We start from the raw sequence: 141,956 nt of genomic DNA on the forward strand, positions 1-141,956 counted from the left end.
ATCAAGACGGTGTGGTATAGGTACAAAAACAGACATAAGGATCAGTGGAACAGAATAGAGAGCCCAGAAATAAGCTAAGACCTCTATGGTCAGTTAATCTTCAACAAAGGAGGCAAGAATATGAAGTGAGAAAAAGACAGTCCCTTTAGCAAGTGATGCTGGGAAAACTGGACAGCTTCATGTAAATCAACAAAACTAGAACACACTCTCACGCCATGCACAAAAATGAACTCAAAGTGGCTTAAAGACTTAAACATAAAACGAGAAACCATAAAACTCCTAGCAGAGAACATAGGCAAAACATTCGCTGACATAAACTATACAAATATTTTCTTAGGTCAGTCTCCCAACAGAAATAAAAACAAACATAAACAAATGGGACCTAACCAAACTTACAAGCTTTTGCACAGCAGAGGAAACCATAAACAAAAGGAAAAGACAACCCACAGGATGGGAGAAAATAGTTGCAAACAATGCAGCTGACAAGGGCTTAACCTCCAAAATACACAAACAACTCATGCAACTCAACAACAGGAAAACAACCCGATCAGAAAAGGTGCAGAAGACCTAAATAGACATTTCTCCAAAGAAAACATGGATAGCCAGTAGGCACATGAAAAAAAATATTCAACATCACTAATTATCAGAGAAATGCAAATCAAAACTGCAATGAGGTATCGCTTCACACTGGACAGAAAGGCCATCATTAATAAGTCTACAGATAGCAAATGCTGGAGAGGGTACAGAGAAAAGGGAATCCTCTGACACTTTCAGTGGGAATGCGAATTTGTATAACCACTATGGAAAATAGTATGGAGGTTTCTCAGAAAACTAAATAAAAAATACTACCACATAATCCAGAAATTCCACTCCTGGGCATACATCCAGACAATACTCTCATTCAAAAAGATATATGCACCCCTATGTTCATAGCAGCACTATTCACAATTGCCAAGACACAGAAACAACATGTCCATCAACAGATGAATGGATAAAGAAGATGTGGTACATATATACAATGGAATACTACTCAGCCACAAAAAGAATGAACTAATGCCATTTGCAGCAACATGGATGCAACCATAGATTATCATACTAAGTGAAGTAAGTCAGAAAAAGAAAGACAAATACCATGTGATATCACTTATATGTGGAATCTAAAATATGGCACAAATGAACCTATCTACAAAATAGAAACAGACTCACAGACATAGAGAAGAGACTTGTGGTTGCCAAGAGGAAGGACGGATGGGTAGACTGGGAGTTTGTAAATGATTCCATTTAGAATGGATAAGCAATGAGGTCCTACCGTATAGCACAGGGAACTATATCCAGTCTCTTGGGACAGACCATGATGGAAGATAATATAAGAAAAGGAATGTGTATATATATATATATATGACCAGGTCACTTTTCTATACAGAAGAAATTGGCACAACATTGTAAATCAACTATACTTTAAAAAAATAATATAGGGATATTATCTTAGAATATATAGGTGGATCCAATATATTCACAAGGATCCTTAAAATGGAAAGAGGGGAACAAAAGAAAACCAGAAGAGAGGTGGCATCATGAGAAGAATCTAGCCCACTGTCACTGACTTTGAAGATGGAGGAAGGGGCTGTGAGCCAAGAAATACCTCAGCCTCCAACAGCTGGTAAAGACAAGGAAACAGATTCTGCTCAGAGATTTGTCCACAAGAACAACGCCCTGCTGACATCTTGACTTTTGCCCAGCGAGACTCATTTTGGACTCTGATTTCCATAACTGTAAGATAATCAATCTGCATTGTTCAAGCCCCCAAGTGTATACTAACTTGTTATGGAAACAATAGGAAACTAACACAGAACTCAGGAATAAATCTTTTCCTTAACATGCAAGACCATTACAGAGAAAGTTATAAATATTTATTCAGAGACATTAAAGTAGATCTAAATAAATGGTTGGAAGATTCTGTCTCATAAAGCTGTAAGTTCTCACTAAATTGATCTATAGATTCAATGCAACACCAATAAAAAATCTTAACTTTTTTGGGGGGGTGAAGCTTGGCAAGCTGATTCGGAAATTCACATATAAATGCAAAGGCCCCATAATAGCCAAAGTGTTCTCAAAGAAGAAGTCAAAATGCATTATAATGTTAAACAAGTAAACACTGTGGAATAGAAAAATGGGCCAATGGAAAGCCCAGAGACAGACCCATGCATATAGGGACGTATTATATACGAGGTACCATTCTCATGTGCCAGTAGGAAGAGGATAGATTTTCCTTAAATAGTTCCAAGAAAGTAAGTGAGTGGCCACAGGGAAAAAGAGGTATTGTCCCTACTACACACCATATATAAAAATCTATTCTGGTTGAGACCTAAATGTGAAAGGCAAAATATAAAATATTTGGAAGATATTCAAGACATCTTATGATCTTAGGGTAGAGATAGATATCCTAAATAAGACAAAAAGCACAAGCCATAAAAATGATAAATTTCACTATACTAAAATTAAGCACTTTTGTTCATCAAAAAATACCACAAAGAAGCTGGAAAGACAAGTCGCAAACTGGGAGAAATATGAAGAAAATCTCACACTGTAATGAGACTATTCAACCTGGAGATAATGTGTCACTTATGCTCACAATCCATAGAAAAGAGCAAGTTTCATGGCCTTCCCTTATTGCAAATGGGGCAAGTCTCTTCTAGGGAGGAGGGGGAATGAGCACCAGTAATTTCTACCACTCTCTGGGAGGGTGAACTGGTCATACTCTATGACCCTACAATTCTACTACCATGTACACAACGTAATGAATACACAGTGGCTTGTGCAACATGCATCGTGTGCCAGAGTGTTTGCAGCAGAATCGTTAATAGCAGGAAAAAGGTCACAATTCCACATTCCATAGTAAGAGTGGAATGTGGAAATCCCTTGAAGCACATTTGTATAGTGGAATGCTATACAATGCTGAATATGCAACAACTTGGGTACACCTCAAACATGTTAATGGAAGAAAGCAGGCAACAGAAAAGCACATGCAATACAATTCTAACTACGTGAGGTCCCCCAAACAAATCTGTGTATTTGTCAAGAATATATGCACAAATGGTTTTTTAAAAAGGACAGAGACAAACAAGGGAGTGACTGACATAAAACTTAGCATGGATTCCCTCTGGAGTAAGAAAAAGAATGGGGTTTGAGAGGGGAAACAGGGGGCTGGGACTCAGGTAATGTTCCATTTATTCACCAGGGCAGTGGAAACTTAGTTCTATGCCTTTCTCCAAAATTGAGATGTTCAATTCAGGCCCAAGTGACGAGAATTGTCAAAGACATGGCTTTTGGTTAAAAAAAGAAAGAAGGAAAGAAACCTCCTTTGGCATGGATTCAGCAAACCAATACAGAAATTCTTTCCTTCTTCCACCTTTAGAATTTAGTGTGCCATTTCAAACCTGCTGATTAGTCACAGTGTGTTCCTGGCAGACACCCAGGCCAGCTCCTCTGAAAGCGGGAGAAGGAGGAGCTCGCGTGTGGGAGCGTCTTCAGCACCATGGTCAGCGACCCACTGCTGGCCCTTCGGAGACCAGCTACACAGGGATTCCGAGAGTTGAAGTGCAGAGGTCTTCAAAGTTGTGGCCCGATCCACCAGCAGGCAGAGGGTGAAACAGAACCCAGGTCTCCCGATACCTAATCCAGTCTTTGTTCTGTTGATCCTGGTTTTGGCTGAACAAACTGGAACTCCTCTCGGAACCAGGAAGTCATCAGGAGACGTCCATGTATGGCTTCCACGTTTGCCATTGAAAGCTTGGGCTTTGCAGTCAGTCTCCGCAGGGTTGAGATTTGGAGTCTGCCTGCACCGCCTGAGTGCTCTCGGAAGCCACTGCACCTCTCCAAGACTCAGTGTCAATCATATCAACTCCCCACAGAGGTGCTGTGAGAATTCAATAGTTAGATCTTGTGCTCTGGTGCTCAGTGAAAACCAAGAAAACTCCCCTTGCCTCAGTGGACTGCAGATCAAAAAAAAAAAAAAAAAAAAAGGAACATTGAAAAGATGATGAAAAAAATTAGAGCCTGTTTTGGAAAAAAACCCCATAAAATTTTCATATAAATCTTGGTATTTGCTAACAGGTTTTTTGGTATTTTTAAATTTTATTGGCTTATAGGTGGCTTCCTATATTGTGTTAGTTTCAGGTGTACAGCAAAGGGAATCCGTTATACATATACACATATCCATTCCTTTTCAGATTCTTTTCCCATATAGGCTACCACAGGGCATTTAGTAGACTTCCCTGTGCTAAACAGTACGCCCCTGCTACCCACCTATTTATCCCCCACCCCACATTTCCCCTTTAGTAACCCCTTTAGTAAGGTTTTGAAATCTTTGAGTCTGTTTCTGTTTTGTAAACAAGTTCTTTTTATCATTCTTTATTAGAGTCCACATATTAGTGATCTCATATGATATTTGTCTTTCTCTGTCTGCCAACAGATAGTAAAACTTCCCTTGGATACCCTAGTCCTGTCCAGCCTGGGTCACTCGAGCCCCCTGATCATTGCCTAGTACGTCCTTACTTTGTCATGGAGAGACGCTTGGGGAAGAGGGGTGACAAACATCTCCAAGGTTCCTCAACCTCACACTGCTTTCCCACATTAACCTGGAAGGGTAGTGCATTATTCTCTTGATTAGTTGCTGGTATTTTATTTGGAAATTTGCACCTATCTTCATAAGTGCCATTGGCCTATAGTTCCTCTTATTTTGTATCATTTGTATTAAAGTTATTCTAGATGCACAGAATGAGTAAGGGAGTTTCCTTCCAGTCCTTTCTTATGGCCCCAAATAGTTTAAACAGTACTAAAATGATTAGTTCTTTAGAAATTAGATAAAACTCAGCTGTGAGCCTGTGATTCTGGTGTCTTTTCACTGATAGATCGCCAATCACCTTCTAATCTCCTCTATGGTAATTGGTCTATTAAAATTTTCCATTTTTTCTTAGGCTGATTTTAGTAATTTACTTTTACTAGGAAATCATCCATTTCCCTGAGGTTTTCAATTTGTTATCACAGAATTTCATATAATAGTCTCTCATAATTATTTTTATCTCCCCTGTATCTGTAGTTATATTGGTATGTCTGCCTTCTCACTCCTAATCTTGTCTAATTTTACTCTCTCTCTCACTGAGGCTTCATTCTGCATAATTGGACTCACGAGGGTTTTTTCTATTTTATTAGCCATTTCAAAGAACAAGCTTTTGCATTTACAATATTCTTTCCACTATTTAAATTTTTTTTCTATTTCATCAAGTTCCATTCTTATCTTTATGAATTCCCTTTTCTTGTTTCTTTTGTTGTTTTTCTTCCTAATTTCTTGAGACAAGTACTAAATATGATGTTTTGTTTAGTCTTTCCCCCTTCTAATGAAGGGATTTCAGGCTGTGTATTTCTAAACTGTTAACTTTACTCCATATGTTTTAACACGAAGCATTTTCTTTTTCTTTGTTTTCCAGATAGTACGTAATTTCTCCTTTGACTTTTCTCTTTGATCCAAGAGTTATAGAGGACTGTTTTAAATTTGCAAGTAAAGTATGTTTAGCTCCCCTTTTCTTATGTATTACTACTTGTTTGGGCTATGGCTGGAGCATGATGCCAGTGAAAATTTTGTTCCTTTGTTTTGAATTTGGTCATGTTGTCTTGATGGCCTATTATATACTGATTTTCATCAGTGGCCTCTGGGCACATGAAAATGTATTCATTATTTGAAAAAAAAATATATATGTATAGAACCATATATCATATATACATTCACACTGGTCACAGTATTCAATTCTGGTGGTTTTACCTCACTGTTTTTTAATTTCAAATATACATCAAAGCAGAGGGGTAATGTCTGCTATACATTCATCACCAAGATTCAATAACCATGTACATTTTGCCATGTTTCTTTTTTTTTTAACTGAGGTATGTAGAATTCAGCTATAGGCTTCATGGCATTTCATCCCTAGATACTTCAATTTGCCTCTTTACGAAAGGAGGATGCTTTCCTACATAACCATGATAGCATTATTTCACCTGAAAAAATAACAGTGATCTTCTGTTATCTTCTAAAACTACATCCATATTCAAATTTTCCACATTGTCCCTAAAATGACTTTAAAAGATCTGATTTGTTCAAACTATGATCCAGTCAATGGCCATGTAATAAATTCAATTGCTTCTTAATTTCTTTTTTCTTCCTTTTCTTTTTATGGCCACACTTGTGGCATATGGAAGTCCCCGGGCTAGGGGTCAAATTGGAGCTGTAGCTGCTGGCCTATACCACAGCCCCAGCTACACTGGATCCAAGCCACATCTGCAACCTACGCCACCGCTTATGGCAATATCAGATCCTTAGCCCACTGAGTGAGGCCAGGGATGAAACCCACATTCTCACAGACACTATGTTGTGTTCTTAACCCACTGAGCCACAACAGGAACTTCTGCTTCTTAATTTCTAACTGCTTAATTTCTAATACTCTTGTCCATTTCTCATAATAATCTGCTGTTGTCTCTCACAATAATTTTATAATTTATTTATTTATTTAGTCTTTTGTCTTTTCAGGGCCGCACCCGCAGCATATGGAGGTCCCTAGGCTAGGGTTCCAATCGGAGCTGTGGCCCCTGGCCTGTGACATAGCCACAGCAATGCCAGATCCAAGCCACGTCTGCAACATACATCACAGCTCGTGGCAATGCCAGATCCTTAACCCACTGAACGAGGCCAGGGATCAAACCCACCTCCTCATGGATGCTAGTTGGGTTCGTTAACCTCTGAGCCATGATGGGAACACCTTTAATTTTATTTTTATCAAGTTCTCTTTCCTAGTAAGTTTTGATTATATATTTAACTTTTTTTCAAAAAAAAATTGCAGGCCAATGATTGTCTAGCACTTCATAGTATAACATTCTAATTTATCACATAGAAGTAACCTTTTTGAGATTAATATCTGCCAGTCTTACTTTATTTTCATTCGCTTGATACGTGTAAATATTTTCTCAGCAATTTATTTTAAATATCTAGAATATTTTATTTCAAGTGCATTTCTAATAAACAGCTGATAATTGGCTTTCTTGCTTGCTTTTGCTTGTTGAACTCGACATGACAGTGTCTGTCCTTCAGTGGGAGAATTCAGTTCTTTCCATTTAAGGTGTGAACACATATGTTTAATGCGGTGCCTACAAGATTCTGGTCTTCATGATTTATTTTGCATCATTGCTTCTTCCTCATCTCTGATGGTTTGATCAAGTTACTGTTCCTTCCATTTTTCCCTTTGTTAATGCAGAAGTCCCTATGTATGCTCTTCTCTCGTGTACTGAATGTTTGTGTCTCCCCAAAATCATATGTTGAAGCTTTAACTCTCAGAGGAGCTGCTTGGAGACGGGGTCTCTACCGAAGTAATCAGGGTTACATGAGGTCGTAAGGCTGGGGCCCCCCTCCAGCAGGATTAGCGCCCTTATGCAAGACACCAGAGCTCTCGCCCTCTCTCCTGCTTGTCCTCCCAGGACTTGCCCAAAGAAGAAGCCGTGTGCACACACAGCAGGACAGCAGCCATGTGCAAGCCAAGAAATAAGACTTCAGAATGAAACCCAACTTGCAGACCCTTTGGTCTTGAACTTCCAGCCTCCAGAACTGTGAGAAAAAAATGTCTGCTGTGTAATCCCCTCGGACTGTGATATTTTGTTGTGATTGGCCAGCAGATAGACCCTAAGACCCCAAACACAGCACTGATGGCCACCTCCTCTACTCTCTTTGCCAAAACTCTCTACTCTGAAAATAGGATGCCAACATTCCACACAGTAAGATGTGCTATTTCCCCCCAGTTATTGCTCCTCAGTCCACTTCTAGACATCTCTTGCGTCTTCCTTTCCCATCCCTTTCGAAGATGAGATCCTTGCAAAGTTTATAATTCTCCAAAGTATAATTCTACCTCCAGCCGTAATTCTTGGTTAATGCTGAGCTATGGATTTAATAAATAGGCTATCATTAGAATTTTTCCTTTCAATATGGGCCTTCCATTTCAGGAACCCTTACTTAGCACTTAGAGGACACAGTCTGAGACAGGTCTATCCTTATTCATTTTGGTTTAATTTATTCACACATCAACATCTTCTGGCCTCCACTATGCCTTTCCCTTTTCATCTTTCTTCATTTGGGGGGCTCTGTTCCATCTCTTTTATTTTCAGGTGTGAATCTTCTCTCGAGTCTTTTCTTAACGTTAAGGGATGCAGGAGCTGAACACGATTTCAGGAAGTGCACTCCCAGGATCTCCCTATTGTGGGATCTCCCACAGGTGAGTGGGAACGTGGCTGGGGATAGGATGCTTGGGTGAAAGTCTTTGCTGGGTATGAGAGTGGACAGACACCCCAGGCTTGGTCATGTGGCCTGCTCTAGCCAACATGGTCAGTTCAGAAGTGATGGGGGATGTTTCTGGGCAGAAGCTTTCAGGACTGTGGTGAGATCTGTCAGAGATGCAACTCCATCACCTTTGCCCTCTCACCTGCTCCCATGCCCTTGACACTTAGGGGAGGTCTGACCTCAGCATCCGTGGACTTGAGGGATATTAATGTCAGTGTTTCCCAGGGCTAGACCCATTGCAGAAATGCTGCTAACTTCCCTGGGGAAAATCCTTAGGATTTTTTTCTTTCGTTTCTTTATATTTTCCTCTATATTTTAGATGTTATGCAAAATGTACTGTTTGTGATTAAGGATAAATAAAAAGGGTAATGATTAAAGGGTCAGTCATTCAGCCTGTCACCATGAAAGAGATCTTAGGCATCTGAGCAGAGGTGCTGGAGACCTGGGGGAACGGGGGACCCTTCTTGGTGCCATGGAAAGAATACCTTGTCCGCCAGGCCTGTCCTAGGTCACTGGAGGCCAGACAGCATCAGAAGCTGCAGTGGCTTCTCCCAACTCACCTTTGGAGCCCCGGCCCCCTGTGGACCTTGGAACTGAGCAGGAGATGCTCAGCGGTGGCCTCTGGGAGGCTGGGGACATAAGCTGCATGCAGCACAGCCCTTTCATGGTCATCAAAGTTGGAGTCATCATTGTTTTAATTGGCCACCCATTTCTTGGGGGCCTTTCTTCCTCCAGGTCAGAGAGCTCCCCAGGGGCCCTGCACCGTCCACGGTGGCAGATGGATGTGTCTTGGCTTCCTCCCCATGCAGTGCATGTGTGGACTTCTGTGGATGCACAAGTGAGACCTGTCTTCTTCCCACAGCCTGCCTGCAAGCACCTTCATGATCCAGCCCTGCTGCCCAGCCTCCTGGGGTCCTCAGAGTCCTGACCTCTGACCTCTGACCTCATCTTGTGCTACCTTCCCCTGGGCCTAAATCCCAGCCACATTTGCTTTCTGGCTCCTCCCTGAATAAGCCAAGATCTTCCTCTGACCCCAGGGCTTTTGCATCGCTGCTCCCTCTGCTTAGACACCCTTTCCCGAATGGCATTCAAGTCTCAGTTCAAGTGCCATCTCCACCAGGAAGCCATCCCTGACCACTCAGCCAAAATCCCCCTCTGCCCAGCACACGTTTCACTGTCCCGTGTTCCTCTTCCTGCAAAATCACCATCCCTGCTGGTTAACTGCTTTACTGTCTACTCTCTTGGCAGGACGCTGGGACAGCAGGGACCTTGCTACTGGCTCCCCAAAACCCCCTTGTGGGTGCCGGAGGCAAGGGCTGGATTGCTGAGCTGCGTAGACTCCCTGGAGACCCGCTGAGGGAACCAAGCCTGGGCTCAGGCAGCCTGGGAGGTGGATGGTGTCCCAGCTCTGCTGATGACAATGAATTCCCGTAAGTTCTGGACTCCCCTGGGCTGTGGTCTCCTTATTCTTCAAGTGAGGAAAAAGACCTAATTGCCGGCATCCTTTCTGGCCCCATGGGGAGAGAATGAGATGCTGGACAGGGCCCTACAAGGTGCAGATTCCCAGAGTGTACTGAACCTGCTCCAAGCTCACAGCACCCAGAGGGCGGGCCATGAGCCTTTTCCACGGCCTGGGGAGCAGCAGGCAAAGGACCCTCTGCCGGGAAGCTCTCCGGAGTCCCCCAGTCTAGGCTGGTCTGGGCTCCTGCAGTGCCCATGTGACCCATGGGTCTCTGTTCCCCAACCATCTTGGGCAACAACCCTCAGCATCTGCCTGGCACAAAAACCCCTGGTCTGGCAGGTGATGTTGGGGTAGAGGGCAGCTCAGAGGCCGAGAAAATCTCTCAGAAGCACCAGGCACTAGCAGAGTCCCCAGCGTTAATTCAACTCGGGATGTTTCCTGAGCCCTACTCTGCACTGGGGACACAGATAGATCAGGCAGGCCCTGTCCTTGGAAGCTAGACAGAGCTGGGGGTGGAGTAACAGTGCTGGGGACAAGGGTGTTTGCCAGGGGAGCCCACGGGCCAGGGAGGCTTCCTGGGGGAGGTGCCTGGGGATGAGGAGCAGAGGCCTCTGGGAGCCTCTGGAAACACCTGCCCTCTCTTCTGTCTGCCTGGGAGGTGACAGGCCCCTAATGAGACAAACGATACACCTGCGAGTCCCCGAAATAGCAGCAGTGTGTACAGGGACGCTGCGTCTTGCTGCGAAATCGCTGCCACCTCAGCTGCATTTGCAAAAATACCTTCTGCCACACAAAGGTGAAAATGGCAGAGGCGAGAACGAAGCTTCTGAAAAGGAAAAATATTTAAACACCTTCCGCAGGGATCTGTAAACTCTTGGCACAGGCACAGAGATGGCTCCATGTGACTGGGCTAAAGTTAGCTCCCACCCAGAGGGAGCTGGCCATGGAGTAGCGTCTCCACTGCGAGCAGGTGGCGGCTGGCACGGCTCCCCGGCCAGCGGGCAGCGAGGTGGAGCGGGGAGGGCAGTGTGTCCTCTGTGCGGGACGAGGACCCACACCACGTGCCCCCAGCATGGATGCCGGGCCTCCCTGAGCTTCGTCCATATGGATGGGGGTGGCTGGCTCTTCTGTCCTTCTCTGACCAACCGGGGGCGGGGGAGACACTGAGTGTCCCTCACTGGCCCACGGGCATCGCAGGTGGAAACAACAACCTTGGGATTTGGACCCTGGCCGCCTGATGTGGAAGCTGGGGCTGACTGAGCGCAATTTGGGGTCTGTCTGGGAGAACCCAGCCTGGGCGTGACGGAGAGCTGGGTCACATCCCATGTGCACGTTAGGGACAGGCTGCTTCGAGGGAGAGAGTCCCCGGCCCTGCCTTCACGTCCCAGCTTCGCCCCTTCCTTGCACTGGACAACCTCCGGGATTTCCTGTCCAATCACACCAACAACCGCAAGAGGTCTTCCCATCTCACGCCCAAGTTCAAGCTTCCCCGGCGTCCCACGGTTAGCACATTCTCAGGGAATTATTCTATTTTTAAGAGCAGATTTTTCTTTTTAACTTTTACTTATTTACATTATCATTATTATTAAGAAGGCAGAAGAGCTAGTTCAACAAATGTCCTCTCTCTATGGGTGTCTCTTTTGGGCATTGGCTGGTGAGGAGGTGACTGAGAGAAGGGCCACTGATGCCATTTCCCGGCCACCAGTATATCATTCGTGAATCCATTTCATTAATCTAGTCAGCAAATGCCCAGGAGCCTGTGCTCTGCCAATCCCTGGGTACCCAGACGCAGAGGCTGGGGACAGGATGCCCTCTGGCTGCTCAGGAGGCCCCACTGAGGCCGTGGACACGCTGCCCTCCCCTCTCCTCGCTTGGTTTTAAAAGAGCCTCCCATGGGTGTCGGCCCCGCCGTGCTGGCCTCCGTTAAAGAAACCACCCCCCCCCCCCACGGTGGACACAGGGTCCATGCACCTCCAACAGCCCCGCTTGGGAGCTGTCAGCCGTGAAACTGCTGCTGATGGCCCGACTGAATGGATCCGGGCAGCACTGGGCCTCCGTGGGGAACGCAACAGAGCTATTTATGGATCAGGTGTGGAGATGGCCAGTGGTTCGGGCTGCAGGAAGAAGCCTGAAATCCATTAATCACGTTTCCTCCGGTAGAGCAAGGGCATGCGTGTGCGCTTGGGGCGTCGGGGGCCGTCCTGGGCTTCAAGGAGGAGGCCTGGCCTGGCCTCTGCCTGCTCCCCTCATTCGCCAAGTGACCCCGAGTCCCAGAGGAGCTGGCTGGCTCTTCGTCTGCCAGATGAAGTTCCCACCCTAACTTGGGGACCGCCTGACTTGACTCAGCATGCTGACTATTCCTGCAGCGGTTTAGAGTGGGAGCCGGTCAGGGCTCTGGGCCCACGTGGCCACCGCTGGAGACCTCATCACACGTGGAGAACTTCGGGGCCCAGAAATCCCCCCAGTAAGACCCCTGAGGGCTTCACATCTCGGGGAGGAGCCCCACCCAGCTTGGGGCTGGTGACGGACACTCGGGGCAGCCAGAGGTCACAGGCTCTGACTGAGCCTCCACGAACTATGTCCCCCGCCCTGTACACGACGTTCTAGAGCCCCCTGGGCAGACTGAGCCAGGCCTGGCCGCAGGTTCCGTTTCCCATCATTGGCTCTGCCTCCTGTGTCTTGGAAGCCTTGGGCTGTTTTCCTGCCTCCCTCCCCTCTGGTCCTCCCCACATCAGCCCTGGGACTCGCCTTGGCATCTCTGGGTTTAATCATGGAGTCAGGGAAGCAACTTTCAGCCTCTCCTGTGTACCAGAGGCTGGGCTGACCCTCCCTCTTCCTTCTCAGCCTTCTTGCCATCACACTGGTCCAGCCCTGGTTGCCTGTGCCTGGAGAGAAGGACACAGCCCCGACTCCCCCCCCCCCAAAGACTCTGAAGTCACGGTCGCTGTCCTAAGCTTTGTGCCTCAGCTTCATCACCAGCCCAATGGGATGAAGACAGCCTCACAGTCATCACGGACGCTTGACGTCCAGCTCAGCAGGTGCTCAAGAAAGGCTCCCTTACTCAAGATCAGCACCCCAGGGTGCCATCCACCACCACTGTGATACCACTCTCTCCCTCAAGAACTTCTCATGGCTCCTTACGTCCTCTCATATTGGGTATAAACTCTTCTTTTCACCCCAGCTGGGGCCGGATTGGTGATGGCCTTGAAAGGAAACAGGTGAGCATTAAGCCCAGGATGAGACCTGTGTGTACCCCTGTGTTCAAGACTCTCAGGCTGCCGCAGATCCTGGCCAAAGACAGGGCTGGCATTGATTAGCAATGTCTGCCGTGGGTACAGGCCAAGAGAAGGCAGCCATACACCAACACTGGTGAGCTCACCCTTGGCCACACTCCCTTCCCATCTTTTTTTTTTTTTTTTTTTTGGCCCGTGCCCATGCATGTGGAAGTTTCCGGACCAAGGATTGAACCCACATCACAGCAGCAGCCCAAGCCACAGCACTGAAAAACGCCAGATCCTTAGCCTACTGTGCCACAAGGGAACTCCCACCTCTGATCTTTCTTCTCCTTCGCTGCATTGGACCCCCAGGAATATCAGAGGCTTAAACCTCAGGCCTTTGGGGGTCCTGGCGGGAAACTGCCTTTGCCATCTGCACAGCTTTTTTTTTTTTTTCTTTCCCTTTCCCTCCTGTATCCGCTTCTTCCTGCCTTCCTGTGAGAGATCTCACTTGGGGTGATGACCTTAGGCCCACTGGCCCGTGAACCCAGCTCTTCTCTTTAGTTCTCAGCAAGCATTTATTGTGCACCTATTTTGTGGCAGGTCCTTCATGACCAAGTTGAGGTGGGCATGGCCACTGCCCTCAAGGAGCTCACGGTCTGGCTGGGGAGATGTGACCAGCAGCAAAGGGGCCACAGGATGGAAGTATGTGCAGAGACACAGGAGCCTTGTCCAGCCTGGGCTCAGGAGAAGCTTCTGGAGGAGATGCTGCTGGAGCTGAATCTTGAAAGATGAGGCGACAAGGGCCTGAAGAGAACCAGGAAAGGTAGGTAGGCAGAGGGAACAGAGTGAACAAAGGCACAGTTGATGTGCTGAGGAAACGACGGGATTGGATGGCTGAGCGGGAGGCAGGAAGGAGGGAGGCAGGAGCCGAGGTGAGAGTAGGGGACCAGAGGTGGGATCTCAGGGCGGGAATACCAGAGGGTGGGCCTCGACTTGACCCAGGAGCTCCTGGAGGCTTTTCATTGTGGAAGTGCCAGGGTCAGCAAATTCAGAAGGCATCTCCGGCTGCAGGTGGGGAGAAGGGTGTTCCGCTGGAGGCAGGGGGACCTGTGAAGGGCTAGAGACCATTGCAACCTGAACTGGCAGAGGGCTTGTCTGTGTGGGGCCACAGGGGGACCCAGGCCTCCTGTGCCCAGCTCTCAGGGCTGGGTTAGGGGTTCCCAAAGAGCAGACCCAGGACCCAGTGCTGAGACCAATTCCATGCCCAAAGGCCGAGTCCACGATCACATGAATTTGGGGAACAGGAAGCCTGTTAGCAGATTAAGGCTCTGAGAAGCCCTAGGTCCTCCCCTGTTTAATCCAGTTTTCCCAAACTGTGTAACCACAGACTGCCCCTTCCCTGGTGACACACGTATTCACAGCCCAAAGAAGAGTCCGGGAAACTCTGGATGGGGCTGGATGCCTGGTGACAATGTGTTTCCTCTGTAACCTGCCACTGCTGGAGTCTAAAATGGAGACATGCCATCCGCTAGAAAAGTCACAGGCCATGAGGTCTCAGTGAGATCTGGGAAAGCTGGGACAGAAGGCAGGAGCCTGTGGTGCTGCCCCCGCAGCTCCGAGGAAGGGCCGACTCATCACGACTCCTCTCTGTGATTCTGAACCACTGGCCTTGGTGCCTCACTTTCTCCATCTGTAAAGTGAGGATGACGATTCTGCATCCTCTGCCTATTTCCAAAAATGCGGGCATTCATATCGCAAAGCATTAAATGCGCCCAGGAGTTGGGATGTTCTGGGAGCAGCAGACAATTCTGGCCCCTAGCTGGCAAACAGAATCTGCCTTGGACCAGAGAGGCCTATGGAGGCACCAGAACATCGGCCTGGGGAGCCTGGCCTGGAGCACTGTACCCACTGCCTTCCACCTCCCGCGGAATCCTTCACAGACACGGAGGGCTGATATGGAAGAAGCGCTGGGCTAGGACCGGGGTCCACTCTGACTCACTGCAGGGCCAGAATAAACGGTGGGCCTCCTTGGGTAAGAGAGGACAGTGCTTCTTGGCCCCAGCGGCTATGGACACGCCCACCGCGTGTAAAGAACCTGGCAAACAAGTAGGCAGAAGATGGAGTTACAAAATTGAGATGGTCTCAATTATCGAATAAGATACATCTCCTTTTACTAAAGAAGACACTGAGGTCCAGAGAGGCCCAGGGATGGATCACCGGAGGAGCACAAACAGGCTGCCAGCTCGTAGGCACCAGCAGCGCAACAGCGTGCATGCATTTGCTCCGTAGGGTGGCTCCTGGGTGCCCCGGGACGGCAGCCTCAGTACCTGCCTCCCTCCGTCCACTCTGGCTCCTCAAAGACGTCCTTTCCCAGGGCTCTCATTGGTTGAGAGGTAAGCCACGCCCAGCCAGTCACTGCGGGCGGGGCGGGTGGGGGGAAACCTGGCCCTGATTGGCCACCCCTGAGTTCTGAAACCCCTCTAGGCTGGACTGGAGTTGCTGCTCCCAGACCACAGGGGCAGAGAGAGAGGTGGTCTCTCCAGAGGCACTTTAAGCAGCCTAACCTCTTTCTGGACAGTTATGTGGCGGCAACGCCCACTGCTAGCTGAGCAACTGCCTTGGGGATGAATACAGGGGACACAGGGATGTCAAGACCCAGGCTCCGCTCCAAGGAGCTCACTTCCACTTGCAGGTCAAGTCCATGGAAGGAAATCATAGGCTGAGAAGAGTGTGGGTGTGGATGGACAGACCAGGAAGCCCTCCTCTTCCATCCCACCTCAGCCCCCCAGATCCCGCCAGAGACCCAGCTCCCTGGGCTCTTCTTGAGTCCAAAGGCGTCCTTGGGAGGGGAAGAAAAGGGAGAACCGGGCTGGGGAGTGGTCTGTAGCCATTCATGGCACCGTGAACTTGGGGTCCGAAGGCAGTTAGGTCCTTGAAGGAGCGCGAGACAGAAGCCAGGAGGAGGTTCACGTGCTAGTTCTCGGTTGGAACTGACTCGTGCCCCGTCCCCCCGGGCACGTGACTGTCTCCCGTTGGAAGTGTTCTCATCTGTAAAACAAGGGTTTGGACTACTTTATCTCCGAGGTCCCTTTCGGTTCGCACACAGAGCGGTTCGTTTTCCTGAAAGGTTGTATGTAAACGGAATAAAAGCGGCTCCCTGCAAAGCTTGGAGTCTGCGGGCGAGAGCACCCCATCCCCCGCTCCCGCACTGCCGGTAGGGACGGCGTGGACTTTCCGAGGAGGGCTTGGCTCTAAGCGTGGCGACCTGTGGGTCGGAGTCCAGTGCCCCCTGGTGGCGCCCAGGCTGGCAGGCGGCTTCCGGACGGCGGAGGCCCGACGGCTGTGACTCAGGGGTGGCGCCGCTGCAGGGCGGCGGGAGGCCCGAGTGGGGTTCCGTCGTGGGCTGAGCCACGGCGCAATTAATTACCAGCTGCTGGGAATCCTTGTCGCCTGCTCGCGGTGACTCACCGGGCGGCCAGGCTTATTCGCCGAGCGCGGGGGCCTTGGTATCCAAAATGAATTCTGGGAAGAGTGCCTACTCCGTGTGGGGCTCCCCGTCCTCGTGTTCAGGGGCGCCCTCTGACCCAGGGGATACCGGGCTACCCAGACATCCCGCACAGCGCCGGAACGGGCCCCCTTCCCCCGTGAGCCCAGGGCGAAAACGCCCGCACGTCCCCCAAATATGGAGGGCATCCCAGCCGGAGAGCCTCCGTGAGGCATAGGGTCCCCAGACTCCCTCGACCCTGAGTTCTGTGGACAGGAGCCCGAGCACGGCCCCAGGGGTGACCCAGAGGGATCAGAGCTCCGGAGCGATTTGCGCAAGAGTTGAGTCTGATTCCCTAGCCTACCCCTTGGAGCCGGGGTATAGCCTCGGCCCGTTTTTTTTTTTTTTTCTTTAAGACCGCCGCCGGGGGGCGCCCCTTTCCCCAAGTCTCAATCTAGTTCTTGGCTGGGATCCAAGAGAGGTCGCCTGACCAGGGAAGGGGAGCCCAAGGGTCTCCATGATTTCTGCCTGCCCACCTCGAGTTCCACTGCTCAAGAGGCAATTAAAGGGGCCGGTGGTCCAGGGAACCCCTCTCGACGACCTGGAGAGAGGTGAGGGAAAGAGGGCAAAGGAGGCTGAAATATGAAGGAGGTAAAGCGAGGGAGACCTCCTGTCTGGACTCGGGGAACAGCTGCGCTCCTGCCGAGCCTCGGGTTTCCTCTCCAGGTTGTTCCGGAGAGGCGCGGTCGCCGGGAGCAGGGGGTAGGGCCAGGGTTGAGGTCTGGGTGCACCCCACGCCCAGCCTCGGGGAACCAAGGAGTGCTTCTCGGAAAAAGCAACAGGGAGTGGACTGGGAACGCGGAATGCGGCGTCCTCCCCAGCGGCCGGACCCCAAGAGTGGCGGCTCCTGCCATCCTCCGTGCTCTCCTGGGGAACAGCTCAGATTGGTCGGTGCGGGGCCAACCCACCAGCGATGCTCCCCGGGTCCGACCCGGCCCTCAGGACCCCGCCACGCGAGGAGGTGGTGCCCCAGACCAGTGACACGCGCCCGCACCAGGTGGCTGACCCCAGGGGAGCCACGTGCGCCGCCGCGCTCCCGGGAGGCCACGGACCCTCCCCTCAGGCTCCCACTCTCCGCCAGCTCTTTCCTCTCCTTAAGCTGCTTGTCAGCCTTCTCCGGCTGCATCCCGTTTCCTCTTCCAACCCCGGGTCCCTCAAACTCTCCGCCTCTCCTGGATGCATGTGCTCTCGGGGAGCTGGGCTAGAATGGCCCGACCAGCCTTATTTATCCTCCCATCCCCCGCCGCAACCTGCTGATGGCTCCGCCCCCCACCCCCACTCGGGCGACACCCAGTCCTCTGCCCGCCTCCGCCCCTTCCCCGGCGGCACCGGCCGCCCCTCCCGGGCTCCCTTCGCGTGAGCCCTGCGCCGCGCTCGGTCTGCAGCGGGAGCCGCCGCGGCTGCCTCGCCAGCTGGCTGGGGACCAGGCGGGAGGTGGCGCGCCCGGGAGGCTGCGGGAGCGAGGGAGGGAGGAAGGGAGGCCGGGCCTCGGCGTAGCTCGGCCCCCGCCCCCCCGTGGCCCTCCCGCTGGAGCTGGGCTGCCGCGCGCGCGCGCGCGCGCGCACACACACATACACACGCGCGCGCATACACACAGACACACACAGACACACATACACGGGCACACATACGCGCACATACACACGCACACACACTCGGGCTCCCTTCGGCGCGCGCGCACGCACGCAGCGCTTCGGGCAGACCAGCGCTGCGGCCGCCTCCCCGGACGCCGGAGGACCCCGACCCCGGCGCGGCTCATGCGCCCGCGCCCACCCCGCAACTCCACGAGGCCCGCGGGACCCCTCCCGCCGCCGCCGCCACCGCGCCCGCCGCCCCCGGAGGAGCGGACTGGCCGACCGCCGCCGCGCCGTCCCCCGGCCGCCCCCGAGGCCGCTCTGCCGCGGGCCCTGCCGCCCGGGGGCCGCGCCCTGCTCCCGCGCCTCGGGGGCTGAGGCGAGCAAACTTCGCGGACCGGCCGACGTCTGGCAGGGACCCCGCCGCGTGCCGGCGCGCCCGGGTGGACACAGGGCGCTCGGACCTTCGGGCATCCGGCCGCCCCGCCCGCTGCACCTGCTCGGCCCCTTCCCCGCTCACTGGGGACTCCGGAGACGCTACCACTTCGCAAACTTTTTGACCCCCCCCCTCGAGGGGAGGAGCGGAGGGGAAAAAGGGGAAGGAGGTCCCGCGGGGCGCGCGCAGATCTGCGGGCTCCGAGCTGGGCGCCGCCTCCTCGGAGCCGGACCCGGAGGGGCGCGGGCCCGGGCGGCCGCGCTTCGGCTCCCGCTCCCGCCCCTGCTTTTCCGGCGGGAGCGGGGGGCGGGGTGCGGAGGGCAGCGAGGCCCGCGCGGTGCCCGGCGGGGCCGCCGTGCATGGCCCTGCGCAGTGGGGCGGGCTGCTTCGGCCGGGTCTGGCGCAGGGTGTCGGGGCTCCCGGACGCCTGGCCCCGGCGCTCGAGCAGCCTCCTGTGCCTGTCTGCCTTCTCGCCCGAGCCCGGGCCCGCGCCGCCCCTGCCCCGCCAGCCACCTCGCGGTGGCCGCGGCTGTGGCGGCCCCGGCGGAGGGGGGCCCCCCCAGCCTCCCCGCCCCCCGCCTCCCCGCTGCTGCTGCTGCTGCTGCTGCTGCTGCTGCCGCCGCCGCTTACAACTTGGAGGCGGCGGCGGCGGCGGCGGAGGAGGCGGCGGCGGCCGCCCGGCGCTGCAGTGGGACGCGCGCGGCTGCGAGCCTGCGGGACATGCCCCCCGCGCCGGCTCCTTGCTGGCGGCCATGAAGAGGCAGAACGTGCGGACTCTGTCCCTCATCGTCTGCACCTTCACGTACCTGCTGGTGGGCGCCGCCGTCTTCGACGCCCTCGAGTCGGACCACGAGATGCGCGAGGAGGAGAAACTCAAAGCCGAGGAGATCCGGATCAAGGGCAAGTACAACATCAGCAGCGAGGACTACCGGCAGCTGGAGCTGGTGATCCTGCAGTCGGAGCCGCACCGCGCCGGCGTCCAGTGGAAATTCGCCGGCTCCTTCTACTTTGCCATCACGGTCATCACCACCATAGGTAAGCTCTGGGCGCGCCGCCGCCCGGCTCCCCGCGTCCCGGGAGGAGTCCGGGGAGGCGGCTGAGCGCCCTGCGCAGGGCTGGGTGCGGGGCGCAGAGGGTTAAACGCAGCCTGTCGCCGGGGCCCCTCCCGCAGCGCCCCCTCCTCTCTCAGGAGCCCTCGCCTCTCCCGCGCCTCCGCACCGTCTCACCCCTCTCGAACCCCACCCGGTGCTCTCCTTGGCGCCGGTGTCTGGGCCGGGCGTGCTAGCCCGAGCGAGCGTGCCGGAGCCTGGAGGGCGGAGGCGCCACTTTTGCGAAGAGAGTGGAGCGCTAAGAATAATCCCATAGCAGACACCCACCCACCCACCGCCCCGGCGCGGGCTGGGCTGCGCGGGGTTCCAAGCCTTACACTTACTACCTCTCCGGGACTTGGAGAGGGCTGGCCTGGCACCCGCCGCACGGAAACCGACTCAGGTTGCAGGGAACTGCTCTTGGAGCGTGGGAGGCGCTGACCCTCGCCAGCCTCCAGCTTTCTCCGAGCGGAGCCCAGATTTCAGCTCTCCTCCTTCCTGGCGTCTCTTCTTCCACTGCTGGAGCCTGGTCGTGCCAGGCCCCTGGGAGGGGAGAGTTTGCTCTTTGGTGATTGGGGATGGGGGGTGGTGGCAGCTGGGGGGTGGGGGGTGGAGGAGGACCAGCCCACCCCTAGGCTGTGACAGTGGGTAAGGCAAGTGTGCTTACTGCCCAGAAGCCGGGAAGTTCAGCCCTCCCCCCTCCTCCAGAGGGTCCAGTTGGTCCCACCCTGGGGATTCCTTTGGGTCCTGAGCTCCAAGGCGCGGCCCACAAGGCAGTCTCTCCTGGGTACCCAGGGCAGGACCCCCGCTGAGGCCAGGGGGCTCAGAGAACTTGTGGCCATCACACTTTGAGACCTGCGGGAACTCGAGCAGGTCACTTCATCCGGTGGATGTGCAATGCCCTCCCCATGGGCAGGAGGCAGGGTTGTGTATCTGTGGTTTGCAACTTTTCCCAGCGAGGCGCCCGGCCTCTCCCTGGCCACCTCCTTGGACCTGTCAGGGCCACCGTGTTGGCCCGGGGCCATCTCTCCTTGGCTCCCCTCCCGTCTTCGATGCCCCTTTCCCCGGGAAGGAGGCCTCCTCTTCCCATCCTTCTCTGCATCCGTGCTTCCTGACTTCCCTGGACCTCCTCCTCTCATGTTCCCCTTGATATTTTTCTTTCTCTGGAAAGCTCTGCATGCTGAAAAAACAGGATTTCTCAGTGCCATATGCAACAGGAAGCGCCAGCACAGGACGGCTTGTCTCTCCTTCTTGGTTGAAAAGACTTTTTAGAGAGTCATCTTGTTTGAAATGTTTAATTCATTGGTGTAGGTTTTTATGTTTTCGGAAGGAAACGGTCCTTCTGCTGTCTGCGTAACCAGCTCTGCTCCCTCTTGCCACGTGCCCTTGGTCCAGCGGCCAGAACACAGCAAAGTCCTTCCTTTCCCCCCGTGTGCTTCCAGCTCCTGAAGGGGTCAGCGGTCACGACCGTCCTTTCTGCCTTTAAACTTCCAGCGTGAGCCGTGGTCGTCACACAGATGCGCAGGGCGGCCATCCTGCCAGGCCGGGGCCTGCTTGCTGGAAAGCCGGAGAGCAAGAAATATGCCCGTAAACCTGACCACCCCTGGGGAGGGGAGGAGCTCATGGTTCCCTGAAGTGCCTTGAGTGATGTCCCCCAACCCAAACAGATGAAACCTGCCAGCCTGCAGGCTTCCAGTAGTGAAATGAGCAAGGAAACGCTTGGCTGGTCCACGAGTGACAACATCGAGGAGTGGGCTGGGGATAAAATCAAACCCAGAGATTTCCCGTTTACCTGATAAAGTCCCTATTGATTGTGTGTATTGATTCTGATTGGCAATTCTGGGCATTTGCTTCTAGAGGTTAAGACTCCAAAGAGAAGGGGTCAAGGCACGGTGGCCGCGTGGAGAGTGTGATCTTAGCCAGAAGTCCTGCAGGTGGGACTCCAGTCTGCACAGGAGCAGAGGGGCAGCTGGGGACCGTGCTGACTCTTCTCCACTTCCTTTGTTGACTGTCCAACTGATGTTCCAGAAAGAAAGGCTGGAGTGTACATGTAGGGGTAGAGAGAAAAATGGTCCTTCCTCAGCCACCCTGCCGTGGAAAGATGCTGAGCCTGGAGCCTGCCGACTGGGCTGGGCCTGAGTCCAGTCAGACTGGAAGGCCATGGGGTCCTTTCCTGACTCCCAGCCTCAGTTTCCCCACCTGTCGAAGGGGTGTGGCACAGTCACCACCCGCCAGGGGGACTCTGAAGGGCCAGCGGGATGCCTCGTGCTGCCTGGTAGAGGACTGTCTCCCCTTAGTAGCTGTGAATCCACCATTTTTGACCTCGGCCGAGCCTCAGACTCTCTGCCCTAAGAAGCTGCTTAGCTCTGAAGAGCCCAGGTTTACAGGAAACAAAGCACCTTTCTAGTTAATTCTGTTTGTTTTCTTCTTTTTTAATATAAATGCAAATTAAGATGCTCCTAGGCCTAGAACCAAACCCAGCCCCAAGCCAGGCCCTCCAAGGACCTGTCTTCTGTTGGACAATGATGTTAATGAGTCCAGGGCATGTTCCCGGGCCTTCTTCTTTTCAGTCTAACCTTGAGCGAGTTCTTGAGCGGGCTTCAACTTTAGCCTCCAGGCTCTGAGGTGGGCAGGAAGCACAGGCACTCAGCCTCTGCTGATGAGCGCTGCCCCCCGGATGCGGTTCTTAGCTCAGTCTGTGAAATGGATTTTAAGAACATCTGTAATTACCACTTTGTGTTGGACCTGGGGCTGCATCTTTGTCAGAGGCCCTGGGAGGGGCTTCACGCTGGATGCCACCCACCTCTCCCGGGAGCCCCGGCCACAGCCCCCTTTGTCCTAAGGCGGGAAGAGCCCAGGTCCGCGGGCTCCACGAGGGCAGGTTCGCTTCCCTGGGTTAGGCGGCTCTGGGTGCTGTCCGTCCCCTCTTGCTGCTCCTGATGCCTGTGCCACTTGTAGCTGCTGCCCGGGAGATGACAGCGTCGCATTCTAAATTTGGCAAGCCCTAGACCTTGGGAACTCTCTCTCCACTGCGTTCAAGACGAGAACTCCTTCCTTCTGCGTGCCCTACTGTGCTTGTCTGATGAGCAGCGTGGTTGGAAACCCTCCTGCCCCCCGCCCCCCAAGCTCTCGGTAGGAATGGTGGGGGGCTCAGGCATGGGGCCAGGGCCTGGACCGGGCTGTCGAGTGCCCGGTCTGAATGTCTCTGCTGGGGCTACGGCCTGGTGGTCGAAGGAGCCCCCCGTAAAGCGATAATCTTCCTACAGGAGATGCTTTAGACTGTGCCCCACAGTCAGGGACCCCCCCCCCCATAACCACAGCGAGAACCTCCAGACACTTCTTTCTTGACTCTGACATCCGTCTTCCAAAGTGTTAGCACCTTCGGGGTCATTAAAGAAGCTGTGCTTAGAATTCAGTTCTCATTTGGAGGATCTAAGAGGACATTTGAAAGCCAGTCCTCACGGGGAAGGAGGGCAAGAAGGGACATGGGTGTGTATTTGTGCTGCTGTTTCAAGGAGGGGCAGGGTGGCATCGGGCCCGTCTGAAGGTGGGGTGGCTGCTGCAGGGACCGGGGTGACTGGCTCTGGAGCCGGGGTCGCTGGCTGGGGGTGGGGCACACTCCGAGAAGGTTCGGTGGTTCCTGCCATTTCCTTGATTCGTGGTTCACCCCCTGCCCCCACCGCCCGCTTGAAACCAGACTGCCGTGGGACACCCCCCTTTTCTCGCTCACACTCGGGGCCTTGGGCAGAGTTCTCACCGAGCGGAAAGCATTTCTTGCACGCCTGGGCACAGTTTTGGATTCATGGGTTTACAGTCTTGGTGTGAGCCTGTCCCTTCCTCACCCGTGCTGCCTCTGAGGCTCTGGGGACCGTCTAGATGACAAGATAAGGCCTGGCCTTGAGGCTGGAGGGGGCTGGCAACCCAAACAGTTGGGTACAGTCCAGCGTGCACGCAGGGACAGCTAGGCTTGGTTAACCCTTCCTGTGCCGCCAGCAGGCTGCCCAGAGGTCCCGTTGGCCTCTGCCCCCCGGGGCGGCACAGCCTCCACACTCCCCCCCACCCCAGCTGTGCCCTGCCCTCCCCGCCTCCCTCAGCTCCAGCACTGGCCAGGCCGTCAGGATCTTCTTACTTCAGCCTCCAAGTATGGATTCCACTCAGGAGCCAGGGATGGCCCGGTGGAATATTCCATCTGTGCCTTTCTGCTTTTCCCTGGTTAGGAGGCCTGCTCAGCCAGACCCAGGGGAGGGCCCTGCCCACCCAGCACTTGTGGAGGGGACCTGAGGGCTGGGGTCTCCTTGTGACTTCCAGCGTGGCAGTTGGCCAGGTGCCGGGGCATGAGGTGCCCTGTTCAGCTCCTCCTGTAGGCCTGCCTGGACCTGGCGTTACTCATTGTGGCCTTGGCCTTCTGTTTATTGATGTCCTGGAGGAGGCTGAGAGGTGGGTTCCTTCTGACTCTGGGGGACCTGAGAGACACGGCTCTCCCAGGGTATATGCAACTCCACGCCGCGTGCACTGAGCTGGGCAGGAAACGCAGGAGACCCAGTGTGCGGGCACCTATTGCCCTCACCTGTCCTTCCTGGGGCACCCCTGACTTTCACCTGCTGAGTTCAGGAGGTCAGAGCAGGAGCAGGAGGTGAATTAGGCCTCCATGTAATTTCTTCCCCCATGGACCTGTGTTCACACTTGTGCCCACCCATCCCCCATGCACCTGTGTTCACACCTCCATCCACCCATCCCCCACAGATTCAAGTTCACATGCCCACCCATCCCCCATACACGTGTGTTCACACCTGCACCCACCCATCCCCCATACACCTGAGTTCATGCCTCCTCCCACCCATCCCATGCTACCCTTGTTTAGCCTCCCGGTCCGTGCGTGTCATGGCTCCACACAGCCATTCATCCTTCCACGCAGTCATTCACTTTTTCACACATTTCCCGTCGCTCTGAGCACTCACGCAGTTCCATTCATTGTCCACTCTTTTCTCCGTCCCATGAGATTTTCCCAGCTCCTCCCACGTGCCGGGGGGGCCCTGTGTGAGGTGAGTGGGGGGTGCACAGTGCCCCTAGCAGGGCTCTGTTGGTGTTAATGCCTCAGTTGCAGGGACATCTTCGAGTTGTTCCAGCCTCACCTCCTTCCAGCCGGATGGGCAGCCAACCCCAATCATTGTTCATTTTGAAAATTTTTAAGCAAGTAGACTATTCATACAGAGAAGGGCACATATCATAAGCGTATTGCTCAGTGATTCCTGTCAACAAACCCAGCCGTGCACCCTGATCAAGAAACAGAGCATCATCAGCACCCCGGCTCCTCCCTTATCAGCCGGGCTTTTCTTGAATGCCTCCAGTGACCGGGAGCTCATTCCTTCACAGGCAATGAGTTGTCTGTGTTTAGATGAACACTGAGACCATTGCACGAGGCTCTTGTCTGTGGGCCTCCACCTGGAAGGGAGGTGTGTGTGCTGGAGGAGCCCTTTCAAGGGACTGATCAGTCTCTATGAAGGTCACCTGAGGAGGGGCCAGGAGCATCTCCATTTAGAAAGTGGATCTCGGAGGCCCGGGCTCAGGAGAGGAGGGAACTCGACATACAGGGTGTGGGTGAGTCTGGACTGGGAGGATGGTGGAGTGGCCCAGGGTGTGACTGGCCCTGGGAGCCAGGACGGACAGGCGGCGGCCAGCCCGGGGGACCTGCCTCTGAGTCAGGGCGCAGAGCACACCAGCTGTGCCAGAGGACCAGGGAAGATGCAGGGGGAGTGTAGCACCTGTCAGCAGCACCCTCAGAATTAGGAGGTAAGGCCCTGGGCTGATAAAGGGGGCCCCTGGGCACTGTTGAGAGAGTTGATCAGCAGGGGAATCTGGGGCATGAGAGTCTGGGTGGGGACCTTCCTCTCGGCCCTTTGGGACAGCCTTCTCTGTACCAGCCATGGGGGGGGGGGGTGGCGGGGGTGTCTTGTGTTCATTTCTGTGAGGGACTTTTCTGTTGGACAGAGTTGCCTGCTCCAACTCTGGAACCTTTACCTGGAGAAAGTTCTGCCAGTTTTTTTTTTTTTCTTTTTTCTTTTTAGGGCCACACCTGCGGTATATAGAAGTTCCTAGGCTAGGGGTCGAATCAGAGCTGCAGCTGCTGACCTGCACCACAGCCATAGCAATGCAGGATCTGAGCCACGTGTGCAAATTATGCCACAGCTCGTGACACCACCGGATCCTTTAAGCCTCTGAGCGAGGCCGGGGATCAAGCCTGCATCCTCATGGATACTAGTTGGGTTCTTAACCTGCTGAGCCACATCAGGAACTCCGAAAGCTCTGCCTTTTAGGCTGAAGGCACCCATCCCGTGGCTTACAGATCTCCTTGGGAAAGGCTGAGGAGAACTTGGTTGACTTCCTGCCCCATAACAGTCTTTGGGAATTTGGAGATGGCCCCAGGGCCTGCCGTCGTAAGCTGGGCCCCTCTCCTCTGAGCCATTTTGGCCTGCAGTGTGCTCTCCAGGCTGGTCTGATCAGGCAGGGAGAGCAGAGCGTCACCCCCACTGGTCTGAGTCTCTCCTTCTGTTAATGCCCCCAGTTAGTGCGCCCGCTTTTCTGAGCAGCCCCTTCTCTGCACGCACCTGTCTTGAGCTTCTAGCTCCTGTGAACTTCTGTGACTTGGATTGACGTGAACCCAGGTTCCAGGCCCTGACATTGATCCCTGAGCACAAAACAATTATGTGCTGTGGATCCAGAGAAGAAGGGAGGACGGATGGAAAAATTTGCAGCTGGGGAAGATGAGAAAATTTCAGAGCCCACACGAGTGCGTTGGCCTGGCTTGTCAGGACACTGAGAAATGTCTGCCCCTGGGCCTGCGAGAAACAGAGAGTCCCCAGCGGGTGAGTGTTTGTGGGCCTTGGCCGCCTCCCCAGCTGTGCTCCTTCTTGTGGTCTTGTCCAGAGCAATGACAGGGCCTAGCTGGGAATGGCTGCTCGCCCTAAACTGCCCTCCCTCTCACTGTGGGCAGGAGGAGCCCTGGCTGGCAGTGAGGTGTGGGGAGGTGGGCGAGCAGACACTGTGGTGTGGCAGGGGGCAGGCTGGGCCAGACATCTGGAGAGCAGAGGGGCCCAGGACCAGGCCCTACCTTTGGCCTCGGTGACCACCTAGATGGGTGGGTCATGGTGCCACCTGCCCCCAGAGACAGTGCCAAAGGCCTTGGGGGACGGGCGGGACTGCTCATATCTGTGTGTCCTGGAGGCCTCATCCATGGCACGACCCTGTTGCCTGTGAAATGGGGATGCAGAGCTTGGCGTCTGTGGGTCTTGGGCATCAGAGAACATGCCAGAACATGCTGTGAAAGGCCTCTGCTCACAGCCCTGGGGCTTGGCTGTGATGACAATGGCTGGCAGGTGCCTAGTGCCTCTGTGCACTCCGCCAGCTCTTGGCAAATTGGGGAGCTGTCACTTGCAGCTTCCCAGCCCTGCTCTTTGGCTCACCCTCTGGGGCCACCCTGTCCCCTGCTTCTCTCCAGCCTCCGCCTCTGCTGGGTGCCATGGCTCTGACCCTGGTGAGGGGCTGCCCGGTGTCCGCTCTGCATTTAGAGAGCACCCCTGGAAACGGAAATGCTTCTGGCATCCAGCGGAAGGAGCGTCCCATGGCGACGGAGTGGTGGTGCCAGGCCAGAGCTTCTGGGGCCTGGGGCCCTGGCCTGAGTGGTAGGTTTTCCCACCCCAGGCCTGTTGGGAAGATGTGGCTTCCGGGGAGGCCGCCCTCTGCCCTGTAGCCATGGTGACCTTTCTACAGCCTGAGCCACCGTCTTCTTCTGCCATTAACCCACTTGCACAGCATCCCTCGAGTCAGAGCCAGGTCCCCCACGCCTCCTGCAGGGCACCCCAGGTTTGTGTCTGCTCTCCAGCCTCCCTAGTGGACACCTGAGTCCCCAGGCCAGGCCAGGGCACTTACTGGTGCCCAGGGCTGCTCGGGGTGCCTGCTGGAGGCCGAGGGGTACTCCTGGCCCCAACAGCTGGGGGCCCTTCGAACTGAGTGGCTCAGGGCCACCTTCATGTTCAGTTGGGCCTTGAGGCCACTGGGCAGGTGCAAAGCGAAGGCCGCTGGCTTTTAAGTGTCAGCTATGCCTTTTCGGGGAAGATGGCAGGTTAGGGACCTCTCTTCTCACTCCCGTGGCTTAGATGTGTGATTTTGGTCCCCAAGGCCACCGCTAGTGACGGGGCCCTTGTGAGCCTGTCGGACACCTGGCAGGAGGAGACACCCACCTGTGAAACAGCCTTTGGCTGTCCCCAGCCCTGCCGGACGGAGGCGCATCCTGGAAGGGAAGGTGAGTGGCCTCCCAACGGCCAGCGTTCCCAGGCCTTGGCCCGGGGCTGAGGGACACAGGAGGTCTCACCCTATGGCATGTTGTCGTGGCATCCCCACCCCCGCCCCCGCCCTGCTGCAACAAGCCTGCTGCCTGGGGGCCCTGCCCTGCCTCCCTCCACCCCTCCCTGACACACCCTGGAACCACTGCTGTTCCCTCTGCCCGGCCTGGCCCCGTGCACGCAAGGATGCCGAGACAGTCATCGTATCTGTCCCCTGGACAGCGGTCAGCAGGTGGCAGTGGGGCCTGTGCTGTGCTGGGTCTGTGCACATGAAAGCGTGTGGCAGTGGTGTGTGTTGGTCCTTTGTTGCAGGTGTGCGAGGTGGGCACATACCTGGGGTGCTCTGAGTTTTAGGGGCAGGTGAGGCCTGCTTGGGATGAGGGGCAGCGCCCAGGGGCTGGCAGCTGCCATGGGAGCTGCTCACGCAGAGGTGGTGGCTGCAGCCTGGAGGTGTCCAGGCTGTGCTCCGTCTGATGTGGACGGGAAATGGGACTCAGGTGGAACTGAGTCATGCTTCTTCCTGGGGGACTGGAATGAGTCACTCAGGTGGGATGGGGTGAGTCACTCAGGTGGGATGGGGTGAGTTTGCTCAGGTGGGATGAGAGTGGGTCTGCTCAGGTGGGATGGGGTGAATCACTCGGGTGGGATGGGGGTGGGTCACTCAGGTGGGATGGGGGTGGGTCACTCAGATGGGATGGGGTGGGTCACTCGGGTGGGATAGGGTGAATCACCCAGGTGGGGTGGGGGTGGGTCACTCAGGGGGGATGGGGTGGGTCACTCAGGTGGGATGGGGGTAAATCACTCGGGTGGGATGGGGGTGGGTCACTCAGGTGGGATGGGGTGAATCACTCAGGTAGGATGGGGTGAACCACTCGGGTGGGTTGGGGGTGGGTCACTCAGGCGGGATGGGTGAGCTCGGTGGCACTAGGGAGAACTGCAGGTGGACGCTTTCCATCCTCCGGTCAAACAGAAGCTCTAGGCAGCGTTGTGTTGGGGGAACGTGGGGGCTTCTGCTCCAGCCCAGCTCAGACCCCAGTCTGGAGGGAGCTCAGCACCCGTGATCTGACGTGCAGCATCAGAGCTTTTTATCTCTTCGACTCCGTGTGGGCAATGAGTGCTGGTGACGCGGGGCTGGCCCAGGCTGGGCTCTAAGCACAAGTAGTCTTTTTTGCGCCCCAGGAAAGGGCCTGGCCCAGGGATGCTGCAGGGTGTGGGCAAGTGTTCCCCCTGAGTCTGGTCCTGATGAGGGTTTCCCGGTGTGTCCTTTCTGGACAGTGGTGACCTCTTCGACTGCACCCTGAGTGCCGATGGGCACTGGCAGTTGGCAGAATTGATCTAGCATCTATTTGGGATGAGTGTTTGGGCCAGAGGGAGTCAGGCACTGGTGAAGTGGATGCCAGTGTGTGTCGATTCACAAAGGAGCTCTCACATCACTGAAAAGAGGAAGTAGTGAGCTGGGGCAGAGAATGTTTTATAAAGAGGGGAGAAAAGTGCCCGCTACTCCCCTGGGGTCCCGTGCTCATGTGCCGGAATGGCTGTAGCTTTTCTTGTTCACAGTCTCATTGGTGCCCAAATGTGCCTGCTGTTTTTCTCATTTCATCAGGAATCTGTTAGGGATGCTATTTGGCTGCCTTTAGCAGGGAGCCCAGGTAAGGGTGACTGGACCAAACAGCAGAAAAGAAGTCTGGGGGAGGTAGCCGGGCTGACAGGTGGCTCCCTGGTGTTTTCAGAGACCCAGGCTCCTTCTGTCTTTCTGCTCAGATGTCTTAGCTTGGCTTAGTGCTCAGGCTGATGCTGCATGGTTCCAAGGTGGCTGCTCCTCCTCCAGCATCACCTTCAGCATCCTTCCTGGCAGGAAGAAGAGAAAGAACAAAAGACAAAGGCGTGTACCTGCTGAGCCTGCTCCTTTTCTAAACCGCTCTCTGAGATGGCAGGACTTCTGCTTGTGTCTCCTTGGCCAGAACTGTGTCTTCATGGCCAACCCTCGCTGCAAGGGAGTCTGGGAAATGTGGCTTGTTACTTTTCAAGCCCAACAGGTTCTGAAGGTGAGGAGGAAGTGAAGATAAGTATCAGAAGGCCCCCACAGTGTCTGTGGCAGTATGCCTAGCATTTCACAGTCCTTTTCTCTTTATAGCAAATATTGCCTTGTGTTTCTGCAGTGTTAAGGGAAATTTATTTTCACAGCTCCATATCCATTAAATGAACGTACTACCGTCTATTTGGCCACTCCTCTGTTTATAGTATTTTAATGTGTCTTTTCTTTCCTTTTTTCTTTTTTTTTAACCAATTATAGATAGTGCTTTATTGAACGTGTGTGTGTATGGGGGAGGGGGATTCTGCTGGTTGTTACTTAAGGGTTTGCTGTGGTGGTGGGATTCCCAGGTCAGAGGGCTTGACTACCTGGTTGTGCTGTGTGTTGTTCCATAAACAACAGCACAGACATGGTGCAGGGCGTCTGGTCTCCCACAATTTCAGCAGCCCTCAGCAGTGTTGGAAGTGGTTTTCTTTTGAAGTTCTTACTATTTCAGAGCATTTTCTTAGCCAGATTTATGTGGCCTGGACCAGGTCATGCTGGGTTGGCAAACTGGAGTTGACAGTTGTGAAACTCCACCCTCATCCTGGACACAGCTTGTCCTAGGGGTTCTGCAGGTGCACTTGTCTGTCAGAACCCATGGTTTCCTGGACATCATGGAACCAGGTGGAGGCAGGGGAGCCAGGGGGCCTTGGTCTAGCTCCCAGGATGGCAGGTTTTGCCCGATCCGGCTGGTCCAGCCACTTGGCTTGGCTGCTGGAGCTCTGGGCTGAGAAGCACCTCAGTGAGGAGGAGTGCCGCGTGTGATCGATTCGTTACGTCTGCCATGGGTACAGAATTGACAGTGTTTGCATGCTTGCTGTGTACTTGCCCGGCCTGGGCTAGTGAAAGACAGACCTCTGGAGGTGGAGGGCTTTTCCAACAATATGCCTGGAGTGACATCTCTATGCATGGCTCTGCGGGTATTGCTTATCCCTGGTATTGTCTGACTCACAGAGTGGGGCCCCATCTGCTACCATGTTCCATCCATGTAACAACCCTGTGAAGTGGGGGTTGACTCTCCTGTGCTGATGAAGCTAGAGACATGCAGTGGCTTCCCAGGGTCACACGGTGTAGCTGGGGACTTGATCCCAGGTCCTTTGTCCTCTCGCCCAGCATTCTCTCCTTTACACAACTGTTCACCTGCCTGGGATCATGGGGTGGATACAGGAAGCACTGGCCTCAGAGAGTACCATCTGACAGTCAAGAGGACTCAGATCCTACCCTTTCAGGATAGTGTCATTGCTTGCCCCTCCAGTGACAGGGAGCTCACTACCTTACTAAATTAGTAAGTGGATATGGCACTGATGTTAAAACAAAAGAAAAAGACAAAAAGTCTCTCCTCTGCTTGTCTTGGTCATGCTGACCAGAGCACCCCAGGACAAGCTTAATCTCTCCACTTGCCACAATAATAGAGCTGTCCTTCATGGGGTTATGTTTTTCTGCAGACACCATCTCAATTAATTTCATCCTCTCAACAATCCCATCAGATATTTTCATGCATTCCCGTTTTACAGATGAGGGCATGGAAGATCAGAGAGGCTAAGTGATTTGCCTGAGGTCACACAGCAAAATAGTGGCAGAGCCAGGAGTTATACCCAGGCAGTCTGACTTCAGAGTCTGTGCTTGAAACTGTTTTGTTATATACTGCTTCTTTCGACCTCCTGTATCTGTTAGCTAGTGACGTGTAACAAATCACCCACAAACACAGAGGCTTAACCCAACAACCATTTATTATTGCTCATAGACTGTGGCTCAGCTGGGCTTGACTGCTCCAGAAAGCTCAGCTGGGCAGCTTTTTCTCACTGTTGGTCTGCAGGCTGGTGGCACAGCTCTGTTCCAAGCCATCATGTGTTGTCCTCCTGGTGATAACAGGTGCAAGAGGGTGGTGACAGCAAGTGAGGTATCTTATGCCATGACCCTGCTGCTGTGCTGTCATTCCTTCCACATACTGTTGTCTGAAGCAAGTTACATGACAAAGCCCACAGTAAAAGGGCTGGAGCTGCACCTGCCCACAATGAAGCCAAGTCAGGGCTCCAGTCTGCTCGTCCTCCGGGCTGACCAGCCATTTGTCCACGTCCCTCGCCAAGCCCGTCCTGCCTCTGTGCTTAGCTGCCTGGTGCAGTGGAGAGAATGTAGCTTTGGACTCTCATGCAGGTTCAGACGCTGCCCGTTTTACAGCTCCGAGATGACGTGCTGTTTTCTCATCTGTGAAATAGTACACCTACCTCCATGTCAAGCTCAGGCCACCATCACAAAGCACCATAGACTGCTGGGTAGCTCAGGCAACAGAAATGTATTTCTTACAATTCTGGAGACTAGAAGTCCAAGATCAAGGTGTCGGCAGGGTTGGTTCCTTCTGTGGCCTCTCTCCTTGGCTTACAGATGGCCATCTTCTCTGTGTGTCCCCAGGCAGCCGTCCCTCTGTGGGTGCCTGTGTCCTCATCTTCTCTGCTTATCAGGACACCAGTCCCATTGGACTAGGGCCACCCCGAAGACCTCATGTTAACCTCATCACCACCTTTCAAGGCCCGCATCTCCAAATTTGGTCCCATTCAGAGGTTGCGGGGGGGTGGTAGGACTCAATATATGAATTGGGGGGTGGGACACAATTTAGCCCCTAACATCTTCTAGGGCTGCTGTGAGCCTTGTGTGGAAAAATGCAAGTGAGAGCGCCTCCCCATACGCATGCAGAAGGCCCGTCCACAAATGTGGGTTCTCAGCTGTATCCTGCGTAAGAGTGTGCACACACGTTATTATCGCCAAGGAGATTTTGTTACGCCATGTTAATTATGCTTTTGTTATTTTCAAAATATGGATGTATATTGGGTCAAAAGGCTGCTATGGTAGAGTGGAACCAGCCCAGGATGTGTCATTGAGAGATCCGAGCTCAGATCCCTGCTCCATCTCTTACTGGCAGGGGGAAACCCCTTCACCAGTCTCAGCCTGCGTGTCCCCATTTGTGCCCTGCAGGTGATCCCGCCTCCTCAGCATGTTTTAGGGTGTATGCAGTCTACTGTGCTCCTGTAAAACTTCTTTCTTGGGAGTTCCCTTCGTGGCTGAGCAGTTAATGAACTCAACTAGTATCTATGAGGATGCGGGTTTGATCCCTGACCTCACTCAGTGGGTTAAGGATTCGGCATTGCCCTGAGCTGTGGTGTAGGTTGCAGATGCAGCTTGGATCCCGTGTTGCTGTGGCTGTGGTGTAGACTGGCAGCTGTAGCTCTGATTCAGCCCTTAGTGTGGGAACTCCCACATGCTGCAAGTGTGGCCCTAAAAAGCAAAAAAACAAAAACAAACAAACTTCTTTCTTCATTAGATTCATAACAGCAGCTAGCAGGTAGTACTTCTGTCATTAAACATACCCAGGTATTAATGTTAAGTTTTTGGTATGATTATTTTATTATACATATAATAAAGGAGTCTTTGTCTTTTTGAGATGTGTACTAAAACATTTAGACATGAGATGAAACATCTGGGATTTGCTTCAGAGTGATCTGAATTGCAAGGAAGAGGTAGAGGTTTAGATGAAATGAGATTGGCCGTGGGTTGTTAATTACCAAAGTTCGATTATTTGTATTTAGGGGCCAGAGTACCGTATGTACTAGTATATAGTATAGGTTGGTATACATAGTAGAGGTTATATTTACTCTGTCTATACTAATATATTAGTGTATACTTGAAATTTTTCATAGTAAAACATTTTTAAAATTGAATGAAACAGAAAGTAGAAGGGGAAGTCTCTTGTCACAGTCCAGCATCTTAGCCTCACTTCCAGATGACGACTGCCAGCAGACTGCTGTGTGGAAGAGGATGAAACTCTTGGCTCCCTTGCAGGTTCTAGCCTGCTCATGAGTTTTCTTTGGCCCTTACAATGCTTAAAAGTATTTGCATTAGTTGCCAACATACATTGATCTTTTAAACAAACCCGCTCTTGATGTTATTATATTATAGTTAGGTTATCTATCTTACTGATTTTGGCTGTTGTGTTTATTAAATACTCATTTTCTGTTCTTTAGTTTTATTTTTCTTTTCCTATCTTTATAGACTGACAGTTACTAGGCTTTCTGTATCTTAAATAAATGTATCAAAGGCTATACATGTCCCTCTGCATGCCACTTTGGCTGCATCTTGAGGTCTCTCATGATCACTTATTTGTAAATAATTTGAAAATGGGTTTTTCTTTAATCTAAGAGTTATTTAAAGTGTGTGTAGGTGCTTTACAACTATGCGCACATGTTGATGCCCAGAGTTAGCGTAGTGGTTACAAGCATGAGCTTTGGCGCCAGCTGCCTGGGTATTTTTCTTTGTTGGCCATTTACTAACTGCGACCTTGGGCTTTTCCCATCTATAAAATGAAGATAATGATAGTATTTGTAGTAGGACTACTACTGCAAAATAGGGAGTTCTCATTGTGGCTCAGTAGGATAAGAACCTGACCTTGTATCTGCAAGGATGTGGGCTGGATACCTGGCATTGCTCGAGGATTAATGATCTGGCATTGCTGCAAGCTGTGGCATAGCTCAAAGATGTGGCTCGCATCTGGTGTTGCTGTAGCTGTGACATTGACCTGCAGCTGCAGCTCCAATTCATCCCCCAGCCCAGGAACTTCCATGTGCTGCAGGTGCAGCCGTAAAAAGAAAAAAAATGGTCCTCAAGTTGTTGAGAAAACTAAGTAATCTATTGCCTCCCAAATATTGAAGAGAGCTAATGTTTACTGAGTTGACTATCTGTAGGCATATTTCTGAAGCATAATTTCTATAGTTTAAGATTTCCTGGGAATTTCCATCATGGCTCAGCGGTTAACAAACCCAACTAGTGTCCATGAGGATGTGGGTTCCATCCCTGGCCTCACTCAGTGGGTTAAGGATCTGGTGTTGCCATGAGCTGTGGCTTAGGTCACAGATGTGGCTCAGGTCCTGTGTTGCTGTGGCTGTGGTGTAGGCTGGCAGCTGTAGCTCTGATTCGACCCCTAGCCTGGGAACCTCCATAGGCTGCGGGTGTGGCCCTACATAGACAAAAAGACAAAACAAAACAACACAAGATTTCCTGGACTTTTGCTTTGTAGCTCAGTGATGACTTTTTGTGGAATTCTGTGGATACTTGAACAGAATGCTTGTCTCTTTGTTGTGCATGAAGTTCTACCTAAATCAGGTAGATCAAACAAGCTTAGCATGTTCAAAATCTTTTCAAAGATCAACACTAGTGATTATCGGCTCCATCAGCCCGCACACCTGTTGTATGAAGCAAGCATAGTTTTAAGTGATCCTTACTTGGTTTATTTTTGTTCCTTGAATGGAGCCCATGCTTGGTCCATTTCACTGTGGTCCCTGTCGTCATTCTATCAGGACACCTCACTCATTCACTTCAGCTGCCTGGCTCTGCAGACCTTTCAGCTTATTCTCTTGCTTCAAAACCATCTGATTATCATTATTAGTACCTCTGCTTAATTTCCGAGGGAGACACATGAGTGTCTCTTTTAGGACTTTGTCACTGTGGTTTGCCACTTTCTCCTTGTCTTTCTGTCCATTTTCATTCTGTGTATTTTGAAGCTATCTGGTTAAATCCATAAAGGCTGATGTTTGTTATTTGGTGTGGAGATAAACTTGCCTCTATCACACCACTTTTTGGTTGTGTTTGATGGTTCTTTTTCCCCAGTGCTGGTCTCTGCGGTACTCTGTCCAGGGCCATCCGGGGCGCAGGCTCCTTTGATTTTCCTGCTTTGTCTTCTTTAGTGTGTCGTCTGTTACACTCATGTCGATCATTTCTCTATTCCAGGCAGGCAGAAGGATGGGGCAAAGACCAGAGGGGGCATGCCAGCTGAGATTGCCCTTTGAATACACTTTCCCAGAATCCCCACCCAGCAATTATAGCTCCTCCCTCATTGGCAAGGCATGGGGTCACGTGGCCACACTTAGACCAGTCATTGGCAGATGATGGAGAAGGGCGTGTGGCTGCATTTGACACCTGCCTGGGGGCTTAGGGAGCATAGAGCCTGGACTCCTAGGTGGCAGGGACCTCCTGGCAGCCTGTTCAGGGGCCTTGTAGATTCTGCTTGTGCTCCTCTTGTGACAGGAGCAGCCCTCTGACAGGTCAGCCACCACACGTCCTGGTATGTGGCCTGATACCACATGGTCAGCTCCACCCCCTTGGGCAGGTCTCCCTTCCCCATCCAGGCTTTATCCCCAAGTGGAAAGTGATCATACAGACAAGGTTGGCTCTGAGGTCTCAGGTGGCCGGCAGTGGAAATCCTGGGACCTCCTGCTGAAGACACAGGCCACTGGCTGCTTTATTTGGCATCTCAGGGTGTCACTGGGAGTCCCTTGTTAAGGGATCAGAAGGGAAGGTGGAGCTAAGATGGGGAATGGCATCGGCAGGGGAGCACCTCAGTGTGGGAGGAGCAGGGGTGGGAGGGTGAGCAGAGGGAGCTACTGGCGGGGCTGGTGATGCTCCCTCTGGCTGCCTTCTTCTCACGCCTGGTGTCCAGACACCTGCTCTCCTCCCCTCTGGCAGGGGAGAGTCCGATGCATTTCTTCCTGGGTTGGGTGTTCAATGCTGTTACTCTCCTTCCTTCCAGGGGGCATGGGCTGTCAGCCAGGATCTTGCTCTGTCAGTGTCCCCTCCCCCAGCCCCAATGCCCCTGGTAGAAGTCCTGCCTCCCCCCTGACCCAGAGACCCATTCATTGGAAATGCTCTGGGTTTTTTCCTTCGGATTTTGTTTTCCAGCTCAGCCTAGGTCCTTTCTGGGCACACGGAGGAGCCCTCTCTGATTTCTGGCTTCCTCTGGGGATGACCTAAGCAGTTGTTTTGGAAGGGCTGGCGGGGGGCCACGGGGCATTATACAGCACTGCGCTGAGACCATCTTCCCCACCCAGCCCTGCCCCAGCGCCTGCCTTTCTGAGATGGCTCGAGGGCTGTGCCGATGTGCATCAAGCTGACCAGGGACCATCAGATCAGATCAGGTCACTTCCCTGCTCCAGAGCTGTCCATGGCTCCCAGCTGCCCCCCGTGGACGGGCATTGCTTACTGCAGCCCCTGGTGTCCGGGCTCTTGCCTGCCACTCAGCCCCATCCATCACCCCTCTGTGTGCCATGTGGACCAAATCCCTAACCCCTAAAGACCCCTCCGCTTGCTCCTGTAACTCCAGGCCCCTGCCAGCTCAGCCCCTGTCACCTGGTGTCACTCTCAGCCCCTCCCAAGCCTGACTTCCTCTGCTGCCCCCTGCCTTCCCAACGGGGACCGAGACATGTGTCCGCCAGTGTCTGGCACTGAGCAGGCCTTTGGAGAATGTTTGTTGAATGAATATAGGCATGGAAATGGAACAGCTTCCACGAGAGCTATATTTAATTGTTCTAGAATATTCTCTGAGTCTTTCAGAAAAGCAAATCCTTGAAAAGCCCCAGCCCATGAATCTGAATGACAGGTGTTTGCAAGAAGTGGTGGGTGTTCCAGTTGGGAGGGCAGCCCCACTTTCTGGGGCAGGGTAGGGGGCTTCTCCCAGTACCTCTCGACCCCCCGCTGGCTCTGAGGAGCCTGCCAGTTGTGCTGTTTTTCCTTCCTGTCGCAGGGTACCTGCAGGGCTGGCCTGGTTCCTGTGGGGCTGTTGGGAGCTGTGTGAACAGGCCAGGGGAAGGAAAGGAGCCTTCCTTTGTCCACTGGGGCTGGGCCACTTTTCCGGGTGGCTTGCTTTCCCGAGCCCTGAGCGCGGCTCTGACTGTCGGCAGCACAAGGTTCTGGCGAGTTAAACGAACATTTTCCACGCAGTCGCTCTGTGCGCTGGTCCATGCGCTGACCTAGGTAGGGCGCTGGCTCCAGGCCTCCAATCCAGGTGGCCAGTGTCCTACCCCATGATGTAGGCTCCACCCACCACCAGCTCTAGTACCTTCCAGAAGCCTCTCCAGTACCTTCCAGGAAAGGGAGCAGTCAGCCTGCTGTTCGCTGCTCTGCCGTCTGCATCCTTGCGGTGTGCGGTGAGCTTCCTAGAGCCTGCAGCCCTTATCCAGCCTCCAAACTCTCAGGGGCTTTGGGAAGTCTTCAGGGTCAAGTCCAAACTTCTGAGATGTATGAACTACCCTCCCTCCAGGACCCCACCCGCCCCTGCCCGCATCCTCCCCCTTCACACTGAGCTCTGCTTCCTTCCACGTGGTCCACGCCTCCTGCCTCCCGCCGCTGCTCAGGCTGGTCCCTCGGCCTGACATCTTTCCAGGCCACTCTGCTGTTTCTTCATTCACTGCGCCTGCCTGGAACAGCTGTGAGCAAGAGGAGCCCTGGCCCGTGGTTAGGGCCGCTGTGGACTCAGGCTTGTCCGAGCGTGTCCTGGCCTGCATCCTGAACAGTGCAGCATTTTCCTGTGTGCAGTGGGCAGGACAGTGGCTGTTTCCGAAAGGCGTTGTGAGGATTCAGAGAAAGCTTGGCCTGGTACCTGGCACGTGACCCCTCGGGAAGGGGTCGTGGATGCTGTGCTGATGATGTCTACGTGCTGTGATGACTCTGCCACGAGCGGTTGGCTCGGAGGTGATGAAACAGATGTGAAAGTCACATAACTGTGAAATAAGACACAAACGTGAAGCTACGAGTTGTGGGATGTGCTGTGGACGGCAAGAAGTGGGTGCTATGAGAGCGAGTGGTGGGGGCCAAACGCTGGTTAGGTGGTCAGGGACGGCGGCCCCTGGAAGTGCCTTTTAACAGAGACTCGATGTGGGAAGAAGTTACTTGCCCAGGACGAGGGAACAGCATGGCCTGTGCGAAGGCCCTGTGGCAGGAGAGGGATGGAGACAAGGCTGGGGTGAGGCTGGAGCGCGTGCCCAGGTGGGACCTGGGAGAGTGGGCAGGAGGTAGCGGAGCTGTCAAACTAGAGTTAGACCAGTCGGGTTCCGGGCCTGGCTCGGCCACTTACTGGTGTGCGGCTTCCTTAACAACGTGCCTTCCCTGCTCTGTGCCCTCATTTTCTCAGTGATGGAGTGGGGGTCGTGGGCATCCCCTCCAAGGGCTGTGTGTGGATCCAGAGAGAGAGAGTACAGGTGCACGGTGATCGCTGCCCCCACCTCGAGACTCTCCCCTGGCTAAACAACCAGCTGGATGGGGTGCAAGGCGCCCTGGAGAAAGACCCCTGGCTGCAGGGGAAGGGTGGGCGGCAGGGCCTGGGGGGACAGGGTGGGGTTGGGGTTAGACGGTGGGCTGCAGCCTTCTCCCTGGCACCTGGTGAGTGCAGATGGAGGCTCAGGGCGGGTGGTGGCTGTGGGGGAGGACAAGGGCAGGTGGGAGGTACTGACCCTGCTGGAGGAGGGCCAATTGCCCCACGGGGAGGAGCCCTCCCTTCTGCCTCTCCCCCACCCAGGACTGTCCCCAAGGTGGCCCTCGGTGCCATCCAACTCCAGCCCAGGGAGGTGTGCAGGGCCCCGCTGGACTCAGGAGCTGCCACTTCCGGGCTCTGCTCGAGGCCCTCGCTCTGATTCCTGGGGGTGACTGAGGCGGGAGCTGTGGGGAGTGGGCTGCTTGGTGGCCCCAGGTGAAGGCTCCTTGCTGAAGCTGGGGCCAACCCTGCTCTGTGACACCCCTGGAGGATCAGGCCCTAGGACTTCCGGTCCCCCGACTTCTGCCGCTGCTGGCCAGGGCCAAGCCAGGAGCCCACACTTGGCTGGCTCTGGGCAGAGGCTGTGCCAGCCGGAAGAGAGCCTGCCAGCTCCTGCCGGCCTCAGGCATGACTGCCCAAGTCCCACAGGCACGGGATGGGACCAGGTGGCGCAGGGGATGGGGCCCAGGTGCTGCGGGCCCCCAGGCCATGCATCCCAGGCTCACCCGCTGAGGGCGCTCCATCGCTTGATGGTAATCGCAGCTGTGGCGGGCTCCATAGGAGGCTGAGAGAGAGCCCCTGCTGCAGGCGAGTGTGGGCTCCAGGGCCAGAGAGGAGGCAGGAGAGGGCGGGGCTCCGGCTCCGGCTCCATCCCCGCGTCCTAACTTGGGGCTGGCTTATCAACAAGTGAATCCGCTTGGAGTCCCAGTCCCGGGGGGGTGTAGCTCTTTTTCTCTGGCTTCGGTCGCCCCTTCTGTGAAGGAGGAACATGGGTGTCTCTGGAAGGATTGGGTTCGAATCCTGACTGTGCCCTCACAGGCCGTGTGACCTTGGGTGAGCTCACTGACCTCTCTGAGCAGTTTTCACATCTCTAAAATGGGACTCCCAGTGTGAGGACTGACGGAGAAAGTGCTGGCGCGTGGGGAGGGCTTGGTGGCTCTGGCTGGTCCCTGCTCCCCATCCGTCAGGTTTAATCACAGCCGGGCACCCAGAGGCCCTGGGTTGAATGACCGCTTCCTGCATCCATGAGGACCGTGCTGTCTTGTAAGAAAAGTCTGAGCGCAGCTGCTTAACTGGTTCAGGATTTTCCCCGGAACAGGCAGTTGGGGTGTCAGCAGGCCAGGCGGATACAGCCCCCTGGGTCACTGGCCAGATCAGGTCATGTGGCCACCCCTGGTGTTTCTAGCTGGGCCCTTGGGTTTGTTCTCTCAGTGAGGAGAAGGGGGTATCGTCTGGCCCATTCCCGTTCAGCCCCTATCGAATCCTCACTACTCTGAAATGGGCTTTAGAAAAACACCCCACATCCTGGATATTCTTTCAGGCCAGTGTAGACTAGGGCCTTTGTAGTAGCTGCTGTGTCTCTGCCGCTGTGTGGACGTGATGTGGGTGTAGCTGTGCCCGGTTGAAGGGTGCAGCTTTTTTGCCCACTTTGTGCCCGGGGTAAGGCCATTCACTTCTACGTCTTTTATTCCCGCACTTTTAAAAGTTTGATAGAAGTATTTATATGTCGTGATAGTTTTTGCTGTTCAGCAAAGTGCAGCATTAGAGCAAGGCCTTTGGTCCAGGATGGGACCCCGGATGCCAGCCGGGGTCCCCGCGATGGTCCTCAGCCTGGCCCCACGGGGCTGGAGCCCAGCTTGACGCCCCCAAGCCAGTAGGCCCCCGTGTCTGTGGACGTTAGAACTGGCCATGCACTTGGACCAGGAACGTGCTCAGCAGTGGACAGAGGCCCTTGGGGACACCAGAGCTCATCACAGATGCGTGAGGACCCAGCTCCCCGGACTTCATCCCAGCAGCGCCGTGGAAGTGCCACGCCTGCCGCGGACTGGGACCCAGACGCACTTTGAAGCGACATGGAGGAGGGAGTCCTGAGAGCCCGGGTGAACACAGGGCAGTGGCTCCAGAGGGACAGAGAGCTCATGGTTCCCAGCCCACAGAGGGGACATGGGTTCAAATACCAAGTCTGAGAGAGGAAGCCTGAGCATACCTGCTGGGAGAGGCCTCTGCGACCCCATGGGATCCTTTCACCTGAAAGAGAGGGGCCCACCCTTGGGCAGGATCCTGATTCCAGGCTTCCCAGGGGTGCTCGGGGTTTGGGGGGGCAAAGAGTCTGGGGAAAGAAGTAGGGCTCTGGGGTCCAGGAGTCTCCAGGCTGAGCAGTGGGCGGCCAGGGCGGCCGTCGGGCTGGGGTACCAGGTGCTGCACTGGACGTGGGAGCATCTGACCTGTTTCTCTTCTTGTCAAGGGCTCTGACCCACTTTCACCCTTTGCTCAGAGCTCAGCATTTAGAAGAATTATGCTCTCGCTTGGCCCCGAGCTGCTCTCAGGGTTCGAACAAACCAGCCGGCCGGGTGATGAACATTTCTTGGCATGTGGGGTCGGATTAGCTGGAGGACACGTGCTATGGACAGAGTCACCGGCCCCAGGGTTAGGCAGGCCTGTCTGGGTGCCCAGCGCTGTCCCTTCTCCCTGGTGTGACTCAGGGTCTTGGCCTCAGTTTCCTCGTCTGCCACATAGGGGTTCGCCCACCCAGAGGTGCCAGTAGAGGCGTCTGACACTGGCACAGGCAGAGCTGCTGCAGGACCCGCCGTGCTTGGCATCAGCCTTTAGTTGGTAGCTATGAGGGACAGGCCATGGGGGTACAGGGTGGTGAGCAGGGGCGTGGCTGTTTACCAGCTGGTCAGGAGAATTTCAGTGTTTCAGCCACATGGTCTCCCGGTGTGGGTGAAAACCGCTAGTGACGTGCGCCCCCGCGTCACGAGGGTCGGCGGCGTCTGGAGGGTACTGCATGTGTGGAGTGCAGTGTCTCTGTAGGTCCCCTTTGGTGCCAACCTGGGGTAGCTTCTGCATGCTGAAGCCAAGTGGGCTGCTGGGCAGGGCGGCCCAGTCTCACAGGCCAGGCTGGGAGACAGACAAGGACCTGGCTAATGACGGTACAGAGGACCAAGGGCTGGGGCTGGGGGGAGGGATGGAGCCACCACTGTTGTGGAGAGAAGTCAGGGGTGTATTCGTCAGCACAGGCTAACTGCCATAACAAACAGCCCCATATTGTCCCAGTGGCTTAGCACAGAGCAAGTTGATTTTGCTCTTGTGTTAATACAGGTTAGACACTCTGCTCTGCTAGGTCACTCAGGGCCCCAGGTGCCCTCCATCTTGTGGCTCTGCCTTATTCTAGGTCCTCGGAGTCCCCTCCATCCAGCTAGCCTGTGGGGAAAGAGCCTGGAGGCAGAGACAGGTTTCTTATGCCCAGCCATGTTCCATTGGCCAGCAGCAGTCACGTGATCCTGCTTAGCTGCAAAGGAGTCTGGGAGATGTAGTCTAGCTGTGTGTCCAGGAGGACGCATGTGAGAGGTACCAGGTTTGGTGAACACTGGTGGGGTCTGTCCCATGAGGCTTCTGGGGGAAGTGAAAGTTGGCTCCAGCCGTGGAAGATGTCTGGACGTGGGGAGGGAGACAGACCCTCCAGGCAGGGGGGCAGCTTGGGCAGAGGCTGAGAGATCCAGCACGTCTGGGGGCGCCAAGAAGCCCAGGGGACAAGGGTAGGTGGCAGGGCACCCTGGGGTCATGGCTGCATCCCCTGCCGGCTCCCCTCCCCTCCCCCGCCTCCCAGCCCCTAGGTTCGGTGTTCGTTTCCGGTTGAGCACTTGCCGGTGCCCGTGCAGGTCCCCGTTGTGGTTGGTATTGCCTTACTCAGCCCTTCCTCCTTCCGCGGTTATTACCTCATGCCCCTGCACCCACCTCTGCTCCCCTGGGGACTGGTGGACAACCAGGGCTCCGGGAGATGAAGTAATTTTCCTGTAGCTCGTTCAGCCAAGGAGCAGGGAGCCAGGATTTGAATCCCAGCGTGTCTGACTCCATGGCCAGGGCTATTTCTGGCACCCCCCCCCCCCCGCCACTGCGTCTCCGTCAGCTGGGCCAGGAGTGCAGGGAAGGCTCGTGGGGAGGAAGTGCTGTGGCCCTGGGCTGATATGCCAGGGGACATGACCCTGGGGTGTGGCTTTCAGGGAAGCACTTGCCAGGCACGGGGGCTCTGAAGGCCCCCCCGGTGCTGAATCCTTGGTTGGCTGCTTGGCCTCAGGGCACCTGGGTATTTGAGCTCTTGTGACCTGATAGAAACCCCATCCAAGCATCTAGCATCATTATTCCCTTAAATGTGTCGGCAGAGGAGGAGGGGAGCAGCAGTGGGGAAGGGAGGCAGTCTGGCCAGGTTGGGGAGAGCACAGGTGTTATGGGCAGAGGTGGGTGCGGGGGCATGAGGTCCCGGGTTCGAGTCCTGACTCCTTCCTCTGTAGCTGTGTGCCTCAGATGAGAAGGAGCCTCAGGCTCCTCATCTGTGAGATGGGAGTGCCGGGTCCCCTGCCTTGCAGACAGATGGCACCAGGGGACACTGCTGTCTGCCCACCTGGCCCTGGCACCGTCTTGTTCAGCTCAGTGACCATAACAAAATACCACAAGCTGGGTGGCTTAAACAACAGGCATTTATCCCTCACAGCTCTGGAGGCTGGGAAGTCTGAGGTCAAGGTGCCGGCGAGGCCTGGTGAAGGCTTTCTTCCTGGTGTGCAGGTGGCCGCCTTCTAGCTGCGTCACTGTGTGTTGGAGAGAACATGCTGGGTCCTTTCCTTGTCCTGTAAGGACATTAACGTTATCGTGGGGGCCCCAAGACCTGGTCCATAACAGTCACCTCCCAAAGACCCCGCCTCCCTCTACCACCATGCTGGGGGGTAGGGTTTCAACATAGGAGTTTTGGGGAGACACAGACATAACACACCCCAGTTGGGCTGTGGGAAGGAGGCTTGGGGTTGTGTCTTCCTGGCGTGTGGAGTGGCCTGGAGCTGGAAGGATCTCGCCCAGACAGAGCAGCCAATGAGGGCGGGGCTGCCCTGCGCTGGAGCAGTAGGGGGACCCCAAGTCTGGCCTGGGCAGAAGTGCGGGGGCTGTGCGCTCAGCATAATGCTGCGATGGGTCCTTTTCCCTCTGTTGGACTCTGAGGTCTGGCTGCAGCAGAAGGAAAGGGGGAGGCTGGGCCGTCTCTTGGGTGGCATCTTTGCAACCCGCAAAGGCAATCAACCCATTGCCTCAGAGGCATGTAGCTGACGTTTTGCTCATATACCCGACTTCTTGTTCCAGCCTGTGTTTACCAGCTGTGTGGCCACGGTGGGCTCTGGAAGCTCTTGTAACCTGACTGTGCCCACCTGTAAAAGGGGCTCCTGGGATTTACTGGGTCAGATTATCAGGGGGGTGTCAAGGGAGCTTTTGACTGTCTAGGTGATCGGTGGAGTGTGCAGAGTCCCTGCTGCTCACCTGGCATCGGCCAGGGACCACTCAGGTGTGCCCTTCTGAGTCCTGGCATAGGCCTGGCAGGGTTTTCTTTCTTCTTTGCAGCAGCTTTGCTGAGCTCCAGAGTAAAGAGTCGGTTTTCAGAGTCGGTTCAGGTCTCTGTTCAGGGTGTACTATCCCATGGTTTTTAGCCTATTCACACATTGTGCAGGCATTCCGGTCCCTTTTAGAATCTACTCATCTCCTCGTGTGCCTCTCCCCGTCCCCGCCTTCCCCAGCTCCATGCGGGGACCCAGGGCCTCCTTGCTGTCACTCTCTGTGACATTGTGACATCCCCATGTGTCATTCTGCGCAGGGCAGGGCAGGAGCTCTCAGCCGTGGGCCAGCTAAACCCATGGCTGTTTATTTCTGCCCCCCACCATGTTGCCCCACCACCTGCTGCTGCACTGGTCTCTGCCTGCCTCACCCACCCTGTCGGGCCTGGCACCTCGTTTTGGGATAGTGACAGTGTTGCTAGGGAGATGGGCCCAGGGAGGAGCCAAGAAGGTCCCGCAGGCTTACGCCGCTTCTCCTGTGGTCCTTCCCAGCCCACATATTCTAGGGAGCTGCTCGACCCCAGGGCTTCTAAGCCACCCTGTCCCTGGAGAGGACACAGGACTGGAAGGGGGCCAGGCCCTCTGTCCTCGAGGTAGGCTGTCCCGAAGAGCCTGGACCCCCCTGCCCCATGTCCACACTCCCCCAGAGGCAGCCCTCAGGCGTGGGGCCGTTGCCATGGGAATTGTGTATGGGGATCTATTTTGAGACTATTTTGTAGTGTGATTTTTTTAATACTGCCTGGTGTTGGCTGTTGGTTTTTCTATGTTTTCCCAAGTGAGCGGGTTTTGACCAGCTAGCAGGGTTGGGCCAGATTTGCTTCTGGCTGTGGCGTCTCCCAGAACATGGTCTGAGCAATTAGTGACAGGTGGCAGGGGCCTGGCAAAGACCTCTCCAGAGGGCGAGATGCCGGGTCCCCCCCTCTCCAGCCTCTGGCCAGCTGGGGACATTGGTGCCAGGGGCCGTGCCCTCTGGGACAGATGAGGGACCAAGGAGGGAGCCACCCCAGGGCTCTGGGAATTAGATGAGAGACTGGGGCTGAGGGGGAAGCTCTGGAGCCTTGGCAGGTACTCACGAGGAGTGGCTGCTGTTGGCAGGAGCTCCCGCTGCCGCCCGGCCTGACGCGAGGCCCCACCTGCGGTCGGCTCCTGGGGCCCAGTGTCCCCTGACAGCATCCCCTGGAGCTTGAACTGGGAACTGAGAGAGGAAACACTTAACCTCTGCCTCTCCCCCTGGGCTGCAGACCCCATGATCACAGAAGGTGGCTGAACTGTCCCCCTCCCCACGGTGCGCTGGTCACAGGGTGCCGTGAGTAAGTGCTTGGGAATATAAGAGAGTGAATGGAAGTGAGTGGCCCGGGGAGGGCTGGGTGCTGGCCAAGCCTCCTGTGCATAGGAGCTTCTGGGGGCATCTCATCCCCCCGCCCCACGCCGCCACCACTGGGCTCTGCCACACGGAAGTGAGGATGTCAGCCAGAGGAGGTCCTGGCGGAGAGGGTGGCCCCGGGGAGGGATGAACCAGGAAGCGGGGAGCAAGGCACTGACCACAGAGAATCCCATCCTTGGGGATCAGGCCACCTGGAGCCTGGGTTTCTCCGCAAATGGGCTCCTTGCTGCCTTGAGCTTCAGGAGCGGCCCGGCAGGGGACCGTGTGTACCTGCGCAGGCCGGGCTGCTTTCCCTGATGCTTTCCTCTCAATTCTGACGTTGTAATTAGATCAGCTTAGGACCCAGGAAGGAGGCCCTGGGATGAGCAGAGGACACGCCCACTCCCATTCTGCGTGGCTCCGTGGGGGGAGGGGTCCAGGCGATGGGGCCCCAGGGCTCCTGCTGGGTGATGGGGACAACCCCGGGCTCCGGGCTGTCCCCACATCCCAGAGCTGGGATGACTCTAGGTGGAGGTCTGGCTGCTCAAAGGTGTCCGTCAGGGGTTTCCAACTTTAAACAACAGAACATTTGAACGAGGTCAGCAAGTCATGAGCATTGTAAGCAAAGTTAGAGGTGCAGGCGAGGAAAAGGACCCGATTTCCCACCCGCCGAGTCTGTGGTTCTTAGACCCCGCACTGTTCAGATGCACATGCCGCCAGCATCTGTTTTCTGCTCTTATCCTTTTTTTCTTTTTTAAATTTTTATGGCCGCACCCGGGGCCTATGTACGTTCTCCGGCCAGAGGTTGAATCCGAGCAGCAGCTGTGGCAGCGCTGGAGCCTTAACCCACAGTACCCCCGCAGGAACTCCTCTGTTCTTATGCTTATTTTTATTTGTTTTACAAGAAACAGGATTGTACTACACTTATGGACCTTTGGTGTTTGCGGTTTAGTGTATCCGACTGTCATGGGTGTGAGAACAGTACTGGGCGTCCGTAGCCCTGCGTGAATGGTCCATCTGCGCCCTGGGACCCTAAGGGTTCTGCAGGGTTGGAGATTCAGGTCCTTTCAGATCTGGCTGCTGTGAGGAGCCCTGTGGTGACCTTGTGCCCAGCCCTTTGCACACCTGTCCAGCTGTGCCCTTAGAGTCCGTTCCCAGGAGTACACTTGCAGTGCCATTATCTACCGCCCACTCTGACCAGCTTCACAAAGGCTGCCCGCCCCCCGATCCAGAGACGCCCCTGGCACCACCCTCAGGAGGAGCCAGGTGGCTCAGGCAGCCACCCCGCCCTCCCCTGTCTCCCCAGCCATGGCAAACTGAGGACAGTTCCATGAAGCGAGGCCACCTGAGCTGTGCTGGGTCCTGCCAGTCCCCCCCCCGCCCCGCCCCCCGCCAATCTCCTCCCCTCCCCTCCCTTCCCCTCGCATCTCTTCTCTCTCTTCATTTCTTTTCCATCATCAGGAAAAAAATGAGCATCGCAACCCTGGAAATCAACTCCGTATCCACTGCCATGGCCCGTGGGTCTCTGCACAGGCCCTGCTGGTCCAGGCCTCTCCCTGCCTTGCCCCGCTCCCTTCTGAATGCTGAGAGAGACCCCAGAAGAACTGAGAGGACATCCTAAAGACGGGACTTTTATTCACTTATGTTTAATCAAGTCAGCGGACACTCCCTAGGGGTGGCATCCGAAGGGCGCAGGCTCTTTCAAGGTCCTGGCCGTGACTTTGGCGTCAGGCAGCTCTGAATGCTTAGCACAGCATCTTGGGGACTTCGGCATTTCCCAGCTGTGGGGTGTGTACGGGGGCCCTGGATCTGGGGTTCTGGCCAGATTCAGAGAGAGAACACATGTTCCCCTTGGGGTACCGTGCAGCCCTTGTTCTGAGAGCTTCCAACATCCTTGACTTCAGCTCCTTCCCTACCTGTGGCCTCTGACTCCACCCCTGCAGGATGGAGAGCCAGGGTCCTGGTAAGAGGCTGCACAGCCGGACCCCAGCCGAGCCCCCTCACCTGTAACGGGGACGTGAGGTGTGAAGGTCCCTGTGTCACCCCTGGAGCGGAGGTGCTGAGTGCCCGAGCAGTTGGAGGCTTTAGTGGCTGTGCCGCGTTGCTGGTGTAGACAGATTCATAGAGGATGATGGTCCCTCAGTGGGCGTTTCTCTCTCTAGTGTCGATTCATCGTGTCTGAAAGTCCTTGTCTCTGCGTCAGCAGTGCAGGAACCGTCCACGTGCCAGGTGCTGTGCTGTGCTCTCTCTCGTACCGCAGAGATGCTCGTTGGAGAATCATGCAGTGCCTCGTTTTACACATGTGGGGATGGGGCCTGACTCCCATCCCGCTCGGGAGCCCCTGAGGCTCTGTGGCCTTGGCCGTGTCCCATCGCAGGCACGAAGGCCTGAGCCTGGCCATGCTTCTCCACTGGGCCCTCGACCACCGTGCCATCAGCGCTGGGTGAGCGGGTGGGGCTGCAGCCTCGGATACAGCCACATCAGTGGGGGCGGGGGGGAGGTTGGCTCAGGGGTGAGACCCAGCCCTCCAGGCCAGGGCAAGGCCCCTGGCATTGGAGCCCAAGGAAGCACGTGGCCGAAGGTCAAAAAAAAGGAAGACGGAAACGGAAGTGGAAAGAAATAAAAACCACAGTAGATGTTGAAGAGCCGATGGGGTTTCAGTGATTAGATACAGTTTAATGTCCACCTGGATTTTTCTGGGGACCCTTCTCAGACAGCAGATACGTGAGACCTGCTGTATGCAGTGCTGTCGGATGCAGGCTGGCTGCTGGTTCAAGTACCGGCTGTGCTGCTCGGGGGCAGCTGGCTGATGAATGGGTCCTCTGCATCCGTTCCTCATCTGTGAAATGGGATGATGAAGCTTGGAGAGCGTCCCAGTGAGGAGCCGACCCTCTCAATCCTGCCAGCACCCAGGGGTGCAGATGGGACTCAGGCGTATGCATTTATCTAGTACTTCAGAGAAGGGGTCTGGCGCGTGCTGCCTAGAGCGGGGCTTAAGATAGGACTGCGTATTGTTTTAGCCACCCTGCCCAATGGGCTCTCGTCCCATTTTATAGGTAAGGCAGCTGAGGCTCAGGAATATGAGGAACTTGCCTCTGGTCACTTAGCTGGTACACGGTAAAAGGAGAGTGTGCACCTCTGTCCTGCTAGTTACGGTAATTCCCTCCCAGTTTTCTCCGCTCCAGAATAGGGATCCCTCACTGCCACGCGGTGCGTGGCTGGTAGCCAGGTACCTGGGATCAGATCCCAGGTTCTCCCCTTGCAAGATTCAGCTTTGGGGCTCTCAGCTAAGGTTACGAAGACTTAGCGCATCCCAGGTGTGGTGCTGGCCGTAGAGCGTGGGCATTGACCAGCTCAGCTCCCACAAGGGGGTGTGGAGCCAATTGCCACACCCTGTGTCATCTGGGGCCCGCAGCCCTGGCCTCACCTGGCAGCTGGGTAGGCGGCTGAGTCTTAACCAGACCTTCAGCTGCCTTCAGACAGGGACTGCATATTCAAGTTTAAGAAGTGCTGGTCTGGGAGTTCCCGTCGTGGCTCAGTGGTTAATGAATCCGACTAGGAAACAGGAGGTTGCAGGTTCAATCCCTGGCCTTGCTCAGTGGGTTGAGGATTCGGCATTGCTGTGAGCTGTGGTGTAGGTTGCAGATGCGGCTTGGATCTGGCATGGCTGTGGCTGTGGTGTAGCCCGGCGACTACAGCTCCGATTGGACCCCTGGCTTGGGAACCTCCATATGCCGCGGGAGCAACCCTAGAAAAGGCAAAAAGACGAAAAAAAAAAAAGAGAGAAGTGCTGGTCTGGACAGCAGGCTGGGCATCCTCCTGCCTTGGCTGTCGTGGAGTAGATGTGGGGGTCGTGCCCCTCCCCATCTTTTCAGTTGTAAGGGGAGGGGCAGGGGTAAGGAACCAGGCTCTGTGGGGACCACCTGTGAGTTCTGGGCAGTTGCAGAATAACGCCCCCACCAGCCCAGAAACATCCACACACCTGCGCATATGTGACCTTACACAGCTGGAGAATTACGGCAGCGAGAGAACCAAAGTTGCTCGCCAGCTGACCCAAGACGGGAGAGTGTCCTGCATTATTCGGGCCCAGTGTGATCACAAGGGGCCCTGAAAGCATGAGGCGGAGGCCCAGAGTCCAAGATGGACACGTGGTGGGAGAGGAGGGGAGGGAGGGAGGAGGCGGACCACGCGTCCGAGCAGCCTCAGGCAGGACTGCAGCCCTGATGGCGCCTGGATTTGAGTGCAGCGAGACACACCTCTGCTTCTGACCTCTCGAACTGCAAACAAATCAGTCTGTGCTGCTTTCAGCCGCTGAGTTTGTGGCGACCTGTCCCAGCAGCCAGAAGAGGCCAACACACAGAGTAGATAGTAAGCCAATTGCTTTGTGTAAAACTGCATGGTTCTGGGTTAGCCCATCCTTTAAATCCCTCAGGGAGAACTTTTGAAGACCCCCTGTGGGCCTGGGGAGGGGGCGCCGGCCTGGGAAGAAGCTGGCAGCTTCCTTTGGAACTTCTCACACCGAGGCGTCACCCCACCCACGCTGGTGCCAGACACTCCCAGCCTTTTGCCGTGGCTCCCACCCCTGGGGTCCTCTCCCAGCCTGAGGTTGGTCTCCAGCCCCCTCTGCTCCCACTGCACCAGGGTGGCTGCTCCATGTGTCTTTTGATCATCACCAAATCCTCCGTGCCCAGCAGGGTCAGGCTCAGAGTAGGTCCTGGTGAAGAATTGAGTCGCTTTAACAACGGTGCCCAGTTATGGCCATGTGGGCTTGACCCTTCCCCAAGGCCAAGAGCAGCTGGGCGGGCCGGGGTCGGGGGGTGAGGGGTGAGCGTTGGCTGAGGCCATGAGCCGATGTGTGTGCACAGCCCCTTGGGCCTGCCTTGGTTGGCGGCATCCCTGTCTCCCTGCAGCCATACCTGTGCCATCAGCCCCTCTGAGTCCTCCTCGTGCCTTCACTGGCTGAGTCCTGACACCCCCACCCCGTTTGTTGACTGAATGAAAGTATATCCGACTTGTAGGTTTTACGCAGACATTTTTTTTGTGTGCTGTGTATGAAGGAGTTAGGGCGGAATAGCTCTATTCTTCCTTGTGAGCTGTTATTACCAAGTGCTGGCTCCCTGTGATTTGGTGGTTTAAGTGCCTTTTAGAGATTCTCACATTTAATCAAGATAATAATATTCCAGATAGGTTGGGGCTCTGTTTTATTGCTAATACTAGCCCCTTCAGAAGTGTGTTATTCACCCAGGGTCACATAAAAATAAATAAAGCAGCTCTGACCAGTTATTTAATTGAGTAGGCAATCCATTCACGTAGTTTAGATGTTACGACAGGGTACAAAGGTGTTCATTGTCATAACTTACTCCCGCCGTGTTTTTTCCATCCCTTCATCATTCATCTGTTTTTCCATGTTCTCACTAATAAAGGGGGAATCATTTTTGTTAATATCTGGTGTTTCTGATGGAGACACAAATATCCATCATTATTCCTCACTTCTTATACCAAAGGCAGCACACTTCATCGCTCTTCCGTCTCTTGCTTTTTCATAGCAGTAAATCCTGGAGATCTTTGTGTGCTGGCACATGACTTTTTCTTGCCTTTTTTTTTTTTTTTTTAGGGCCACACCCACAGCGTATGGAGGTTCCCAGGCCAGGGGTCTAATTGGAGCTACAGCTGCTGGCCTAACACAGCCACAGCAACACCAGATCCGAGCTGCGTCTGCAACCTACACCACAGGTCACGGCAATGCCGGATCCTTAACCCACTGAGAGAGGCCAGGGATTGAACTCGCAACCTCATGGATCCTAGTCACGTCCGTTTCCGCTGCGCCACGACGGGATCCCCCTTTTCCTTCTTTTCTTTTGACACCGGCATAGTATCCCATTGTGTGGATGTATCAGGATTCAGTGAGGCCTGAGCTCATCAATGTTCTCTTCCTAACAGAAAAGGATCGGAAATAACTCATAAATGAATAACTTTGTATGAACATCATTTCAGCCGCGGGCAGGCATACCTTGAGGATAAATGTGCGGAAGTGGAATTACCAGTGCATTTGCAAACTTGGTACAGGTAGAAATTCCCTCTCCTAGGGCTGTGTGTGCCCTTGTGCCTGCTCATCAGGAACCTATTAGTGGGAAGCAGTAGCTTGGTGCAGCTTAAGGGTGAGACTGTGTATCTTTTCCTATGGTTTAGTGGTTATTTGTGTTGCTTCTTTTCCAGGAAATTGTTCATGTCACTTGCCCAGGGTCTCAGTTTTGACCCCCTAGGTTCAAATTCCAGCTCTCCTACAACTTGAGAAGGAATAGGGAAATAATAATAAAAAGAGAAGAGGGGACCTCTGGGAAATAGTCTCTCAAGGAAGTGGGCCCCCTGCTCCCCTTGCTGATCAGTTGGCCACTGCTGTAGGATGGCTAGCAGGCAGGTGCCTCAAGCCTGGCACTAGGGTCAGGTCCGAGCTGGAGAGGTGCCTGGGACACAGTGCCCGGAGCCAGAGGGTAGAGCAGGGTGGCATTCTCCATTTTCAGTTAACATGGCCCAAGGCAGAGGGCAAGGAGGAGAGAAACCCTTCATCCTAGGCATCATCCTTTTCAGAAATTTGAAGGGGACCCCTGGGCTCAATAGGCAAAAACCTTGGGTCTCCTCTCAAGGGTCTGGGGCCCTAGCCTGCAGCTGTGTCCCCCGCAGGTGGAGGGCCTCGGGCCAGTCCTCTGTGACAGTCAGGGCTCCCATCCCCACGGGTGCCTTGGACTACAAACACTTTCTGGCCTATGAAGTCATTTGACACCCGAGGGACCCGGTGGCTTTGCACGTGCTGTTCCTTCCCCTGGAAGGGCTCCTCCATAACATGTGTCTGGCCTCAGCATTTTAATTTTTATTTTCAAGTCGCTTCTGATCTTGTGTCCCTGGGAAGCGTTCCGGGACCACCCCTCCACAGCCCCCTAGAAATCCTTAGGTCTCTCCACAGTGTTATTACCCTCTGCACTCGGGAGTCAGCACCTCGGACAGCACCCGAGCCAGCCACAGAGGGCAGGGCTAGGGAGGGCACTCCGGAGAGACAGGAAGCTAATTCCGGGAGAGCTCCTGGAACACAGCCTGGCTGGCCGTGGCCGTGACCGTGCCATCACCTCCACTTGGCAGGTGGGGAAAGGGCTGTGCTTGCAGACCCACTCGTCCCCTTCCCGCGTGGACAGCCGTGAACTCCTTCCCAGACTATCCCACTCTCCGCTTTGCGGGCTTTTAGCCCAGGAAGGCGGTGGCAGAAGGTCAAAGGGCAGAGTGATGAGAGGGTTCACCTCCTGCCCTGGGATCCCTGGCTGTGGCTCCAGCTCCTGGTGGGCAGCCCCATGGCTTCTGCTCTGGTCAAGTGTCCTGACGCTGGCCTGCCTCCTCTCCCACCCAGCTTCTGTCCCCCCAGCCTGGGGTGCCTCAACTTTCTTGTCATCCCAGTGACTGGGCAGCATTCCTTCTGGATTCGAATGGGTCCTCATTTCCTGGTCAGATGCCTCAGAGGGTTACACTCGGAGAGGCTCGGTGAGCTGCCCAAGGTCACACAGCCAGTTAAGTGCACCAGGATGCCTGAGTTCAATCCTGGCTCAAGCCAGGGCCTGCCTTCCCACCTGACTTCCATGGGGACATGGGGCGGGCTTCCTGGAGGCAGCGATGCTGGAGCTGAGCCCCAGAGGATGGAGACCAGCTAGGATGGAGATGACGGTTCCTCGGAGGACATGGCGCACGCGTTGGTGTGGAGGGGAAAGTGGCGGGTTTAGAGGCCAGGGGTCGGCGGGAAGACGGGGGAGGAGGAGGGAAGCACAGTCCGGACAGGGGTGGGTTGGGTGGGGGCTGAGCCTGGGGGAAGACAGGCGGTGGGGGGGGCAGGGCTAGGACATGCTGTGATTTGGGTTAGGATCCCTCTGGCCACTGGATGGACTGGCCATCGCGCCAGGAATGGGGAGGCTGTGAGGAGGTTGTGGCGTGTGTCCAGGTGAGAGACGCTGGCGGCTGCATCCGCCCGGTGCGTGGAGCCCAGAGAAGTGGCAGGTCTGGGATAGGATCACAATCGCTGGCAGCAGAGGGAGCTTTGTGTGGGTTTGAGCTCCTGCAAAATTTGGCCTGAAAGAGGAAGTAATCAATTACTTCCGTGGAGATGGGAGCAGGGGTGGCGGCTTCCTGGAGGAGGGGCCGTCTGACGAGGCTCTGTGCGCCCAGCCGCCTGCTCCTCTGCCTGCTCCTGGTGGCTGGGAGCCCCCCGCGGAGAGTGGCCATGGCTGGCCTGCCGGAGATGGTGGGGGGAGAGGGGAGTGTGCCAAGGAGAATGGGGAAAGGCCCTTTGTGCAGGAGGAACAGCATGGGCGGAGGCCTGGAGGTGAGAAACTGCCTGTTGCATCTGGACAGGAGGCTGTGGCAGGGAGGTGCGGGCTAGAGGAGGCTGGAAAGTCAGGGGCTGGGGCTGAACCACCTCCGGCTCCTGTCTCAGGCTGCTCCCATTTTGCAGCCCGGGCTCCCCCGCCAGGCTGGCTGCAGGGAGGGACTGGCAGCTGCCTCTCAAGTCTGGGCACCAGTGGGGTTCATTCTCCTCCCTGGAGGGCATCCACTGGCCCCGGACCCAGGCTCGTCCCAGCCCCCCTCTCTGGGTCTGAGAAGAGTGGAGCAAGGGGCCCTGAGTCACCCGAGTGAGTGTCTGCTGAGCCCTGTGGCTCAGTGCCTGTCACAGGCCTGCCCAGCTCTTTGTCTGATTGGGCCCTCACCCTACCTCCTCCCCAGGGTTCTTGTTCCCGTTATGCACACCAGGAACCTGAGGCTCCAAGGGCTGCAGGAACTTCCCCTTCTTCTCACTCCCCGCGCGTGGGAATCCTCTTCCGAACTCTGCCTTCTCCAGGAAGCCTTCCCTGACTGCCCTGGGTTGGGCCGCCACATCCACTCTCTCCCCTCCAACTCTGGTTGGCAGAGCCTCTGGATGAGGAAGCTCGGGGCAGTTCCTGCCCTTCTCTGAGCCTCAGTTTCCTTATATGAGAAGTTGGGGGCGGGGCAGCACCTTCCTGGCAGAGAGGATTGGGGATTCACCACATTGCGACGCCCCCAGCACAGGGCTTGGCGCCCACTCGGCTCCCTGCTTCCCTTCTGGACCCCGTGGGAATCACAGCCTCTCCTGCCCCATCCCTCCCCCGCCCCAGCTCAGGGCTCTAGAAAATCTGCCTAGTCAGGTTCGAATGAGGGAGAGCCAGCCAGCCAGCGTGTCTGGGTGGCGAGAGAGGCTATTTTGGGAACGAGCGGGGAAGGAGTGTTTTGTTTTGTTTGCTCCTCGTGATTACAAGAGGTGGCGGAGTCCTGCTTTTCCTCCCCTGGACACTGAGTCGGGTCTGAGCGAGGGATGCGGCAGGGAAGGGGGGACCAGCTCTCGGTGAGATGGACTGTCAGACTTCCTGACCCCTGGAAGCCACGTGGGTCTGCGGCCTGGCCCCCATCACTCGTCACTGTCAGCTGGTCCCCAAGCAGTGTCTGAGAGAAGGGGCGTGGAGGAGCGGAGGGTTGAGAAAGCGAGGAACTCAGATCCTGACACACCAGGGTTTTATTTCCAGCTCTGCCATCTGCCTTTGTGTCCACCCATCCACCCACTGACCTGTCCCTGTGCAGCCAGCCATCCTCCCCCTCGTCCACCCATCCATCCATCCGTCTACGCACCCATTTATCCCCCAGCCGTGCACCCACCCATCCATTCATTTGTCCACTTGACCCATCTGTTCATCTAAACATTTCTCCATCCATCTCTTCATCCACCCACCTGTCCATCCAGCCAGCCACCCACCAATTTGTCCGTTTGGACTGTCTATCCATCCATCCATTTTGGCATCTTCCCACTCACCTAACCATTTACCCACCCAGCCGTCCTCTCACCTTTTCATGTTCATCCATCCATTATCGACTCAACCATCCCCCCCTCACCCACTCATCCGTTTGTCCATTCGAACCATGTATCCGTCCATCCACGTCCCCACCCTCCCACTCACCTCTCCGTGTATCCACCCAACCATCCTCTCACCTGTTCCAGTTCATCTACCTGCCCATCCATCCTTTGGCAGCAGATACCACAGGTGCTCCAGGAGTCTGTGCTTTGTATTGGACGAGACCCCAGAACAGGAGGGTAAACAGGACACAGCATGGCCACTCGCCTTTCCCCACTAGAGGCCATGATTAAATAACTACCTCGGCATTTAGTGCTTCTCCTTCTGGACCTTACGTGATCCCTAGGCGTTTACAAGGATTTGAACCAGGTGCTGTGTGAGGGAACTACGAGGGACCAGAAGGAGAGGCTGCTGGAGGGGTGATGCTGCAGCTTTGACCCGAGGAGAGGCCAGGTGTCTGGCCAGCATGCCCCTGCGCTGCTGCCGCCTCTGCTGAGTCAGGAGCCAGGAGGCCCCCGGTGGGGAGGGGCTTGTCAGAGAGCCAGAGGGTCTGCAGCTCAGGAAGGGGAAGGGGGAGGGGAGAGGCCCTGAGGCTGGAGTGTCTGCCTGTCCATCTGGTACAGTCCATGGGACCCTGGAAGGTCTGGACACATGGGCACATGCTCTGAGGCCGGCTTCCTGTTCAGAAGCTCTGTTCTCTTTGACCAGGCAGAGCTGTCCCCTGATGAAGGGGCTAGGGCAGTGGGACCCTGGGATACCCACGGGAATGTTAGTCACACCACCCTGGCTACTTAAGACAAGATAAAGCTCAGCGTTTCCTTGGACTCTCTTCAGAAGAGATTGCTCTTTCTTCAATAAGAGCGTCTTCCTTTTCCTTCTCAGATGGATTAACCTGGAAAGCTCTGTTCGTGGGGAGTTGAGTGGACAAGGCTTTTGGCTTGGGGCTCCGTGTCCTGGCCTGGACACTGACTTGCTGTGTGGCCTTTGAGCCTTCACTTGCCCACTCTGGGCCTCCACTGCCTGCTGGCTGAAAGGAGCAAGGGGATTGGATCCCGCCTCTTCTGCGCGGAGGCTCTGGGTTTGGGGGTTTGGGGGTCGTGAGGCCTCGGGCAGCACGGAGCAGGCATTCTCCAGAGGGTGTTGCGGAGCGAGGGTGAGCCGGGCTGGCGTGGGGCGGAGTGATCTCCTGGACCTCTGGACGGCGTGGAAGACGGATTCTTCCTGAGCCGTTAATCCCGCCTTGTGTTTGTAGAGTGATTTGTGGATTTGAAAGCGCTTTCCCTTGTGTCATCTGATTGAACCAGTGTTTGCGTGTAGCGGATAAGGGGAAGCCAGGCCCTGCGGGGTCAGGGAGGGCGTGGGGATGGCTCTGCCCCAGGGGGCCTCAGCCACACCCCAGAAATGTCTGGAGAGAGAGTAAGAGTGGGTGGGTCTCAGGTGGGGGGTTCTGAGTGCGGACCTCCGGAACAGTAAACCCTGCAACTGGGAGGAGGGCCACCTGCGGGGCGGTCAGGGGACACTGGATCAGTTAGGGGCTCCAGGTGGGGGACTCAGTTTGGTTCAACGCAAATAGGGCACCAAGAAAGCAGACATTTCGGGTCCTCTTTTTATCAGGTCAAGGTAAAGGCAGTCTGTGTAAAATACGCCCAAACATGTTTTATTCCTGGCCAGGGGGTTGTGATCTCTTATAATACGATACTTTATAAAAAAAAGTGGTCTCAGCCACTTGGAAGCGGGTCTGGAGCCAGAAGCCAGCAGGGCTGGTGGCTCCTGTGATGGTTCTCCATTGCTTCCTGCAGTGAAGCCTGAGCAGCAGAGCACAGGCAGGCCAGTGCTTCTGTACCCCCGGCATCCTCGCGTGGGAGGAGGGCCCCTGTGTAGCCCTCGGGGCGCAGCAGCAAGCTGCTGTCACGGCGCACAAGGGCCCTGTGGGCAGCGGCTCCACCATCCCCAGGCCCCGACGTTCCAAGTTCCGACCCAGGAGGGAAGGTGAGGGTGGAGCCAGGGCTGGAGCCCCTGCCTGGCCTCCGCAGCTTCGAGCTCAGAGGGACCCTGGGCAGCTGCCAACTGGGAACTGGGTGTCAGGAGTGCCCAGAGCGTGCCACCTGCTGACGGGTGCTCCCGGCAGCCAGCGGCTGACAGTGTTTGGCTGCATAGCGCTTGGTGTATTTATGGACCCATAAAATATTAAATAATCATCACGCAGCACTTTTTCTCCGGAAAGCTCTTTAGGTGGATATTTCCTCCATTTGGAAGGCAGAACAAATAACCATTTAATTAACCTCCAGCTCCCGGCACGAGAATCTTGCCTTTGCAGGACACCGGGATGCCCAGCCCCCACCTCCCCCTGCCCCCACCTGAGGAATATTGGAGGAAACCCCCCCCCCCCTCGACACACACCACTCCAGCTTTTTACTGGGATGGGTGCTGATGCAGGAGGCAGGCCAGCATCAGAACAGGCTTGAACCCTGAGCCCCTGGGACAGCCCAGGGGCCAGGTAGGGAGGGCGGGTCTCCCCAGTTGGACCGCCCTGCGTGCACGTGGTCGGCTGGCCACGCCCAGGTTGCCCAGGTGTTGGTCCTTTGATGCGGTTGGTGGAGAAGTGCTCTTTTCACAAACCAGGACACAGATGGAACCTGGAGCCATGATGGGCTGAGGAGGGAGTGTTGGGCTTGGAGTGAGGCGAGCTGCAGAGGAATCCAGCGTGGCGGTGCCTTTGGAAAACCAGGTCTGGAGCCTCCCGTGTGCCCGATCCTGGGCGGTTTTGGTGCCCGTCTGCTGGGAGGGCTTAGCGCCGTGGGGACCCCTTGGGTGGGTGTTTTTCACGTGCGCTTTGCCAGCACATGGCTGCCTGTCTTATCATCTCATTTAATTTCACAGAAAGCTGGGGTCATGTCATCCCCCTCACAGGGGTTTGAGGGTGAGAGCATTTGAGACTCAAACTGGTGACCCGGGGGTTCACAGGGTAGGGCACTTCAGGAGCAGGCTGGATTTCAGGCGCTCAGGGGCCCGCGGGCTCAGGTGATGGCATCAGAGCTCAGGGAGGAAAACAGGTGATTCTCTTTGCAGCGGAGAGGGCACGGGGGTGGGGGTGGATGGGGGCGCTCAGACTGTAGCATTGATTTAAATGCAATGCCAGGGCAAGACTCGGGCAGAGGGTGGGACGGGGCGGTGATCGGAAGCCCCCCAGGACCGCAGGTTGAGGGTGTTGGTCCTCGAGGTAGACCAGATGCCTGTGTCTCGGACCGCGTGGACATCGGTCCCTGTACTGGGGGCTGAGTCGGGACTGCGGAACATCCTGCCGTAAACACTGCCTCCAGGCTTCCCTCGGGCTCCAGCCCCTCCCCGAACATTTGATGAGCTGCTCAAGGGTCATTTGGCCTTGGTCTTGCAGCTCACCGGTGGAATGGAATTTAAAATGCATTCTCCTGACCTGCAGCCCAGCATTCTTGCGTTTTTATTCATCCAGATAGTCTGGAGCTTTCGCTATTAGTAGGAGCGAATGTTCGCGGTGCTGCAAGGGGCTCAGAGGCCCCTACTCAGAATCACCTGTGAGGGGACCAGGGGCTGGGGAGTCTCGGTGCGTCTCCAGGCTCCACCCCTTGAAGGTGTCACCCCGGCTGTGGCAGGGCTGCTCTGCCTTGCCCACGGGGTCGGGGGTGGGGGGAACAGGCTCCTCACCTACATCCTGGGTGGAGTGTCCCACTTCCCAGGACTTCCAGTTGTGGAGATTCACTCTGGGCAGCTGCAGGCTTTCAGTCTGTAGCTGGTCCAAAGCCAGCCCCCTCCCCACATCCTGCTCTGTTCAGATGGCGAGGACCTGAGGTGGGGAGGGCAGGGGTCTGTTCACCCTCCTCCCCCTCCCTCAGTGGGCAGGGCAGAGCAGAGCAGCCTCAAGCACCAGAGCGGGCACAGGGCCACCTCTGCTCAGTCCTGCCCCCATCCCCACCACCCACCCTCAGGCTCTTTGGTGTCTAGTTAATTGTAATGAGCACTAAATAAACCGGTGTGAGCCGGGCTGTCTCTGGGTTCGCGGTGAGACCTGAGGCTGGGCAGGGCGGAGAATCCACTAGGGACCATAGAGCTGTCATGCAGGTGACGTGAGCGAGCTAAGGCTCTACTGTGTGAATGGCAGTGGCCCCGCCTTTGTCCTCTACCCTCTAAGCTCATGCAGCAGCCGGAATGACCCACAGCACACTGAACTCAGATTCAGGACTCTGGATCTTACTCTGGGTGAAATGAGAAGCTGTGGGAGTTTTGAGCCAAGCTCCTCCCATGGCCATAAGGCTTCTCCGGGTCTTAACTTGCCTGGTAGGCGCCTCCTGCCCCAGAGCCTTTGCACATCCGAGCTCTCTGTCTGCCTCTCTTGTTCTGCCCTTGGGCATCTGCCTGGCTTGCTCTCCCACTGCCTTTCGGGAGAGGGGAAGAGGGCCTTCCCTGACCCCCCCCCCCCCCGAGTGCATGGACCCCCCCATTCTGATGGGGAGGCTTGTTTGCTGCCTCTCAGGAGGTCCTGCTTTATTCTCTGCTGTAGCCCCAGATCTTAGAATGTGCTGAGTGCTTGGTAAATGTTTACTTAATGAATGATTGAGGCAGAGGGGTTATGTAAGTTGCCCAGGGTCCCACAGCTGCGATGTGGCAGGACTGGGATTGGAAGCCAGGCAGCACAGCCCTGGACCCGGACCTGGTCGTTTTGCAGGTGCTGGGGAGCCACCGAAGGCTCTTGAGCAGGGAGCTGGGGAGCAGGAGCAAGTACAGTGCTCAGGTACAGTGCTGGGGCAGGATGGGGAGTGGGATCTGGACGAGGCCGGGGCTGCCCTAGGGTGGGGCAGGGCCCTGGTGAGGGCAGCGAGCATGGGGACACTTGGGGGGTAAATGTGGCCGGCCCTGTGACTCTTTGTTTTTGCTAAATCCACCCTCTTTCTACTCCCGTGATGTCCACTTGCTGCCAACCCCCAAATCAGACGGCGAGCTCGTCGCACAGCCTCTCGTGCCCCAGGCGCCAGCGTTTGCATAATTAAACACACACTTCTGACGCGCCACTCGTGCCGATTTTCTAGATCGCGTCTACTTGAAAATCCTGTCATTTTCCACCAGCCGAGTTCCAGTGACAAAGGGTAATTTAACCGGCGTGCATCCGTCTTGGGTGCAAGTGAGCCATCTGGCCCCGTCTGCAGCTGAAGGTCCTGAAATCCGGGGTGTGGCAGTGGAGAGGACCCTTCTCTGAGGGTGAGGGCCAGCTCAGGCTTCTTCGATTATTTGGGGGGGGGGCCACAGTTCACAGAATTGAATGATGAACAGCCATGGAAATAACTCCTCAGACTTCCGGTGGCTCTTTCCCCTTTTAAAGTGGGGGATCACCTGCCGCAGGGAGATGTGAGGTGGAGACTCAAACTGGGGAAGAGGCGGGGAGGGGGCAGCAGTAGCCCCCAGCCCAGTCCCCAGATGGGGCTCCGGGCAGGGGGGCAGTAGTCAGCTCCTGGGCGTCTGTTTCTCAGATCCACCTGCAGCCCGGGTGGCTCCCTGAGGGCAGGCGCCGTGTCCTTACCCGTCTGCGGGTCAGGAAGTGCTTTCACTGGTTAATCCCTCTTGCACCAGGCTCTGGGCTGAGACACAGCTGCTCTGGGTGGGCTGGTGCCAGCGGAGTTTATGGTCACTTGCTGGTGACAGCGAGTTCCTGAGTTTGTGTGCTGAGCTAGTGGCCACCTGTTCCTCGGTGGGGGGTAGGGTGGGGGCCTGGGAGGAGGAGGACCCCCACGTGGGGGTGGACACGGCAGCTACCACCTTCTTGAGTCTGGATTGTGTGGAGACCCAAGCGCCCCCCCCCCACAATTGAGCTAAAATACATATAAAATCAGTCATTTTAAAGTGTACAATTCAGTGGCACTTAGTACATTTACTGTGTTGTGGAACCATCACCTCTTTCTGGTTCCAAAACATTGTCATCCTCCCCAAAAGGACAGCCCGTACCTATTAAACACTAACTCCCCACTCCCGCTCCCCCCAGCCCTTGAAACCATCCAACAGGCATGTCTTGTTTTACTGTTCGCAGATACAGTTGTGTTTTTTTGTTGTTGTTTTGTTGTTTTTTTAAATTGAAGGTTCGTGGCAAATCCTGCATCGAGCGAGGCTATCAGTGCTGTTTTTCCAATAGTATTTGCTCACTTTATGCCTCTGTCACATGTTGGTAATTCTCACAGTATTTCAGCTTTTTTCATTATCGTTCTCTTTGTTGTGGTGAACCGTGACCTTGGGTGTTTCTTTTTATAATTGTTTTGGCATTTGGGGGCCACAGGGTATTTTCAACTTAGGGTGTGTATACTTCGGTAGACACACTGCACACCCAGCAGACTGCGGTGCATATAAACAGACGTTTCTCTGCCCCAGAAACCGCAAGTTCACATGCTTCAATTTCTTGCAACATTTGCTTTGTTATGGTGACCTGGAACGGAACCTGCGAGATCCCTGAGGCGTGCCTGTCGTCTGCTTTCTGTTTCTGTGGATTGTTGCCCGTTCTGGATGTGTCCTGGAGCCATGTGGCCTTCTGCGCCTGAACCCTTTCACTCAGCGTGATGTTTCCGAGGTTTGGCCGGGCTCAGACCTTCGTCCTCTGTGGCTGAGTGACTGGCGGGGACAGTGATGGGCTGTCCTCTGCTGGCCACTTGGACTGTTGTGCTGCTGGCTGTTGTGAGTAGAGCTGCTGTGAGCGTGTGTTTGAGCCTGTTGTCACCTCCTTGGGCACACACACCGAGGCGTGGGATGGCAGGCGCACCTGCTGATTCTCGATGCCCCTTTTGAGGACCCGCCGAACTGTTTGGCACAGCGGCTGCGCCCTTTTATATTCTGTGGTTGCCTCTTGAGAGGGGCCAGAGGCAGGATATTAAGACCTGAGGGTTCCTTTTAGAGTGGATGTCAGGGCAGAACGCTTCAGGGTTCAGAACCTTCTAGACCTCCCTGTCTCTCTCAGAGGAGAAAACCTGAGCTCCTCCAGTGGTCCACAGCCCTGCCAGTGGGCCCCTGTGACTGCCCCTGTCATCACCTCCTCCTCTCACCTGCCATCCCAGCTCCTCCACTTCCTCCAGCAGGGCCAGCACGCTCATGTCTTAGGGCCTTTGCACAGCCGTCCCGCGCCGTGGGGTCGCTGCAGAAAACGACGACCTGTGCCCTTAGCACCCTTTATCCTGTCCTATAATTCACGTATTTATTGCGTTGGGTCACCATTGTCTGTCTCTTTCTCCCTTCTTCCTCTCCCCCCCAAGAACCAAATGTTGACACCTGTGCCTGATGGTTAAGTGCTCACAGATAGGTGCTGAGCGGATGTGTGACGATGGGGACACAAATGAGCTTTGTCCTTAGACCTGCCACCAACTTCTCCGGGCCCTACAGCCTTGGGGAGGCCTGGGACCAACCCCCGCTTCAGACGCCCCACCCCAGCTCCTCATCACTCCCTTCCTGGACCTGTTCTGCTGTTTTAGTGCTCCCCCCGCCACCCCCCCCGCCCCAGCACAGCCCCAGCCCCTGGCCCTCTGCTCGTGCCTTTGAACCTCAGACTTGCAGAGTGTCCTGCTGCCAAAGAGGGTGGGGAGGAGGCTTGTTTAGGGGCCGTGAGCCCAGGGCACTGAGGCACCCAGCCCTCCCTGACCTGCAAGCGCAGCTGTCATGTGCATGTGCTAGGGCTGGTGGCCAGGGTCCCGACAGGGAGCAGGGTCCCTGGTTAGAGATGTCAGGTGGGGCGGCCCCTTCACTTCACTCTCTTCAGCTCAGAGGCACCTGTTAGTACTGTGTCTGTGTTTGTGCCATAATCTTAGAGCCCATTTCTGGGAATTCTCGTTTATCACAACTAAAAAAATTTGTGGGAGGCAGTTCCTGTCATGGCTCAGTGGTTAAAGAATCTGACTAGGAACCATGAGGTTTCGGGTTTGATCCCTGGCCTTGCTCAGTGGGCATTGCCATGAGCTATGGTATAGGTCACAGACGCGGCTTGGATCCCGCATTGCTGTGGCTCTGGCGTAGGCCAGCAGCTATAGCTCTGATTCGACCCCTAGCCTGGGAACCTCCATATGATACAGGTGTGGCCCTAAAAAAGCAAAAAAAAAATTTTTTTTTGGCCATGCAGAAGTTCCAGGGCCAGGGATCAAACCCTCGCCACAGCAGTGACGATGCTGAATCCTTAACCTGCTGAGCCACCAGGGAACTCCTATTGAAATTTATTTTATCTTGTTAGAGTCAAGATTTTTAAATACTGGAAAGATGGCCAGAACTGCCATCCAAAATATCATTCATTCACTCAGTCAGTCGGTTAGCAAATGTCCCTGGAATACCTGTTAGTTTCATGTCTAGGACGCTGCTTGACACAGAGACATGGTACCATCCTTGAGGGTAGTTACTGGTGGGCTGCCCCTCGCGGATCTATGTGAGAGGCTTCTTCTGGGTCATCATCTGAGTCATTCATGAAAATGTTGCTCGGGCCCAGTCGGAGACAGAGCCCTGTGGCTGGCCGCTGGAGACCTCCTCCCGTGTCGCTGTGGTCACTAGAATCCCGGTTGTGCTCCTCAACAAAAGTTCAGATGCCCCTGCCCTGGCTGCGTGTGTTTACCCATCTTCTCCACAGGATTCTGGAAGAGAATCAGAAACTGACAATTTTGGCAAAATGTCTATTGTTATTGGTTTTGGTGTTTGCAAAGGGAACCAGCCCTATACGACTGCAGAAGTTGGCACAGGCCGGGAGGGGAGCTGCGAGGAGGCCTGGGTGCAGGGGGGCTGCAGACATGCCTTGCTCACAGCCTCTCTCCATAGATGCTGGTCCCAGGGCCCCCTTCTGCTTGTGGGACCCAGACAGGGCTTTCTGGAAGAGCTGATGCTCACCCAGGCCTTGGACAACGGGTACGTTTCCAACCTGAGACGGGGCTGCGGGGTAGAGGTGTCCCGGAGAACGGCCAGGGGGGAAGCAGCAGGTTTTTCCCCGGAGCTCTGCGTGTGCTGGGAGGGGCAGGCAGGTGAGAACGGGGAGGACTTGGGGCCAAAGTGATGGGGTGCTGAGCAGGGTTGGGGGAGTCTTCGGGGTCTCCAGTGGGGCAGGGCAGCATCTGGTCTGAGCTTCAGGAAACCCCTCTCGCTGCGGCTGGGGAGCAGGTGGAGGAGGTGGGGGTCCCAGACTGTGATGACAAATTCCTCCCCTGTGGCTCTCGGGGGCTTCCAAGGCTGGTGCTCAGGGTGGATGGCTAAGTGGCTCCAGGGGAATGTGTGGGAGAGTCTGGATGAAGCCATCTGTAAGACAGCGTGGGCCAGGCCGGTGGTGGTGGGTCCCAGCTGCCAGGAGCATGGGGGATGGGCAGAGGCAGGGGGCCGGCTTTCCCCGAAGCACCTGCTCTGGGCATCGAACCGAATTTGATGTTTTCAAGAATACCTTCTCCTGCAGCGCTTTTCACACCCTGAGCAGGAGGCAGGTCAGGCCTTGACTTACAGACGTGGAAGTCCCGGGCTGGGCAGGCGTCCAGCTGGCTCTGCCAACCTCCTCACCTCCCTTCCTGGACTGAAGGCCCCTGCCCTTCCGGTGCTGCAGGAAGGTGGGCCTGGGCGGGGAGGGGCAAGGGCCTCCAGTCTCTGTAACTGAATCCTTGAGTGGGATGGGCTTGGGCTCATGGGCCAGTCCCAGCCTTTGGAAGGGGAATCCTCACTGCTTCCTGTAGCTAGCTCCACCAGGTCCAGAGAGGGCGAGTGAAGTGTGTAAAGTCACACAGCGTGCATCTCTGCTCGACCTCGATGCTCGGGGCTCTTTGGGCACCTGTGGAATGCTTCCCTGTGACCCTCTGGGGACCCTTTGGGGCCCTTGATGGGAGCCCCTGCTGGGAGGTTACAGCCCTCAGTTCCTTAATGCTTAGAGATGACAGAACCGCCAGCCGTGTGGGAGGGAAAAGCCGCCTGGTGTTTCAGTGTGATGCAGCCTTTCAGATTCTGCAGCCTCCTCCCACTTGGCGTGCACCCAGGTGGGCCTGGCCGCTAACCCCTCTGCCCCCCCGGGGCCGTGGAGCAGGCCTCCTCCGGAGCCAGTTTCCTCAGCTCCGAATCCAGGTCGGTGATACCTGCAGGCAGACGGGAGCCTGAGCCTCAGGACCCACCTGCACCCACGCCCGTGCCACCTGCCTCGGGCTGCAGACCCAGCCGGGAACATGGTCTCACCCGTGGGCTGTGATCCATTAGTGGGTCATGAAATCAAGTTAGTGGGTCACAGCCAGAATGTTAAAAAACAAACAGACTAGCAGAGAAGGAAACCAAAGAATAGGCTAGAGAGAGGGAGGTGCTCTGAGACCCGGGCTCCGCACACTGGCTGCTGCGACACCGCGTTAAATACATCTCAGCCTCTCTGGGTCTGACTGTCGCTCGGCCACGGGCACGCGGATGGGGGCACTCACACTGGTTCGTTCCTGCCCGCTCTGCCCCCGTCGGTCAGACAGGATGATAGGGATAATGAGGCACCTATGCCCCGTGGTCCTCCAGACCCCTTATTCCCAGAATGCTTTGCAGGGCCCGGCCCTTCCTAAGGAAGCAGAACCCTGGGATCCACTGTTATCTCCCCAACAGCTGCCGGCTCCCGAGTGTGGATGCTGCGGGAGGAATAGGGACTGAGCCATACGGTCCTGGTGGGTCCTAGGTCCTAAGTTGATGCCAAGAGCACCCCCGGCCCAGAGAGCTGGAGTCCAGGGCAGCATGGAAAGAGACCCCCCACCCCACCCCTGTAGATGAGGAAATGCCAGCTGCGGGGGGTGGGGAGGCCCACCTGGAGGAGGGGTGGGTGAAGCAGGGCTTGAAGGATAGGAGTGGCTTGGGGTGGGGGTGGAGGAGGTAGGAGGCCGTGGGGGGAATTCTAGGCCGAGGCTCCCACTTGCATCTTGGTGGGGGAGGGGGCTGCCCCTTGAGGTTCACCGCCGCCCCCCACCCCGTTCCCTCCTTTATTGCTGCTGCAGCTGGTTACTGGTGAGCCCTGGGCTCGCCTTTCCGCTGTCCCAGGTGGGGGCACTGTCAGAGCTTGTCCCTCCTCCCAGCCACACCCTCTAAGCCCTGGAGCCCCCGCTCCCCATGCGAGGCCCTCCCCACCGCCCTGCCTGTCTCAGGGCCTTTCTTAGAAGCGCCCGCTCGGTCTCCTCCAGACTTCGGCTCAGCCGTCCCTCTGTCTGGGACCAAGTTCAGCCCCTGGGGTTTTGTTCCGCTGCAGCCGAGTCCTGAAGGGGGAAATGTTTGAGGTCATCTCCTCCAGGGAGCCCTCTCTGGACCCCCCGTCCTGGGGAGGGACACCTCCTGCGGCCCCCAGGCTCTCCTCCACGTCTCCTCCCACAGCCCAGGGACTGACCAGGGCGGACCTTGAACCTGGCTTCCAGAGAGGGGCCCGGCTCTCCGCTGACCAGCCTCTGCACACAGCAGGTGTTCAGCCCTAAGATGAGTGAGTGGGGGGGTGCTTCTCCCCCACCTTCTCTGGAGTGCTTCCTCATGGGACCTCAGGAAGACCTCCTGTAAGAGGGGTGCTTTGTGGAACGGGAAGAGCTTGGGGACCCAGACGTGGAGGTGATCTGGCTTGGCTGGCTTTATGGATTCTGCACTGTTTGCAGAGCCTGGTGCGGGTAGCAGGTTCCTGCTTTGTCAGTGACAGGATGGAGGGAGGGGGTGTTGGGATCTTGGCAAATGAGCACTTGACCTGCGACCCCAACTAGCTGGCTCACGTGCTGCAAGAGTGGGAGGCAGAGAGACCAGGCCAGGGCGCAGGGGGCCTCTTGGAGGCCTAGCTGAGCTTGGGGCAGGCGCGGAGAGGCCTCCACCATCAGACCCAGGGGTCTGGACCTCATTGGAGGGACTGGGGAGCCTCTGGGGGCATCTGAGCGGGGTTGGATAGCAGTCATCCCCTTTCTGACTATAATACACAAATCACATCCCTCAGCCACCTGCCCCACATCTGCTCTCCTGCCGGACAGAGAGGCTGGTGCCCAGGAGTGGATGAAAGAGTCCCCCAGGGCCCTCTGGCTGTTTTTCTCTTTGGGGAGCAGTTTTGTTAGGGACGGGGCGGGGGGAGGGAGCATCCTTCTCAGTGATTCCCTGGTGGGGGAGCGATTGGAGAGCAGGGCTCCGCATCCCATCACACCACAGATTCAGCAACAAAACCACTCCTTGGCCTCCTCCAAAGAGAGAACTTTCTTTGCTCTCATCCCCAGACCCCCACCCTCATTGTGTCCCACAGATGTGGCATGCTCTGGGTTCTGCAGCCCTTCCACCTGCTCCGAGGGCCCCCCACCCCCCACCCTCACTCCCAAAATTCCTGTAGGTGGGGGTTCTGCTGCCAGGACACAGGAGCTTCTCAGGATCCCTTCTAGGGGGCAGGGGTGGGGGGCGGCCTGCTGAGATTTGTCTATACTCCATGCCTTTTGGCTACCAGGCTAAGCCAAGTGGGAAGAGACCCTAGCTGGAGCCCAGGAAGGTCATTTTGACTTATAAAGTCACCTGTCACTTCACAAGGCTGGGGGTAGTTCAAATCCATGACATTCTATGAGTCTCACTTAAAAAGAAAAAGACTTTAAAATAAAACATGCTTTTAAGCTCCCTAAAATTGTTTATTGGTTTTGATGACAACAAACGTGTGAATTAGAGTGACTCTTTTTCAATCAATTTAATTGTTCTGGTGCAGTTCCCAATTTTTTCAGGGGAGGTAGAACTGCCTATGTTCACGGCCTCTGGTCCCAGCCACATCCGTAGCATCTCCTGAGTCTGGGCAGCTCTCTATGAAGGAGCCACTGAATCTGCTCTTGGTGGGGGTGGGATTTAGTTGACTTCAGTTTTAGGTGGGCAGAGGGCTGTCCCTGGGTCCAGTCAGGTGGAGGACTGGAGCTGGAGAAAGGACCCTTCAGAGTTCCTTCTCGGATGCAGGAATCCATTCTAGACCACTCTGGAGGAGGGGAATCTTCAGCCCTAGCTTGCATCCTCTCAGCCACGGGGAGCTTACCACCTCCCTGGGCTATGACTGGCCCCTGTTGCAGAGCTGAAGGGGACATCGGTCTGGCAGAGCCTGGGAGGAGGCCTGTTTAAGCACAGACTGAGCCTACCAGCTGGACAGCTCTTCCACTGGGCTCCTCCAGGGCTCTTCTCTCATTGCCTACAGTACAGTCCTTGCTCCTGGTCAGGGGTGGGCTGGCCAGGGGTGGGGAGTGGCGGGGAGGGAAGCCTCTTACCAGGGGCATCATGGCCCTGCCTGGGGACAGAGGCCAGGCATGGGCAGAAGCAGGATCAGGAGGGTTATGATGGGGGCCTGGCCAAGGTCAGCTTGACCTAGGATGGGGGTCAGACCAGACCGAGGACACAGCAGGGGCAAGGCCTCCTGTGATGAGGGGCTCGGCGTGCTCAGGGACTGGGCAGTAACATGATATCCTGGCGTTGGGCCTGCAGCAGGGGGCCGGCTAGAGAGGGGGTGTGGGTCAGAGCGGGTGAGGTCACTGTTGTGTGGGTAACCCTCCCGTGCCACTCCACCTCCAGGAGAAGAAAGGCACAATGTCCCTTTCCTGGGGGCTGAGGAAGACTGAGGATGCCAGGCCCAGCGCCCCTTGGGCAGTCGGCAGCAGGCTGTGCGGTCTGTGCTGAGCCTGGCATGCCGATGGATGGCCTTTCTGCTGCAGGCTGGAGAAAGCTGCGGTGGTTTTAGGGGGCAGGAGATGGACAGGGAAGCGTCCTGAGGATCGTGTGCCCCAGGGGCACCCTCGAGTGGGCTGGGGTGCAGCTGCAGGGTGGTCTAGGCATCAGCTTACACCCCAGAAGTGTGGGTCGCAGGGTGCCCTGAGCCACCAGGAGTCGCAGAGCCCTCTTCCTTGGTGCCAGAGCCTGGGCAGCGAAATTCCCTGGCGATCCCAGTCCTCTTTAGAAACCAGTAAAACCAAAACACAGGTATGAAAATAACTTTCTAGCGCGAGTGATCCAGGGGTTCCCGCTGTGGTGCAACAGGACGCAGGTTCGATTCCCTGCCCAGCACGGTGGGTTAAGGATCCGGTGTTGCCACTGCTGGGGCGTGGGTGGCAACTGTAGCTCAGATCTGACCCCTGGCCTGGGAACTCCCTATGCCGTGGGACAGCCAAAGAGTGCAGATAAATAAAGTGGGCGATCAGGTGACGGGCTGCCTCCTGACCGCCACGCTTCGTAACAGGGATTTCTGGCGGGTCCAGCCCCCGTGGTGATGTGAGCCTGTGGTGTCTCAGAATGTCCCCATCCCACACGGAAAGGAAACACATCATGTCACAGCAACAGCCCCTGCCGACCCCCGTTTGGTGTGTTGTTCCCAAGTTGATCAAAGCAATTGCTAAATTTCAGCCAGAGGATGGTGAAAACGAGAGGCTGTTTTTCCCCATCCCAGTTGGGGATGCCCCTAAATTCTATCCTCAGACCCCAGAGTTCAGGGTCTCTGTCCACCGCTGCCCTTGGCAGCCCCAGGGTTAGTGGGCTCGTGGTTTTAGGAGGCCCTGGGGAAGCCCTGCGTGGCTCTGGGTACAGGTCTGTGACCAGGATGGGTGGCAGTGAAGGAATCTAGTCCCCCGGGTGAGCGTTGTGACGCTGGCCAGCACGGGGCTGCGAGACCCGGGGAGGACCCCAGACCCATCCAGAGGGCCCTTCCCAGGAGCCCTGAGTGCTGTCTCGAAGGAGGGGTGGGCGTGTCCCTGGCTGGGGCACTCACCCATCTCCTGTCCCAGAGGCCGTCAGCAGCTAGTCTTGTTCTGGAAGGTACGTGATGTAGCAGGAGCTTGGCAGGTGCTTCGGGTAGAACAAGGGAAAAGGACATTTCAGGAGCTGGGTTAGGTGACAGACCAGGGTTAACTCAACAGCTCAACTGCAGACAGGCCCAAGCCAGAGACACTTTGCAGAGGCCAAGGCCGCAGGCATCATTTCCTTTAAGCTCCACACAACCTTGCTGTGCTGGGCAGAGCTGGGCACGGCACCCGGGGCCCACAGGCAGGCCTGAGTGTTGGCTGAGGCTGGCTGGTTTACGGCTCCTCTGGGCCTGGGAGGGTAGCTGGGCTGGGGAGGCCCCGTGTCCTGCGCCTTGCCCGGAAGAGCAGGGAGAGGCTGGGCTTGGGGCGGTTGGAGGTCTGATTAGTAGGCTCAGAGGCAGCATGGCCCTTGCAGGGTGGTGAGGCGCCAGGCGAGCCCTGAGGTGGCCCCTCTCTCTAGAACAGGCAAGCCCCTTGCCCTGGTGACATCTCCATGTTCGCTGGGGCAGAGCTGGGGTCCTTCCCTCTTCCTGCAGGTGTGGACGCCAACCTCACAGAGGTTCTGTCTGAGGCCCGGCTGGGCAGGCCTGCGGGTCTGGCCGGGATTTGCCTGTGCAGCGCCAGTTGGTTTGGGGAACTCAGCTGGGCTGGCCACTCCCTGTGGTGTCACTCCTGTAGGGAAGCTGGGGTCTTGTTGCAGCCTTGGAGGCTGGGCTTCAGTGGCGCTCACAGAGCCCAGCCCTGGAGCAGAAGCGCCGTCTAGCCTTTCTTGCAGCGCATGTGCTACTGTCCCTTTGGCTGAGGTGAGTCCCATGGCCAGGCTCAGATTCCACAGCCTCCAAGCTCTGGGGACGGAGCCACAGGCCAACACGGGGCAACCTGCTTTGCCCTCGCTTCTCAGCCTTCCTTGGTTGCCTGGCACCGGGCATGCACTCACCCTGTGGCCTCGGGGTTCGTTGGCACTTTTGGACAGAGAAGGAGAGTGCTCGCATTTGTTGGTCACTTTGTATATGCCGAGCATGGTGCCAGACACACTTGCAAAATGAGCAAATGCGTGTAGTCACACCACTGCGTTTCTGATAGATTGAACCTTTTATCCTTGTAAAATTTCCATCATTGTCTCTGTTAAACATTTTTGTCTTAAAGTTTATTTTATTTGACAGTAGTAGAGCCACTCCAGCTACTCTGGCTAGTTTTGCACGATATATATGCATGATATATAAACACACCCACACACACATATGTATATGTATGTATATGTATATATATTATATATATACACACACACATGTATTTTTTTTTCCCATTCTTTTGCTTTAAACCTACTTGTGTCTTTGAATCTAAAGTGTGCCTTTTGGAGTTCCTGCTGGGGTGCACTGGGTTAAGGATCTGGTGGTGTCTCTGCAACGACTTGGATTGCTACTGAGACACAGGTTCAGTCCCCGGCCCAGTGTGGTGGGTTAAGGGTTGGGCATTGCCACAGCCGTGGTAGAGATCACAGCTGAGGCTCGGATTCAGTCCGTGGTTCAGGGAACTTCCATATTGCTGCAGGCGTGGCCAAAAAGTTAAAAGAAAAAAGTATGGGAGTTCCCGTCGTGGCGCAGTGGTGAACGAATCCGACTAGGAACCATGAGGTTGCGGGTTCGGTCCCTGCCCTTGCTCAGTGGGTTAAGGATCCGGCGTTGCCGTGAGCTGTGGTGTAGGTTGCAGACGCGGCTCGGATCCTGCGTTGCTGTGGCTCTGGCGTAGGCTGGCGGCCACAGCTCCGATTGGCCCCCTAGCCTGGGAACCTCCATATGCCGCAGGAGCGGCCCAAGAAATAGCAAAAAGACAAGAAATAAATAAATAAATAAAATAAAATTAAAAAAAAAAAAGAAAAAAGTATGTCTTTTGGGAGTTCCCTGGTGGCTCAGTGGGCTAAAGGATCTGGCATTGTTGCTGCTGTGGTTTGGATTTGATCTCTGGCCCTGGAACTTTCACATGCCACAGGCACAGCCAAAAAAAAGCATCTTTCATAGCCTGTAGTTGGATCATGTTTTTGTTCTTTGTCCTTTCTGCCAATTTCTGCCTGTTAATTGTAGTATGCAGTCAATTTATATTTAATAGTTGTTGATAACATAGGGTTCAATTCTGTCATTTTGGTGTTTCCTGTGTGTATTCTCTTTTGCGCCTTGATTCCTCCATGACTGTGTTTTGTGTTTAAACAGATATTTTCTAGTATACAGTTTTGATTTCTTTGTTGTTTATTGTACTATATATATATATATATATTTTTGAATTATTTTCTTAAGTTTCCCTGGGGATTATAATTAACACCTTAATTTAAAAAGTCGAGTCTGCACTGATGCTCAATTTCAGTGGTACACAAAAACTGTTCCAATATCGCTCCTTTCTCTTTCTTTGTACTGTTATTGCCAAAATTTATATCTTGGTACGTTATAAGCCTTCCAACACTATTTTTAAAAAAAATTTTTTTATAGTTGATTTACAATGTTTATCACTTTCTATATAGCAATGTGACACAGTTATATATATATACACACACACACACACACATATATATGCACATTCCTTTTTTCCACATTATTCTCTGTCATGTTCCATCACAACTGACTGGATATAGTTCCCTGTGCTGTACAGCAGGACCTCATTACTTATCCACTCCTAATGCACTAGTTTGCATCTACTAACCCCAAATTCCCAGTCCCTCCCACTCTCTCCCCCTCCACTTTGGCAACCACAAGCCTGTTCTCCAAGTCCATGAGTTTGTTTCTTTTCTGTAGATGGGTTCTTTTGTACCATACATTAGATTCCAGGTATAAGTGATATCATATGGTATTTGTCTTTCTCTTTCTGATTCCTTCACTTAGTATGAGTCTCTCGTTCCATCCATGTTGCTGCAAATGGCATTATTTTGTTCTTTTTATCGCTGAGTAGTATTCCATTGTGTATATGTGCCACATCTTCTTAATCCATTCATCTGTCGTTGGACATTTAGGTTGTTTCCATGTCTTGGCTATCGTGAAGAGTGCTGCAGTGGACATAGGGGAGCATGTATGATTCTGAATGCAAGTTTTGTCTGGATATATGCTAGGAGTGGGATTGCTGGATCGAATGGTAGTTCTGTACTTAGTTTTCTGAGGAACCTCCATACTGTTTTCCACAGTGGATGTACCAATTTACATTCCCACCAACAGTGCAGGAGGGTTCCCTCTTCTCCACACCCTCTCCAGCATTTGTTATCTATAGACTTACTAATCATGGCCATTCTGACCAGTGTGAGGTGGTACCTCATTGCAGTTTTGATTTGCATTTCTCTGATAATTAGTGATGTTGAGCATTTTTTCATGTGCCTGTTGGCCATCCATATGTCTTCTTTGGAGAAATGTCTGTTGAGGTCTTCTGCCCATTTTTCAATTGAGTTGTTTGGTTTTTTTGCTGTTGAGTTGTGTGAGTTGTTTGTATATTTTGGAGATTCAGCCCTTGTTGGTTGCATTGTTTGCAACTATTTTCTCCCCTTCTGTAGATTGTGGTTTTTTTTTATGATTTCCTTTGCTGTGCAAAAGCTTTTAATTTTGATTAGGGCCCATTGGTTTATTTTTGTTTTTATTTCTATTGCTTTGGAAGACTGACCTAAGAAGATATTTGTATGGTTGATATCAGGGAATGTTTTGCCTATGTTCTCTTCTAGGAGTTTGATGGTATCTTGTCTTATGTTTAAGTCTAAGCCATTTTGAGTTTGTTTCTGTGCATGGTGTGAGGGTGTGTTCCAGTTTCATTGATTTACATGCGGCTGTCCAGTTTCCCAGTACCACTTGCTGAAGAGACTTTTCCCCATTTTATATTCTTGCATACTTATCAAAGATTAATTGACCATAGTCATCTGGGTTTATTTCTGGGTTCTCTATTCTGTTCCACTGGTCTGTATGTCTGTTTTGGTACCAGTACCACACTGCCTTGATTGTGGCTCTGTAATATTGCCTGAAGTCTGGGAGACTTACGCCTCCTGCTTGGTTTTTGTTCATCAGGGCAATTCTGGGTCTTTTGTGGTTCCATATAAATTTTTGGATTGTTTGTCCTAGTTCTGTGAAAAATGTCATGGATAACTTGATAGGGATTGCATTGAATCTGTAGATTGCTTTGGGTAGTATGGCCATTTTTACAATATTAATTCTTCCAATCCAGGAGCATGGAATATCTTTCCATTTCTTTGAATCCTCTTTAATTTCCTTGATAAATGTTTTATAGTTCTCAGCATATAAGTCTTCTACCTCCTTGGTCAAGTTTACTCCCAGGTATTTAATTTTTGGGGGGTGTGATTTTAAAAGGTATTTTTATATTCCTTTTCTAATATTTTATTGTTAGTATACAGAAATGCAACTGATTTCTGAATGTTAATCTTGTATCCTGCTACTTTGCTGAATTCATTGATCAGTTCAAGTAGTTTTTGTGTTGAGTCCTTAGGGTTTTCTATATATAGTATAATGTCATCTGCATACAGTGACAATTTTACCTCTTCTCTTCCAATTTGGATACCTTGTATTTCTTTTGTTTGTCTGGTTTCTGTGGCTAGGACTTCCAATACTATGTTGAATAAAAGTGGTAAGAGTGGGTGTCTTTGTCTTGTTCCAGATTTTAGTGGGAAGAGTTTCAGCTTCTCTCCATTGAGTATTATATTGGCTGTGGGTTTGTCATAGATGGCTTTTATTACATTAAGGTATGTTTCCTCTATACACACTTTGGTATAAGAGTTTTTTTTTTTTAATCATGAATGGATATTGGATTTTTTAAAAAATGCTTTTTCTGCATCTATTGAGATGATCATGTGGTTTTTGACTTTTCTTTTGTTATTGTGGAGTGTGACGTTGATTGATCTGCATATGTTGAACCACCCTTGTGAACTTGGGATGAATCCCACTTGGTCATGGTGCATGATCTTTTTTATATATTTGTTGGATTCGGTTGGCCAAAATTTTGTTGAGAATTTTCACGTCTATATTCATCAAAGATATTTGCCTATAATTTTCTTTTTTGGTAATATCTTTGGTTTTGGAAAACATTGTTTTGTTTGATTCAATTGGTTTTTTTTAAAACAGGTAGGAGAAGAAAACACATTTATACTCATATATTTACTTGTGTTGATATCTTTACTGACATTTCATTATTTCTTTGTGTGGATTTGAATTACTGCTACATGTTCTTTCCTTTAAGCCTGAGGACTTTCTTTAATATTTCTTGTAGGGCAGGTCTGCCAGCAATGAATTCTTTCATTTTTTGTCTGTCTGGAATGTCTAAATTTCTTGTTTTGGAAGGATAGTTTTGCTGGATATAGAATTTTTGGTTAACAGTCTTTTTTTCTTTCAACATTTTGAACATGTCATCTCCCTGGCTTTTGGCCTCCATGGTGTCAGATGAGAACTCAGCTGTAATCTTGTTGATGATTCCCTGTACATGATGGCTTGTTCTTCTCATACTTCTTTCAAGAGTATTTGTTTTTTCTTCAGTAGCTTAGCTATTATGTGTCTAGGTGTGGATCTCTTTGAATTTATCCTATTTGGAGTTTGTTAATCTCTGATGTGAAGATGAATGTTTTCATCAAATTTTGGAAGATTTTGGTCATTATTTCTTTGGATATTCTTTCTGCCCCTTTTTCTCTTCTCCTTCCAGGACTGTAAGGAAGTAAATGGCAGATATTTTATTATAGTCTCACATGTCTCTGAGGGCTCTGTTCATATTTTTTCCACTTTTTCCCTGTTCATCAGTCTTGATAATCTCAATTAATCTGTCTTTAGGTTCACTGTCTCTTAATTATGTCAGTTCAGAATTAATCCGCCCTCTGGTGGATTTTTCATTTCCATTATTGTACTTCTCAATCCCAGAATTTTTATTAAACAATAATTTCTATCTCTTTGCTGATACTATTTATTGAGACATCATTCTCATGCTTTCTATTATTTCTTTAGACATGGTTTCTTTGAACATATTTATAACACCTGACTTAAATCTCTGCTAATCTCTGAATTCTTCAGAGATGGTTTCTCTTGACTACCCCCCGGCCCCCTCTTTTTTCCCCTCTGTGTATTGGTCATACTGTCCTGTGTCTGTGTGTGTCTTGGGATTTTTGGTTGAAAACCAGATGTTTAAAATGATATACCATGGAAATTCTAGAAATCAAATTGCTCCTCATCCTCCAGTTGAGTGATGTTGAGTGCAATTGAGTGTTGTTGCTTTTGCTGTTGTTACTTCTTCTTCTTGTTGATACTGCTGTTTTTTGGCTGTGTGACCTTCCTGGATGAATTCTTTGCCACATGAGGCCATGAAGTCTCTGCTTGGTTGACTTAGTGGTCAGATAATTGTTGGATGGAGATTTCCTTTAATACCTTGAGCTGATAAGTTTCACAGTCTTTGCAGAGGGAATCTCTGTATGGGTTGGGGTGCACAGTGCTCCAGAAGGCAGTTTACAACTCTGTCTTAGCCTTCACTTCCTGCTTGGGTGGAGTCTCATGCTCATCCAGAAGTGAGAGATTAGGGCCGTTAAAGTATTCACTGGTAATGTGTACCACGCTGTATATGTGTATGGTCTTCTAGATTCCTAGGAATATATCAGAGCTTTTCAAATGCTTTCATTCCCCAGTTTTTCCTTTTTAATTTTTTTTGGTCAGCCTCTTGTTAGCTCTAACTGATAATGCTACTTCAGGCAGCTGCATTGTTAAAAACAATGCTTCTGATTGTTTCAACAAATGCTTTGGGGAATATGGTTCCTCATAGAGCATGCTCTGAGTCAGGTCAAAAAAGACTATCTATGGGAATGGAATCTTTCAAGAGGCTGCCAGGCAGGTCAAATAGTGGCAATTCTCTAGATCTAGGTTTTTTTGGGGAACCTCTTCTGCTGTCTCCCATTGCTGCTGGGGTTCTGTTTTCACAGCTGTTGTGATCACTGGGCTGTTGGTTTTCAAGGCTATTGTGGAGCTAGGGATGGGGAGATGGGACTAGGAAAAGTGTTAAAATACCGTAACACTTACTTTTCTTACTGCAGTTTAGTCATTTTTTTCTTGAATAAACTTCTTGGATTATTGAAAGCCTTTAGTTAATTTCCAGAATTTGAAATAGTTAGTTTTGACACTTTTCCCAGTGCTCTCATTGTGTTTATGGAGGAGCAGATATTTGGAAGTCCTTACTCTGCCATGCTGGAAGTTGGCTGTCTGTCAGTGAAAGTCTGTGACTTCAGTCAGCTTATTATGAATTGGGTTCATCAGAAGTAGCTGGGATCCACCTCTGCGGAAATAAAAGGGCCACACTCAGAGGGAAAAGAGAGACTCTGGATCTGGCCAGGTGAGAGGCTCCAGAATTGACCCAACCCCAGGGCACAGGACCAGCTTTGTTCATCCCAGCCCAGATGTCTCCAGCCCTGGCTGTGACCATCAGCATGAGAATAGCTGGGGCTCTGGGGTCAGAGAGATGAGGGTCATTCTAGCTGGATGACCTGGGGGCAAATCAGTTGACCTCTCTAAGCATGTGTCTTCATCCAGGAAAATGGGGGTGATCCTTCCTAGCAGTTGGGCATACATGGGAAGGTTCTCATTTGCTGCTGCCCTCAGGAAAGGGGACCACGAGGGCTCTTTTTCAGTTTTGAATTTCTTGCAGTGCTTAGCCTAGGTTCAGGCATGTCTTTGGCTTCGGCTCTTTTTCTATGGTACGAATAAAATACAAAGGGCCAGACACTGTGTGCTTTTGGCTAAAATACAAATGGTTATTTACAACAAAGTGGAGATCAATGGATCCCCTACTTAGCCTATTTAGGTGAAGAAATTATGGCACATCTACTTAAAGTTTATGAAGAATTAAAAATGGGGTTTATGAAAAATTTGTATTGGCAATAGCATTTTCATAAAAGCAGAAAAAAAGAAGGCTACATAATTGCTTGTATACAGTTTGCTCTCAGCCATGGAAGATGTATTTAGGAAAAGGCTGGAGGAAATCTAACAAAATTGAGGCTGCCTCTTGACGGGTGAAATGGTGGGTGATTCTTTCTGTAGATTTTTTTTTTTAACTTCGTGATTCTCTTCCACGAGCAAGTATTATTCTTCCATTAGCAATTTACAAAATGGAAAAAATCTCAAAAGTAGGAAGTAAAGTGAAATGGCTGGAAGTCAAGGCAATACATGAAGGAGGATTAGGTCAGTGAGGATTTTTCCAGCTTTTCTTTTGCATCTCGGTGTTTGATCTCTGCCAGGGGAGACGACTTGACCAAGGTCACAAGGCTGAGACATGGAGGAGGTGGCGCCCGACCCTGGTCTCCTCTCATGGTTAGGACAGACATAAAACGTCCTCCTTGGAGATGCCAGTCTGCTCCCCTCGCTGGTGGTGTCTGATGCTGGATGGTGATGGAAATTGGTGGTGACAGATTCAGGAGAGAGTCCACCCCAGTGACTGTCACCCTTGGCTTTTTCGGGAAGGGGATTAAGGGCAGTGCTCTGGGCGGGTGTGATTTTCTCCTTGTGGGGCGGGTACACGGGAGCTTCAGTCAGTGGGTGGTTGCTTGGGGACCCTGTGAGCTTCCATGAAAACTGCACAGCCCTTGGAGAACCATCCAGCCCTCCACCCCACACCAGGCTCAGAAATGGGCTCTAAACCCAGAGCTCAGCTCACGTGAGGGCTGCGGCCCTCAGACCCCAGTCTGGGTTGTTCTATTGTGTCGATTCCAGCACCTGCTCCCAGGATCCTGATTCCATGATTCCTGATTCCAGACCCTGCATTTTGACCAAGGCCTCGGGGAGTCCCTTGAGGGGTCTGGCTGTGCTTTGCAAAACACTGGGTAAGGGAGGCTCAGAGTGGTTTGGTGCCTCAAAGGGAAGGGAGGTGGGATTTTGCAGAGACACGTAGGGGTGGCCTGGGGCTGGCCGAGGGAGAAGGCCACCAACACTGTGACGTGTGTGTGCCTGGCTGGGGCTGTGTGCATCACGCACAGAGCCCACCCTTCAGGGCCGTTGAGAGCATGTGGGGTGTCCTTTCCCCTTGACAGATGGGGAAACTAAGGCTCCGGAGGCTGACTTGCTCCATCACACAGCCCACGTGAGCACCATGAGTCCCTCTTGAGAGCAGCCAGCGTGGGGCTGGACGGCTTTCCCACGGCAGTACTGACCTGGCTCTTCTAGCAGGTTGTTCTGGAGGAACAGTGTCCTGGGGACAGGCTTCTTTGGCCACGCTCACAGCACATGGAAGTTCCCCAGCCAGGGATAGAACCCACGCCATAGCCGTGACTCAAGCCACTGCAGTGGCAGTGCCAGATCCTTAATCGCTGCACCACAGGAGAACTGGGGACAGGTTTTCACTGGGGGGACCGACGGGGATGGGAAGGGGGACAGGTTTCCACTAGCATATGTTGAGGACCTACTACGCGTCACATCATTTCATGTTGACCACAGTGTCCTGAGGAAGTTCGGTAACGGATGGTGATCTTGCATTGTTTTTGGTGTCACTGTAGCAACTTCTATACACCTGGCCCTGTTTTGTCAGAGTCCAGGTTACCCAGCGTAGCCCTCCCAGCCACCCCAGACTGCAGGACCAATTCTCTTTGCTGTGGCAGAAGGGAAACCGGGTCCCAGAGAAGCCAGTGCCCTTCCTGTGACCTGAGCCCAGTGCTTTTCCCTGGTCCCTGGAAGGCCACCTCTCCCTGTGGCCGGCCTCTGGGGGTCTCCAGAGGAGTGCCACGCAGTCAGGAGGGGACCTCATCCAGGGAAGTCACAGAAGCTGAGCCTGTCCTCATTCCCCTGGGGGCTGAGCAGGCCAGAGCCCAGCCTGGCAGTGAGCACAGTCATGTGGGCAGCAGGATGGAGGGCCCTGGCTCCCTGGGCTGAGGCTGAGTCTTCTGTCCTGCACAAGCAGCTCTGGGACACCAAGCGCTAACAAGACAGATACAGGGCAGCTCTCACGGTCCAAGGCCATCCCTCATCCACAGGCAGCTGGGCAGTGTTTTAATTAAAAGGGCTCCATGGCTCTGGCATGATGAACGGAGGACAGCTTCAGTTCGTAAAGGCCTCCTGCAGCTGGGGTGGAGGTGTCTGGGCAGGCTCTTCTCCCTGGGATGGGTGGTAGACAGGTACCTGCTCCTTCCCAGGGGCTGGGCCCAGGGAGGGCTGCCTCATTCACAGCTGTGGGCGGGTCAGGGCTCAGCATGTGAGACCCTGGGGAAGTGACAGCGTCTCCGGGCCTCAGTTCCTTGTACTACACCAAGGCTATGGTAGGCTCGCCCGAGAGCACCTCTGTCTCACATCCTTTGCAGCGTCCAAGGACCGCTGTGCCTGCTGTGACAAGGCAACTGATTTACAGCCTTAGAGCAGCTCCTGGCACAGAGCACCCTCTCCTTGCCACCCTCGTGTTGTCCACGTCATCGCCGTCGTCATCACCCTCATTGCTGTCAGCACTGACTTGGCTTCCCCAGTGCCTAGCACAGTGCCCGACACACAGTGTCACCATTGCTGTCATCATCATCGTCACTGGTGTCACAGGTGTCAGTCTCTTCATCACCATCGTTGCTGTCGTCTCGGCCATCACTGTCGTCATCATCCTCACCATCCTCTTCCTCACTGTCACCCTCCGTCATCATTGTCATCCTCCTCCTCGTTGTCATCACGCGTCTTTCCAGCACCATCCTCCTCTCCCCATTTTCGTCATCACCCTATCACCACCATCCTCCCCGCTCCTTTTTTCCTTTTCATTGTCATCATTGTCACCCTCATCGTCACCACCCTCCTCCTCCTCCTCCACCCTCCTCCTCCTCTTGCTCGCCATCACCGTCATTGTCATCGCTGTCACTGTCCGCCGCCTCCTCATTGTCACCGTGGTCCTCCTCCCCTTCCTCGACATGCTCAATGTCACGGTCGTTACTGTCACGAGGGCTGCCTCCCCCATCCTCATCGCCGCCCTCCCCTTCCTCCCCCTGCTCCCCTGCGTGGTTGCCATCATCCTGCAAACCATCCCCATGGCCGCCCTCCTCTTCTCCCTCCTCCGCGTCGCCCCCTTCATTGTCCTCACCCTCCTGGGCTCTCCGGTGCCCAGCACCGTGCCCAGGACACGGGAGGTGCTCAGGTACCTGTTGGGTGAAGGAGGGATGAAATAAGTTCCCGCAGGTGCCGGGCCCTGGCAAAGCAGGGACTGGAAGCCGCACCGAGGCACGACAGAAGGCGATGGCCCCGCCCTGCACTGTGGCAGCCTATTCCCACGGGGGCAGGCGTCACCCTTGGAGAGTTTTGAGCCACTTGGCCTCTATGGCAGGGCCCCCAGCCTTCCTCTCATCCACGTCAACATGCCCACCTGCCCCTTCGCTGCTTCCCCTCCTTCCTTCCAAGGCCCCGCCCTCTGCCCCCCATGGGGACAGCAGGCATTGCTTTGTCATCGGTGGACAGTCTGACCCCACCCTGGCAGCAAGGTGGCCTTGGGGCCAGAGGTTTTGGGAGGCAGGCTTCTGGGTTCGAATCACCTCTTTACAATGGTGACAGCTGGGTGACCTTGCACGAGTCCCTGGCCTCCTTGCCGAGGGGGCAGGGAAGCCATGGATGAGGTGTTTGGTCCGTGGCCCACTCACAGGTACATTTGGATGCCTGCCTTTCTGACCAGGGGGAGGTCAGGCCCCCAGCTGCACCCCTAGAGCAGTACTGGGCTGGGGCTCCCCCACTGCCACCACCCTGTCCTCAGGGGCTCCTCCTCCCTCTGACCTCTGGGACAAGTCCTGCTCCCTTGGGACTGGCACTTACCCAGTCCTTTGAGGCCACCAGCCTAGGGAGTCAGGACTCCGCACTGTAGGTCCCCTATCCCAAGGCTGAGGGCCAGGGTGAACCCACAGGCAAGCTGCGGAGTCGAGGTGTCCTCGGCTGGCCACATAGCACGGGCAAAGTCCCTGGGGCATAAAGTAGGAGAAAGGAGACTTGGGTGCCTGCGACAAGCTCATTCACAGCATCTGCAAGGTGTCTTGGAAACCAAAAGGCAGAACCAAAGGCCAGAAGGGTCCAGGCACATCAGGGAGGCCCTGGTGTTTCCTGTCTGTCATCTGTGATGCTCACGGCAAGCCGGGGGGAGGTACAGGCTACTTGGCGTCCCGGACAGACCGAGGCACAAGGTGCTGAAGCCTGTTCGCAGAGCCATGCTGACAAGCAGGCAGCCGAGCTGGTGTGGCTTCATGCCGGGGTTTTTCCACTCTGCCTGCAGCCACCTGGGGCTCTGGTTACGTAAGGGAGGGTCTGGGAGCGCCGTGGTCTGGGCTGTGTGTGTGCACACACGAGTGTGCCTGTGCACGCCTGTGCGTGTGTCTTCCCGCAGGTGCCGGCTGCCACCTTTTTAGAAGGAGGTTGACACGGGGTGGGGAGGCTGTGGGGCAGCCGAGGACTGCCCCCATATTAGTCGTGTGTCCTTGGGCAAGTGACTTGGCTGAAATCCTTTCATCCCGCCACTCCGCGAGGCTGGTACTATTGTTACTCTCCATTTTCCAGAAGGAATCCGAGGACAGAGGCTGTGTGCCAAGCATCGCCCCGCGGTTTTCGTCCGCGCTCACAGTTCTGCATGTTCACTATTGCTAATGAGGGAAGGAGCGAGCGGGCTTCTCACGTGCTTCAGCTTTGTCTCACTGCTCTTCTCTTACGCTCCAGAGTGTCTGGGGCCCCAGAGCTGCATGTGTGTATCTGTGTGTGTGTCGTCTGTGTCTGCGCATGTGTATCTTTGCATGTGCGTGTGCATGTATGTATAGGTGTGTGTATGTGGTGTGTGTGCACAGCTGTGCATGGACACCATCAGCATCACAGAGCAGGCTGCACTCTGCAGTCCCAGCCAGGTCCCAGGCCAACCCCCACTGCTAGTGGCATGTCCCCAAGGTCACACGGCTCATCATGTCCCTGAGACGCAGTTTTTTCTCACCTGTGAAATGGACATGACCGTCTCGCCTCGCCTGTCCCGGCAGGTGTGGGAACAGGTCCAGAAGGTCTCTGTGGACTGTGTCTGTCCCCGAGTCGGGGGTCTTCTCGGGATGCTGTTGGACGGCCGGGTCAACAGTGACTGCCTCTGCTCTGAGTGTGGCCTCTGCGGGTGAAAACCATTGTCTCTAAAACCAGCACACTAAAAAGCATCAAGTGCTTGTTGGGAGCTGGGGCGTAGCAGGCACCTCCCCGACATCCCAGCTTCATGCAGCACGAGTCACCACCTCTGTGTCACAGCCCCCTCGGATCAGTAGGGCCTCTGTCCCACACAGCCCCTCAGAACCCGGCTCCTAAGAGTTGGAGGCTCCATCCTGGCCGAGGTCCCGAGTCTTCTCCGTGTTCAGATGGAGCTGGGAGGAGGAGGAAGGGGAGAGGGTGAGCATCATGCAGCCGGGCTTTGGCGATAAGGCCGGAGCCTACTGGCTGGCACCGAGTCCCAGGGCCACGCCTGCCTGCGAGGGATGGTGCGGGCCAGCCTTGTGCCAGGGGCAGGAGGGTGAGCACCAGCGTCTCAGCTAGAACCCACTGGCGTCTGTGGCTTCTTGAGGAAATGAGCAACACTTGAGGCCCTCGGAGATAGAAATGCAGGGTCTCAGGCCCCTAGGACCCTCCCTGGAGCAGGTGCAGGTCAGCCCACCCACGTGAGCCTCTGCCTTGACTTCCGCTCGGCAGGTGTCTAGAAGGCAGAGGCTTTGCATCTGGTCCTTTTCAGCTGTGAAAGCTCCACTCCCATTGTTCCTCCAGCCCTGTCTCCCCACCGGCTTGAATCAGGCTCATTCCTCAATGGAGCAGGCTTGTGACAGGCTGCCCACCTCCACGTGCCTTAGGTCCCATGTGCCCAGAGCGCCTTTGGGAACTCGGAGTAGGGAGAAGGGGACCGCCGCAGACCTGAGGGGGGCAGGGGCTAGGAGGAAAGGGTGGGCTGTGTCTGCACAGGGCCCTGGAGTTGATGCACAGGGTTTTTTTTTTTTGGGGGGGGGGGGTTCTGGGGGGGGAGGGCCTGGGCCCCCACCTGAGTAACTTGGCAGCCCAGACTCTCTCTGATCTTTGCTCTGAGAACTCGTCCCTTCCATGCCCGTCTGGTGAGCTGGCCCGAAAAAAAGCGAATCCGCCTCACACAGAAACAAGCCTGACTTGGAATATTTGGGACTTGGTTTCCCTCCTTCGAAAACCGAGTTGTCAGTTATTCCCGGATGAGTGGGGATTCTCGGGTATTAAACTGGACTTAAAGTTTTCTTATTCTACCAGGAGGCTTCAAAAGTCAGCTCAATTTTATATCGTTTTTCTTATTTTCATTTTTAAAGTTTTATTGAAGTATAGTTATTTCCAAGGCTGCGATCCTTTCTGCTGCACAAGAAAGCGATTCCGTTCTCCGTGTACACACATCCATTCGCTTGCAGATTCTTTTTCCACATAGACAATTACAGAATATTGGGCAGAGTTCTCTGTGCTGTACAGCAGGTTCCAGTGGGCCAGTCATTATCATTTTTCTTGTGAACTTTATTTTTAAATTTAGCTTGTTTTCCCCACATTTCCTTATAGTGTTTTTTGTGGATTTTTTTTTTTTTTGGAGGGGGGGATTATGCTCTGTGGGTAGAGACGAAAGGGGTTTAGGATGAGAGAGAGACAATTGTATCGGGAAGGGCTGGAGGGATCAGGAGGAGACCACGAGCTCCTATCAAGCTCACGGGCCAAGGGGAGGGCTGGGCGCTTTGTTGCAGCATCCCGGCCGCTGAGAGCCGGTGGTTAGGCTGGGTGCCAAGCCCTGACTCTGGGGTGTGTCCAGTTGCCCCCACGTTTCTCCTCCGTGCTGCGCAGACACCACCACTGACTATGCGGAGGGTTCCCTCCCCCAGAGTGAGTGAGGTGATGCATGTGAGACATTTTAGCTCCATTCCTGGCACAGTGTGTGCCCTCAGCGAACAGTGGTTGTGGCCACCGCTATCATCCTGTGACCATTACTGTTACTCTGTTTCGTCAGCACTTCCATGGGTTGGTGGCAACTTCTGAGAAGTTCACCACACCCTGTGTGCCCTCTTGAGAAAGATGAATGGCTTTTCCCTGCCTCCTTGGTGCTGGATGCAGTCCCAGGGGAACCCAGGGCTGGCGGAGGATGCCGCGGAATCCCGGCTTCTGCAGTCATCCGTGTGCCCGCCAGAGGGCGCCCTTGCATTTTGGTCGCTGACTGGAGGGCCCAGACTCTTGAGCAAGTGGGCCTGGAGATACTGAGGACTGGAGGCTTTAACCATCAGCTCAGCCCCTTGAGCACTTTCCTGGGCACATTGTATGTGACCCTCTTCAAAAGCAAACTCGGTGGATGGAGGCCCTCTAGCCTCTTCTGTCGACATGGTTCCATGCCTCTGTGGGTCCAAGCCTGAGATATCTGAGGGCTTGGGGCCTGGGAGGGGCTGTGCCTTGACTTAGTTCTGCTCCTGTTCAGGACAGAGTGGCGACCTTAGAAACTGGGAAGAGTTTGGCTTTAAAAATAATGGCTTTCCCCACTTTTTAGTGAGGTGAAATACACCTAATATAAACCTAACCATCTTAAAGTATGTAAATAATGTTTGCAACCGCCACGCCAGCCTGGCTCCGAGACATCTGCGCCATCCCCAGAGGAAACCCCAGACTCATGGGGAGCAGTCACCCCCCTGTTCTCCCCGCCCTCCTCCAGCCCCAGGAACCCCTAATCTGCTCTCTGTTGCTACACACTTGCCCACTCTGGACATTTCTTGTAAATGGAATCATACATTGTTACCTTGTGTGTCTGGCTTCTTTCATCTGAATAATGTTTCCAAGGCTCAGCCACACGGGAGGCTGTTTTGGAGAGTTCCTCCTTTGAAAACATTTTTTTAATTGAGCTGTAATTGAAACGTAGCATTATATTAGGTTCGGGTGTGTGACGTAATGGTTTGACCCTTGTATATGGTGTGAAATGAGGGCTCTCGTGCTCTGGTTAACATACATCACCACCCACAGTCACCAATTTTTTTTTTCCCATGTGCTAATAATAAGCCTTTAAGATCTGTTCTCCTAGCACCTTTCAAATATGCAATACAGTGTAACTAACAATAGCCAAGGTGCCGGACCTCACCTCCCCAGGACTCATTTCTTCTACACCTGGAAGTTTGTATCTTTGACCCCTTCGCTCATTTTGCCCGCCCCACCCCCACCTCCAGCAACCATCTGTCTGTTCTCTGTATCTATGCGTCTGATTTTTTTATTTCCTTGAGCTTGATATTTTTAAAAAAATTCCCTTTATAAGTGAGATGGTATAGTGTTTGTCTTTCTCTGACTTGCTTCAGTTAGCATAATGTCTGTTTGTATTGTCTCAAATGGCAAGATTTATTTCCTCCTCGCCCATGGCTGAGTAATATTCCACGGTATTTGGACACTGTTTTCTTTTTTTGAAATTATTTTTATTGGCTTATAACATTAGAGGTGTCATGTGGACAGTGTTGCATGTCTACTTCTGTACACAGCAGTGTGCTCGCCACCAAAAGTTTAATTTCTCTCTGTCACCAGACCGCTGACCCCTTTACCGACTGCACCTTCCCCCTCTGGCAACTGCTGCTCTGGTTCTCTGGAGCCATGTGTTTTTTTGTTTGCTTTGTTCATGTATTGTTTTTATTTAACTTTTTATTGAAATGTAGTTGATTTACTGTTATAAGATTCTGTTATATATAGATATGTATGCTTTTCTAGATTCTTTTCCATTATAGGTTATTGGAAGACAGTATAATTCCCTGTGCTATATAACAGGCCCTTGTTGGTTATCCATTTAATATATAGGAGTGTGTATATGTTAATCCCGAACTCCTAATCTATCCCTCCCTGCCTTTGCCCCTTTGGTAACCATAAATTTGTTTTTTATTTCTGTTTTATAAATAAGTTCGTTTGTATCATTTTTTTAGATGCCACATACAAGTGATAATGATATTTGTCTTTGACTTACTTCACTTAGTATGATAACCCCTCTAGGTCCATCCGTGTTGCTGCAAATGGCATTAGTCCATTCTTTTTTATGGCTGAGTAGTATTCCACTCTGTGTGCGTACCACATCTTCTTTATCCATTCATCTCTCAATGGACGAAGGTTGCTTCCAAGTCTTGGCTCTTGTGAATAGTGTTGCTTGAATACTGGGGTGCGTGTATCTTTTCGAATTAGTTTTGTCTGGATATATATGCCCAGGGGTGGGGTTGCTGGATCATATGGCAACTCTGCTTTTAGTTGAGGACCCTTCATACTGTGTTTCATAGCGGTTGCACCAATTTACACTCCCACCAACAGTTCAGGAGGGTTCCCTTTTTTCCACACCTTCGCAGCATTTATTGTTTGTAGATGTTTTGATGATGGCCATTCTGACCGGTGTGAAGGGATACCTTGTTGTAGTTTTGATCTGCATTTCTCTAATAATTCGCAATGTCGAGCCTCTTTTCCTGTGCCTGTTGACTGTCCATATGTCTTCTTTGGAAAAATGTCTGTTTAGATCTTCTGCTCATTTTTTGATTGGGTGGTTGTTGTTGTTTTTTATATTGAGCTGCATGAACTGTTTGTGTGCTTCGGAAATGAATCCCTTGTCAGTCTCATTGTTTGCAAACACTTTCTCTCATTCCGTGGGTTTGTCTTCTTTTCCTTTTGTTGATGGTTTCCCTTGCTGTGCAAAACTTGTACGTTTAATTAGGTCCCATAGGACGTTTTCTTTGTCCATTCATCCACCAGTGGACACTGAGGTTGCTTCCATTTCTTTCTTTCTTTTCTTAAAAGTTGAATAATATCCCATTGTCGGGAGAGACCATATTTTGCTAATCCATTCATCCATCCACGGACATTTGGGCGGTTGTGAATAGTGCTGTATGAACGTGCGTGTACAAGTATTTGCATACCTATTTTAAATTCTTCTGGCTGTACACCCAAGGGTAGAGTTGCTAAAAATAGCCTTTGAAGGGAGGATTTTGTTGTTGCTACTTGGTCTGCACTAAGAGGAGAGAACATGCCTGTGCGAACCGTAAAGTCCCGCTTTTACTTTCCTGCCACCTTCCAAGGGTCACCACCGTCTGCCGTGGTGTCATTTCCTGCCCCCCTCAGGGCCTCCTGATGGATCCGTGCCCCCAGCCGAGGGTCTTCTGATGCCAGCCTCCCAAGGTCCTTGCAGGACCAAAGGAGAAACACACGGGGCTGCCCAGGCTCAGCTTCCTCACCTCTAAGATGAGAATAATAACAGGTGATTGCATATCCCACTGGATCCTCATAACGGGAAGGAAACGGGGCCCGGGAGGGGCAGCCCAGAGCTGGGAAGAGGCCCGGCTGGAGCCCGGACCAAGGTTTCAGGAGCCCCCCCACATGGCATCTGCCAGGCGCTCCCGAGTGATGACACAGAACCGCTGAGAGGGAATGTCTGTTCAGCGCAGCTCGGGGGGTGGGCACCTGCTTGATATGAGTGTGGGTGGGAGTCTCAAGGCCACGGGCCCTGCCCTGACCTGGCACCCCTTGTGCCAGCCTTCCTGCCACCGACCCCCCGAGAGAAGGGCTTGCCGGGCTCTCCCGAGGGGTCCTCGCATGAGACCTCCCCCGAGTCAGGAGGAGAAAGACCCATCGTGAGCTGCTGTTAGTGATCTGTGCCTCCTGAGCTTCCGGGGTTTAAAAAATGTATTGTCAGGTCTCCTTCCCCCCTGAAGACACACGGGGAAAGGAAACCGGAAGGGAACGTTTGGGGAAATTAATGATACTAATAATGATACTAACAATGACATTGATCATGATAATAATACCAATGATAAAATGCCTGTGAGGGAACTGCTTTCTTGAAACCTGCCAGCTTTCCCTCCAGAGAGCACAGTGCCAAACAGGTGACCGTGCATGCCACCAGGCCTCCAGGTGGCTCTGAGAGGGCCCAGGGCTTGGGTCTTGGGATCCCAGACCCTGGACAGAGCCTCAGTGTTCTCATCTGTGAGATGGGGTCAGGGCCCTGTGGGCTGAGTCCCCCAGGGATTGTGGGGAGGGGTCTCTGTCTGCAGGGAAGGGCCAGGCTCGTCTGGCTGTGGCTGGGCCTGGAGCTCGGAGCAGGGCAGGGCTGGCCTCTTTCCACGGGGGCCTTTATCTGTGCATCTGTGAGATGGAGCCAGCAGATGATTCTTGCTGCAAGGACCTCACTGTGACGAGGGAATAGGGGGGAGGCGAGGCCTGGCGGGTCTCTCACTGCCCCCTCCTGCCCCCTCTGCTGCCCCCACCCTCCCTTCCCTCAAGTCCCTTCCTTTTTCCTCCGGGCCTGGAGCATCGGGACCTCTGTGTTAGACAAACAGATGGTCGGTTTTGCCTTATTTTGTTTGGCCTGTGCCATGCTTTAAAATGTTTCATTAGATGCCAATTAGATCCCACGTTTTCAAAATCCGTATTTCCAGCTTCTCTTTAAACATCGGGAAATTGGGCCGCTCTGGCCTGCAGCCACGGTGGTGGGGCCGGGGAGCGGCTGCTCTTTCTGGGGATGGCCCTCTAGCTGGCCACCATCCACCTGCCAGCCCAGGGGACTTCACCTGCCCCCCTCCCCTGGGACAGGCCGGGTGGCCTGTAAGAAAATCTGTGAGGGGCAGGCAGGGCATGTGAATCGCAGAGAACTTTGCTGTCTGTCCCAGAACACTCTTCATTGTTTGTAGTCATGCTAAGGAGGAGGACGTGTTGAGTGTTAATCTGTTGCAATTGATGCACTGGCTGAAGCTGGGAGGTTACCAGGGGACAGACAGGAGCGCCTGAGAAGGGCCGATAGGAGGCTGGGTTCAGACCTAAGCAGGTGGTGGCACGAAGGCTCTTGTTTCTCAGGAGAGCCTCCTCCCTGCTTGGGCTCATCCTCATGGTGCTAAAATGACTGCAGCAGCTCCGGCCATCACACTCTGGTCCCTTTAGGTCTGACAGGAAAGAGCAAAAGGCTCGTTGGTTCAGGGCTTGGCTGGTGACTCGGTCAGTGCTCACAAGAAGCACCCTCTGTCTCCAGGCCTGAAAAGGAGTCCTGCACACTAGCCCAGGACCCCGAGGTGGGACCTGGTGGGACCGGGTTCTGGAGGGTTGCAAGAAGGGTGGCTACAGGGAGTAGCGCTTTCAGCTGGAAGGAGGAATGCAGAAAAGCTTGGTGGACGGTCAAGTGCTGGGAACTGATTAGAAGGCGGGTCTGCTCGTCCGTCCCTGAGAGAGGACGTCCAGGTTTAGTGTCTAGGTGGGTGCCTTTCCCAAGGTCATGGCTGGTAGTGGGTGATGGAACCTGATGTAGTCCTTGGGAATTCTGGTCCTCTTCCCAGGAACCTCCCGAGGACCCCTCCTGCCCACCCCCACGGGATTTTGCTTCTCGGTGTCTGCAGACACCTGGGTTTTACCAGCAGGGGGAGCTCATCCGGGGCTGGAGCCAGGCCAGTGCTGTGGGAGGACAGCTGAGTGGGGAGCCAGCAGGAAAGCGTGGGGGAGCTGAGGGCAGCTCCCTTCTCCGCCCCTCCCTCCGCAAAGCCACCCTGAGTCACTCTTTAATGGGATTTGTGCCTATTTGAATTCCTACAGGCACAAAATCCTTGTGTGTCCTTGATAAATATTTCATCCGCTCCCAGCAGCGCATTTCCTGAGGCCCAGAGGCCTGGGTGGCCTTCTCTGGCCATGGGCTGGAGGCGGTGGCCTCGGAGGCCGCATCTGCAGAGGGAGCAGCAGAGCAACCTTGGGATGGCGGGAGGGCTGCGAACTTGACAGAAGAGAATGAGGCAGGTCTGGAGGCGGGGGTGACCATCTCTGGTCCTTGAGGGTCCAAGTCGGGGCTCAACCCAGGCTGTCCTGATGCCAAGGGCCAGGCTCGCCCCATCTGGGGCAGTGTCTTGGAGGGGAATTCAGAGCGGGCTTGGTCGTTTCTGGCAGAGGGCTCAGGATGGGTTTCAGGGAGAGGCGCTCTGCTGTGGGGGAGGCTTTGCAAACTGTGAAGGGCTGTCAGAGTCTGCAAAGGTCGTTTATGGCCAGCAGTTAAGGAGCCGAGATTCCCAGCTACAGATGGTTCTGGAGCACCGGGAGCAAGGCTGGTCTGCGACCCACGTTGCCCACTTGCCTCGTTCACTTTCCACGATGAAGGGAGCATGCGGGGTGCTCACGGGGTCCTGATGAAATGCTGCCCAGAGCAGGAGCCAGGCCTGGAAACTGCTTGGACTCGGCGGCTGTCGGGTTTCTGAGAAATCCTGTAGGAGCTGGGGCACACAGGGCATCTTGCAGGGTTCATTTGGGGAGCCCCTGACCCAATAGAAATGATTCGTTTTACTGCCCTCCTCCTCTGCCGTGCTCCCTCTGGGAAGATGGAGCCTATTCGTTTTGCTTTATCGTGCAAGCCAGCTGCAGCCGAGAGGTGCAGAGCTCTCATCTGCAGAGCTTCTCCCAGGACAGATCAAAGAGCCCCACTAAGTATATTAAAGGGGCCATGAAAATTGGGCTGGTTGATGCCATGTCTTGGGCAAAGCTGTCCCCAGCCGGGCTGGGCTCAGAGGCCAGTCTGGAGGACGGAGATCACACGCACGGCGATGCAGCCTCCGCATTCCCAGTGCCTGCTCCAGGGGGGGCTCTGGGGTCTCACCTCCCGGGAGCTCACAGTCTGGCCAGAGGCAGCAGAGGGAGGGAGGGAGGGAGGAAAAGACTGCTCCTCCCCCGCTCCCACCCATGGCCAGGCCCCTGGAGGCCACAGCTCTGACTCTTCCTCAGGGCGGGACAGTATCTGAGCTGGGGGAGAAGTGCAGGCAGTGGGAGTGCTGCCCTGGGGGCCGGGAGCAAGTGCAGAGCCAGCCAGCCGAGAGGGTCTGGGTGCGGGCGGGTTTCTGCACGGGTCTGTCACTCCTGGGGCCTGTTGGCTGAGGACCTACATGGGCGCCACTGAGCACTGGAAGGCTGCACCTTGTGTCTGAATGCTGTCCTGGGGGAGGGGGGCTCAGCTTCTGGAGCCTTGGCTGAAAGGTTGCAGAGCCCAAGTCCAAGTGAGGGCACTGTGCTGGATCCTGGGGTGCAGTCAGTGCTCTGGACCTGTCTGAATGGATAACATCAGAACAGCCCCCAGGGAGGCCAGGCTGCGTCCCTTCACTCCCAGAGAAAACCAGTCTTTCAGGACCCACATTGTCACAGAGCCTGAGAACATCAAAGCTTGGTACCCCTCTCCCCTCCTGGGCCTTCTGTCCTGTTCCACTGATCTGTATTTCTCTTTTGGGGCCACTACCATACCGTTTTGAAGACTGTGGCTTTGTAGTATAGCCTGAAATCTGGGCACCTAATTCTTCCCGCTGTTTTTCTTTCTCAGGATCGTGTTGGCTATTCAGTGTCTTTCATGTTTCCATACAAATTAAAAAACTATTCTATGAAAAATGTTCTGTGAAAAACACCATTGGTAATGAGATAGAGACGCACTGAATCTGTAGCCTGCCTTGAGTGGCAGTCATTTGAACAGTATTGATTCTTCCAATGCAAGAACATGGTAGATCTTTCCATCCGTGTCATCTTCAGTTTCTTTTATCGGCATCTTAGTCTGAACAAAGTCCCTGGCCTGTACTCTGAAAACTCTGAGAGTGCTGCCACTGCAGTGAACTCTGGGCTCTCTGCAGGGTGGGAAGGGTGCGTGGGGTTAAAGGGAGGACAAGGCCGGGAAAGGAGGGAGCCGGGCCGAGCATCAGTGCAGAGCTGTCTGTCAGTGTGTCTGGGATGCAGTCGCTGGCACAGGAGGAAGGACCGGCTGGCAGCGGTTGCCCTTACCCCAGGCCCCGTCTCCCTCTGGCCCTCTGACCTCCTGCTGGGGCTGTCCCTTGGATGAACTCAACTGACCCCAAAAGCCCTCGATGTGGCTCCTACAGATGCCATCCAGGAGAGAGGAGGCTGGAGGTGGTACGTCCAGATGGGGAAATTGACGATAACCGGCACAGCCTCCTGTTTCCTGGAAGGCTTGCTGCGGTGGGAGTGATCCCGGGCCCCTGGGGGATCTGTTTACATGGCAGGCCCTGAACTTCAGTAGTGCTTCCGGCCCGCCCTCTCTCAGGCACGTGTCGTGCGAAAGGAGGTCAAAGCTGTGACGGACCCGTGAGAGCGAGCGAGGGGTGTTGACATGATCACGCTCTCTCCTCCTGTGCAAGACAAGCAGGAGGGACCCGGCCTGCGACAGGATGTACAGGCATGCCGCTGTCCCGGCCCTGCGGAGGGAAACTGCTCCGGCTCATCGTTACTGACAGGAAGCGGGTCGGGGCCTGGGTACTGGGTTGTAACCCAGCCAGTGCTGTTCCTGCAGTGTATCTCCCCTGTCCATCGGACCTGTGAGCTAATTTGCCGCCTTATTAAGTTGCCGGCAGTGTGCGGTTCTCCAGGCTCCATCTGGGTGTTCGCTCAGCCGCACAGGTGAGCCATCTAGAGCTGTCATGGGATTCCCACCCCTGCATTTTGTATAAATATAAACCCACTTGTTTACCAAGACGTGTTTCGTTCTTTCCTGAAGACCTGAGGCTCCATCTGGTGCATTTCCCTGCAGGCAGAAGAACGTCCTTTTGTGAGTGGGCCCTGCAGGGCAGCTGGAAACAAGTTTTCTTGAATCTGAAAGTGGATTTTGCCTTCATGCTTCAAGGGTGTTTTCCCTGGATAGACAGTTCGGGGTTCGGCTCTTTTTAAAAAGCTCCTTCCCGCTCTCTTCCCAGCGTCTCTGGCCTCCACTGTCTGTGATTAGAGTTGGTGGTGCTCAGAGGGGTGCGTCTCTAGAAATGATGGATTGTGGGTGCTTTCAAGATTTTCTCCCTGCAGTTTTCAGCAGCCTGATTCTGATGTGTGGTTTTCTTTGTATTTATCTTGCTTGAGGTTTGCTGAGCTTCTTGCATCTGTAAATTTGTGTCTTTCACCAAATTTGGTTACTGTTGCCTATATTTCTTTTTTTTTTTGGTCTCATTCTGTTTTCTTTCTGGAACACCCAAGGACATGGTCTTCCAGGTCTCTGAGGCATTTACAATTTAAGTTTGATCTTTAATCTCTGCCCTTCAGGGTGGATAATTTCCATCACTACCCTGTTGTCCTCCCCTTCTTGCGATGTCCCTGTTTGGTCCTTTCTGGCCCCGACTCCAATGTGGTCCTTCCACTTCTCCTCTTTCATAAGGGTGGGACCTTTCTGAAGGGTCCGAGCTCTGTGCTGGCTCAGTGGGACTGAGGGCCCGAGGAAGAGAAGCACTCCTCAAGGCAAATGTGTGATGTTGTCGTAACAGTATGGCCCCAGGGGCAGGCGGCACAGGTTCATGCCAGAGGGAGGCAGGCAGAATAGAGAGACACCTCCTAGCAGAGAGGCATGGGCTGGAGCAGGGGAAGCTCCCTATGGGGTTCCCTGGTGGCTCAGCAGGTTAAGGGTCCAGCATTGTCCCTGCAGCAGCTTGGGTCATGGTTGTGGTGTGGGTTCAATCCCTGGCCCAGGAACTTCTGCACGCTGTGGGTGTGGCCAAAAAAAAAAAAAAAAAAAGCCCTTGTAAGCCTAAAAATAAAGACAAAACTATTATTTTAGAAAGTAAGCTTCCTATGGGGGTGGAGGGCAGCGGGAGGGGTGCAGGTTCCTCCTGCGTACTAGACCCTGGGCTTGGCACTCTCTGATCCCCGCGGATGGGTGCCACAACCCCATCTCAGAATTCCTGTCACCCCACATAGCAGGCGAGGAAACCCAGGCTGAGAGAGGTTGTCCAGGACCCAAGGTAATCATGCAAGCTGCTTCAGTGCTCAAGGGAACCCCAGGAAGCCTTACTGGATGGGGCAGGATTTGAGAGGTTGGACGCCGTGTTGGCCTCTAAGTTCTCAGGCCCTGTACTGCCCACAAGCCAGGTTTCTCTCTGGGTGGGGTTAGTCTTGGAACTTGAACTCAAACTAGGTTCCTTGTGCGGGATGGCGCAGACCCTGTTCTGGCTCTAACATGATCACTGACCGGCTGGGTGACCCTGGCAGGTAACTTGACCTTTTTCCAGCACCACTGGTCCTCGTCTTGGATGCGAAGACGTGCAGGCTCGGCTTTGCACAGCTAGCCTGGGGACCAGCGATGCCCTGTGAAGTCATGTGAAGCCGTCCCGAAAGCCTTCCGCACACGAGGTCTTCAGGGGTTATCTGTCCCCTTGATTCTGACAAGGCCACGTTGACGCCGGGGCACAAATGTTAAAGAGCTGCCGATGTGCTGGGCGTGCTCCAGGTGTGGGGTAGATACAGCAGGGGACAGACAGGGAAAAGTCTCTGCCCTCGTGCAGGTTATGCCCCACTTGGCAGCGACCTCTCCCAAGTCCTGACCTCTGCTTTTCCACCTCATTCTTGGGGCCTGAAAACTCTGGGTTCAAATCCCAACTCTGAAGACATGAAGCTACCTTGCAGTTGAGTAAACCCCTCAGTTTTCTCGCCAGTGGTGTCCGATGCAGTTTGCCTATTTTATAGGGTCATCGTGAGGCTAGAAAGAGGTGGCAGATGACAAGGAGTCTGCACAGACAAGTTGGGGCTCACCGATCCTGGGGCAGGAGGCATGGGGTCTCAGGACCACACTGAGCTTTCCGGCAGCACCCTGGAGCATGTGGAAAGTGGGGTTCTTTCTGTCCTTCCCTGCACACAGGACGGCCTCTAGCAGTTGGGTCATCCCCTGCCCCCAGTGGTCCAGGTTTGCCTTCTGCGGAGGCCTGACCCTGGAGGAGGGGCCCGGGACCTGTGCTTCCGCAGCTTGCCGCCCACCTGGCCGCCTAACCTGGCCTTAGACCGAGATGTAAAATCGTGATGGTCAAAAGCAGCAGCAGCAGCAGCAGCAGCAGCAAGGAAACAGCAGTGAACATTCTTTGACGGGTCACGCTCAGCGTTGATCCAGGGTGGGCATATTTAACTTCCTCCCTGGGCCTGGCTACTTTTGCCGTTGTATTATTAGTGAAGATGCTGCTTTTTAAAAAGAAAAAAAAAAAAAACGAAAGACTTTGGTGTCGCCCTAAGAACAGGGAAATGACCCCAAACGCCTCCTCTGCCTGCCCCCACTTAAATACCCACACCACCTCTCCCACCCCAAACTCGGCCATGTCTTCACCGATTCTCCCCTGTGCCTCACCCAAGTGCCCCTCGGGGGGGTGGGCGGGCCCCCAGCCCCCCGGCCTCACTGCCTCTCCCGGTTTTCTCACCTCCTCCCGCAGGGTACGGGCACGCCGCCCCCGGGACGGACGCGGGCAAGGCCTTCTGCATGTTCTACGCGGTGCTGGGCATCCCGCTGACGCTGGTCATGTTCCAGAGCCTGGGCGAGCGGATGAACACGTTCGTGCGCTACCTGCTGAAGCGCATCAAGAGGTGCTGCGGCGTGCGCAACACGGACGTGTCCATGGAGAACATGGTGACCGTGGGCTTCTTCTCCTGCATGGGGACGCTGTGCATCGGCGCGGCCGCCTTCTCCCAGTGCGAGGAGTGGAGCTTCTTCCACGCCTACTACTACTGCTTCATCACGTTGACTACCATCGGCTTCGGGGACTACGTGGCGCTGCAGACCAAGGGCGCGCTCCAGAAGAAGCCGCTCTACGTGGCCTTCAGCTTTATGTACATCCTGGTGGGCCTGACGGTCATCGGGGCCTTCCTCAACCTGGTGGTCCTCAGGTTCCTGACCATGAACAGCGAGGACGAGCGGCGGGACGCCGAGGAGAGGGCGTCGCTGGCCGGCAACCGCAGCAGCATGGTCATCCACCTGGCCGAGGAGGCGCGGCAGGGCCGGCCCCGGTTCAAGGCGGACGTGGCGGACCTGCAGTCCGTGTGCTCCTGCACCTGCTACCGCCCGCAGGACTGCGGCGGCCGCTCGGCCGCGCACCGGAACTCCTTCAGCGCCAAGCTCGCCCCGCACTACTTCCACTCCGTCTCGCACAAGATCGAAGAGATCTCCCCGAGCACATTGAAAAACAGCCTCTTCCCATCCCCCATCAGCTCCATCTCCCCCGGGCTGCACAGCTTTACCGACAACCACAGGCTGATGCGGAGGCGGAAGTCCATCTAGGGGTCTGGGGGCGGGGGAGATGCAAACAGAAGTCCTTTGTCGTGTTTGACCCGAGGTCTCATTAGCCCCACGTGTCTTTCCTCCTCCCGTATTTATTTGTGACAAGGATCCTTTATCAGGATGGTGATGTCGTCATGTTTTCTTTCTCTCCTTCCTTCGTTTCTGGTGTCATTTCTTCCCCACCTTCCAGCGAGACGGAGCAGAGGCCAAAGGGAAAAGAACGCCCGCCTTCCTCTGAAACTCGCATCCGAGCATGAAGCATGGATTTCTTCCTTCTTCCCAGCAAAGTATGCCTTACATTTCTCCCCCACCTGCCCCATCTCTGGGGCGGCTTTCCCAGGACAGGTGTGAGACCCAGACAAGGAGACAGAGCCGAGGATACCCGATCCAGAGGGGCACACCCGGCGGCGAGCCTGGAGCGCCCACCCGCAGGGCTGCCTCCGACCCAACTCCTTCCTCCTTCCTCCCCAAGCAGCGGGTGGCTGGCTGTGCGTGCTCTTGAGTGTGTGTGAATGAGTGCACTGTGTGTGTGTGCGCGCGCGTTTGCACCCACCATGTGACAAAATGGAAAGTATCAGGTATTCATCTTTCTTTTCCATCACACAGTTTTGGTAATGGCCTGCCCTTGGCTGCTTGAGAAGAAAACCCACGAGGTTTTTGATTCATCATCTTGCCGAATCAAGCATGTGCCATAAGCAGTCTTTACCCCAAATGTGTCACGACCACATTTTTTAAATGCTAGGTTCTAAATTATATTAACTTCTTTTTAGGGGGTGGGTGGGCAAAACCACATGGGTCCTTTTCGCTTCGCCGGTTCACGAACCGTTTAACGAGCATGCGCCGTGTTATCCTGGTATGCGTTTACCAACACAAGCGAACAAAACTAGCAAGGGAATAACCCAAAGCCAATAACGATATTCATTTCTTAGAGACATTTTTAATTTTACCATCTCCAGTTCCAGCAATTTTCCATGTAACTGGAAATGTCAGGGGAAACTGGAAAATTGTTGCAACCCCAGGGTTTCTATTTTATTATTTCCCTCTTATTTATGTGATGATGCTTGGGCAGCCTCTGTGTACATGCATAAGAGTTGCCGTTTGGGATGCTCGGAGGAGGATGGCTCTTACCAAGTGGATGTGGTTTCTTTTCCTTATTAAAGCAAAGGACAGGGCAGGCCTCATCTTAAAGAGGAGATCTAATTCTTTTAAGAAAGCGTGTCTCTAACTGCCTTTGATTTTTTTAAAAAAGGGAATGCTGACGTTGGTCTCAGGATGGTTTAGAGGCAGGGCGCTGTGTCTTGGCCTGCTGGGAACTTGCCAATCTCAGGGGATGATTTTTTTCTGACTACTGGAGAAATTCTTCCCCACTAAGACTAGGAGATGACCCCCCAAGAGGAAGGCCTGCTAATCTCCCGGGGCCCGGATAGGCTATAGGATAAGGCTCATTACTCCTGTCCTCCAAGGGGTCTCCAAAGAAAAGTCTGGCCTCCAAGTTCACGGGGGAGGCGGGGGTGGGGTGGACGTTCATTGTCCCATCATTGGTCTTGCTGCCATTTCTAAGAGCCAGCCAGCCTCGCACTGCTTTCTCGTAAACTGGAAGTTCAAGGCTTTTGGATGCAAATGCTGCTCAGAAGGAGCAGTGGAAACCCCAGTGGGATCTTCTGGAACGGGAGAGCTGCTCCCTGGAAAGAGCAGACCTACAGGTTTCCTAAGAGCCGGCCCAAGTGCACCTGTCCCAAGCATTTGGGCCCCTGGACGGAGCAGAGCCCTCAAGGGTCCTCTGGAAAGGCGGGCACGCTAATGTTACACCCCGCAGTGAAAGAGGCCCCTTTGGCCTGGACAAGGGCCTGTGGAAGGGGTCTGGGAACCTCAGCATCTCTGGGCCAAAGTGGACAGTTGTCAATCCTCAAATTCGCATTAACTCTTTTAAGATTTAAAAAAAATTTTTTTTTAGGGCTCTGAAATCTATCTGGAGAATAGAAGTAGTTGCTTTTTAATTGTTTTCTCTCTTGGAATAGCTTGTTGGCTCTGGGGGTCGGAGTGCAACAGTCCTAACACCTGTTTGCAGAGCGCCTCCTGCTCTGGAGGTGGCGGCTTGGGGTGAGGGTGGGGTTTCTTGTGAAAACCTATGTACGACTTGCCCTCCCGTGAGGGAGTGTGTGATCATCTTTATCTATAAAAGAAATGGAGGCACCAAAGGTGAGGGGGTGACCTGGTCCATGTCAGAGAGCTGGTCCTTGACAGATCCGAGACCCCGAGGGGTCCAGGAAGCTGACTCACCACCGCCACAGCCTCCTCAGTCAGCCCCCAGATGAGGGAACCCGCTTCTTTCTCCACAGCTGCGTGCACCTGGGCCGTGGAGTCAGCTAGAGAAACACCTTTCATTCACCACTGGGTCCCCCAGTGTGCACGGGTTCTAAAGTGGCCTGCTTCTGCTTGAATGCTTCCAGGGACAGGGAGCTCCTCCCTTCACAGGGCAATTTAGAAAACATCCATCCTACCATCCTTGATCCAACAGAGCCAGCTCTGTGGAAATAGAAATTATGGGGTGACGCCTTTCCTGTTGGTGGGCTGACCACCAACTTAAGCGTCAGAAGAAACTTGGAATCTGTCTCGGTTCCGTATCCCTCCCCTTCCTTCTGCCCCATGCTCCCAGCTCAGCCCGTTACGGGCACTTACCGTCTTCTCTTCTGAAGGTCAACCATCCGTGTTTGTGCTCTGAGGGTCCGTAACAGGTGACCCTCACCTGGCCTGCTGCCGCGCAATGTCCATCTTTTCTTCAGACGGCCCGTCTCTCCCCTCCCACGCTCACTGGCCGAGTCCACTAGGTGCATCCAGGGAGATGCTCTGATGGGGGCGCTGAGTCAGGGGTGCTCCAGGGTTCTCCTCTCTTGAGTAAGCAGCCCTGGGGCGCCACCTCTTCAAGCCCGGCCCCCTGCCCTGGGATCCTCAGAAGCCAGGGGGTGGTGGAGTCCAGGTCACCTCTCTGAGGTCCTTCATCTTCAGAGGAGGAAGTGGAACATGGATCTGAGGTCCCATCGCCAGAACCTCGGTCTTCCCACTTGTTTCCCCTTCTGCCCCTTTCCTGGCTGCTTTGTCACTGCTGTCACTCACACACCTCCAAACAGCCCTCGCTGCCAGACTTCTTAGCATCTCAGCCACAGGGCTCTCGCCCCCACCCTCCACCCCAGTACCCAGTGATGTCCTCCTTTCAGCCCAGGTTCCCGCGTCTTCCTCGTTTGGCCACGCTGCTCAGGGAGGGGAGGAAATCACACCAGCCTGTTTGGATTTGGGCTTCACCTTCTGTTAGAAGCTGAGCAAGAGTCGCATTGCACCCGAATCACAGAGGGTGGCCTGCCACCCAGTCCCTGGTGGGGTTGAGAAGCAAGAGCCCATGTACATCCTTAATGAGATTTAGACTCTCACTTGGATGCTTGCCAGCCAGGCGATCACAATCCATCCCCTCCATCAAAGGCAGAAAGAAGGTGGGCAATAGTATTAATTATGTCAACAGCTCTGGGGGCCATGCTTTCTAGAAACCATCTCATTTTAGTCTTTCTGACACCCATCCTGGGCAGAAGGTACGATCACACCATTGGCTTGCTAGACTCTTTACATAGGTGTGAACCAACCTGTTTGGATTTTGAAATACTCAGTCCCAGATCTGGGATCAGAGCTCTTCTCTTCCATCCACACCACTCTGTCCTGAAACTCAGGCAGCAGCAGCCTCTTAAACACAGAGGGCTGCCTGGCGCTCTAAATTTAAACACAGTCTCTGAAGCACCTGCTGTGCTTCTCTTGTGCCTCATCGGTTGGGAACAGGGTGCCTGCCCTTCAGAGTGATCGCAGCAGATGGGTTGCAGCCAAGGAATCCCCACTGGGTCTCGAATCCTTCCAGGAAAAGAAGCAAGTGGACGTAGACTGCCACCCAGGACATCTGGCTTTGCAGGTGCTTGTTAAACTCCCTCATAAAAAAGGCAGAGTTGACTGCATAGTCTCGGCTCACCATTGAGGCTTGGCCCCCAGGGCCTCGATTAGGAGACGATCTGGACAGCGCCTCGGAAACTCACAGATAAGGCCAGGCAGGCCCTTTCTCGCTGTCTCCAAACCTGAAAGCTTTGTGGGTTGTGATTCCTAGTGAGTCACTAGCACTGGACGCTGGAGAGAAGAACGGTTTAGAGGCATAGGTTGTCTGTGCTCATTGAATTAGAAAGGGAAGAGAGGCAAAAATGATTAGAGGAGGAAAACCGTCCGTCACAGGGTTTTGGCCCTATGCCATTATGCAGTCTTTTTTATAATAGGATCTAATCAGGGTACCTGTTAAGGATGTCCACAGAGGCACGAGGTCTGAGGCCTCTCTCCATTCTCTCGGTGGGATGGGTGCCATCTTCCATCAAATCCCCTGGCGGATGGCGTCTTCACTCTGAAAGGGGTGGGAAGGCCTCCCAGGCGAGGAAGGAGTGGCAAGACAGGGACGGGCCCTCACCTCCTGCTCTCCTGGAAGTCCCCTCCCCTCCCTGGGCCCCTGTGGCTTCCCCCTCCACACAGTGGGACAATTTGGGAGCATTTAGCATGAACTCACTTGATGAATGAAGACATTTGGCCTGATATTCTGGTCACAGCTAAGGGTTGAGCCACAAAAATGAAAACCCAAAAATCACGTTGTTTGGCCCAGGCCTGGGAGCTGGCATGATGAGCGGGGACAGGCAGAGGCAGTGGTTACGGTGCAAACCAAGCCACCATGCAGGCTGAGCTCCCCAAAGCCCACGCACAAGCCCACCTTATGTGGCTATTTCTTGAGCACAACTTAGTACAGGCTGCTCTTTCAGAGGCTGTGGAGTCTCATCCTCATCACCCTCCCCCCAAAAAACCTTTCTGATGTGAACATTCCAGATTTACCGAAAAGTTAAAAGCATAGCATGATGAGCTTCGTGTGCCTTTTCTCCAGACTCACCAACCTTCGGTACGTTGCTGCGTCGGCTTAATCCTGGCTCACCCTCCCCACCCCCCCAGTCACAGTCCGAGAGGTTTGGAGGCAGTGACTTCAGCCACTTGGAGGTGGTTCAGCCAAAGAAGGAGAAAGGGGGATCCTGTGCATCTCCCAGGAACAGGAGCTCTCTCTTTGGTGGCAGTGCCATTATCTCCCTTAAGAATACAAGTATCTAAGATGCAACCCACACTCACCTATCCCCGCTTGTCCCAAACTGTCCCCCAGGGCTTTTTTTTTCCTCTGTGAATCTAAGAGACATTCCAAGATTGCATCTCACATCACTGGCCCAATTCCCCGGGTTGGAGACATTTTTCTTCCCTTTTTTTTGTTTCATGACGTTGCCATTTTGGAGTCTGGGCCAGTTGCCTTGTAGGCTGAGCTGCAGTCCGCCCGTTTCCCTGGGGTTAAGGGATTTAGACAAGAAACGGAGGCGACACTGCGATGAATGTACTTGAGCAAGCCGGCTTTCTGGAGACCTCTGACTCCCTCTTTCGAGGCAGATAAACAAGGCATCTTCAGTGCTGTTCTCCTCAATTAGAGGCACTAGCTGAAGCTTCAGGAATGGGTCCAGGAGCCTCTGGACACCAGATTGCATTGCTAGAGCTGAACAAGGCTGGCTCTGCTGTCTCCGACTTCTCACATGGATCTCCTTTCTGCGCTGAGTATCTGCCGTCTTTCCCCAAACACCTGTGGGGATGATCTGGCTATAAATAGACAGAAAGCACAGAGACGTTCCTTCATCAATTGTAAAGGGCTGGCAGGTGGAACCCAGTAGGGTGGTTGGAAGGATGCCTGTAACCTGGTGGGGTATGCGGGCACCCAGTCGGGTCTCGATGAGAAGTAACGATTGCCAAGCCCTCCCCATCATTGATCCTGAAACACGGACTTGGCTGCTGCGGCACTACTGTCAGCCATGAAGGGCTGAATCTGTGACCTCGTTTTGAGATGTTGGTTTGCACTGGCACGTTCCACGGCATGGCCTTCTCCGTTCCGGTCACATAGAGCAATGCACCTGCCGTGGCTCAAAACCTTTTATTTTGATCAAGAAAATATGTCCATGTGGATTCCTGCCTCTCAGCCTTTGCCCTTGCTGTTCCTGCTGTCCAGAAGGCTCCCCGCTCATCTCCAGTGTGGAGGTGGGAACATCTCATGGGTCCTTTACAAGCTCCTCCTGACTATTTGCCCCATGCAGGACTCGGTGATGCCCTCCTCTGGGGCCCCCAGTCCTTCTTTCTATCATCTATGAGCATGCTGGGGAGCAAACCTCCGACGGCCCTGGCAGTGGGAGCTGTGGGTGCCCGGCAGCACCCACAGAGGGGAATAAAGACAATTTGGCTTCCGGCACCTTGCCTAAATGGCCATTTGTCCCTGTCTTCAAGGCGTGTCTTAACTTTAGGGCAGGCATTTGTTCTATCCCAGGAAACTGGTGCACATTCTTCAGATGAAAACCATCACCCCACCAATTTGCCCAGGAGGCAGGTGGTTGGCATGTCACCACACACCAGGGTCACACTTGTGACATTTCACCTCGCAATGGGTAAGCCCTGTGCTGCCAGTGTCGCTAGAATCCAGGTCAGCACTGTTTTCTCGTGGGAGTATTTCTCGGAGAGGCCAAGTGGAGTGGGAACGGGCACAGCGAGTGACAGGACCCCCAACCTCAGCTCTGCACCTGCCCCGCTCACTCTGGGCTCTGAGACAGGCCATGGCACAGTCCTTTTGCCCCAGTGGAGTGGCTTCTGCCATTCACAGGCAGGTGGTAGCCTCTTTGAGCCTCAGTTTTCCCATCTTTAAGTTGGGGATTACAAGATATACCCCGCTGCACAGAGTGGCTACAAGAGCAGCATGTGATGGCATTTTCCGGGCATCTACCCTGAGCCAAGTGCTGACCTAGAGTTCTTACAGTGTTTGCTTTGCTTTTCTTCCTTCCTTGTCTTTTTAGGTCTGCACCCACAGCATATGGAAGTTCCCAGGCTAGGGGTCAAATTGGAGCTGTAGCTGCCAGCCTATGCTACAGGTCACAGCAATGCTGGATCCTTAACCCACTGAGTTGGGGCCACAGATCCAACTCGCATCCTCATGGGAGCTAGTTGGGTTCTTAACCTACTGAGCCATGGATGGGAACTCCAGTGTTTGCATTTCTTGTAAAGGCCAGCCCGAGCCTACTGCAAGGAGACTTCTGGGCATTTGACATAAAGTCCAGTTCTGGAGAGGCAGTGATTGTCGGTGGAGGAACTCGGGCAGGGCTTCACGGAGGAGTTGGCTTCTGGTCATCTCTGGGAAGAGCCTTGAAGCGGGGAGTGGACGCTGTTTTAGGCGGAGGCACAGGTGTGTGGATGTGCAGGGAGCAGAGGTTTTTTATCCAGTGGTCCATAGTCCCCTGCTGCCGAGGCACACCTGACAGAAGAGGCAGTGAACTGTCAGTGCCCTTCACGAGCGGGTCACATCCTAGTCATCCAGGCCATGCTTGTGCTCAGGAACCTCCATGGCTCCCTAGTGGTTTATTTCGAGGTTCTTTAACAACCATAGCCTGAGTCTTGGGCTCCCTACGGAGGGACTACCCATCCTAGTCCTCCTCCTCCAACAGAAGTCAAAATAGATCCCAGAGTCTCACCCGACTTGAATCCCGTGGTGTCCTGTCATTCAGGTAGTTTTTTTTCTTCCCTCTTCTTTAGGATGTTAGCTCTAATTTGCGTGTGGAAATATTTCTGGATGAGATCTCCTAGGTCTTTCACTTTAGCATCCTGGGGGCTTGTTCTGATGACATCTTCTAATAGCTTGACCAAAGATTACCATGAAACTAATACAAGGAAAGTGTTGTCTAGTTCCTGGCCTTTGTCATCATGGAGCATTTGCCATTTCCTGATGGACTCTCTGGACAATAGGTTTTGTGACCAGGAATCAGGATTGGAGGGAAGGAAGGGGATACATTTGAGGGCGAGGTACCTTTTTTTTGGGAAGTTGTTACTCTTCCCATCTTCCCGCGTTCACTCTTGGGTCCTAACTCCAGCCTCTGCAGAGACTCCAGTCCAGTTTCCTGGAGACCTTTACCATAGAGCAAGCACCAGTACCGCTCCATCCTGAAGCGGGGGGTGGGGGGTGTCTTGTGAAGTTTAGCCAGAAGCCTTGGCCACCAAAAACATAAAACCTCAGCTTTGCCTCTTCCAGCCCCTCAGCAAGGGGAGGTGGGGACCTCAGGGGCCTTTGTAAGTGCCCCCTGCAAGGGCTTCCCATCCTCCTTTGTAATCTGACCAAGTGGCCTTGTGCAAGTCACTTCCTTTCTTCTTCTACAGAGGATGAACTGACCAGGGGACAGGAAGATGTCTGCTGGACAGGTGCTGCTGGCAAGATGAAAGGAGATGTGTGTCATTCCTCACCAGGCTCTTGTCTGACATTCCCCAGGGGGTGGGTTTGGAGGCAGGATGGCCAACTTCTCCCAGCATGGGGCTCCTCTCTCCTGGGGATATCACATTTTCTAGGAGGCCTTGTTCCATAGCCCTCCTTACACCAAAGAATCACGTCTTTACCCAGCTCCTCTGGCCCTGCTCCCAGTCCCCAGTGGACCAAATGCTTGGTGATGGTGTGGGTGGGACATTTCCCAATGAACCAAAGCCTACCTTTTCTTGACCTGAGAGGACAAATCAGCCACTCTTGTGCACTGCCTGGTGGCTCTGAGGGGCCCCCTCTGTGCACGATTGCCTGCTGATTCAATCATCCAGTGATTGTTTACAGAGCATTTGGGCACCTGCCATTAAGCCGGCCTCAGTGAGAGGCCACCGTGGTGAACTGGACGGTCAAGTTTCCCGGCCTTTTAGGGCTAAACTTCCAATGGACCACATGCCTCTAAGATGGATGAGGTCTAGAAACCATCAGATGAGCAGGTCTTGGAACCAGAACGTGGTTCAGCAATCACTGCATTTTCTTGAGCTGAATTTTCAGAGTTGGGTAGAAAAATAAAAATTCACTGAAAGGAAAAAGCACGTTTTGTGGGAACCCAATGAAGCAGAACCCACAATTAACAAGATTTCTCTAATTTGATGGCTCCTCAGAGAAGAACGCAATCCCGAAAAAGGCTAATTACATATTAGTTGATTTGGCCCCCAAATAGCATTTTGACAGCCCTTTGGAGCTGAAGGGACCTCCAGAGGCCATGGCGGCCGGCCCTTTGCTTTATCAGAAGTCTCCACGGAATAGATGATGTGTTAGATGAGGTGAAACCTTTGGCATTATTGAGCAAAATTTAAGTAGGAAAGCAGACTAACCCCAGCTGGAAGGTCTGTGGCTCTCGTATATCCATAATCGCTGACCAGAAGGCTTGCAATTAAACAGACAAGAGGAGTCAGAGGCAGCACTCTCCGAGAAGATGGGCAGATTTTAAACCACTGAACTGATTAACAAGGAGGAAGAACTTCTAGTCTATTCCCAGCAGGCCAGGAAATTGCTGATGCTCCCTCAAAGAGGCACGCTGTTTAGCTTCAGCCAACTGTGTATCCTTGTACCACCAAACATTAAAAATTGAAGAAGTGTCATTTGTGACCCTAGGCATAGAAGAAGTTAAGCTTGAACTTGTTTCAAACTCACACCCATTAAAGTGATTGGCGCACATGCCCGGGGGTTCATTCTGGGGGCGGGGCAGAGAGATGTGATCTTGCATTCGTTTGGGGCACTGACTGGGTATCTTTGGGTCTCTGGATTTTTTTTTCTTTTCTTTTTTTTTTGGCATGGCTGGACATTCTCATGACTGTGGGGGAAGAGGACCTGGGTTTGCTCTGACGGCGATGCTGCTGCCTGAAGGCCTCCAGAACATTCCCCGGGAGTGAGGGAAATCAGGAAGTTTCTACCCGGAGCTGGGTCAGCCTGGCCACACTCCAGGAAGATGGAGTGGTTTGTCCCAAACTCCTGACAGGGACCTCCCTCCCCATGTTGCGGGGTGTTTGGGGTTTGGACGACAGGCCCGGCTGTGGTCAAGGCATGGACCTTGGGGGGGGAAGCTGCACCAGCTTTGGAAAACCAGTGATTCCAACTGGCCCACAGTGAACCAAATTCGGAGAAGCCTACTGTTCCTGTTCCTGTTTGTTTTCCTTTTGTTTCTCTTCTCTGGCCTTCTCCACCTGTGGAGAGGGTGCCTTCACAAATGGCCTTAGAATGCCGTTCTGAAGTTTAACAGAATGAGACAACTATCAAATGAATATCAGAGGTATTTATTATCGCAGCTTATCTGAAGAATGAAAAAAAAAAAACAAAAACAAACTATCACCAATGTTTACAAGTCCAAGTAGACATCCAGCCCGTGTAAAATATGTAATTTATGCAAAGGGATTGCATTTTTTTTTGTAACGAATGCACTAAGCAACCCTGTATATATTTTACAATGTCTTTACAGAAAAAGAAAGAATCATTTACTGTAGTGTTGTAAAATAATGCACTTTTCTAATTTTTTCATTAAAATCTCTATGGCACGTTTGCAAATGTGTCTTGGTCTTCCTCCACTACGCAGGGGGTGGCGGACAGCCACTTTGGTCCAAGCTCTCCCCACCGTTATGCTGAATTCAGAAATCTTTCCAAAGCAAAGTGGACAGTCAAAATTGGGCATCAGTTTTGTCACTGGTCTCCCTCATGGCAGGCAGACCCACTAAGAAGTCTTGCACCCCCAAAACCCTGGAAAGGACCTCAAATCACCTGAGACCTGATTTCTCAATTTTTGTGTTTTTGGCTGAGGAATTTGAGTTCAAAACATGAGCCAACAATTTTTACCCTTTGCCACCTGTCTGTGAGTGTGAGGAGAAAAGAAGAGACAAAAGGCAGATAGAAATGCTCGGAACTACTGCTGCATCAAAGGTAAAATCTGCTCCTGGCTGCTAGCTGCCAGGAGGCGGAGATAGCTACCCCAGCTGCTGGAATGTTCGGGGCTTCTGACTTCACTTGTGTTCCAGAGGGCTGGGCGCCAGGGAACTCTGTCTGGGGGTGCCCGGCTCAGAGCTTGGGGTGGGGGTAGTTCTCCAATTTCACAGTCACCCAGAGGCTCCTGAAAACACAGGTTGCCGGGCTGACCCTCAGTGTGGGTCCAGGATGGGGCCAAGACTGTGTCTCTAACAAGGCCTCAGGGGCCCAGATGCTGCTGGGGTGGGACCACACTTTGGGGACTGACTTCTCCATACTGTCCCCACTCTGAGATTAAGGGGAGATTCTGGACCAAAGCACATCTTGTGTGCAAGAGGAACCCCTCAAAGCCAGACTCCTTTCTACCTGTCTCGTAGGAAATGCTCTCATTCATGGGGTGCCTCTTGGCTCTGATCCCCCCTGCCCCCGGCCAGGCTCACACAGGGAACAGGTGTGACCTGCTAAGAACCTTGACTCTTAATGACTGGCCCCATGTCACTGCAGTTTGTCCCCTGATAGAACACCTTGTTTCAGGAGCTGAGTCTTCTAAGCCAGGGGATGGACACCTTTCACCATAAAAAGCCAGGTAGTCCCCGTTGTAGACTTACTGGAACCCCCAACTCTGCTGCAGCGCAGCAAAGCAGCCAGAGATAATACGTACATGAATGGGCACCGCTGTGTCCAATACACCTATATTTCTGGAGACTGAAATTGGATTTTCCAGCATTTTCATGGGTCGCAAAATAATGTTTTCCTCTTTGGCTCCCCCCCCCCCCCATTTATTAATGTAAAAGTCATTCTTAGCTGATGAGCCGCAGAGACTGTGGGCCAGGCGTGGCCTGAAGACCGCAGCTGGCAGACCCCTGTCCTAAGCGCTCCTCCAGGTGGGGACCCACTTCTTCCTCCCCTGGCCTTTGAGCTCCTTGCTGTTATGACCACTCAGTGTTTTCATCTGAGCCAGGGTTTCTCACAATAGCGGCAAGGGCTAAAAATCAGTGCGCGGGCCAGGGGAGCCTTTATTTTTCCCACCATTTAAGGACACCCGTCCTTGGGAGGGTTTGAAGCTTATTGGTCCAGCCAGCCTTCCCTGGCCCTGTGTCTGTTTCCCTTCCTCCCTCAGGTCTGTTTACCTTCCCCACCTCCACCTGGACATCAAATGCCAGTGAAGACGCTGCCAGAAACCCATTAAGGGCCAGATGCGTGTCCCCACCCTCCAGGAGACCAGGGCCACTGTCCCAGATGCTGCCACTTCTCAGAGAGCCTGTCACATGGGGTCTCGTCGTCCTGCCTCCAGGAGGCTCCCAAGAAGATGGCAAGGCAGTGCCTGGCCAAGGATTTTACAAGACAGACGTGTTGACATTTTAGAGATGAAAGTCTCTGCCCTCTGTGAGCTTCAGTGTGGGCTCTCAGGACACAGGTGGTCCTAGATGGGAAAACAGTTGGTGTGGGCTCTTCCTGCTCTCCCACCCCCCTCCCTCCCCCCCACTCCTGTTACACGTTTTGCACATCTATTTGCTGTGTGTCCTCCTGGCCTCCACGAGGGTGCAGGGATTTTCACCTGTTTTAGTCCCTGCTGCATATCAGCACCTAGGACAGCACCTCACATCCACTAGTACTTAAGTGTTTGCTGAATGCCTACAAGATTGAATAAAGTCAGAACCAGAGCCCACCCATGCCCTGCAGAGCTGGGCGGGGCTCCTGGTGACCCTCCCATTCTTCCTGTATTCCCCCCACCCTGTCATTGGCCTCCAGGCATGGGTCAGGCCCAGGACAGGTTCACAGCCCAGAGAGGGATTGGGGAGGTTAGAGGGACATCCAGCCAGAGGCTTGGCCCTGGAGCCCATATGAGAAGCTGAATGGGAGCTGCGGTAGTTCACATAGGCCACAGCATAGGGCACCTGGGTGCCCAGCAGGCAGCCTTGGGAAGGGACTGTCCTGGCACTTTGAATGGGGTCCAAGGGGCTCCAAGAACATGGATGGGGGACCCGGGGCAGGACTCTCTGGAAGGCAGTTTCTATCCTCAGTGACTGAGGACAGTGCTTCCTAAGACTCCTCTGGGCTTTCTGGAATCTTCTGGAGGGATAATACGGGCTCCTCTCTTGTCTTTCCTATTATTTTAGCCATGCCCCACCCGGCTCAGGGGATGCCTAGGACAGTGGCAGCTCAGGAGGGTCTCTGGAGTCCTGGCAAGGAAGTGGAGATTCCTATTTTCTTGTGCCCTGCCTGGAGCTCTGATGCAACCGAACCCTCAGGTTCTAACACCCACTTCAGTGTTTCCTCCTCGGGGTCCCCGCACTCGCCATTAGTCAGGACATAGGGATTGTCGTGCAGCTCCCTGCCTGTCGCAGGGGCAGGATGTCAACCTTGGAGCTTGTTCAGAGGACCTGCTTTAGCAACCTAGCATCACTGTTACCATCATTAGGCACCTAAACAATTTTAGTAGCTATTTAAATTAGGTTTCAATATGCTTTTCTCTTACTGCAGCGTGTGGTTAGACTCTCCCCAGGTTTGCTGGCTCTGTGCGAGATGGCCTGACATTCCATACAGGCATACACCACAGTCACTTGGAGGTCCCGGAAGAGGACCTCAAGGACAGAAAAGCAGTTTCACTCCCGAGCAGCTGAAACCAAGGGGACAAAGGGGCCCTGAGACTCCTGATTGGGGCCACAGTAGGAAGAACATGCGGTTCTGAAGATTTTTTCCTGCCTTTTGCCACAAATGAAAAACCCTGTCATCAAAAGCCATGAGGGCAGAAGTTCCAGACTTGAGGGCTGGTTTTCAGTGGAGCTGCTTCTCAGTGTAGCCAGCTCTGTGCCCTGCTCCAGGATGAGTAGTAGCTGGAACTTCGTTTTACGATGATGAGCAAGTCTTCTAAACCGTCTGGATAAGTCAGCCCTGCCCTTCCCTCTTCCTGTGACCGTGAGTACCTCCCTTGTCTGCATGTGGGCCGGGGGAGGCTGAAACCGTCCCCCAAAACTGAGCTCCTCCACCAAGTCTATGATTAACCTCCCCATCTAAAATGTTCTTCCTTTTCTGGGGTCTTATTAGCCTCGAGAAGGAAGAGAGCCAAAGGAAGGGGATCCTGAAACTGAGCAGGATGGGGTGGGGTCCCTCCAGGTACGGCAGCCCTTCTGTGTCCCCCGTTTCTTGTTGGCAGGAAGAAGGTTTCAGGCGCCTGTTCCAAAGGGCAGATTCAACAGTCACTATTTAGGGGAGTGAGGGAAGCCAGTAAGAAACAGTAGGGCAAGTCTGATCCTATTCCCGCCTGGCCCTGCTTCCTTCCTGGGGGGATGTGGAGAACGGTTTGATACATATCCGACTTCTACAGGAACTAAGGCTCCACCCAGGGGGAGGATGGTAACTTCCGGCTGAGCACAAGCACATGGACCCCACACCTGTTGGAACCAGGAGGCCAATGACCAGGATTCCCGGACCACCACCCTGTTACCTCCCTGCCAACCAATCAGAGGAGGGCCGCCCGCCCTGCAGACCCCTCTCAATTGCTGCCTATAAAGTCCCTTCCCTGGAACTCGCTGGGGAGCTTGGGTCTCGAGCACAAGCCTTTGTTCTTGTTTGGCCCTGCAACGTAACTTTCCAAACTTTGATGTTTCACTTTGTTTGGCCTCGTGATGTGTCAGGCACATGAACTTGGGTTTGACGACAACATTAATAGGAGCACGGTAGCTCCTCTTAACTGAGCAGTTACTATGATAATCTTGTGCTGGGCGTCCTGAGCACTTCTCGGGGGGGTTCAGAACCATCTTTATTCGTATCCCTCTTAGTCTATTTTAAAAAGGTGGCAACAAGTACTATTTTTAAGAGCAATTTTAGGTTCCCAGCAAAATGAAGAGGAAGGCACAGAGAGTGCCACCCGCCCCAACCCAGCCCCTGAGCCCCAGAATTTCCCCATCATCAACCTCCTGCCCTTTCTCCTGGCTGCTGACAGAAGCTGATCAATTTCAATGAGCTGGTGCAAGTGACCAGAGGCAAATTCTATGCCAGGAATCTTCTATTTTCCCCTCCAGGTCTCTCTCCACCTTTCCCACCTGGCTCTGTGACCATGCAAACGGACCTGTGTGGCTTCCATTTAGACTTGGCCAATGGGGAGTCAGGAGGTTGGAGGGCAGGGAAGTGGGAACGTTTATTCCCTCTGTTTGCCTCGTGAAGATTCAGGGCTCTGGGTGTTCCCTACACCGGGGTCCCAGCTTTTGCTGGTGGTCCTCTCTGCACAGCTTTGGCCCCCTGGCTGAGCTGGCCTCTCCCCCTGGCCCAGGGGGACATGGTGCCCTGCGTTTGCACTCTCCTTTATGGCTTCCTGATACTCTTTTTTTAAAAAATGGTTCCATCATTAAACTATTCAAGTCACCCAATGTGGGGGTGTCATCTATCTTCTGGCAGACCTGCCAGCCACCCACACTGTGAGTGCTACCCCTAGACTGCCAGCCTAAGCGGACAGAGTATCATGGTAGGAACATCTCAGCCTGAGAGCTGAGTCCGTGGCTCAGCCCAGGCGACAGTCTTAGGGAGGCTCACTTAGGCCATCCAGGAAAACAGCCCAACTGCTTAGCATAGGAGTGATTAGGTCAGGAGGAGAGCCCTTCTGAATGGGATTAGCGCCCTTATTAAATAGAGGCCCCAGGGAGCTCCCTCTCCCCTTTGCCACGTGAGGACACAGTGGAAACACAGTTGTCTCCAAACCAGGGGTCAGATACCAGATGCCAAATCTGCTGGAGCCTAGGTCCTGGCATCCGACCTCCAGAATTATGATATAAACTTGCACAGTCTGTGAGCCCCCGTGCCTGGGGCATCTGTGACAGCCTGAACGGACACGTGTGGCCCACCCAACAGGAGCTCATCCTCCACAGGAAGCAAGTCAGGATGCGTGTTTCTTTTCCTTTCTTTGGTTTAAATTTGTTAGATTTGGCCAGCACCCTAGGAAAGTGCACCATCCCACGTATACAGCTTTGCCGAGCCACTATAGACAGACCCGTCCCTGCCACCTAAGCCCCAAGTCCAGACACAGAATGTGACAGGCGCCACGGAAGCTGCCCTCACTCCTCCCAGGGACACCACTCTCCCCACTTCTGATTTTTTTTAGCATTTTAAAGAAGTAGAATCCTAAGGAGTTCCCATCTTGGCTCAGCGGAAACGAATCTGACTGGGAACCACGGGGCTGCGGATTCAATCCCTGGCCTCGCTCAGTGGGTTAAGGATTCAGCATTGCTGTGAGCTGTGGTGTAGGTTGCAGACGTGGCTCGGATCTGGCGTTGCTGTGACTGTGGTGTAGGCCAGCAGCTGTAGCTCCGATTCGACCCCTAGCCTGGGAACTATGCCACAGGTGTGGCTCTGAAAAAAAAGACAAAAAAGGAGAATCCTAAGTATCGCTCACAGTTTTCCAGAGTCCCACCCACATTTGCCGAACGCCTGAAGCCCAGCATGAGCCTCTGGTTTCCCTAGCACTCAGGCCACCTCTACCTCCCTGACGCCAGAGGGACAGAGCTCCTGGGAGTCGGGGTAGTTCCGAGGAACAGAATCACAGGGATGGGGTCAGTGCCGATGCTCTGGTCTAACTGGATTTTGAGTCACTGATGATTCTGTCGCTCAGCATTTAATAGGGGATCAGCTGTTCACGGGGGTGGCTGAGCCACAGTGCAAATTCCTTTCACAGCTCTGGGGTCCCTTGTGTTAAATCAGGGCTACAGCCAAGCGGTGACTTAGACTCGCAGTTACCTGGTTTTTCACCTTGGCAGTCAGGGCTGATCTTGTTGGGAAGGTGAACTTTGAGCAAAGGCTCTAGGGACCCACAGATGGGTGGAGGCTGTGCTCTAGCAAAGGGACCAGATAGAGCGGAGGCCACGTGGCTGGCGTGTTCTAGGCCATGGGCTGCTCTCATTCATCTCTTTAGATGTGCTTCTTCTGCCTGCCTCGCTGCCAGTCCCCCAGGGCCAAGCAGGCTCAGGCACGCCCCTGTCTTTCTCTTGGGCTCAGCTGAGGACTTCAGCAGGTGGCATCTCGAGGGTTGACATTCCTAGAATCATGCATCCAAAGAACATTGTCTGCTGGTTCTCCCCTCTTCCGTGGACCTGGGTTACCGACGGTGGGGGATGTGACCTGCACCTAAGGATGTGTCACTGGATTCCTCCCTTGCAGGGCGATGGCTGAAAATGGAGTGACCACTTCACACTGGGGGCCTTGGGATGGAGCTGGCCTGCCTGCTTCGTGGGGTCATAGGTGCGGTGGGGAGGGCACATGTGCAGCCCACAGCCACCCCCCTTCCCTCCGCCCCATGCTCCCAGATGCCCACGGTCTGCCATCCTATGCCTGATGGGGGTGCCAGTTCCCTCTGATGACGGCCTGGAGAAGTGTCCCAAAGGTGGGGTGCTCACCAGTGACGTGTGCGATTCGTGAAGGTATGAGAGCCCCCGCCCCCAGTGCTCTAGCTGCGCACTAACCTCCCAGTGTTCAGGATAGCCAGCCAACACAGCTCTGGGCTGAAGGGCCAGGACACAGCTTACGTGGGCTCTTTCCTCTCCCTGGTCCCCTGAGAAGTACAGCATACCCTTCAGGGGGTAACAGGGCCAGTTTTCCCTGGGAAAACACCCTGCTCACTCTCTGCCCATACAGCCCATCCCACTCCTAGTTTCAGCCCTAGGATCAGAACGCTGCTTTTCTCTACTTCTTGGCCAGCCCTTCTTTTACGGCTCCTCTGCCAGGGTCCTCCGCCCCTGGGGCCTGGGTTTGATATGAGGCAAGCTCAGTGAGGGGGGAGGGGAAAGGAAGGTGTGTATTCACTGCTCGGAGCAGATGGTGCTGGCTCGCACAACCACTCTGCAAACCACGAGGTCCCCACAGAACCATCAGGGAAGCAAGTCGGCTTGCTGGGCCTCCCGTGTTGCCCTGTTGCTATGGCAACGCCCCAGTGCAGCACCAGGAATAGATGGTTTTTAAGGGGGCAGGGGTCTTGTAAAAAGTATTAGCAGCCGAGGGGGACAGGGTTTTCCCTCAAGGGCTTCTCTGAGTGGGCATAGGGGCCTGGGCTGCCCCCCTCTCTGCCCGCTTTCACCCCGTCCTGCCAGCAAGCAGCTCTTCTTTTCATTCTTGAGACATGGAGGGCAGGTGGCAGTGCTGGATTCGATGTAGGAGTGAGACATAAAGCACAGGGCCCAAGACCCATTGATCCCCGAGTCCTGGAGGCAGAGCCCATATGCCTGGCCACACAGCCTCCACAGTTAAAGACAGAGCCCAGAGCCTGGGGTCAGATGTGCCTGGGTCTCCACTTCCTGCTGAGCGAGGCCCAGGCAAGTCCCTTAACCTCTCAAAGGCTCCATGCTCTCAGAGCCAGATGTCAGCCAGAGAAGCAGAACCAGGAGGAGATATGCGTGAAGAGATTTATTGCAAGGAGTTGGTCTACATGACTCTGATGCCTGGCTCGGTGAGTCTGGAGTCCACAGGGCAGACCCTCGGGAAGGGCAGGCTGGACTTCTCCAGCACGGGCTGAAGCTGCTGCCCACCTGAAGACGGGGAATTTTTTTGTCAACCAGAGGCGCCTCAGCTCGGCTTTAAGGCTTTTTGTTGGAGTGAAGAAGGCCCATCCAGATGATCTAGAATGCTTTTTCTTACTTGAGGTCAACTTATTATGGCCTTTAATCACATCTACAAAATACCTTCCCAGCAACACTTAGGTCAGTGGAGTAACTGGGGACTGCAGCCAGGTTGACACAAAATGAGACCATGACGGGGGTGGGGGGGCTCCCTAATAAAATGAGGCTGGTGGGCTTTGGGGGGAGCTTACTACATGATTTACATGCGGTATCTCATTCAGGCCCAATACCAGCTAGTGACCAAAGCAATGACAGCAGCCAGCCTTGGTGGAATGTCACTATATGCCAGGCATGGGCGGTTCCTATTTAATCTCAAAATGAGCCTACCTGGCAGGTACCATCTTGATTCTCATGGACCAAAGAAGTTACTGAAACCCAAGTCTAAGATCTATAGGATCCCAAAACTGAAGACACTTTTTTTTTTTAAGGTCTTTTTACAGCTGCACCTGCAGCATATGGAAGTTCCCGGGCTAGGGGCCGAATTGGAGTCGTAGTGCCACAGCAATGCAGGATCTGAGCTGCATTTGTGACCTACCCCGCAGCTCGTGGAAACACTGGATCCTTAACCCTCTGAGCGAGGGCAGGGATGGAACCCACATCCTCATGGATGCTAGTCGGATTCTTAACCTGCTGAGCCACAACAGGAACTCCCAGAAAGGCACATTTTAAACCAGGTACTATGCTGGCCCCTGAGGGGATTGCACTCAGTGTGATAAGCATGAAGGAATACTTTGTGTTTGCTCATTCTCGCCTCATTCCTCAAACAGGTGGCAAGCCCTCCCTGCACACTTTATCTGTCCTTTCATCTTGCCCTCCCTGCCCCCCAGAGAGCGGGTGTCATTATCCTTCTGTGGTCATTGCTGCACAGAGACTGCAGGTAAGGTGAGGAGTCAAACTGAGGTCTGTGTGACTCTGAGGGCGTGGCTCTTGGCTGCTCGGTGTGGATGGAGGAAGCACCTGGTTTGGGCCTGGGGCTCTTGAACTCAAGCTCTGGGATGCCTTCCTTCTGGCTGTGTGTGTGCTGTGCAGATCTATTCTCTGCCTGCCCTGCTCTGTGGCCCAGGAGGCTGACCCCGTGAACTTCAGCATCCAGGTTGCCTCTGGCTTCGGGAGTTGGTCCTACACTGGCAGGACATGGTAAGGAGAGAAGATGTTAGGATCGATCTACACTAACCTTGACCTCTCGCTGCCTTGCCATGGAAGAGGAGTGGCCTGTCTCTCTCTGGACTCTGGCAAGACCCCTCCCCTTTTCCCCAGAATGAAAAGGCTTCCCCCAGTGCCTAGGCGGGCCTCACCATCCCTTGCTGGTTCACCCACCTCTGCCCTCATCTCCGTCAACATTACCCTTCAATACCCTCCTCCAAGGAAGCTCTCTGGGAGCTCCCTTCATCCTCCTGCTGGAGCCTTAACTGACCAGTAGGTCTGGAAACTGCTAGGGGACAGCTGACCTTGGAAGATGGTAGCCGGTGTCTGCAGGAAGTGAGGTAGGGGACTGCCGGGCCACTCCAACCTCTGCAAAAGGGCAACATGCTTATGAGCCTTTGATGGGATCAGCTGGGTCAGACCTCGGGGTGTGTGAGGCAGTCGGTCCAGTGCCAAAGTCACCCCAATTTGCCTGGGCCACTCCTGCTTTTAATGTTAGATGTCCCTTTCTCAGACTCCACAGTCCAGGCAGGTGGGGACAGGTGGTCACCCTTGAGCTAGGTCGCAGTGCTGTTGCCATGCAGGATGCTCACTTGCCTCGACACTCAGGGAGATGCCCAAACTCAGCCCCAGGAGCCCTGGTCTGGGCCCCATGGAGGAACAAGTGCAGCTCAACCTGCAGGGGGTGGCCCGGGGGAAGGGGTGGCTAGGCAGGTCCTCGAGTCAGCCCCACGTAACCGGGGAGCCTGCACGTGCCACTTTCTTCGGTGAGTCTCTGAGGCCTGGCTGGCTCTAACTGCTTGGCAGATTGAACCCCCGGGGCCCCGCATAACTACTGAATATTTAATAATAATTAGCAGACAATGAGATAAGTGCTTCACCTCTGTACCTCTCACTGTAGGGTCTGTAATCCCCCGGGCATGCTTCATTGCTATAACAACAATGTCAACCTACAAGTCACCTCCTCTTAAAGTCTTGACTGGGAGGGATGAGAAGTTTGATCAGTGAGGCCAGGCAGGGGGTGGGGCTTCATTGGCCCCATTTGCACCTTTTTCCTTTGCCTGGACCTCCCCGCCTCACTCATGATAAGCCTCGTGCCTACCCTCTCTGGCTCAGCAAACAACCCAGCCAGTGCCTACTCCATTCCAGGCATCCTCAGGAGCTGGGAAGGCAGCCCTGAGCCAGGCCAGTGGAGCCAAGCAGTAGCTCCAGAGTTTGCCTTGTCACCCTCCCGTTGTCTCCAGGTGGACCAGAGCCATCAGAACGATGTCACATGGAGAAACCCCTCCTCAGCGCTCCTGCCCTGCGGCCTGGGGATGACTTTGAGGACTTTCTCAAACTGATCCCACAACCAATGTGACAAATCTCAGGAGGGAGGCAGTGATCAGTCTGCTCTGAATCAAATCAGAGCCTCTCAAGGCTAGCAGTGCCCACCTTGCCTGGTTGATCACAACTCCCCACCACCAGGACACTGTGGTCCTAAGCCACTGAGGAGCCATGAGGACGTTCTGGGCAGAGGAAGGCCAGTGTCTGAATTATTTGCCAGGGACGGCAAAACCCTGCAAGTCCTGCACAGCCTCGAAATCACGCCTCCTGGCTTGGCGCTCCAGCCCCAGTCGCCTAATCCTGGTGTCCTCAGAGCACCTGTGCATCCCTCTGACTCAGCACTGAGCCCTGCTCTTTGGTCTGCATGCAAGGCCCCCTCCTGGGGTCTGGTCAGTGCTCATCCTTGGGGTCTCAGAGGTGCTTCCTGGGCCCTACCCCCTCCACTCCCTCAATGCAAACTCTTTCTCTTGTAGGCTCTCGTAATGCCCTGGACGTTCCTGTCATCACACTTGTGAAAACTTGTAAGAAGATAGTAACCAAACAATTGGACTAAACATGCTCCCCGCTCCCCAACTCAGAGCAGAACCTACAACACTGTCCCGGCTGTGTCTTCTGGTCTAACATCAGGGCACGCATCACACGGCAAGTTCTCAATCAGCGTTGACGGATGTAAACGAATAAAGCAGGACTTCCTCTTGGAAGAGAAATACAGGCGTTTGGGGAATCATCTTCTATGCAGAGTGGGTTTTCCTCTCTCTTGCTTCATCCACCCTGAAACCTCTTTCCGTGTAAACACTTGCATAGCACTTTCTATGTGTCAGACACTCTTCTAAGTGCTTTACATATGTTATTGCTTAATGGTCACCACTCTATGAGGTGAATACTGTTCTTCCCAACTGACATGGGAGGAGACTGGGGCACAGAAAGCTTAAGCAACTAAGACTCCAGACACAATCCCAGTGGGAACAGACGGTAAGTACTTTCTTTAGTCTTCAAGTCAGTGATGGTAAAAATGGAGAGAAGGCTCTTGCGTGCAGGCAAAGTCAAACCCCAAACTTTTGGGTACCTGACTTCTGCAGAAGTTCAGGTGTCTTCTTAGGCATCAATCTTTTTTGGGGGCGGGAAGAAAGCACTGGATGGCAGGTCTTGTGTGTTTATATTTGGTAGAAATATATCATCATAAGCCTTAAGTTTCTTCGACTTTATCTTACTTAAAATTTGGTTGAAATCATAGACTACAAAATTCATCCACCAGTTAATGACAATACCTTTTAAAAATAACTTATAATGAAGCTGTTCACACAAGTGCTGTGAAGAATACACAACACTGGTGGTTAGCCAGCCATCAGCTTTAGTTTGCAAAGAAAGAGAAGAGTCAGCAAGTATTGAAATAATAGTGTTTATAAATATTTAAATTTAAGCTTAACTTGCTCTATATTTGTCATCATAAAATTCTGAAGAGAAAAAGAGTTACAATCTAGAATTCTATGCCAAGTAAAACTATCATATGTGATGATAGCATATAAAGATGCTTTCTGAGAAAGTGGGTCCTGGATATTCCTGATGATGACAGTAGGTCTCTTGGTGATGGCAGTTACTAAGTGCTGCCCTTGATCACCCCCCTCTAGTTCATACCAACTACTTGGTACGCAGCAGCCACCCTGGATCTTCCCTCTCTTTCTAATGTGTTTCATCTCGTTTCCTCTACCCCACGTCTCCTACAGATGCCATTGTTTCGTTGGAGCATACCCTCCAGGAGCTTTCTGCAAAGTGCTTGCATGGGGGTGTAAATTCTTGGAAAAAAATTTCTGTAAAAAAAATCACCTCTCATTTTTTAATAGTTTGAGCAGGAATAGAATTGTAGTTAGGAAAGAGAAAATTTTCAAATCCTTAAAGTACTTGCTCTAGAATTGTGTCTCCTAGTATTGATGTTGGTAAGGCTAAAGACATTCCGATATCTGATCACTCAATGTGAGGCTTTTTCCCTTCTGGAAGTAAAGTATGGTTCTTTAGTTTCATGATAATGTGTAGGGGTTGGTATGCAGGGAACTTTGAAAGCCCTTTAAGCCTTGAAAGTCATGTCCTTCATGTCTGAAAAAAACATTTTCAAAAACTTATTCTTTATTCCCTCTTGTCTGGTTTCCCTTTTTGGAATTCTTATTTTTCACATCTTACATATCTCTTAGGATGGTCTTTTAATATTCTCCTATTTTACCTTCTATCATTCATCTCTTTGTTCTTTGCTTGCTTCCTGGAGAGTTCCTCAAAAACTGTTCTGCAGCCTTCCTATTTAGCTTTTCATGTCTGCTTTTATTTTCAAATTCCAAGAGTTCTTTTTTTGGTTCTCTAACATTTTCCCCTAAAAAATTGCATCCTGTCTCATGTCATAGATACAGTGTGTCTGAGGACACTAAGCCCCCCCCCCACCTTTCTTCCTGCTTTGTCTCAATTATTTCAACTTTGTCTAACATAAAAAGCAGAGGCCAAAATAAGCAGGAAAAAGCATTTTCCTCAGATTTCCTTTGGTTGTCTGCTTATGTCCAGGAATGAGAAACAATGGAACTGATGGGGTCTCTGAGCACAGGGTGGAACTTGGTGGAACTTCAACGTAAGGTGATCTAGCAGGACATTTTTGTGGGGAGGAATCCCTAATTTTGGTCATCATTCCCAGAGAACTCTTCCCAACTTCTGTCTGAAGTCTGGAGGTTGAGTTGCTAGTGGTTTAGAGCCAAGAAAGGAAAAGAATTGGAATGTCTCACTGTTCATCATGCACGGGACCAGTAATGGCCTGGTTTTCTAGGAATACTTTTGCCCCCAACTGCCCAGGTATCCTCTAGATTAGAGATGCTGTTTTACAGACTCCAATGAATAAACCGACGGTCATCTTGCAGACAGAGGAAGGAAAGCTGTGATGGGGATGAGTGCGAAGGAGTTCTAAGGCAAACGCTTTTAAATAGCTGCCATTGAACCCTCCTCCTTTTAGCTTCCCTTTTCACCCTCCACCTCTAGAAGTACCTGACACTATCAATTCCTGAGCCCTTCGAGGACGCTGCGCAGAACACCCCGTTGGCTCTTGGCTGTCCCTGCTCCCCAGCTGGTACTCGAATTTCTGAGGGAGGCCGTGATGAGGACACAGATCCCACTTGCTCTCCTGTTACTGAAGTTTATGGCTGGCCACTGCTCTTTTCTTCCTATTCTTTGGGATTTAGAGATTAAAAATTCCTTTTCCTGCAGGCTTAGTGGAGATTGAAGAGAGAAGAAAACCAGATATGTTTGCACAATATGCCCTCTTTAGGAGAGGAAGAATGTTTCTGGAAAAAGATCCTCAGAACGCATTTCTCTTGCCCGTCTCTGCCCACAGCCAGCTGGGTGACTTGTCTGGGGCCTTTCCTCTCTCTGGGCCAGCCTCTGGCCTCTTTGGATGGGGAGATGAACATTGGAGCACTCTGAATCTCTCACAATCCATAGGCTGTGTAGTATAGGCTGCTGTCCCTGGACAGGAATCAGGACCATGGGGGCTTGTGGAGGAAGAGAAGGGACAACTGAGGGGCTTTAGAAAACATGCATGTTAAGGAGAGAAAACAGCAGGAGCTGTTTGTGCCTGAGGGTTGAAATTGTCCTGGTGTGCTAAAGCTCGTGGTATGATGTCAGCACATGATGAGTAAAGCTTTCTAAATAAGGCCTCCTAATGAGGCTAAGCTCAGGGATAGCCAAGCTGAAAAACCCAGAGCTCTGCAAGGCTCTCCCATGTCCTTGTGGGGCAATGGAGGTCGGCAGGGGTGGCATCTTCCTCCCACACTGAGACAGCACGGGCTAAGGGGCTGTGTAAACGGAGACCTCCTGGAAGTTGACCACAAAGAGAGGTTTGCAAGAGGTTATTGGAGGACAATGTCTGTGACAGATAAAGCAGGGAGGAGGCAGGATTGGGCAGAGGAAACCACCTGATCACAAGAGGATCTGTCAAGATCTCAGTCAGCTTGAGCAGGAGCTCCAGGGCAAAAGTGGCTCCTTAGAGGAGTCTGTGTTAGACAGACATGGCCAGGCCCTGAACCCCCCCATTGTGCAGTCCCAGCAGCTGCCTAGGGAGAGTGCAGACAGATCAAAAGTTGAAATGGATCCTAAAAACACTAACAGCTGGAAGCTGCCAGGGAACAGCACTCTTTACAGCTGAATGGCAAGTTCTTTCTTGAAGGGAGAGCTGGGGCTCATGGGGCTGGGAGAGAGGAGTCACCAGGAGCGAGCTGCACAATCCTCTCTTCCCTGCTTGCTCATCTGAGCAGGAGAGCAAGGCTCCCCAAAGTCCTGCATGTTCACATTTTCAGGGCTGGGACAGCACAGTGCAAAGACTCAAGGACCGTTCCGTGAGGGTGAGGAGAATATTCTTCTCTGTCTGCTGATCCTGTATCACAGTGCTAGTCTTTCTCCTCAGGACCATGTTCAAGACAGCTTTCCTGGAGGCCCTGGAAATAACAGCCTAGGAGAGATTTCTTGGGGTTCTGCCAAGGAAACGAGGCATGGCCTGGAATGGGAAGGGTCTCAGGCAATCGATGGTCATTGTGCTAATTTCCAATGGCCAAACGAACTGTGTGCCAGGCACCTTGTATCCATATATGTCTATCACTCTATATCAATATCTGTATCTCTATTTGTCATCTCCATTTTACGTGTCATCTCTGTGATTCTCACAATAAAAATGATACCCACTCACTCCTACCATTTCACAGACAAGGAAACTAAGGGTCATATAGATGAGTCAATACATGCTGAGATGATGCTTGCAGGATGAGCCAGAGGCACCTGAAGAGAAGGGGCTGGGTGGGGCTGTCTGGGTAGATACAGAAGATAGACTAGCAAGGCGCCTGAAGGTTGCTGGAGAGCGAAAGGTCTGGGGAGCCAGTAGGGCTCTGTAGATTGTGTGTGTGTGGGGGGGGGGGCTTGGACTCAATGACATCTGTAGGCGGCACTGGTGATTGCACAGGGCACATTTCAGCACTGCCATGGTGGACAGCTCCATGCAGGTTCCCTGCCAGCTTCAGGTAAGATGATCCCCTGCTTTTTCTGAAGCCAGAGAAGGCTGCTCAGAGTCACATGAAGGCACAGGTTAGCACAGAGTCGTCAGTATCCCTGAGAAGCAACCAGAACTAGTGGGGATGGCAGCAGATGGGCAAGGTCCCATGCCGAGTCCTCTGTGACCATGTGGTTTATGGGGGTCTGCTGTGCCTGACATAACTCATGGATGGCAGGGAGGGAACTTCCCTTGGGATTGGCAGAATCCCAATTTTAATTTCTTGAATAGACAGTTCATTCACACAGTTCAAAATTCAAAAAGTACAAAAGAGGATTCGGTGAAAATTTCCTCTCCTACTCCTGTTCTCCATTTATCAAGTCCCCAGCCACACAGCCAGCCAATTTAGCCAGTTTCTTACACATCCTTCTGGAGATAAGGCATTTAAATTTTTCTTAGAAAATTAAACTTTTTTTTCCACAGTGAAAATATATTGCTTATTTAATGAGGATAAGCAAACAGAACCCAAGAGAATAAAATTATCCATAATCCTACCTTAGAAAAAAATTCACTATGCACACTGGGTATATAACTGTCCAAATGTGTTTCCTATTCAAAAATATATGAACTCTGTACATATGGATAGAAAAATAACTTTGGTATAAAAATATGAAACAACTGTATAAAAATATAAAGTTAAATAACTTTGCAAAAGCAAGACAGGAAACCCAGAAGTTGAAGAGTAAAAGACATTTGATAAAATATTTAAAATTTTGAACAATAAGTACTATACAGTCAAAAGACAAAATAGCCTGAGGAAGTGTTTGTCTTTCTATTACCAGTTTAATGGGTGGGAGTCTTTATAACCCATTTGGAAGATAAGAGTTCACATTTTTAATTTTCATGCAGCACATTTTTCTGTCCTGCTCAGGAAGGCCTCCATCACACAGGCTTATTACAATTTTTCCTAAATGTTCTTTTAGGAGTTTTATTATGTACATTTGTTATTACTTAAATCTTTACATTTATTGCTTTATGTTTGTACATTTCAATTTTAATCCACCTGGTATTCATTCTTATATATGGCATGACTTAGGGGGTCTGGCTTTGCTTTCTTCCAAATGGGAAGCCAATTATATCAGCAACAATTTACAAAGTAGATAGTTATTTTTCCATTGAATTGAAATGCAGCCTTTACCATAGAGTGAGTTCTCCAAGGCACACAAATCAGTACAGCAGAATTTTCAAAAGAACGGTAAGATCATGATTCTCATACAGATGTAAAGATGAAACATTGAGTATTTTGTTTAACCAACTGAGGAAACTGATGAGGTGTTATGACCAGTGCCAAGGAAGATGCGAGAACACATTTGTAGATCAGAAATGTTGAGGAAGATAGACAAGAGCAGCAGAAACGGATTTTTTTTTTAAGGGGGAGGCGTGGAGGATTCACTTGCACTTCAGTCAGAATTGCTTTATGTTTTTATTAGTTATCTCCCATTTACGGAGTGGTCAGAGAGCTTCCACAAAGTCAGAACCACACTGGGAAGAAAGTGCTACAGGTACCCCATCATTCTCCATTGAAGCATAATTTTTTTTTCCCTGTCTCCCCCGTGTTAGTCAAAGTTAAACTTAAATTCTCGATTGCAGAGTAAGGTTGGTCTAAGTTTTGGCTTGTTTCTGTATATTATATACATGTCATTGACCACATAGGCCCAAGTCCGTTTTTCTAGAAGTTTTCATGAGGAACTTCAGATTGGACTTTTATCTAAGGAGCTGGCATGAACTTTAAAGAATGTAAAGAGGTCTAAGGAGCAAAAGTACCCTCACCCCTGCTGCCTTGGGACAAACCTGCTCTTCCTTATGAAGCAGAAGCACCTGCCTAGCTGTTATCTCACTGAAACCATTGGTCCTGAGTAGACACTCAAGAGTATAATTAATTAATTAATTATAGGATTTAAAAACAGTAGTTGCTTCTATTTCCCAGAGAAAACTAGAGAGAGTACTTGAGAACGGTGTGCTGCACACCAGAACTTCAGCCGACTATCAGAGCGCATGGAAACACAAAACACTTTTGACAACCCCTCACCTTCCACATACAACTTAGCAAAATGAACCTATTTTTAAGAGACCCTAAAGTCTAGTCATCCTGAAGTGCATAAAAATAAGGAGCAGAACCAGAGAAGCCAAAATGCTGCTTTGTAATTAATGTTTCACAACTCTATTTCACTTAGAATTCATCCAATAAGTATCATGAATTAACTCAATTTAATATCAGTTCAAGGTTTTAAGTTACCTAAAGATCGTGGAAATTAGTTTCAAGCCGACACACTACCAAACTGTGTTGAGATTCAAGTTTATCGTAAGAAATGACTTAATTTAGTTCCTTGGATCAGTAAACCTGAATCCGTTTAGGAAGAACATACCCAAGTAAAATAAAAGCATATGCTTGCATCCTACTTAACACTGAGGAATGAGAGACGAGGGCACTGACAAATCAGAAGATACAGTTCTGTTTGCGTAGAACTGAAAACATTGATCTTACTCGCCAAAGATGTAGGCTAAGATTTATGAGCTTGAACTCTTAAAATACTTGAGTTGACGTCTCAAAAATAACCATGCAGATATAACATGGATGCCATAAAATTCAGTTTTAAGCGTAAAGTTCAAATTCGAGGGGTATTTTTATACGTTGTACAAAACGGTCCCTGCAGTCTCATTTTAGAATATGTTTCCATCACCCCTGAAAGCCCTCACTCCCAGCAGCCTAGTCAACCACTCATCTACTTGGTCTCCATTGATTTGCCCCTGAGGGACTGTCCATACACCTGGGAACGCAGAGCACGTCTTGTGTGTCTGGCTTCCCTTATCCAGCACAGTGGTTTCTAGGCTCATCTGTGTCGTGGCATGGCTCACTACTTCCTTCCATCTTACTGCTGTCTGGATAGACCATATTTTGTATGTATTCCTCAGGAGATGAGCATCTGGGTGGGCCTCACTTTGGGGCTATTGTAAATCAGGCTGCTGTGAACATTTGGGTTTATAGTTCTGTGGTTATAGCCTCTGTAAATAAAGATATGTCTCTTTTTCAAATGCTTGTTCTGAGCATTGAGTTTGTATATCTTATGCTTGCTAAGAGCTGTGAAAATACTAATTTTGGGTGGGTCGTCTTTACAATGTCTAATAAACACATACATGGGAAAATATTAAGGGAATTGTCATTAAAATACAGAACAAGTAGAGGTTTCTACTTAATCCTAACTCACCCATAATTATTAGGAATTACTGCTGAGTTGTAGGAAAGGCCAATTTGGTAGCAATTGATATAATGTTTTAATCTCATTTATCATGTAATTCACTACTTTCACAGGTTAGATTTCCCAAGGTTTGTATTCTCAGGCTAAAACCAACTTGGTCACTGTCTATAGATGTTGCAGGTTGGGTTCCATGGAAACAGGTACATTGACGGAGAGTTATATGCAACAGCTCTGAGGGAGAGAAGAAAGCAGAGGGGAACAGAAGGGAGAGCTGAACTTCTAACCCCAGAACTGATTGATGCATCATCAGAGTTGGGTTGAGGCAAGGTGGCTAAGCCCTTGTACCTACTGCATCCGCCAGGCAGTGGAGATAACCTCAGACCCTGGGGAGATACTCTGCCCAGTAAGGTCAATATCCAGGGAGGGGCTCAGCTGAGAGCTAACAGCCACTGACACCTCCACCCACTGGGAGTAATTCCACCAGCAAAAGGGGTGAGTACCCTGTATCATCAACTACAGCTGATATATTGATATGCCGGTAGGTTCCATCATTTGCATTTATAGTCATAAGCTGTATTTTTGGTTCTATTTTAATTAGATTTGGATAAAGTTTACATCAGTGATAGAAAATTAAATGGTGAGCCTTTTCATCTGACTCTGGTATTGAGAGTCCTAAACGGGCTCACCTGGGAGACTGGGTGTGACCAGAGAGGCCCAAGGAGCAGACCCTGGGCCTGACACTTAAAGGCCAGGTCAAGGACGGGGATGCAGTGAAGGAGATGGAGAAGAGGCAGGTGGGGTGGGAGGAAACCATGAGAGTGGTGCTGAGTTCTAGATGCTCCACCACAGCTGTCATTTGACTTTTCCCACTTAAGATGAGTATTGGCGGCGGGGGGGGGAGCCCTTCTCCACTGCAGGTGTTTCCTTCTAGGTGGGAAGAGTTCAATTAATGTTACCTCCTGGCTTTGTCCCACCTCTTCCTTTTGCATCCCAGAGTGAGCGTCATTTGACCGGCTGGTAAATGGGCTTGCCTTGCTCAGTCTCTCCCTTCCCTCTCCTGGGTTCCAGCCTACCAGTGAGAACAGCAGTCCCCTAGCTCCTTCTGGCCAGGCCTGGGCCCTGCATGTTGGTGATGGGGTGGATGTGATTGCTTATCTCGGCGCTCACTTAGCCAGCCTTTTGGCTCTTCTGAGAGGTTACAACTTCCAGCTTTGCTTTTGCCAATTATGTGATATATAAAATATATTTATCAACAAGCTAATACATTGGAGCTCCATCTGCCACTCCTTTATAGGTTCTCTACGTGTGTTCTGAAACCAGCGGGGAGTGGGAGGGCCAGGGCATTTATCAAGTGTGCTTTTGAGAAGTTTAGTTTGCTTTTCCTACTCTTATGATGAAACACAAACTTCAAGCTTTTGTCATAATGGGATCCAGATCACGTCTTAGATTGCAAGTTCCTGTTACTAAGCTAGTCTAACATTCCATTCTCCGAACTATGGATAGAGTTAAACTCCATTCTCATATCAGGGCTATCTAGACTTAGCTTGTATACATGTGGAGTTAATGTTTCCATACAAACATGATCACATGTGGTCTTTGCAATGGTACTCTGAGTTAGATGCTATGATTACTCAAACTATAGCAACATTTAACTGGCTTAAACAGTGTCAGTTCTTTTACGCCACCACTTCCCTTTTTTGGGGGGTGGGGAGCTCGAAGGGACGTAAACTTCTAAGGCCACACGTAAGTGAATTCTTCTTGCCTTCATGTGTAACAGCCAGAATTAAAAACACTACACAGTATTTCAGGAGAATCCCGCATTAGGAAATATAAAGTGATTTAAACTCATTAAAAAACAAACGCCCATCTCTCAGATTGGGCTGCAAAGAAATTCGGCTCTATGGGGCATAACGAAAACTCACATAAGCTTGTTTATCCTTCCATCTTTAAATTTGTTTTCATTTCAGGATGATACAAACAGGTGGCATGGAGATATTGATTTCAGACACAGTGTGAAAATGGAATGAAGGGCTATTTTATATTGATAAATGGTCCAGTTCAGAATGGAGAGAAAATAGTTTGCTAATATGTTCAGTATATAGGCCCCCAGTAATAGATTCAAAGTTCTAAGGATATCTAATTATGTTCAGATGTGATTGCTTTTTCCTAAATCCTGCTCAAATGACCAGTCTAATAGAGCAGTGAAAGTTATTTAGTGCTAGCATATTCCTGGGAGGAGTCCAATGGAAACAGCAGGACTCCCTGAAGAACAAGTGCTGAGAAGGACTCGCTTTTTGTCTGTCTTCGCATCTACATGGACCGAGGTCCTTTACAGATATTTGAAAGACTTAAGATCAAAATAATTAGTCTCAACAAAAAGCAAATATTCTCCAGTGAAGGGAGTTACTAAGGGAAACTGGGGAGAATAAGAAACAAGCCTCAGATGTCAAGACTGCTCAGGGAAAATTATAAAAGAAAGGATAGGCAATGTATTTATGAAGATTCTTTTGGCTGTGAGTGAAAAACAAAACCATACTTTAGCTTTGTGGTCCAGTTATCTAATGCTGTGCAACAAACCATCCAAATTCTTAGTGACTCAAAACAATTCATTATTATCTTTCATGGTTCTATGGCTATTCCTTGCTTGGGCATGCTAGTGTGATTGTACTTGTATTTGTGTAGTTGTAGTGTGTGTGTGTGTGTGTGTGTGTGTATATTAGAGAGGGATTGACTTCAAGGAATTGGCTTATGTAACTATGGAGGCTGGGGAGTAGACCTGCCCACTGGAGACCCAGTGAAGAACTGATATTGCAGTTCAAGTCCAAAGCTTGTCTTCTGGCTGAATTCCCTCTTGTTCGGGGGAGGTCAGTCTTTTGTTCTCTTCAGGCCTTCAGCTGGTTAGGTGAGGCCCACCCCCATGGTGGAGGGCAATCTGATTTACTCAAAAGTCCACCAAGTTAAATGCTAATCTCATCCAAAAAAAAAAAAAAAAAAAAACTCCTACAGAGACATCCAAATAATGTTGGGCCAAATATCTAGGGACAGAGGCTCAGCCAAGTCAACGTGTAAAAAATCAATCCTCAGGGTAGACCAGCATCTTGGAAAATCAGGCAAGAGCTGATGTTGCAGCCTTGAGTCCAAAGGCTGAAAATGCAGGCAGAACTTGTATGCTTCAGTCTGAAATCAGAATTCCTTCTTTTTGGGAGACCTCGACTTTGCTCTTAAGACCTTCAACTGATTGGATGAGGCCCAGCCCTGTTATGAAGAGTACTCTGCTTTATATTCTGAGTCTTCTGATTTAATTCGTCACATCTAAAAATGCCCTATGGCAATATCTAGGCTGGAGACTGACCAAATAACTAACTGGGCACTGCAGCTTAGCCACGTAAGGTTTATCATCACACAGGGTCTGAAGGCTCCACTGAGCTCTATGTTCTAAGGTGCCTCACCCACATGGTTGGCAGTTGATGCTGGCTTAGTGGGTTCTCAGCTATCCACTGGAATGGGCACATGACCTCTTCATGGAGTTTGCCTGGGTTCTCAAAAGCAGTGTCTCAAGGGTGAGTGATCCAAGAGACATGCTTCTTTCATCAAAGGATTAATATCAGAGCTATCTTTTCCATATTTGGTTTGCCTTGAGTTTATGTCAATGACATTCTTGCTCTGCTTTCATGGTCCCAATGCTGGAGACACCAGAGGACACGAATTTCTGCACAGAACCGTTTTGACTGATCCCTCGGAACTGGAGGTGGGCTAGGGCAATCTTAAAAGCAGGAAATGCAGAGCGGCCTCTTTTTTCCTGCACCGTCTAAATGCCCAGCTGCAGTGTTCTCTTGTGTCCTGGAATTTGTGTACTAGCTGGACCAGAATGGGCTCTTGTGAATGGCTAGAGGAGCTGACCACAGCTAAGACCCAAGGAGTCTGCTTAGTTTTTCTTCTCATAGGAGCCTTTGTCTACGAGAGGTAGCAGGTGCCCTTTTCTTAGCTAGGTTTACACCTGTTATTTAAAGAAGTTAATAGCATTTTGGTATTCCTATGTGAGACATTTATCAAGAAGTAAAGATCGGTGTGCTAACTTTTGCGTTAACTTTTGCGTGCTAGAGGGAAAAGCGGATTCTGTGAGGGAGGCACACAGAGGGTCTCCAGGGCATTCGTAATGTTTTAACCTGGACAGTAGATATGTGTATACTCAACAAAAAAATAAGGCAAATACCCCTATAGGTTGTAAACACCCTTCTCCATGGATTCTTCATTCTTAAACTCGTCTACAAAACAAGATCTACCTGCGTTACTATCAAGAGAAACTTGTGAAAATGACAGAAAGGCTTTCTATGGGTGGTTGGCTCATGTTTTCTACCCCTTGGTGAATCTTTTTTTTTAAAAAAACTTTTGCTACAAAAGCATCTGCTTCCACTAGCTTTTCAAATTTGTCCCAAAGTTGCAAGTATAATTTCCGTTAGCTTTTCAAACTAGCTGTCTTCAAGTTGCAAAGTAATTTAATAAGCTCCCCTAGAGTTGCAAATATAACCAAAGATGCAGAAATACAAGAATATCTTCCTCTTTAAATCTGGTTCCTCTATGCATAGATTCACATGTGCTTTTACATAAGTGCCTAAATCGGATGACACACATCATAGAGAGTGTTCTGGGCAGAGCAACAGTGCAACAGGGGGCTTCGGGAGGTAACCACGTGGCTGAGGCTTAGCTGGTATGGGGAGAAGTAACAGGAGATGACATCGGGGAAGAAAGTGGGGCCCAGAGTCCCCAGAGCTCTGTAGGGAAGGATCTGGGGTTTTATCCTAAGGGCTGTGGAGGTCACAGAAGAATGTATCAGTAGATACAAATGTGCCTCATTATGTGTGGTGGCTGCGTGGTACTTATTTATGATAGAGTATTTGATCAAAATCCTATTAATGGAGATTTAAGCTGGTCCGTTTTGGTCATCTTAAACAATAGCATATTGAGCACCTGGGTGAATTTAAGACATAAGATAAATTCCTTGAATTGTGTTGGTGGGTCAGATCATGCATATTTTAAGTGGTCACATTTTAACAGACTGGAAACCACACTGGCAGAAGTGTCAATTTACTCCATTTTTCTGGAGGTGATCAGCCTCGCCTGGTCATTTTTGTTTCTGGCGCTCAGCAGCATTCTTTTCCTCCAACTTTGATTCTCCTTATTTTCCAGGTCTGGTGCCTGGAATCTACATTTTTTGGGGCCCTTTCCACAGGGTACTGGTTTAGCCTCTGTCATGGAGGGCTCCTCCGCCAAAAGCTGCAAAGTGTCCCTAAAGCAAAAGGCATCATTTTCCTCCAGGAAAGAGGCAGCAAAGGCACAGCCTTGTCTGACCTTGAGTTTTGCAGCGGCCTCTGGCGGTGGGGGCTCCTCACTGCTGACAGTCTAAGCCTTCAAGGGTCCTTGCTAGTCCTGCCCTGGAGGCAGGAGCAACTTCCAGGTTCTCTGGAGGAAAACCTGAGAGCTAGCACTGGCCCTCCCTAAATCTCCTTCCTCCAAGCTTTCCCAGATGTTTTATCAACACCTAACGTCCCATTTTAAATCCCCACCTTCTTGAAATGCCAAGAGTAGTTTCTGGTTTCCCGGCTGAATCCTGGGAGATCCCTTTGTCTTTCTTGGGTTAGGGATGAGGTTATCTTTTCACAGGCTTATTTGCATTGTTTTTATTAAAGCTTGCAGGTGTAATTTGCTCTTATTTGGGGATTTAAAGTTTTCTTTTTTTTTGCCTTTTCTAGGGCTGCTCCCACGGCATATGGAGGTTCCCAGGCTAGGGGTCTAATCAGAGCTGTACCTGCCAGCCTACGCCATAGCAATGCGGGATCTGAGCCATGTCTGTGACCTACACCACAGCTCCTGGCAACACCGGATCCTTAACCCACCTGAGCAAGGCCAGGGATCAAACCTGCAACCTCATGGTTCCTAGTCAGATTCATTAATCGCTGAGCCATGACGGGGACTCCTTTTCTTACTGATTTGTAAGTGCTTTTTAAAGTTAGGCATTTTTGCTTGGCGCATGAGTTTAAAATTTTGGGGGGAGATTGATTTGTTTAAGTTTTAACTAAAAATTGTCTTAACACCCTCAGAGCTTAGCATAATCAAAGACTTGAAAGGAACCTGGGGTTTTAACCCCCACTGGGTGATGTTGGACTAGCTAACCCTCTACACTGGGGCATGGGGGTGGGGATTCCCGGGCATCATGGGTGGCTGAGCATCATCTGGCCTCTACCCACGAGTTGGCAGTGACGATCCTCTCCCTGACCCTGTTTGACAACCAAGATGGTCTCTAGACATTGCTAGGTGTTGAACATTAGAGATCCCACGACCCCACGTAATTCATCCATCCTTTTCCGATTGTGTCCCATCCCAGCTGACCACAGGGAGGGGACCAGTAGCATCATCTCCGACACGCCAGGGGTTGTCACCACCCACTCACCGTCAATAATGGGGCCCCTCTTGTAAACTGGCCAGTGAGGGACCCAATTCTAGCATTCAGTTAATTAAACTTTATTGCTCTGGTGGCTTACTTAACCAAAGCAAAGTCTAAGCCTGTAAATGCCACAAGGTCACAAAATCGAAAACTGAGGACAACCAATCAGACTGACAATAGGCTTCAAGCTATAGCCCATCAGTTTCCTTTCTTTGCTTCTGCACCTTCTCTGTACGTGTGCCTTTCCCCAGCTCCTCTTGGCCAAGTGCCTCAACCACTTCTGGTTTGGTGCTGCCCGATTCAAGTCAATTTTTGTTCACCCACCTAAACCTTTAAAATTTGTGTCTCAGTTTACCTTTTAACACTAGGTTTCCTGTCTGAGCATCTGCCTCTTAAGGCTACTTCCAGTAACAACTGTCTTCATTAAGGTCCTCCTAGAAGCAGATCCTGAGGCAAGGATTCAAGTGCAAGTTCCTTGCCTTGCTATGTCTCTCATGTCCCCATTCTCTCACCAGCACCTCCTGGATCCTCTTCCAAACCAGCAGTAGAGTATCAAGTCAGTTAGCACCGCGGGAACCAGAGATGGATGCCACTGGAGGACTCTGGGGACCAGCCAGGGCATGTCACTTAGGATTATCCCACCTCAGATGAGAGGGAGGGGGCTTTGCACAACTTTGTCAGCCCCCGGCTGGGGTGGCTTCCAGGGGGTGCAGACTCTTAGGCATGCAGTTCTGCATGTGTGCACGCAGAGCAGGCTCCAGTGGCCAGAAAAAGTTATAGGATGAAGAGGGGGAGATGTTGGCCCTCCCACGTGCACCACAACAGGAAGGCCCATAGGGGCACCGAAAGCACCTGCCACAGGGAATTATCAGGGTCTTCATCACCACTGGAGACGAGGGCTCCATGTAGAGCATACTGTATGAGGCATGGAATAGGGGAGTGTAATCCTACAATAGCCTATTACTCTTTGGCCAAATGGGGACTTCCTTGCCATCCTGGGTCTGTGGCTGCATCAGAAGAGACATCGGCTCCCACAGTATTTGTGTGGCAGCAGCAGAAGTCCTGGGGCAGAAAGCAAGACAGATGCAGTGCCGTGACGAGGAAACATCACACGACACTTGCGTGATTACGGCAGCCATGCTGGAGCATAAAGGTGGGCATCAAAGAGCGCTCATTACACACAGCAACATCTACTTCTTTCCAGGTCTTTAGATCCCATCTTCTACATTTTTAAAGGACGTTCTGGCATCTTGACTTCACTTAACATAGGCTGACCTTGAACTTGTGTTTAAACAATTTTATGCCTAACCACTTAAGATAACACATTAGATCTGAATCTTTATAAGTACTCTTTTTGCTGGTAATTTTGGACCAATGCAATTTTACACTTCTTCTCTGGTCTGAACCCTTAGGATCTATTTCCACACACATACCTAGATTTGGGCTGATAGAACCGCCAATTAAATTGCAATCCTGACAGTGTGTAAATTCTTGCTTCCCATTTTCAACCTGTCTCCTGGATGTGTTTGGCTCTAACTGTGGTTACTGATGTGGAGAGAACGAGGGCTGGTGGAGGTAGGCTTTGGAGGGATGCAGAGCCCTCCGCAAGGTAACCTCCGCAGGTGAAGTGGGTATGGGAGCAATGGGACAGGGGAGGTATGAGTTCCTGAGACCAGGGAGGAGAAGCTACTCTCTCCTTTGACAGACATGAAAGTCAGTGGGAGCCGGAAGGTCATGATATCCTGAAAGGTGGAATGGGGTGCTTGAATGAGTCGGACTTTCAGAGATCAAGAGCCCTGATGGGGGTAGAAAGCTCAGTTTTCTTTTACCTCCTGAAGAACCAAAGTTTGGGTTTATTAGAATATCAAACATTGACCCTCCACAGAACAAGCTCTTCCATTCTGACACTACCGTATACTGAAAATGCAGAGGCTTGAACTTGCCGTTTTTGCTGTGGTCCTTCTCGTACAGTCAGGAGTAATCAGGCCACTTCATCTTTTGGTGTCAAATACCATATAATTCATGGTATAGGAAAACAAAGAACCACCATAAGTATTTCAAGGCAGAAATAATCTAATTCAGATTTTATTGGAACTGATGAGCAAAAATGGGCGGGGCCAGGTCTAATGTTTGGGTTCTCTGCTGCAGGGTCAGAGAGCAATTGCTACCCAGAATTTGGATCCTTACAGCAATCATCACCAACTTCACAGGCCTGAGGCAGGACAACAGGGGATGGAGGATGTGGCTTAAGCTTGCATTTGGCAGGCGCATGCATTCAAAGTGAAGAAATGGATTCTGTTTCAGCTTCGCTTTTCTGGGCTTACGTGAGAATTTCTCACTAGCAGAATACAAACTACATCTAGGACCCTGGAGGTAAGGGTCTAGAGAAACAGAGGGACTTAGACCTCCAACCCCCAGGGCACAGGGGAGAATAGAATAAAACTCTGGCTTGTATGTAAACCAGAGTTTTGTTCCAGAGTTTATTCTTTCCCCAAAACAGCCGCCAATACAAAAAAGCAAATGTTACTGGAGTTGTTGGCTTTAAAAATGTAGAGGTTCTGAAATGGTGAGAGGGGAAGAAAAATCCCGATTATGGTGAGGGGATAGGATAAAAAATAGTTTTTACTAAAGAAATGATTTGGGACATTGATTTGTTCAAATACATGTAGAGATAATTGAGTTGAAATCGGTGTTCAGCATTTGCAAAGTTTTGAAAGTAATTGTTTGGAAAGCTGCCTTCTCAACAATCAATTATTATACTTAATTGAAGACATAAAATTTCTATTGCTAAATTTGTCAGCTGCTTATTTTAGAGTCTCCTATTTATAGTGTTTGTATCTCGGCCAAGTTGAATGTTTGGTAAATCTTAAGAGTTTAACTATTTACTCAGAAAAAAAATCATTGATTAATGGTTTTCAAGTGTCCTAGAGCAAAACTGAATTATTGAATATTGGGTATTCAATGTAAAGTATTTAACTTTTCATTAAATGTTAACTTCCCTTTTAGGGAAAGAAATTTTTAAATAAAACCACCAAGCTAGAATGACTTGTGTGGGAGTTCATCAAAAGATAAAGCTTTGGGCTCAGCATAAAACCAAACAAATATACATGAACCCCTATGTTATTGCAGCACTACTCACAATAGGCAAGACGTGGAAACAACCTAAATGTCCAATGACAGGTGAATGGCTTAAGAAGATGTGGTACATATACATAATGGACTACTACTCAGCCACAAAAAGGAAATAATGCCATTTGCAGCAACATGGATGCAACTAGAGACTCTCATACTAAGTGAAGGAAGTCAGAAAGAGAAAGACAAACACCATATGATATCACTTATATCTGGAATCTAATATATGGCACAAATGAACCTATCTACGGAAAAGACACAAACTCATAGACATGGAGAACAGGCTTGTGGTTGCTGAGGGGGAGTAGGAGGGACTGGGAGTTTGGGGTTAGTAGATGCAGACTATTGCATTTGGAGTGGATAAGCAATGAGATCCTGCTTTACAGCCCAAGGAACTATATCCAGTCACTTGTGATGGAACATGATGGAGGAGAATGTGAAAATTCTGTATTAAAAACTGGGTCACTTTCCTATACAGCAGAAACGGACAGACCATTATAAATCAAATATAGGAGTTCCCATCGTGGTGCAGTGGTTAACGAATCCGACTAGGAACCATGAGGTTGCGGGTTCGATCCCTGCCCTTGCTCAGTGGGTTAAGGATCCGGCGTTGCCGTGAGCTGTGGTGTAGGTTGCAGACGCGGCTCGGATCCCGCGTTGCTGTGGCTCTGGCGTAGGCCGGTGGCTACAGCTCCGATTCGACCCCTAGCCTGGGAACCTCCACATGCCATGGGAGCGGCCCAAAGAAATAGCAAAAAAGACAAAAAAATAAAAAAATCAAATATAATTTTTAAGAAACAGACCAAAAAACCCCAAGGAAGAATGTTAAGACTTTAAACTTTTTTGAGGCAATAATCTCAGTAGAAACGGAAGGAGTTAGCCGGTCCAGTTCCTTATGTTTTAGGAGTTCTGTAATAGTTACTAAATACCACAAATTTATGCAAACAATTAGAAAGTGCCTTCCCTCCCCATATCACTTCCTTACTCCCTTGTCAGCAATTCCACACACTGGAACCCCTAACTGAGAATCTGCTTTTCTCAAGCCAATTTAGGGGGAACCCAGCCAAGACCAGGGAGAAACACAACTCCATTGAAACATAGCTAAGTATTTGGTCCTGGCCATTGATGCCTTTTGCCTTAATTAGAGGTTATTTTTTCAAATGTCACACATTGTGAAGGGACAACGAGACAGGGAGAGCTATGGAAAAATTGCTTCCGCTCAGGAGTATCATCACAACTCAGGCTTGGTCGCCAGTAGATTAGAACTGGGTTGGTCACTAGCCGTGGAGGAAGCAAACTTGGAGCAGTAAGGAAGGGACCCGGACTCAGCTAAGAGCCAAGTTTACCCAAAATCTGAATAGAGGAGGCAAAGGGAAGCTACAGTTTATGAAGGGAAGGCGTTCAGGCAAATCAAAGCCACCCTACTCGACTTCGTTAACGCCTTTTGTCCTGACAGCTCTGATGAGTCTCTTCCCACTAGACCATCCATGAGGGCTGGAGCCTTGTCTGTCTTGTTCACTGATGCATCCCTGATGTCTGGAACAGAGCCTGATACATCGAGGCATCCTCCTTTGGTCAACAAAGAGGAGAATCTAGAGGTCAGTTGGGTAGACAACCGCAAGATGAAAATGGAGCCCCTCGGGAAGGAACGTTCTAGAATCAGCATCAAGGTGAAGAGGGATGTAGTGCTGCTGTGTTCCCACCTCTGGGAAAGTGGAATTAACTCACTTCCGGGAGGAAGCCTGTGCACCAGCAGAGAACGTGTCCCTTCAGCCCATGACAAACACACTGCTTTCAAAGGCCCCACCTGGGAAGGAGAAGAGCACCTAGTGGGCCCCTAGTGACACAGCATTTGGCAACAGCCATGTGGCTTACCCAGTGACTACGGAAGTTAATGATGAAGGCTCTGGGCAAGAGCATCCAGGGACAGCACTTCCGGCATCCTTTATCATACGTATCACCTATGCAAGGCGTCAACCCGGTGACAATCAGTGTCTGCTTAGTGACCCTAGCCCATTCATTCCACCTGTTGGTAGCTGGAGACACCTTCCTTATTCTGAGTGGAAGCCTGCATTGCTGTAAGTGCCCACAGATCCTAGTCCTGACCTGGTAACCAATAACAACCCATCTCATATTGGATAGTCTCCTTTATGAATAGCCTTGTAGTCCCTAAACCCTCAAGACTGAGCAGTCCTGGTGCAAGGTAGTCCTTAGAGGGAATAGTTCCAGAACACTGAATTATATTCACGCCTGAAGCCAAATGGGCCATTCTTTATTCGATACCTCGGTGGCCAGAAAGCCAATTACCATTGCCTTGTTCATGATTCTCGTGCCGGCTGACACATGGGCTTCAAGAATGAGTACATAAAGGATGAGCAATGAGAGCCTGCTGTGTGGCACTGGGAACTGTCTAGTCACTTAGGATGAAGCATGATAACGTGCAAAAATAGAATGTTTATATGTATATGTGACTGGGTCACTTTGCTGTACAGTAGAGGAAAAAATTGGGGAAATAATTTTTTAAAAAAAGAACACATAGATATGAGACCACCTTACAATTTAGGTGTTCCTGGCATTGACCCTAGGGTCCTGTTTTCATTCATTTTCCCCAATGCCTCATTTCGTCAGTGAACACATCCGTCATAGTGGCAGAGTCCACCCTCAGAGCCAAGCATTGTCACTCCCTGAAATGGTAGGTGTGTACACTCAGCCATCCACCCTGGAGACAAATGACTTATGTCAACCTTAGGGGTCAGTTATGCCCACGGACACTCCAAGATAGCATCCTAACTATACTACGCAGACCTCAGAAAGACATGGAATTAAATTTGCCCGGAACATACCAGAGACACACATGCTCTGTTGATAAGTGGCCTTAGATCTTAAGGGTTCAAAGTCAAAATGTTTTTAATTTGGGGTGAGACTGGATTATCGACTTATTGATATAAGACCAAAAATGTCACCTATTGAACACTTCAGAATGCCAGAACATTGTTTTGTTTCTGTCAAGAGTCACAGAATTAGCGCTGTTTTTTGTTGGTAGAGTTACGAGGGAAAGACTGCCACAGCTTGGCAGAGGATTCCACATCCTGTGGCTCGAGAACCACAGTTTTGACTGGTTTGATCTTCCCACGTCACTCCTGCAGACACTGACAACTCTAGTATGATAGCTGCAGAGACAGTGAAACCGGAACAGGAGCTGGCTTGGGACTATGATAGAATTTTTAGAAAGGTCTTCCCATTAAGCGACAAGCAAGGGTTTAGACTGCGGTATTTTCTGCTCCGGGAGCGTGCTTTAGTGAAGAGCAGTATCATCCGTTACGTAAGAACACCACCACACCACATTCTCTCTAAGACTTGGACTTAAAGAGATGCACCAGAAAATGGTCCATTATTTCAGGTTTTCAAAGTATACAGAACCTCACAGCATTCTGGCAACAAGGATGACGTCTTGGGGTTTTATCAGATCCCACGTCATTTAGGAGATGTGGTGCCAGATTACCAGTTTTGTGGCAAATCTGGGACCATAGCTCAGTTCCACTGATCCCCAGTATCAGGTAACAGAAGCCTAATCAGAAGGCCCTAGACTCGATTCCTTCCCTGCTGGTAGCTGGTTGTGTTACTTTGAGCAAGTGAAGCTCCAAGGCCACGTGCCGCCTTCCAAAGCGGGATGGGGAGTGTGACCCGCTTTGACGGTCCCACACAGAGCCCCTTTCCCAGCTGGGACCACGGTACCCCAGTCATCTTGAGTCACACTGAAACATCGTTCCTGGCTAAGAGAAAGATGGACTAACAATTTATCTTGTCAAATCATGTCTTAATGGACCAGTATCTTCTATTTAATTCCATTGGCAAACACTGATTCTGAAGTTGCCGTTTAATTTTCACAACAGTATCGTCCGTCTAGTACCCAGTCAGTACTTCATGAAACACATTCAGGAAGTTTAACTGCATGTTTCCTGGAGTCAAAGACTATAACAGCCTCCTGTGTTTCTGCTGAGGCCCCATCGGCGTCTTGAATCCCAGGCACAGTTAATGCCGTTTTATTACTGAAGTGGGGACTAGAGACAATGGCTTCCCTTTTGTTTATTTACTGCTTTGGAGAAGAGCGGGCATCAAGAATTTCCGCCACATCTGATGGCCAGCATCCTGCCTCTCACAACCCCACAGGACATTTGCCACGAGAGAGGTTTATTTGGATCAAGCCAGTGATACTCTGCGTTTGTGACCGGTCAATAAAGCAGCATCTACGCCCATCACCATTTCAATCCTCAGAGGCCACAAGAGCTCGTGAATTCGATAATGACATCCCTAGGACCGGGACGGCTCTCTGTGGGCATGCAATGGCAGCTGTTTTCCTCATTATGGAGCCTTTAATTAAAGGCCATTCTTTATCTCCCCATGTGGATCAATATGACGGCTTATATTGAGCAAAGGGTCACACGAGACTTGGCTGACTCTGACGACTGCCAGGTGAAACGGAAATCAATGGGGAGGAGTTCCACAGAGCATCAGGAAGGGCTTCAGTGCGTGGTTCTCCCGCATGTGCACAGGGCTCCACCCTCCAGTGCTGAGCAACCCTCCGCGCTCCCTCCCACCTGACACCGGTTTCCATGGTGACGTAGAGTCCCTGGGCTGCTGTTAGGGCTCAGCCATCTCTTCCCTGCCCTGTACTTTTGTGTCCACGACCTAAGCCTCACCCTGGCTTCTTGAGCTGGGGGAGAGTGAGTTTCCAAGATCCTTTTCTGAAGGACAAAGGGAGGTCAAAGGAAAGAAGGGCTCTTTGAAGGAGCCTGGTTTGGGTAGGACCTCCCCATGGTCTCCTTCTGGGTCTCACCTGACAACGAAGCCTGTCAAGCCCCCCCATCCCCTTAGGGACTGAGCCCCTGGCCAGGAGCCCTCTCTGCCGAGGGGCGCCCTTTGCCTGCTTCCTCTGCCTTTTCCTTCCTCCTCCAATTATCTGGAATGACGAGCATCTGGGCCTAGGGCCCCTTTCTTGCCGGTTGCAAGTTCATGGGTAACTGGGGATAAGGAATCCTGGGCTTTTGAGGATTTCCAGAGGGTGGGTACAGCAATTCCTCTGGTCAGGTGGAAGGGAGGCACCTGAGACACTTCTGTTTCCTCCGTCTTATTTCATTTTCTTAGGGCCACACCTGTGGCACATGGAAGCTCCTGGACTAGGGGTAGACTCAGAGCTGCAGCTGCTGGCCTATGCCACAGCCATGCCAGATCCAAGCCATGTCTGTGACCTACACCAGAGCTCATGGCAATGCCAGATCCTTAACCCCCTGAGTGAGGCCAGGGATCAAATCTGCATCCTCAGACACTATGTCAGGTTCTTAACTGACTGAACCACAATGGGAACTCCTGTCTTATTTCAAATGAGAAAACTCCCCAGTATTAGTTTTCATGGCACATTTGGGATCTAGGTAAATAAGAGGTGTCACCTTTGGAAACTTGCTGGGGG

At 52.6% G+C, this 141,956-nt stretch overlaps 1 protein-coding gene across 1 annotated transcript; it reads left to right on the forward strand.

Moving 5' to 3' along the window:
• The first annotated feature begins 19,235 nt into the window (after positions 1–19,235).
• On the forward strand, positions 19,236–97,991 carry KCNK9 (potassium two pore domain channel subfamily K member 9). Its single transcript, XM_047782906.1, has 2 exons — positions 19,236–19,640; positions 96,875–97,991. Exons 1-2 carry the CDS (start codon positions 19,358–19,360, stop codon positions 97,714–97,716), a joined length of 1,125 nt encoding a protein of 374 aa, XP_047638862.1. The 5' UTR covers positions 19,236–19,357; the 3' UTR covers positions 97,717–97,991.
• Positions 97,992–141,956: the final 43,965 nt, after the last annotated feature.

Source organism: Phacochoerus africanus, chromosome 6, assembly GCF_016906955.1.
Source record: "Phacochoerus africanus isolate WHEZ1 chromosome 6, ROS_Pafr_v1, whole genome shotgun sequence".
Lineage (NCBI taxonomy): Eukaryota > Metazoa > Chordata > Mammalia > Artiodactyla > Suidae > Phacochoerus > Phacochoerus africanus.

Excerpts from the sequence above, each read along its gene's own strand:
- KCNK9 (XM_047782906.1), top strand. The coding sequence starts at position 19,358 with ATGAAGAGGCAGAACGTGCGGACTCTGTCCCTCATCGTCTGCACCTTC. Across the intron at positions 19,641-96,874 it reads CACGGTCATCACCACCATAG|GGTACGGGCACGCCGCCCCC; the intron begins GTAAGCTCTGGG and ends CTCCTCCCGCAG.